Here is a 144179-nt window from a genome sequence, read left to right as displayed (position 1 = left end):
TCGACGCCATCGCAGTTTTATAAATCGTCAGAGGTGATCTTATTGGTAGAGTCCGTTCAGTCAATACTATACATCTTGCTGCATAGGGAATATTGCAACCATATTCGAGCATTCGGAGGTAGATCTGGGTAAAGTTTATGCTACCATGAAGGTTGCGCAATGGTAAAACCTTACCAAAAATATCCGGAAACGGTCTAAATCTCGAAATAATATTATGGGACTCTCTAACTGTGCAGTTGTTCATATCTTCGTGATAGACCACCAGTTCAAGTGGAACTTTCTTTTCTTCGCATTTTTCCAAAAATCTAATCCAAATTTCACGGTTGTATGTACGTTCACTCGCAGATATCATTAACAAGATAACCGGGGGTAGTACAGCGCTCTGTTTTGGCACTTTATGTCTCCAACACCGCCTATTGTACTTGTGACCATGACGTCCTTTTCTGCTACAGTAGTTTCCACAAAACTTTTTCTTATCGGAATAGTAATATGTGCAAAGATTAGATTTAACATTATGAAGTTTGGTATCGTAACCTCTAAGGTCGTTGTAGGTGTAGATGTTAACCATTATAACTCCTCAATGAAACTGTCAAATCCTATACGGTATCTTCCTTTATTAGTGTCTCGAGTCTTGTCGATAACTAAGAACCCATGATTGTCTTTCCACGCCAGTGAACACAACTGTTTGAATTTATCAAATGGCATGTCGGTAGTGACATGGTCGCTATATACATGTCGTAAATTCGTATCATCCTGTTTGAATAGTATTAAAAGGTTTGCGTTGTCTCTGATAAGCTGCTTTGGTATAGCACTATACGTCTGACCCAAATAAAAGGTGTCAATATTGTTATGCCTACCCATAGTGAAATAGTTTGTAATGTTGTTGTGTTTCTCACAGGATATATCGTCAAATATCATTATTGAATGTTGTTTAGCCTTATTTGGATGAACTACCAAGTTGTTGTCACCATATGCAAAATAACCAATTTCCTTAGGCAGAGCCAATGGTAAAAACTGGTATTTGGGCTGATTCAGGGATTTACAGAAAATGTAGATATTTTCAAAAACAAGACCATTTGGATCGAATAATAAATTAAACACAACATTTGTTTTACCCGAGTTGCTGGGGCCTGAAAGAATCCCGCGAATTGAGTCTGGTAGCAGATGGCCATGTTTATTTTTAGATGCCAGACCCTCGCCGAGATACTCGTCATAGTTTTTTACCGTCAAAGGGGGACTCTGCTGTGCCACACGCATCGTGTTCAACTGATGTAGCACACTCACCCTATCGTTTATAAATACGCCCGGATGCAGCTGCTTGATCTACACAGAGCCGTCACCGGATGCTCTAAATAAGAATGTCGCTTTTACTAAGCCACGTGTCGCTTCTCTTGTCAAAGCCAAGCCATCTGACTTTTATTTTATCTCCTTTCCGCTGTAACACTCTTTCAACTAAATATACATTTCCAGTCTTTGATTTATTTAGCTCCTGTTCATAAAACCCTCCCTTTAGTATTTCACCGTTATGGTCTTTGAGTACATATGTAGGTGGCTTTGTCGGTTTGATGGCGTAAATGGTGAAAACCTCGTTTGTCCAGTTTGGCAGATAGCCTTTAGTAAAAACTCTTTTATACTTGCTAATCCTAACACTATCCCCCAGTTTAAATTTTGGTGCCACCCTTTTTCCCTTCTTGTTTATCCTTTTTAATATTTCCTTTACATTCTTTTGTTTCACATCTTTTGGTTTCATACCAATTGTTTTATGTACCGAGTTATTATATCGTTTGAGAATATCAGGAAGTAATGACAACCATTCATATGTACCCTTTGCGGTAAACTCTTTCCACATCCACTGTTTCAAAGTTCTGTTATATCTTTCCACGATACTAGCTTTTAAATCAGAAAACGTAGAATAATGGTTAATTTTATACTTTTTCATGAGGGCACCAATATGTTTATTAAACCATTCGGTTCCTTGATCGGTTTGAAAGTGTTTCATCTTATGTTTTATCAAAATAGGTTCAAGTGCCTTGGCAACTGCCGGACCTGTCTTATCTTTTAATGGGACTGCAAACCCGAGTTTTGAAAAACAATTGATCATAGTCATGATGTACCGATTACCTTTATTTAGCTTTGCATAAGGCTGCATCTCTACGAGATCGGCCTGGTACAAATCATTCAACCCTTTAAGAGTCACTTTCCGTCTAGTGTAATTTTTTCTAGCAGGTTTGTGTAGCTCTTCAGCTATAGCACGTCTGACATTCATTGTTAAAATGATACAACTTGACAGTGTATTGATAATTTATTAAGTTTTTAGGAATGCTGCGGCCCCTCCACCGCCGCAGCTCGTGATGGCCTCCAAAAACAAACTAGTTGCCACCTCCGTTTATTTTTTTGTTTGTTTTACAAACATTTAGTTTTTACAATATTTACAAGTTACTTTATGGAAGATAAATAACGGAGTCATGCAAATGCGGCATGTTTCTTTGGGGACTTTAAACTTTGGATACATGTAGTTACCTCTTCGCTTTAAGCGAGAAGGAAGATCAACCATTCTTCCACAGTCAATACATAACCTACTAGAGCCTCTAAAAGACTCGTAGTAGTTTAGGGTTACGTAACCACAGTTTTCTCTATGACAGTTCAAAATGTCCTGCCTTAGCGCTGATGGAAGATCAGCACTTTCTTTTACATAAGGGAAAAGGATAACGTTTGTACAAATCTCCCTAATTGAAAGCTCAGACAAGGACAACATGATGGCAAGAAGGTTCCAAATAGAATAGTCTTTTTATTTGCCCCCCAGAAAAGCTGCGGCCCCTCCACCGCCGCAGCTCGTGACGGCCTCCAAAAACAAACTAGTTGCCGTCTCCGTTCCCCCAAAATTTCTCTCACCACCTTCTCAAGGATGGGATCAAGGATTGTAGACAGGAACATCTTCTCAATCTGGTCCAATTGTATAGACGTGCTGCACAGATGGTGCATCTATCTCTTGGAGTCTTAAATTTTGGTACACATACAATTGTTCCAAACCGTCGAAAAAAAATATTCGCTGCCTCTCCACAATCCTTACAAAACTCTTCATTGTCGAGAAAACAAATATGGTAGTAGACATAGCCACAGTTTTCATGGTGGTAATTGAATATATAATCTTTAATCACTGGTGGGAATGCTGCTTGCTTTACAGCACTCAAAAGAAACATGTTATCAATAATTGTTCTAGCTGAGAGCTCAAGTAGGGACAACATGGTGGCGAGAAGGTTCCAAGTGGAATGACACTCACCCCTCCACACATGGTTTACGGGCCTTTCGGCCGCGCCAGTGACCTTCATACATGGTTTAGAGGCGTTTTAGTCAGCCGTGCCAGTGACCTTCACACATGGTTTACGGGCTTTTTAGTCAGCCGCGCCAGTGACCATCATTCACACATGCACAAGGAGTAGCTCAAGTCCCTCCAGATTTGAGCGCCTCAATGTACAAACACATTCAAAAATAGCCCCACTCCAGTTGGATCTCAGCCACCATGTGTTTCGCATCGTGTTTCGGCTGGATATTCTCCATCAAGCGCGACGAGCCGTCACCGTTTATCGTCAAGACAAGGGTGGTATTTCTTAGGCCGGTGGAGCCAATCTACGAAGAACTTCGACCCTTGGATCTCAGGCCACCACCGTTACCACCGAGAAACACAGAATATGCCACCATAAAGGTATGTAGTGATAGTGGAGAGGGGAGCGCAACACATGTGCAGCATGTGCAACATGTGTTCAGTGTCCAACATGATCTCTCTGATGCTGATCGTTAGTGATTTTGTTCAACATTATTTATATCGCAGGATATGTGAATTTTTAAATTTGATTGAAGAAGACAACGATTCAGACACAGACTCGGAATTTGGGGTCAATTGGGGACCAGGAGGGTGGAACGGGTGGAACGAGGTGGATATTGGGGACTGGGGGGAGTGGAGTGACAGTGGTAGTAGTGATTCAGGAGTTGAGATTTTGGTGAGTTTTTTGAATTTTAAACCCATATGGAAGTGTATCATAATTGCTACCATGTTTCCTTTTTGGTCCAGTAATTTTAAACTGTTTGACCTCACTGATTGTAACTATATTCCTATCCTTTGTTCGTCTGATTCTATTTTCCTCAATGTCCATTGTTTGTGCAGCATCACCAAGGACCATCTCTTTCAAACTGTCAAATCCAATCTTTTTAGAAGTTTTCATGTTTAATGTAAGCCCTTTTACTTTACAAACGGGAATCAATTTTTGTTTGTTTGTTGACCACACGAGGTATGCATAGGTTTTTGGTCCTCCAGATACAAACTCTGTTATATATGAACCTGGTCCATACTCGGCCAACTCATCGGTCATTTCCCCTAGATAATCTCCCGTGGGAACTCTATACAAACCGCCCTTGTATACATACAATACAGAATCAGTATCATAATACAACACTTGACCACCCAAGGCATCTAGATGCTCATAGAGCTTCAATCTCGCTTGGGCAGTAGTGTAAGCTGCCACCACAACATTAACATTTTGCAATGGCTCACCAACCTCATCAATGTACTCCCAGCTGACAACAACAACCTCGTCATTGACAATCTGTACTCTATTTACATCAATTTCAGGGCTAGTTAACATTTTGAAAAGTGTTTTTGGGTCCCTGACAATCGTAGCTTTGGTCTGATTTTCACGCTGTCCAAATTTTCCCCAAAACGAGTTCAACATCAGTTTAGCTAATGACCTCAAGCCACCATTCTTTACAATTTTGTCTTTTTCCAGCTGGACACCCTCTTTTTTAAAATAGTCGTCAATGTACTTGTTTTTGTCCTCGTCTGTTTCACACCAACCCGGGAACCCGGATGCTTCCTGTTTCATTTTTAAAAATTTATTTATAAAGTCAGTAAACAATCCCCCATTTTCATATGTGGCTACCTTATACTCCCAAAGTTCATACATGTCGAGTACAACATAACCCTTTTCTACGGCTTTACGAACTTCGTCCATGGTCCAGGTCCCAATAAGTGCTCTGTCACCACTTTCGTGGTCGCAATCACTTTGAATCTGACCATCTCCACAAGTCGCGCACAAAACAAACATTAACTTGTCATTCATTTTGGCCGGGAGCACAGGATGGTAAAGATCGCGTGGTGGGAGTACTTTACACTTCAATAGGCCTTCGACATTAAGACCTCTCTGCCTACACTCTCTATCACCTACATAGATCGTTGGATGGCCTACAGGGTACTTGCCATATTTACATACCCAGGGATAGAGAGAGCATACATCCACGTATTCAATGGTTTCCCCTTCAGCGCATTTGTGATAGGTTTTAGCATTACCGGTTCGGCCCCCAAAAAATGCTTGCCTCGGGTTCAGAGGTAAATTGTTGAGGATCGGCAACTTTTCTAGGTGTTTCAGGTTTTCCGTCTTTTTTAACTTTCTAAATTCACATTCCCACATTTGTACGACGTTATCGCCCAACTTTGCTATTTTAGTTTTAGTCCGTTCATATCGCAAGTGAAGTGAGTCAGAGGGATCCTCTTTCAAAGCAAGTTCACGGTCGTAGGGAAAGCATTTGGGGCAGCCATGGAAGTAGCAGCCTTGAAATTCGTAAATATTTTGACCATCATACCCATCAACTTTCATTCCATTGATCTTAACTTCTTTTCCACGGCCAGCGTGTTCAATTCTAACTCCACGTTTCTCCTCTTCCCACGATAGCCACTGTAACGCGATTGCCGATTGAGCGTCTGTAAGCCTATAACCGTTTTTAGGAACGATGCCGATAGTATTTTTCTTCAAAAAGTTCCGACGGAAGGCCAGGTTACAAGCACTGGCAATGGTTACAGCCTCGAGAAACGGGTCCACATTACACTCTTCCAGGAAAATTGAACGGAACTTTAAACAAGCTTGGGCTAGGATATCAACATCCGAGATACAGTACTCGAGGATTTCTTTTTTAAAGTCAAATGTAACGCGGTTTGCAACCTGATCATTATACCAGTTTTCAAAATCTTTGTGTGATTTTTCAAACATAGATTCTGGACAGTAAAACTCCTTTGCTGGCATAGGGCCCACATAATTTTGATTCTCAAGGGTGTTGAAAAGGTGGGGAAAATAGCCTTTCTTCTTTTCTGGAGGCAGGTCAAATGCTTTAGGTAGTGCAGCAAGAGGCATGGGAAAATAACTAAGTGAATCAACAAACCTCACATTGTCAATTTCCATCAAAATTACCTTAGTTCCCCGCATTACAAGTTTCGGGGTGAACTTTGTATCTTCTAGCACATACTTGAGCAAAAATTGGAAGTCAAAGCCCTGCCCATTGTGTGCAATTACACAGACATCTTTGAAATTTTTACGGACCTGCATCACATAGTCCATGAACTGAGTGACCGGTTCAGATTTAAAGACTCTTGTTCGATTTTTACAAGCCATACAAAATTTAGCCTCAATACACTGATAGCAAAACTGTTGTGACACACACAAGTTTACTTGATGCAATTTAGACTCGGGATCTGAGGGCAGGGACTCATCTTGACGGGTTTCCAAGTCAAAGAAAATAAACAGAAAATCTTTTGACTTTGGCTTTCTCGTGTCAGGCTTCATATAACATTTGTGATTAGGGTCTTCAAAAGAACCACACGGTTTACAATATACTTCGCCACATTTGTGAGGCTTGGACCGTTCTCTAATCCAAACCAGTTTCCCACAATCGAGACATTTCTTTACATTTTTACACTTGTCAGCTTCATGCGCGATAAAACATCCCTGATTTTTATAAGTCATGTTACATTTAGGGCACAGAACACCACCATTTTCCTCTACACAAGGAGGTGAAATGGTCTGACAATGTGAGCAGATGTTTGAGCAGCGGTGGGCTCCTTTGTGATCATAGGGTACATGGCATGCTTCACAAAAATATGTACAAACAAAAGCAGCAGTCAAACTATTAATCACATTGTAGTGACCATCGTGAAACAGTAAATTTAGTGTGAATTTTGCATTTTCTAAATTTCCCTCAAAGTAGACATCGCGACCTTTGCTATCATAGTTGTACACGACAATTTTGTAGTTTGTTAAAAACCCCTGAAATTTTTCAAGTTCCGGGATCCCAGCTCCACCCTCTGGCATTTCAACCCTAGCTCGACGCACAAGTTCCTGAGCCCTAACTGTTTGCCTATTTGCCCTATCCTTTCTAACTGCATTATAGTCAGGATCTTTAGTTACATTGGCCATAGCCACTACAATTGCACGGGGAAGACACAATTTATCTTTATTATTTATAACAACAATTCCCCGTCTTGCCTTGCATTCCTCATCAAACGTATTGTAAAACCCTGGTCTTACCCTTCCAGAACCTACAGGAAGGTTAATTCTAGTGCATTCCACTTTAAAGGTGTCGGTAGATTTTATGGATTCAGAGTTTGATTGCACAATACCACCAAAGATTTGCCACAACACGTTTTCATCAATTTCAGTAGCCGGACGAAAATTTACATAGCCGGGTGCTTTTGATTTCAAGTTGAGACTCTCCAAGGTAAATCCAAGTTGATCATTTTCAAAAGCTTGTTCTTTCATACTATTTACAATTTGTGCAAACCCCTGTCTCAACCAATCAATCTCATTAGTTTCTGGAGGCGGATTGGTGAATTTAAATACAGTTTTACTCCCATACAATCTAAATTTATTTACATAAGTTTGATCAGTACTTATTAAATTAACAGGCTCAACTACTTTTACGGGTTCAACTACTTCATCAGATACGTTATCGGCCATACTAACATCCATCGTCGTCAAATGCCTAGAGCAAAGTACAAGATACGCGGAGACACAAGATCTAGAGGGGGGCACAGTCTGCGCGCGCACACAGCTAAATATAGCACACCGATTGCACACAACAACACTGAGACACAAGATGTGGTGGGGACAAAGCTGCGCGCACACAAAGCTAAATATAGCACACCGATTGCGCAATACGTTACAATAAAGAAACAAAGTTCACTTACCACTGATGTACCGTAAATAATCAAACTAACATTTAACACTAGAAATAACTTGCAAACATAACCTCAAAACATCAAACACAAGAACACACGTCCAACACGTTCAATTGCCAAGAGCAAAGTGAAAGAAAATAAGTACTGAAAAGTTTAAATAGCAAAAATTGGCCAATCACACAACAGATCACCTATTTATAACCAATCAGGTACAAGCTTATTACAACCAATCAGCAACCAGGATACACACCTTTAACACTTCCTTGTTTTGTTACAGAACCGTGACGATGAAGAAGAAGAAGAAGATTTATAGTATTTGTAAATATTTTTAAACATATGTAAATATAAATCGTAGATATAGTGGCATTAAAACATATTTTAAATCAAACAATCTGTGTAATTATTCAGGACACATAACTCAGTGGAGGCTATTTCATTTGGCAAGAGTTAATCATTACAGAGGTTATATCAGTTGGCGGGAACCTACGCAATACGTAAAGTGAAGCTTGGCGGGAAGGTAAGGTTACGTTGTTTGGCTCGGAAATAAAAATAAGGTTACGTCACTTGGCGGGAAGGTGAGGTTTTTTTCATTTGGCGCAAAAGTCACTTGGCGGGAAGGTGATTTTTTCATTTGGTACAAAAGTGAGGTTATGTTACTTGGCGGGAAGGTGATTTTTTTCGTTTGGCGCGAAAGTGAGGTTATGTCACTTGGCGGGAAGGTAAGGTTCTTTTTTCGTTTGGCGGGAATTGGTGAAGAAGAAGTCAGGTTTTTTCGTTTGGCGCGAAAATAAAAGTAAGGTTATGTTACTTGGCGGGAAGGAGAGTGTTTTTTTTCGTTCGGTGCAAAAGTTAGGTTATGTTACTTGGCGGGAAGGTGATTTTTTTCGTTTGGCGCGAAAACAAAAGTGAGGTTAGACCACGTGGGACACCAGAGAGCGACCACGTGGGACAAAAGGGGGCGTGGCTTAGGGGGAGGGGTGGGGATGAAATGCTGCTCTCTGATTGGTGGCCTGAAGTACAGCGTATCCTACTAACATAGGTTCATTCGGGGTTCGCAGAGTTTAAATCGAATGCTAAATTAAACTGAATTTAAATTTATTTGATGGTAAAGAAGCGTGCAGACCTTTGCCAGTTTTTATGCCCATGGAAGATTTATGAGAATAAGGTTTTTTGTAATATTCCGAATCTTATCACAGTATGAGAAAAAGGGTTATTTTCCCAACGTTTTAATTACATGTGATTAGAGGTAAAATAAATTCAAGGGGATTAGAAAATGACACTTGTTATCAAGGGTGACTTATTATTGAGGATCTTGTTATCGAGGTTCCACTGTATATTTCTTTCTATATACTTGTATATATATACACATTTAAACCGATGGTTTTTTTGCCTCTAGATACCTCAAAACAAAAAAAACACAGTTATAACATAAATGCAGGTATTTACACCAATTATATAGTTATGTTTAAATACATTATAACAAAGCAAAGACTTTGAGCTGGCCATTGGGCATAAAGTGATGGCCTAGAGTTTGGGGTAGCCTGCATCGGAGGCAATACCGCACATATTGTCGTGGTTCCTGGCCATCATGATATATCCCTTCATTCCCCAGGAGGTTCCCCAGGAATTCTTCACCAACCAGAAGTCTTCTCCCTTCCTGGTAGTTCCGTACCCGATAACCAACACGTAGTGGTCTAGTTTCTGGCTGGAGCAAGCAGGCTCCATGTACACTCCTGGAACCACAAGATTACACATTAGATTTTGCAATGAAACTAGAAGTTATGAAGGAACCAGCTGATATTGTTGTCTTCAAGATGCAAATTCTCGAGCCACTGCTGCAGTCTGTATGATAAAACCATAAAACTTAGCTGTCTTCTGACCCTTTTTCCACCTGGGACTGACCATTGGATTTAAACCATTGGCCAGTCTTTAGAGGCTGTTGATCACTGTCTGCATCTTTCCTCGAACGATTGGCTGGTACGCAAAACGCAAGTAATGGATAACTTTAAGATTTTCCTTGGGTTCATCATTGGAAATGACACTTCACTTTACGTTTATTGTATTCAATATTTATAGTATTAGCACAATTGTCACTGCTATATTTTAGAAAAGTACTGAGTAAGAAACGAATGGTCTATAAGAGTGGCATAACATATGATGTACAAATTAAGGAATATTGATTATGTATAGTTATGATTTACGTTACCGCTCTTGTACAGCAGGAAGGTCAGGTGCCTCGTGTCGATGAGGGCAGAAATTGGTCCAATCTTAGCTACAGCCTGTTGCAAAGCCTTTTCACTTCCTATAGTCACATTACTTAGAGTCACGTACTTAGAGAAATTTACTACTTTTTCAGAAAAATTTCGTCGGCACATGCCTTTCTGTAAAGGGAAAGCTAGATTAGTATAACTGATGTCCAATCTCCTATGCTATACATAGTGTTAAAACACAAAAGTTATTTCCGACCGGGAGCTAAATTATCAGGTTAACAAATGTCCGACATTCAGTTTTAGTAAATGCCCTATATAGGCAATACGCTATTACCCGGTAGTTCTCATAGTAAGACCGGGAATCCGGACCGATTTGCTTTTTCGTTTTATTTATTTATTTTTTGACGGAAAATCAATTTTTTACAAGGTAATAACAAAACATCAAAATTGCGTCTGAGGCGTCTTAAAGTGAGACTAGCTTAAAAACGTGCTGACTAATACTACTAAAATATTAATAATATGTGTATATATACAACAGACATGACTAGATATAAATAGTATGATGACAAGCAAGGACTAGAGTTGAGGTACAATAATCAAAACAAAATTAACAAAAATAACAATGAGAACATTCATGAAATTGCTTATCATTAGCTTCGCCAGAAGCGTGTTCCGCAGGATCAGGAATGTAGAGTACTAAGGTAGGCCAACAGCATCTTCCTCTTTATAATGGGGATGGTGGTCCAAAACATGTCGACATCGGGTGGAAGCAGGTTAGCCTGGCGTTGGACATGGACCATTGTACTACTCAGATCATACAATCTACCGTGGTGAAGTATGGCAAACACCTCTCTCAATCTTTTGTTCATAGGCACATGAAAGTTGATTTGCTTCAGGAGGCTGGGGCAGTCAATGTGGCCATTCAAGATTTTGAAGATAAATACAACATCATGTACAGCTCTCCTGACCTCTAGAGGCGGCAGGTGAAGATCTAAAACAGGGACCACCAAGTAACCATTATCCATGCGGGTACATACAAGCCTAAGAAATCGAGTTTGGGTCCTGTTTAGTTGGTCAGATAGGTATTTCTGATGAGGTGACCAGTCCACAGAGCAATATTCAAGATGATAAATAACAAAGACAATACAGAGTGATCGTAATGCTTCAGGCTGGTGGAGGTATCTTGACACGCGAAAAGTTAATCCCAGGCTCCTGTTCACCTTGGAGCAGGCCATGTAGACGGGCGACTTAGAGGAGAGGGATGAAGACACAATGACACCAAAGTCCTGCACCTCATTAATTGTCTTAACGTCGTACCATTGAGCTGATAGTCAATAGGACTGGATATGTCTTCCTGTAAAAGGTTACAATGGTACATTTTTCGATGTTGAGCTTCATTCCATAATAAATACACCAGTCCTCTACGGGGAGAGGATCATGCTGAAGCAAGTTGCAGTCTTGGGACAATAACACAAGCGTATGATTTCACGTCATCCGCAAATTAAAGGTGATGAGAGTTTAAAGGTGATGAGCAGTGTGTAGAACAGTGCAACAAGCAACTAATAAACTAATAATAAAAAAATAAGCCACGTACTATAAAATTTTCATTAAAAGTACCATAAATAATATACTTTTGCTCCGATTGGTGAAAGATGTTTTACATTACAAATAGTTTGTGTGGTAAAAAATTGTTTAAATAGATATTATGCCACAATTGAAAATTTATATTTTTACAAACATAAATTGGTAACGTAGTTACTTTGTATCAATTGCCTTTTTAAATTGAAACAATAACAATGTTTTAGGTTAGAACACTATAAAAAATATATATATATATAAATTGCCCTATGCTGCAATTTTTTAACTCACAAACTATTTCGTGCTGATACTTATATTTTATTAACAGTCTAGTCATGTTGACAGAATATTTTACAATTACATATCTGAATCACACAGTAAAGGCAGATTTCGATGCATCATTGCTGAAAGTTATGTTTTGCTTCTCACTCTCAGAGTATTCCAAAGACATTTTATGTTTCAATCCATGTTCAAATGTTATATGATCTAAACATATAACTGAATCAATAAAAGTACTTCAATTAAAATACATATTATAATCAACATGTATGAACTAGTTCAGATTAAATATCATCTCACAATCATATTTGCAAAACATACCGTGTTGTTTTGACCAGTCCCCACTAACAAAAGCATAAAATGAAAGGTCCTTAAGAGGTTAACTTTGAGTCATAACAAGAGTAGTTTAAAAGTTGTAACCGTGATACTGTAAAAATTGTTATATCGTTTGATACTATACTATCGTTTTACAATTTGGTCAATATATCTGTTACTTTAAATATAAATGTATTTTGACTATTCAATGTTTTGTTTTGTAGAAACTTAAGTATTCGCAACTTTATTAATAATAAACCTATTTCAACATACAATATCAATTTTAGTAAAATCCCTAGTATGATTGAAAATGTATTGGCATGGGCCTAATTGAAGTTTGTGTAATGATTTTTAAAAACGCAATGTGTTATATTTCACTTCATTTATTATTTATTTAATATGTTTCTACTTCTTGGAATTCTCAGTTAACTGGGAGGCCGAACTGACATTTTGTTTTAAAATGAACTTTAAAACTCTAAACATTTTTTTTCTGTTGGTATACTTAAAGTCTATAATGTTCTACTATGAATGCAAAACTAAAATATAGCATACATTTTCAGTTTCACCCTCAAAAACTATGATATTTAACTATGATATGTGGTGTTTCATTTGTAGGAGGCAAAAGATTCAAATCATATTAATTTATGATTTCCAATAGATTTTGGGTTCCCTTGAATCAATTATACCTATAAAACTGTCTGCAATCGTTAATAAAACTAGTTTTATAAAAAATAGTTGATTCTTCAGTTGCTCTGTAGGCGACTATTTTGGCACCACAAGGAAGTCCAAACTTGTATCTTATTTTGAACAACGTCATCTTGATTTTGCATTGCACAAGATACATAATTGACACATATGCTTACTAAAAAAAAGTAGTGAAGACAGTTACCTGTGAAATGGACCGCGCAGGCAAAGGAACAGTCTAGACTTGCCTCTAAGACTAACGTTTTCCAAACAAATATAGAAATTAGATCTTCATTCTTCATTTTAGGCTTGAAATAAGTTTGTTTGTGGGTAAGAGCGAATGAGTAAGCATGATCAATAATTAAAACCTTTACACTTCTCCCCGACACGCCACCATACCACGGCATCTTACTAGCAGAGCTCAAGGTCATTGACGTAATTGTAATGTACTGAATTTAGACTTCCACCCCCCCCCCCCCAATGTCACTACTAGGCCCTAAAGGTATTGGTATATTTCCCTAGGTTAGTCTCACTTGTCTCTGTTATGTACGTATTTCTTAGACTTAAACTTTTACAATTTATTCAATTACCGTATGTCTTGTATTATTTATGTTTTGTAACTCCTAGGTATAAGTAGTTTTTTTCACTGTCTTAGATTTTGCATGTACCCTTATTGTATTGTTCATCAGTTTGGAATCGTTACTTAGTTTTAGTATTTAGTCATGATGAGTGACTCACTATATTGTAATTCTCATTGTCAATTGGTGAAATCCGTTTGGCAACAAATAAATAAATAAGATGTGGAACATAGGCAGAAAACGCAAATCTTATACAGTTAGACATCAATTAAATGATATTTTTATGCTACAAGAGCATACACCAAGGTACAAGGTAAGAAAATATCGTGTCTCGTTTTGTCGTGTAAGAAAGGTACGAAATCAACGATAACAAAGTTGTAAATAGTGGTGTGTTACTTACTTACTTGATACTTTATGTCTTCATCTTTGACCGACATTATCGGATAGATTGCGTCAATTTATTTAGTATATACAATTTATACAAAAACTAATATTTACAAACACTACAGAAAAATTGTGGCATGGTGGTTTGGATTAATTAGATCTAGTTATATGTCAAAATCAGGATGGAAAGAGTGGCTCTTCAAGCTCGGCCAACGAGTACAATGGCCTTTTCACTAGTGCTTTGAGGAGGGTCTTTTTGGCTCTAGTCTCTAAAAGTTTTAGGAAGCGTGTTAAAATTCCTGATAGCATACCGTGGGTAGCATTTCAGAGCTCTGCTTGGACGGCATCGGGGCATATCAAAGTCTACTGCATTCCGTGTCCCATAAGTATACTGGTCACTCCTTCTGTCAAAGTCAGTTTCCTCTTCCTTCAGGAGACCAAGGATGTTGTACAAATACTGGCTGAACACAGTTAGTACTTGCCGTTCTTCAAAAATGGGGCGACAGTGGTCGTAGTATCCCGCAAATCACCCGAAGTGCCATCTTTTGCAGTAATTGGACCTGTTGCGCAGCTAAACAGTGACCCCACAGGACCAAGCCATATGTAATATGACTGTGAAAGAGGGCATTGTAAACAGTCATCAGATAAGGTAGAGTGATTTCTGATCTCAGTTTTCTCAGAAGATAAACCACACGGGAAAGTTTCACACACACCTTTTCAATATGGGAATTCCAGTTACATTTGGAGTCTATCCAAAAGCCGAGCAGTTTTACAGGTTCTTCCTCCTCCACAGTTTTTAGGCTGCATATCAGAGATTGAGTTTTCTCCTCATTAATTTTAAGCTGGTTAGCATTAAACCAGTCCTTAGCCTGGTATAGCAGGTGATCGGCCTCAAGTTTAAGCTGAGTTATGTCTCGTCCTGTGGAAATACGGGTTGTATCGTCCGCGAACAAAAGTGTTCGACCATTGAGCCACAGATCATTTATCATGATGCTGAAGAGAAGTGGGCCTAAAATAGACCCTTGGGGGACACCATGTTTAACACTCCTCATACTAGAAGATGCCCCATACAATGAGACGATCTGTGCTCTCCCCTGCAGATAGCTCGATAGGGTATCAAGAGCACTCCCTCCAATTCCGTAGAGTCTCAGCTTGTCCAAAAGTATGCTATGTGACACAATGTCAAACGCTTTGCTGAGGTCACACAGATTCAGGTGAACAGACTCATTGCTTTCAAAAACGTCTGTGATTATGTTCGCTAGGTTGATTGGAGCCGAAGTGGTGGAGCGCCCTCTTCTGAAACCATGTTGTGCGTTGCTCAAAAGGGTGTTTGTCTCGAGCCATTTTACAAGTGGCCTTTTCATAACAGTTTCAAATATCTTAGAGAAGGTAGGGAGGATTGATATAGGCCGGTAGTTTGCCAAATTTTTAGGGTCACCCTTCTTAAAGATATGAACTGTTCTAGCTGTTTTAAGGCAATCGGGAAAAACTCCATTAGCAAGGCAAGCGTTAACTAGCTTAGTGATTGGATCTACTGGTATATCCACAATAGCTTTTAGGATCTCACAGGACATACCATGAACATCTTGGCTTCTGGAATTTTTGAAATTGTGTACAATACTTCAAATTTCCTGAGTACTCACCTCCGACCAGCTAGAAGTTCTAAGGTTGGATCTCTATCCATCCGGATATGTGGTGTGTTTGTTTGCACAGCTGGCAAGCCTGAAACATTGTTTTCAGCAACCTGGACAAAGAAGGTATTTGAAGTCATCTGGTGTTCTATGAACCACAGGACTAGGTCTGGAGTTTCTATGCTCATTTATTATCTCCCATGCTGCCTTGCATGTATTTGGTGCGTTTTTTATTCTCTCTACATTCCTTGCCTTCTTTGTCTCTGCAACATTTTTACCATAGTCTCTCTTTGCCTTTTTAAAGAGATCAAAGAATTTACCTTTCAGGTGGGGTTCAATAGCGCTTTTGTAATGGTCATGCAGTAGAAGAGCAAGAGCACACATCTTAGCTAAGTTCTGGAGTATAAAATTTTTTATTTTCCCTCTATAGGAGTTGTTACCGACCAACCTTGGATTGTGCTTAAGAATTTTAGTTGGAAAAACAGAACTCCAATCCAGGCTTTGGAGAATGACTAGGAACATTAAAACTAGCAGTACTTAGCATCCTACGCAACAAAGCAAAATTATCTCTATTTACAGGTCTTCTCTCTATGACATAGTTATCTAATAAATTATTTTTAGGCCTAATCACCCTTTCTGTTGTCTTCACGTTCAGGACCACTGCTCCATCATGGTGAGCCACCAGTGGGCGGGTCGCCGGAAGACTGCCCCCCCGGAAAACTACCCCCCCAAGCAGGTTCCTACGTCATATTGTCGTTGGAGACCGGGGGTGGGACAGTTTTCCAGTCACGGACACTCAAATTTAGTTGTCAAACAGATCTAATCTAACCTAACCTAACCAACCAAACTTGCTGTAACATTTCGAAAATTTGTTTTATTTTCACCACTCGCCTTTTCTGTTATCCAACGGAATTACTCGAATTATAATTAAAATTACATAGCATGATTCTTCTAGGGGGGGGGGGGGTAGTGTTCCAGTCATGGACAAGGCTTCCATATTGGTTAGTTAGCAGATTTTGTGACATCACGTTTCACCTGGGGGGGTAGTTTTCCGGGGGATAGTATTCCGCATCTCCACGTTGGCAACTTCCACCGTATACTCCCAGGTATTAAAATTAGTAGCTGCGGTATCCAAGCACGCAATCCCTCGGGTTGGTAGTCTAGTGGTAGAAAAATGTTCAGTTATTTTCAATAATCCTCTTTTATGTAGAGCATTGAGATATCAAATTTTATATATTACGAATAAATGTTTAAATATCGTGAAAAATTAATAACATTTAATCAACACCCTGCATAGAGTGGTTTAATACACTTGAAACTAGGCCAAATGGTTTAAAATACTGTAACTAAAATCATCGAAAACCACTCACTTGACCTTAAACGAAAAAACAAAATGATTTAGGAATTATCCTCCTATTGAACAAAAAGTGGGTTAGAACGCCCAACATTTCGGGGACTCGTCGGATCTTCATTTTATTATTAGTATTTCACAGGTGAAAATTTATGAATGTACGAATTTTGTTTATTTTACCTGTAATATAAACACATTAGTAACATATTAAAATGCGAGGGTATCAAGGGGGAAGCCTACTGGCTTTCGCAATGCCACTGGAAAAATGTAATTTAAGGAATATGTTTGGTACCGCTTAACGGAATCAAGCATTTTTATTCATGTCTTAAAATCATGTTTCTTAAGGAATCCAACTTGACAGAAAAGCGTTCTAGTCTCAGTTCGATTACCAGATTTATTTAATAAGATCTTTTAAGTTTCAAATCCATCAGTGTTTAAATGTGAAGTTTTTAGGACAGGTGGTCAGCTTCAAAGCATGCTCAAGGTTTGGCGACGACGACGGAATGACCCGTGAGGAGACCGTTAAGCATTGAAAAGGTAAGCTCAAAAAAAAAAAAAAAAAAACAACCGGTAAATGGCAGGCTCGTGCGTCACACCATGAAGCCTGTGGCGCTTGGGTCACATAGCCTAAATTTAAATATAAAAAAGACTTAAGCAAAGTACTTGTGTCCTAGGATGTCAAGGAGGAACAAAAAACTATCTAGGAGACCATTTTACTATTACTCCACCCACCAAACATCTACGTCCTATATCAGCTTACCTGAGCCTCGTAAGGGTAAGAAGCCTCATATTCGATTCCCCCCGTTCTCATAATGTACTCGAATGTGCCATAAATATTCCCTCCATCACATCCTTCACCACCGTACCAAATGACGGAGCAGTCAACAAGTTGCTGCTCACTCAAAGACACCAGCTTTTTGGTCTTTATGTAGTTCTGTCCTTCCAAACTGCCAGTCTGGAACAGGTAGAATGTATTACGCCAGAATTTATAAAAGTAAGAAATTTAGTTAAAAGGTAGGCCCTTATATTTTTAATTGTGGAGGATGGACTTAAAAGGTTATATTGTTTGGGAGGTTATTGACACGATTTTTATCACGATAAATACGTAACTTCTTGCTCTTGTTTCTTACTTAAACTAGGTGTACAATGAAGTTGTCTGCTTGCAGTATTGAGTGGAGCTAGTATATTTACCCAATAACTTTCTAACGTCAATGCTACATCTGTTTCTTTTAAATGAGATATATACTTGCATTATCCAATGGCAATGGTATATTTGGTTCACGTAAATGTAATGTCTATTTGCAGTATCCAAAGTCATTTATAAGTCTGGTTCACGTAAATGAATTGTGTTCTTGCAGAAACCAAAGTCAATGTTTCATCTCCTTTTCATGAATTAAATGACTACTTGCAGTACTCAATGTCAAAGATTTGGTTCGCATAAATATAATGCATATTTGCAGTATACAAAGTCAATGGTAACCCTGCTTCACATAAATAAGAAATCTACTTGCAGCTTCAAAAATCAATGGCCACTTGTCCATTTGGTAAATAAATAAGTGCCTGCTTGCAGTATGTCAAAGTCAATGGTACGTCGAGGTCATGTAAACAAATTTTTTACTTGCAATATCCAAACTCAATGGCACATTTGGTTATAGGAAATGAATTGTTTACTTGCAGTATAATAAGTCGATGATTCATATAAATAGAGTGCCTATTTGCCATTGCAACCTCAGGGTTTAGGGTTAGTGCTAGGAACTCTCTTTGTTTTCCAATTTCCTTGCTAATCTTTTAATTTATGAGACTTGTTTTGTGATACTAAAGTGATAGCCTTTGATTTTTTTTTATTAAATAATTTTATATCGAATTTGGATAAGATTGTTCTAAAACAAAAGTCTTTACTTAAATCAAGATTTTAGGCTATATAAATTTTAACAGCTATGAGGCTACTCGATCCACCTCAGAAGTAGGCTAATGTTCTCAAATTGTCCAACACCTAAATAGGATAGTCTGTAATAATAAGATGGAGATTACCAAGTTTCTTCCAAGTTTCCACATTTCTTCTTGTTTAAACTATTTGAAATAATTAGACTATTTTGGTTTAGCTTTTCACTTTTTACTAGAAAATATTATAATATAAAAATCATACAAACTAGTTTTTAAACTCTCACCCAGGCTAGTTCATGGTAAAAAAAAGGAAATCCAGTTGTTATCTAACACATGTTTTTCAACAACAATGTATTCAGGTCTTCTAGATCTTGAAGTTCACTGTTCACTTTTAGTCACTCAGGCCAATTAATAGTATATGAAATTTAATTTGGGTAAATTACTTTTTGAGATTTTGTTTGATTATATATATATTTATTTTTACTTTAGCTTGTGTTTGAAATAGATTGTAAACATAATATATTTAAAATAGGCTGTTAGGCTTAATTGACTGGTAATAGAATATTTATATATTAGTCCTACTTTCATACACCTACCCTTCCCACCTACAGTTCCCCTTTTTGTGACAGACTGTGCACAAACTTTTCATTTTATCTGTAATTTCTACGCTTAAAACACTACACCCAAGGCTGGGCCACTTACCGCACTGAAGGCATAGCTAGATCCACACTTTCCTTGGTCCTTGACGGGGGTTACGGCTCCATTCTTCCTCCAGTCTACAGTCTTGTTAGGTTCCAGGTTCTCGTCGATCTCAAACTCCTGAGTATCTTCTCTTCTCAGTCTTCTTTGGACGGTCTGAATCCGCCCAACTTGCGGATCTCATCACTGGTCTAAAATCAACTGAGGCATTTATACAAACCATTGACTTTTAAATAGTGAAGTAGACACTATTCGATTTGGTCCAAATGAAGTAAATTCATTGTTATGCAAAATCTTTGAATGAGAACCTTGCAGATCTTTTAGAGGCAAAATTAAATGTTCCAAACTCAATATTTTCTCATTACTATAAATTTGGAGGTTGCTTAGCTTTTTTGCAAAGAACTTTTAAATAGTAAAAAAAATCTACCAAAGCGGAAGGTGATATTCTGAAAGAGAATAAAATTTCCTACAAACTGATACTATGCACTTCTTGGAAATACCAAAAAAGACAGCTTTTTTAAATTTTCACCATAAATCACAACAACAACACAACAACAAACTTTCATAATTATTTGCAAATATACACGACTTAAGCTTTCCAACAACCCGTTAATGAATAAAATCGGTCCAGTATAACTCTAGATTTAGTTGTACAAAGATTTTTAAAACTGAATTATATATAGAATAGATGTTTACACTATTACTATATCATACAGCCCGCATAGGCGCATTATAGCAATCCATACCCATACGTTCAAAGCATAGAAATAATATAATAAAAAGTTTTTTATTTAAATATAGTCATTTTTCATCTCACCCAGTCAGCGAACTGGTTGACTCCTACAGTAAAGGTAACTTCTCCTTGCTCGAACTTCTTGTTGTGACAACGGATGAAATTGAGGTTGCTTATGAAGATTTCCTTTCTATTTTTGTCCTCCTCATCTCCATACTTTCTTGTATATTCAATCTGCATTTGAACATTATTAATAATTTCACATATTTTTATATACTAACATTAATTTATTGAATGGTAAAATGTTTAGTAAAATTTCATTGAAAGATTGGGTTTCAGTAATTTAAAAAACTTGACTGGATAAATCCATTTGGCATTACTTAAAGAAGCTTCATTTAGTATCCAAAGTAGTATGTTTGGATTAACTTTAATTTATATTTCATCAACAACTCCACTGAAAATTTCTTATATACTAATTATTGTCTCTAAATTAAACACAAAAAAAAACAAAAAATTAAAGTTGAAATAACTGATGTACCGGTAATGTTTGCAATTTTAAAGACATGTGAAATTGTCAGAAAAAACTTTTGAACTATTGTTTTAGAGGCCGTAAACATTTTCTTTGGTCAGAAAATATGAATATGCCTTACCTTGAAGAGTTGCCACTGGACCTCGTCCTCATCGGAGTAACCGATGTGTTGGGAGTAACCCAAAGCAACAAAGGTGAACAACAGTAACAGCTTCATCTTGACTGGATAGTAACATTGAAATAATCAACAATATTATCATTAAAAGTTGTAGCCAGTTTTTAAATAAAAGTAAACATAGTTGAAGTTAGCCACTGACGGATTGCTAACGTAAATTACAGATTTTTGCATAGTATGTAAAATGCCTAACCAAATCGAGCTGATATGACAACTTACTGTAGGCTATAGCACCGTTTAAGTCTTGTAAACTAGCTTAGTAACGCAAATAAGGTAAACAACAGAGTTTTGGATACAATCGTTATCCGTGGCTGGTTCACAGTTAAAGATTCCAAATAATACATTTGAGGCTATTTTTCACAAAACAATGTTCTTAAAATTGTCAACAGCAAGTCCGGGGATGTTAACTTCAGTACTCAAAATACAATGATTGAAGAAATTGTGGATGGATTGCCGATTTTACTGCTACTATTAAATTACCAGATTTCTCGTGACCATGTGTTTAATGCCATTTAGAGTAAATACAACAACACTTTATATTTTTCAATATTTCGAACCAATTATTTATGGAGTTGGACATTTGTATAGTGATGTGTAGGCAGTGAGCAGTACTTTTTTTAATTGGCTTAAAAGTCTACTAATTTTATTATTATGAAAAATCCACCCAAAGTGACTTATCTTTGCTCTATATTCTACCTACAAGCTTGAGGTGTGGCAAAAAAGTTAAAGTTTTGCATACTACATGGGTTCCAACGTTTGATCACACACAATGAAACAGGATAACAAATCTTAACATTGAAAAACATGCAAGACGATTCAATATTTGCTCATATAATTAACTATTTTCAAAGCAACCATCACTTATAATTTGGAGACAATAATTAAATAACAACTTATTCATTAGTTGATTTGGAATTAGGAATCACGTCTCTTATTTCACAGTAAATATTCTCTTAATTGCCAAATACTTTTATAAAAAGTAGGCTAGAGTAAGTTTAAAGTATATTTAACTATTGTCAATTCCAATATATGCTAGTTTGATTGTTTTGATTTAACCTCAAAATTTGACACATATGAACACATGATCGCACTACAGCAAAATAGGTCATCTTCAAAGATATTCCACCACACCTTAACTGCTTCTAGCTAAAAAAAATCCAACTGTATGTCAATATATTGTAACATATATCAATGTTAGTTGGTAAATGTTAGAATCTCCATCCACTTCTTTATTGTTTTAAAATGCTTATATCTCAAAAACTGCTTGAGATACAACAAAATAGTTACAATTTAGGTACACTTTGTGGGTTCAAACTTTTAATGAAAAACAATAATAAAAAATCTAAAACAATTTTAATTTTATTTTACATGAGTAAATAAATCAAATAGTTACCGTGTAAATTTTAAAGGTCTATACTTTTTTGCTTGACTCTTACATTTCCTAAGTCCATTATTTTGAAATTTAATCACCAGAGTTATTAATAAATAAATAAATCAAAACAAATTTTAACATTATTTTATATAGGTACAAATAAATCAAACAGTTTTCATTAGTATGCTATTGCACTGTAGTATAATGTCAGCGTTTGTAAATAAAGGTAACAAACCTAATGCGCTGCTTTATTTTTTTTAATACTTATACTCGGAAATCAGCTTGAAATATGGCAAAACAGTCAAAATTCCTGCCTACTAGGTGGGTTTCAACTTTTGATCAAAAACACATCATTAAAAGTCGAACAAGTTAAAATTGTTTTACGGGTGTCAATTGTTATACAGGGTGTCCCGGAACTCTCTACCAATATTTTAGGGCATTGTTCCTGGGTAAGAAACATATCTAAATATCATATTTAAATTGTCCGGAAGTCCTTATTTACTCAGATAGCCGCCATTTAGTTTTTTCATTTATTCATATTTTTTCGGAAAATTGGTGGAACATGCGAAGTTGAAACTTTGGACAAACATTTATGACAACTAGACAAAGCTACAAAAAAATTATGACGATTTTTCAAATTCATAAAACAAAATGGCGGCTGTTTAAAATTTTGTTTCTTAAATTACTCGAAAACCGTTGATTTTACAAAGATTTTACAAGGATAACGTTTTTAAGGCAATTTCATTACAAATCGATCGACACCTTAATCTTTAAGATCGGACGAGTATTAACTGAGATATGGCAGTTTTAGTGATACGTGACCGCCGGATATTAGTTGCAGCGCATGCTGAAAGCGGTCACGTATCAATAAAACTGCCATATCTCAGTTAATACTCGTCCGATCTTAAAGATTAAGGTGTCGATCAATTTGTAATAAAATTGCCTTAAAAAAGTCATTCTTGTAAAACTTTTGTAAAATCAACGGTTTTCGAGTAATTTAAGAAACAAAATTTTAAACAGCCGCCATTTTGTTTTATGAATTTGAAGAATCGTCGTAATTTTTTTGTAGCTTTGTCTAGTTGTCATAAATGTTTGTGCAAAGTTTCAACTTCGTATGTTTAACCAATTTTCCGAAAAAAAAAATAATAAGTGAAAAAAACAAAATGGTGGCTATCTGAGTAAATAAGGATTTCCGGACAATTTAAATAAAATATGATATTTAGATATGTTTCTTACCCAGGAACAATGCCCTAAAATATTGGTAGAGAGTTCCGGGACACCCTGTATAAATACCCAGTTTCTTTTATATGTATACAGGGTGTCCATAAAAAACGTTTCAGGACTTTGGGAAATGAATCCCCATACTAAAAGGAAGAAAAAAATTTTATGGGAAGGTATGTCCGAAAATGCAGATTAACCCAGATATCCGCCATTTTGTTTTTTATACAAAAATATTTTTATCTGTGAAGTTTTTTATTCGACGATTATGAAATTTGGTATACATGTTAATATACACGATACCTATAATAGAAAAAATAATAAAGTTGTTCCGATATGTAAATTTCAAAATGGCGGCCGTTTGAATTTTTCTAACTTAAATAACTCAAAAACGGCTAATTCTACGAAAAAATGTCAAGAATACTTTTTTTTAGCATTTTTAATTTCCTATCAAACGATACCAAGATCAAAAAGATCGGACAAAAGATAACTGAAATATAACGTTTTTTGTGTAAAAATAAGGCAAAGTTAGTAGAGGAACCCTTAATTTTTGCCTTATTTTTACAACTTTACAGATAAAAATATTTTTGTATAAAAAACAAAATGGCGGATATCTAGGTTAATATGCATTTTCGGACATACCTTCCCATAAACTTTTTTCTTCCTTTTAGTATGGGGATTTATTTCCCAAAGTACTGAAACGTTTTTTATAGACACCCTGTATACGTTATAATGAAAATGTAGGCGTTGACAAAGGTTACAACTCCTGGTGCTACCAGCGTGACGACGTTTAAAGTGGCACGTCCTCTATTGCTTACACGTTCGTCTATCTTAGAAATAATACAGGATGAAATTTATTCATTTAAATTCTGCATTAAATGCTGTATAAAACAATATAAATATTATATAATTTGTACCAATGCGTAAATAAAATAAAGTAAAATAAAAAAGCTGGATGTGAACATAAAAATGTTAGTAAGAAATATTGTCTCATAAGACTTTTAGTTTGTCACCACTGGAGACCAGAAGCATGCCTATGGGCTGGGAGCGCGCCCGAGTTCTCTTAATACTGTTGCTTGAAAATAAATACAGGAATGGATATGGATTTGAAATGTTTATGGAGTTGGACGATAGTATGACATCTATTTATAGGCATGTATAAGCAAAGATCAAGATTTTTTTTTAAAGGGCTAAAAATGATGCTTGGTTTAAAATATGTACGGAGCATGGCAAAAAACGCTCAAAATGGCTTCTCTTTCTCGTTTATCCACTACTAAAAATACAAACAAACATACTTATCTCGTAATAGGGTATAAGATTATTATTATTTGAAAATTTATTTACTTATTCTGGCCTGTTTTAGACCGTATGTCCTACGTCTGACTAGTTAAGTCAGTATGTACACAAGTAGTTTACATTTATGTTGTGGCTTGGACACTTTATGAATTTTTATTTAAGATTATATTTGCTCGGTATAATACCAGTAGTTAAAATTGTTCCATTCAGTGCAGACGATTTATTATAACAATTATTAATCTAAAATATAAAAACTAGTAGAAATTTCATCAAAAATACCTTGATAAAACTGTGTTTAATAAAAATAAGTAGTAACTTACCTATGTTGTTAAACAAAATTACCATAACAGTGCCTTTTCATTGGAGCCAATTTATAGTCAAGCAAAGTAAATCAGCTGACTAATGAAAAAGCTAATCAAAACCAGGGTAGCTTGACAATGATAAGAACTAATTGTTTTTTTTAATTTTCCACTATAAAGATGGATAACGAGAAAAATTTATCATTGTAGCTGATCATTGAAGCTGATCATAATTTGTTATCTGTCATACGTTTAAACGAAGTAGGGTTTTAATAGGTGCACATGCATTAATACATTTTGTATACTCCAATGCTTTGTTTCAATTCCATTGTTGGGGATTTTTGGTAATTAGTGGTATTTGAAGGATGACAGTAGACATTTTCCATTGTTGGCTATACAGTGCTCGTTGCACCAGCCTCCCTGACTATACGAGTATTCTGCAGTGCAATGATAGAACCGGCAAGCAGGGTGGAGGTGTTGCAGTTTATATCAGGGGGGAATCAATTTTAAAGTGGTCAACTGTTCAAATTCTTAGTACTCGGCAAAACTTGATTTTTTATGATAGAAATGAGCCTATCTGGTGTTGATGACCTTTTGTTAAGTGTGTGTGTTACCGCCCACCTAGAGTAGGAAATCTACTGGATGTTGAAAACGCGCTTTTAAACTCAATATTTAGATTTAGTCATGTCTTGATCATGGATGACTTCAACACTGACCTATTTTCAACCAATCAAAACTATGAATACAGACAACTTTCACATGACATTGTTCGACTCATGTAACTTAAACATACTCCCACTTGACCCTACACATCATACTGCAGTTTCTGACACTCTCTTAGACTTAATAGTAGTATCAGATGCTGAAGACATTGTACATCATGGGCAGCTTCCAGTTCCAGCAGTATCCAAGCATGGCCTCATATTTTGTGTGTTCAGTTAAGGCATCCAAACCCAAGACAAATCTTTTAAATATAGGGATTTTAAGAATATGAATCAAGTTGAGTTCATGTTGGATATTCAGAACACACCATGGCATCTAATTGAAAATTCACTATGTCTTGATTAAATTAACTGAACAATACAATACAACATTTATTTGACAAACGTGTTCCAATTGTTTCAAAACGTTTGACTAAAAAACTACCAGTGCCATGGGTAACCCCTGAAATGCGTAGCTTGATGGCAAGACGGAACTGTATTTTCAGGAGAGCAAGGCGTTCCCAGAAAAAAGTAGAAATGGAAGAGTACGCGTATTTACGAAATAGAATCAAAACATTTATGCAAAATTATAAATTAAGACACATTTGTATGCTTTTTTAAAATAATAACCAACCATGTACAGTTTTATGTCGTAACGCAAAAAGTCTAAGGCTTGGGAAACAACCTTACGCACAAATAGCCAATATTCCTCTCAATGAATTATATGCATTCATCTCCTTCTTTGTCCAAAGCATAAATCAACAGCAAGATGAAAGTCGTGTAATTGAGTTAAGAAACTCCCCTGCTCAAGAATTATGATATCCTTAGTTCACGTTCTAACCTGTACTGCAGTCTGATGTTCTGAAATCTATTCGACGTATTCGCAGTAATGCTGTCAGATCTTACGGCATTACAATTCGCCCTATTAAAGACATTGTCTTGGCTATTCTCCCAACTAGCATATACATTTTCAACACATCCTTAAGGTAAAGCACATTCCCTCTTGGAAGTCTACCCTAATTCGACCCTTAATTAGGACCCCATCCCGGCTTCTTGCCAGGATTTCAGGCCGATCAGTATATTGTTCGCATTATCTAAAGGCCTTAAGAGAATCGTTCACTTCCAAATAACTGATTTTCTGACTGAAAACAATATCTTATGAAACTCATAGTCTGGAGAAATCCAGAGCTGCTTGAAATCCTTGCCTTGAAAAAGCAGCTCATATTACAGAAACTGGACTTTTCGTGTGACGGACGACATTAGACTAGCAATGGAACATCGGCAGGGAACGATTCTTACCTTATTTAATTTTTCTAAAGCTTTTTACTGTGTAAATCATAATCTCCTCTTATAAAAGCTAAGGGCAATAGGGTTTTCAAATGGTCTATTGGACTGGCTGGGATCCTATCTGTCAGATAGGTGGCAGTGTGTTGAGGTTGATGACTTACGATCTGACTTAACTCATGTTTTCACCTTCATATTCACCTCAATCTAATGGACTAGCTGAACGTTCCGTTCAAACATTTAGAATTATATTGTCTACATTTTATCTTTGTCAAAGAAGTCGTAATCTACCACCAGAACAAATGTTATTAGATTGTCTATACGCTTATCGTTCCACTCCATCCTCTGTAACGGGTAAATCTCCTATGGCAATGCTACTTACTTTTGTACCTGAAACGCCTTTGTCTTCTTTAAAAAGAAATGTTAGTTTCAACTTTGTATCAAATCGGTCAAAAAGAAAGAATCTGTCTAAAAGTGAGGACAAGCAAAAGATAAGAATTCCAAAATACCATCATGATCAATTTCTATGGGTAAATTTGAACAAAAGAACAAATGTTGTCATGTTTTAAGTAAAATCAAAACCCCTTATGCCACAGACTAAATCTGTAATGCCAGATGGACACCGATAGGATTACACCGGAAAAAAGGAATGAGGGAGAGTAGCCCGACTGCCCCGATGGTCAGGAGTAGGATATATATGTATGTTGTACTTCCGGAGTTTATATGGGCTCTTATGGGAATATCCATCTCAAAATCCGGAGGCGTCTTCCCCCACCACTCTACCATCCAGGATCCCCCACCACCATCAAAGCAACGATGATATCGCGAGACTTGGATACTGATGTTTATTCGGGGGGCTTGCATCCCCCCCCCATCGCTCGAAAATAAGTAACGATCAAGGTATTAATGATCATAGGCTAGGATACTGATGTTTATTCGGGAGTTTGGGTTAACATACCTAAAAATCCCCTTCCCATCGCTCGAAAATAATTAACGATCAAGGTATTAATGATCATAGGCTAGGATTTGTATTTACCCAATCCGTTATCCCCACTTGTTCATATAGAAAATAAGTAATTAACGATTAATCAAGGTATTAACGATCATATGCCTAAGGAAAAAATATAAAGGGAAAAAATTGAAGTTTTGATGTTTTCTATGTGTTTTATTTAAAAATGTTTTACTAATTCAAATATTTGAGTAATAATGGTTATTTGTAAGTAAATAATAAATGTTTTACTTTTTTTGTTTTGTAAAAACAGTATCAGGAGATCATGTGGTTCAGAGGACTATTGCATGTTAAAATAAATTGATTACAGTGAAACACGTTGCATAATATATTATTTGTATATATGTATAGAAAGAGGAAGTCTATGAAAACTTATTTCATAGTTTGGAAATGAGGTATGAAAACATTGTATGAATTTTCATTAAATATGTGATTATTTGAATAAAAAACTTATGAAATTTGAATGAGTGAATTAAGTAGTAATAGCTGAACATCTTCAGTTTTTAAACATTGTTTTGGGTATATTTTGTATCTTTACGACTCAACACACTGCGTCTGGTATCAGGTGATCAGAGGCGGGCAGCAAACTGGTTTAGCGAGTGGGAAACAGCGATTACTATTATCAAAACGATGTCTTAAAATAATTAAACTTCCATCTTATTCCTATGTGCAATACAATGTCCTACTTGATACAGCTTATTTACATAAATTACAACACTATTTCTATAGCATTAGTATCAAAATTAGTCAAATTATTAATTATCCATAACAGGTAGAGACGGTGTTCTGGTGCAAAATTCTAACGTTAGTGTTATTTAAAATTTCCAATATCAGACTTATCTTTGTGTAAAGAATGTTTCAGTTAGATATTGTGAGTATTCAATATGTCGTAAACACAGTCTTAGATCAACTGCTGTGTTGAAAGAACTCTTTGTAGCCTACTACCAGTTCTGATTTGTATGTTGCTTAAGAAACCCAAAGTGAAGTGTAGAGTGTGTAGACTTGCAGTATCGTGCTCAGCCTAGAACCAGAGGTAGATTGTCACCATTCAGGCAGAAATGTATATCAAATAATTCAAAATAGTCTTTTTCTGTTTGATGAAAGTATTTTTTTAGTTATTTTGTCAATGAATGTAGCATTTTTATGCTAAAGGTGTCTATGACTTTGACGTTTCAATGTGTTTATGGATATCCGAGGTTTTATGCAAACCAAGTTTTTTTTATTTTAATTTGGGATTTGCTGTTGTACCTGAACATCTTCTAGTAAATATTTTTCCATTTGTAGAGAGATCATAGGAATATTCTCAAGCTGATTCAAACTGCGTCTGTCTGTATCAGGCGAGCAGGAGTGGCTAGCAGTGGACGGCAAACACTTAATGCTTAATCATCGCGCAATGGCGACCGCGGCGGCTGCCGCTTTTATGTGTACGGGTCTAAAGCCAAATGCATTTGTCTAATGCATTTCACTAATGCTGATGTCTCATATAATAGTTTTTTGTTGTATTACAAGCACAAGATGCTAACATTGAGTTAAAAAGCAAGCTTTCATCTCAACCCACCATTAAGTGTTCAAATAGTGTTAAAACGATAGGGTTAATAACTGGTCAATGCTTGTACAGAGGTAGATGGTGTTAAGGTGCTTAATCGTTAGTATGATTTTGAAACTCCAACTGAGTTACCTATACAATATGGATTAATTATTGTGAGTGAGCAATATGTTGTAAAAGAGTAGATTACTTTAAAAACTACTGAAACTCTAACATAAATATAATATTACTAGTTCTGATGGACACTAGGGATGTATTTAAACCCAAAGTGAAATGCATTGTGTAAGAGCAATGTTGGACCATTGTGGAGAATCTAAAATTGTTTAAAGGTCACCTGAAATCAGAAACAAAAGAGATTACTACAGCTTTGAGGCGGATATATGATGCAGTTGTCAATTTGCTCCTGTTTGAATCACAAGTATTTCAACATCATTCCAGCTCATCACAACGCTTAGAACAGCTAATGGGGAATAACTAGTGTTGTATTGACAAATGTGCCAAACGACATCATGTTCTATTCCAGTTTGTAAGCCACTTTGTCAATGTATGAAGTATTAAGGGTCCTTAGGGTTAAAATGTCCATTTATGGAAATCAAAGTTTTCTGCAAACTGAGTTTTCAAAATTTGAATTTGATATTTGCTGTTGTAGCTGAACATCTTCAGTTTTTAGTAAATTGTTTTCAATTTATAGAGCTTTGTTATAGGGATATTCTCACTGCTAGAACGAACAGGGGTTTATCTCTAAACTTTTGACGTAGTTTGGGTGTTTTGCATAGTGTCTGGTCAAGCAGAGATGGTGTACATCTGTGTTTAAGGATGCTCAGTTGCAACCTGAATTGAACGATAGTAAGTAGTTTAATTTAACGTCTTATTCACTACAACAGCTGATGACTTTATAAGAGATAAAATCCTAGAACATAAGAAACAACTGCTAAAATGTGTTGCTGGTCTTAAACAGAAAGGTTTGTTTGAAAAGTTGTCTCGTGATAATTTGCCAACTATATGAAACTATATAATTGCATTTTTGGCTCCCAGATGTATACGTTGAGGTTTTTCACACAAGGTTCAAGGATTGCATAATATTTCTGTACTTTTTTTTAAGTAGAATGGAAATGCTAGTTGATGTCAACAAAATCAACTGAGTCATATTCCCTACATGGTGTAAGGACCATTAATGCTCCTGTTGTTGGGTATCATTAAATTGATATTGAGGGCGTCAAAAAAACATTAAAGTCGTAGAATAATTTAGTTTAACGGAGACATTTGTACTATATTTACGGAAAATATTACAAATAACATTACTACAAAACAAAAATCTTATAAGGGATTAAAGTTATATAAAAACTTATCCTAAGTTATATGTATACAGGGTGGCTGACAAGTAACATGCACCCCCCCCCCCTTAACTTTTCAACCATTTGAGATATTTGAAATCGGTTTGCGGCAACCTTCTTAGAAATGAAGGGCCACAATATTTATGGCCAATTTTGAGAATTTTGCTCTTAGGGGTAGCGGGGGTAGGGGGTAGCTCAAAATTTTCATGCAGCAAGTATAGTCAAGTTTGGTATCATTTTACAGGTCTTGACAAAACATGAACATTGACATAAAGAAAACTAAAATCGGCTCACTAACAACAAAATGGCGCCCTAAAACGTTTGAAATCCAAATAACCATAAGGGTGGCCAAAAATTTAACTTGCACCCTTGCAACTCTTAAGAAACTTTAGCAATGACACTCTAGAATTGTCTGTTAGGATTAATGAAATGTCTGATATAAAATTACTATCAGCTTCGATGACTAAGAACAATGATGAACAATGATCAATTGTTCTCGTTATCTAGCCTTATAATTGGAAATGTCTAGAGAATTAGTTCTTATCATTGTCAAGCTTAGTTTTGATTAGCAATTTCATTAGTATACTGATGTACTCATCACAACTATAAATTGGCCGCCAAGAAAAGACTCAGTTATAGTGTTTTTATTGAACAACTAAGGTAAGTTGTTACTTAGTCTTATGGTAATCCATTTGTTAAAATACGAAGGCTTTTCGATGCAATATCTACCGTTTTTTTTTTTTTTTTTATTGTTGTTTGATAATTTTGTTAAGATATTAAAACACTCGCCCTCTAATGAAACTATTCGAACTAAATACACTCCGCAAATATAATAAATACTATGGTATAATTACCTCGTCAATTTGTTTATATGATGGTAAAAACCTACATGTATCACCGCTGTTACGGCATCGTCAGGGTACAGATAGTATTAAAGACATTACTGTCAGAAGCAATCAATAAAAATAGCACGAACAAACATTTTGATAGGCCTATCACACGACGCGGACAGTCCCGGCGCAGCTAGTAGACTGAAGTGTCAGACTATTTTGTCCACGTTATCAGTAGGCCAAAGGTCGGAGGTCACCGGTCGGCGTGTAGTCGTAGTTGTGCCGATTGGCGTTTGCGCCGCGGCTAAAATTGTGCTTCAGCGCCGCGGAGTTCGATAAGCTCAATGAGGCAGAAGTGACGAGGGTCGTATTACTTACACTTGACTGAGTTGTTTGTAAATAGTGTCGTTTTCCATACTACTATTTAATTTGTACTAGTAGTGCACTATTGCACATAAATAAAATGTTGAAAAACTAGTATACCACCACATGTAGTGAACCATGCCCTCGTGCCTGCACCCAGACTAACGAAAAGGAAGCGTGATCCATGCGCAGGCCCGAGGAGCGGCTCACAAAAACTTTACTTAACAAAATGAGAACCATGGATGGAGGTTCAAGAACAACACGCCATTTGAGAGAAACGAGCTGTAATTAACCATTAAAGAATAACACAACAATAATTAACAATAATACATGAATTAAATACTCTCAATTAAACTTAAAAAAAATTTTGATACCACTCTGACCTACTAACTTACAAACATTAATTTAAAAAATTCAAATAGGCTAATTTCAGTCAAAGTAAATTTAATCAGTTTTATTTTTTTTATTTATTTACTAATATATTATAAAATTGCAACAGTAAATAAATATATAAATATATATATCTTTCATCTGGAATTGGTATCCTTAAGGATTTAGGGGCCCCAAAATTGAAATTTAATAAAATATGTAATAAATTATAAAATCTAAAAAAAATCAACAAGTAGCCTAGGCTAAAGAATTTAAAATTTAAAAAGAATAACAATTAATAAATTTCTGTGCACAAATTAACAAATAACGAAATCTCCAAGTCCAGGACGGTGGTTATCAATAGTTAATTAGGCCTAAAACTTGCGGTAGTTGCGGTTTTCCTTCATTCTATCCAGGTACAGGACACTGTTGAGCCGTTGAAGATGGACGGAGAGGGGCTGGCCAGAGTTCCAACAGAGGCCTCAAGGTGGTAACTTTCTCCGCCATTCTTCCGGTGTTACAGTTTCACCGCACACATGGGCCCCAAAAGGCGCGCGTGGCGCACTTGAACTACTCCATAACCTCGCAGACTAAGCACAAATTAAAAAACATACACAACCTTTGTATAAATCATGTGCCAAAAGGGCGATGTAAAACGATGAAAAATGTCTGCGAGGTTAACTAGTTGATTGTCACGCAACCTCTGAAGTGCTTGGCGGTGGGAATAATAAGAACAAAACCCACAGCCTTGTTCGGGGTCGTGGAAGTAACAACGAAACACTGAACTAGTCTACTATAAAAAAAACACTTGAACCATTGATCATGAGTCGTGACATTCGCCCGGTGGAAATAGTCACGGCTCAGTAGTATTGAGTTAGTATGGGTATTTTCCTGAACTATAATTATAATAACCATTATACATTTTCTACTTATCACATTACTAATTTAGGAGAAAAGGGGACTTTTGTTTTTTTTGAGGAGTTTTTAGAAAATAGTTGCGCCAGGATAGTCTGTGGGACTATTGGAATGCAAGGGTCTTGGTCTTTGAGTGCCGCACGTGCCTACGAAAATAACTTCTCCCCTATAACTAAATTTGCTAATAAAAACGAGATGCTCTAATTTAGTTTCGTTTTAACTCTAGCAGCTGGCTCCAACAATAAAACGCATGTTTTTTCGATACATCTTTTGGTCAAGTTAATTTGATTTTTTAAAAAGTTTAAATATAAAAAGGGTTTACGTAACCTTTTGCGTCAAACAATCCTTGATGTAGTTAAAATCAACTCCAGCTGCTTCATGCCGTTGGGGCACATCTTTATGTTGAGATAAAAGAGCTTTCAACCGCATGGATGAGTTTTCCAAAATAAATAGCTACTATTATATGCAAAATACACGAATACGAAAACATTTAAACGACACGAATTTTACTTGGCCAAGTAACGTACAAACGAGGTATTCACCGGTGGATGTTGCGTCATGACTGCTCTATGTTTAAATGTGTCTTTAAATAATGAAATGTATAACTAAATTTAAAAGTTCAAAAAGGCCATATATAATATAGGCCTATTATTTTAATCCACAAGTGGTTTCAGAAACTATGTGTCCACCGGCAGGCTGTGTTTAAACTGATACAATATAAGTTTCTTTAAATGTTTAAATGTGTACTTACAGTATTAGTAAGTACACCCGTAGATGAGGTAACTTTGCATGCTACAATAACTTTACGATGAAAGTAAAATGTGGTAGGAACATAAGTCCTTAATAATCCTATTAGTGCAGTTGATTGGTTCAGCCTTTGTTAACCTGTCAAAACTGCTAACCCTCATTTAATTAGCTGGCGCGGCGCTGGTGCCACGAGCGCAAATACCACTAGGCGTAAATACTACTCAAACCTTATATACCCTTACCCTTACTTACTTTGGTTTATTAACATTGAAGATACAGTGTGAACGGAACTGCAGTTTTTCATTGTGAATTCGTTCACAAGCGGTGTTGTCGTGGTATAGTTGGTAGATATCAAATTGGAGGGTGGATCCAAGTGGTAGGAGAAGGAACCCATAGTTGGTGACCAATGAAGTAATGAAGTAATGATGCAATAAAAATCCTAGGGCTTTGCGCCACAGGCCATCAAAGTTGGAGTTTCTCCCATAAGAATAACATGGGGGAATCTAAATATTTAATTGGAAGCATAATCCCCACTAATTTCAGAGAACGGCTGGGCGTAGAAACTTGGTAGAGGTGTCCAAAGAAAGGTCTTGGTCTGTAGATGAGTTATCAAAAGAAAAACTAAGAAAAATCCCTTAGGACTCTGCACCAGAAGCCTTTAAAGATCCCTCCACAGAGTTGTTTACATTTTGGCCATGTGAATAATACTTCTTAATGAAACAGCTGTTCATTTTTAAATCGTATTTCAAACAACACACATTTATTGGGAGTTACTGAATTCTACCAAATAAGTATTTGCAATGTTAAATAACATTCTTGGAAAATTCTTGGGTTGTGATTTTAAAATTGATTTTCTTCTTTATCATGTCATGTTTTGCAATATAACGTTCCATTACGAAATCAGTGGAAAATCCATTTATCACAGCAATTCTTAAATTATTTCTTATTGAACTATCTTATATCTATTGCACGGGTTGGTGTCTGCCTTTTCACCACTTTTGCCTACATTTGATCATATTCTTCTACACATATCAAATATTTATGTAGAAATATCTGCTCTTATCGTGTCTAATAAAGTCCAAACATAAAATCCTTGCCCAAAATGGTACCCATCTTGACAAATTATTTGCACCTGCCTATATTACGAACTTTGGCGCACTGGGTTGGTAACATAATTGAAAATAACACGACATTTTGGCTGTAATATATGGTACAAAGAGAAAATACTATTTAAGCAGCTACTGTCATGACAGAAAGGTCATATTCCTTTTAAACTAGATCACATAACCCTTTATAAGATACGTTGATTAACAATATTTAAACGTCAATATATACGTAACAGCAAATTTACAGTATTTTTGCTTTTTGGAAATGTCTCATTGCTATGCCATTTGCATTATTTGTTGCCAATGAAGCCGCAAGACCATATGAACTAGGAGGCCCCTAACAGATCAAGAATAAAAGACAACATCACTTCAAGTATTCCACTAAACCTAACATTCTGTAGAGAGATTATATTGACAACTTTATGTTATTGATAAGGCTGAGGCTGCGTTTACATTCGTGTAGTAGCAGTTGCGCCGAGTAGCATTTGCGCCGCGGATTAAATCGTGCTTCCAGCGCCGCGGAGTTTGATTAGTTCAATGATGCAGAAGTGACGAGGGTCATAATTACTTCCGCATCACTTGACTGAGTTGCTTGTAAATAGTGTCGTTTTCCATACTCCTAATTAACTTGTACTAGTAGTGCACTATTGCACATAAAAAATGATTAAACACTTGTATACCCCCACATGCAGTTAGTATAGATATTTTTCCTGAACTATAATTATTATAACCAGTAGACATTTTCTACTTATCACATTACCAATTTAGGAGAAAGGGGGGCTTTTGTTTTCCTATGAAGTTTTTAGAGAATAGTTGCACCAGGATAGTCTGCGGTGCTATGTGGAATGCAAACAGCTCGGCATATTGGTATTAAGGGGATTTGCTAGGGGTATCCCCATACCTTTCGTAGTAACCCACTCCCTTATGTTACCTTTGGTCACTCAATCACTCAATGGTGTTGTCATTGTCAGTTTCGAGTAGAATTTAGCAAAACGAACATCGTAGAATCCACAAAGAAGGGCTCAATTTTCAATCATTTCGTCTACTACAATTGACCTACTGTACATTATATCATCGATATGTCGCACAATTGATAAGAATGCAACAATAAGCTACAATAAAACCTTTCTGAAACCTCTAACCGAATAAATGAATCGATAAATAATTTCGAACCATGCAATTGCTTACAATCGACATTTACAACACTGTTCACAACAGTTGACTTGTACTCCCTAGGGACTAAAAAGGCTTTTTACCACTGGTGATTAAAACGTTATATAGTTTAGACCCATATGGTTTCGTCTTTTGTTTGCTATGTAAAGGTTATACATCGAAGTGAAGGATCACGGGTTCATACATAAAACCCCATTATAAAATGGTTTGTCATAATTACAGGTTATAAAAAAGTTAACCATGTAAATAAATCAATAACTTGAGGGGGGGTAAGCCCAAAATGACACTTTTAGCTACCATTCGTCCCTCTGCTATATCATAAGATGTACAAGGACACCTACATCGAAAACATTGGTTAATCAAAACGGGTGAAAAGTTATTTCACAAAAAACCTTATGGTATCAGGTACACAGTTTCATTGTGTGTTAACACTTAGCTAAACTAAACAGACAATACCCCCGCCACAGCAAACCTGCCGACTAAGCGAATTTCCATTTGTCTGAACGAGTACCTAGGTTAGCTGCTACGAGGAAACTATTAAAGTGGAGTTTTAGTAAAATGTGGAAAGCTTAGTATAAAATAAATAAATTTGCCAAGTTTGATCAAAATATATCCATAAACAAGCAAACTAAAATTACTCAAGTTATCGCGTTCACGGACGTATATAAATCTATACAAAATGAAAAAGTAAATTGGTCACGGGCCTAGGTCTTACGGTGCCACCTACGGTAATAGCTACTTCCCTATAGGGAATTTGCTAAAAACATCCATTTTTTGCGAATTTAACATAATGGTACAGAAGACGTAAGTATCGTTAATTTATTTATATTATACCTATATGTGTAGGTAAATAACAACAGGTTTCATTCCGATATTGGTGGTTCGTAAACTTAATCAAGGTGATTCAACCAAATTCATGCCAAATTTAATCAAAATCGCACGAGAAGCGATAAGCACAGGCCGGGAGCGCGCCCGAGTTCACGTGCAAACCTCGCACTGTCAAGTTGATGATTTTTTAAATATTCGTGGGATTGGATGGGGATTTGTAATGTTTATTGAGTTGTACAATAGTATTGAACATTTGCATGGGCTTGTATAGGCCGAAAGCAGGGTCATTAGAAAATGGTTAAAAAAACTCACCCATGCTATTCTTATGGAGAAAAAGTGCCTAAAGTGAGGTCATATTACTATATTATACCTACTGTACTTTACATTTAATGGGTCAGTAAATGAAAGAATTAGCTTTTTTAGCTTGATTTCGAATATAGTATATGAGGATTATATGTAGGGTTATGTAGGCAAAGATCAGGATTTTTGGAATTAGTGGGAAAAAAATGATTCCCATGTTATTTTTATGGTGAAAAACGCCTAAAGTGGGGTATCTTTGTGGTATTGCCACTACAGAGAGTTATTTTGTAAACTTAATATGTACTTGTATTTCTAGACTTAAGATAAACTTAAATTGATATAAGGCCTGTCTCAACTCCCAGGCTTCACGAAGCGCGATGTATTACTACCAAACCTGGTACAGAAACAAACTATTTTTTTTCGTAATTTCCTCTCTTATTGGTAATTAATTGGTTTTAGGTAGCCCTTATACTGAAACGGCGGAGTGTACTGTGTATTGTTGTCAACCAGTGAACGATATGTGCAGATATTTTTGGTGGCATCAATTTTGCAGTTAGCCCTATTAGATTTAAAATTATGTGTAACCATTAGCATGGGTCACGAGGTGACTGCATGCAACCACTTTACGCTGAAAGTAAAATGTGGTAGGAACATAAGTCCTCAATAATCCTATTAGTGCAGTTGATTGGTTCCGCCATTGTTAACCTGTCAAAACTGCTAACCCTCATTTAATTAGCTGGCGTGGCGCTGGTGCTACGCGGCGCAAATACTACTCGGCGCAAATACTACTCAACCGTTTACATTGGAGGCACGCTTGGGCAAGTAAAATGGTGGCGCACGCTTGGCCAAGCTTGTCCTTTGAAACAAAATTGTAGCAGATTACTGGAAACCGGTGGCGGCTTGACCAGTGGTGGTTACAGTGCTCGCCACTAGCAAGCGCACGCTGGGACAAGCTTGCGCTTCTCAAACCACGAAACAAAAATATTTGTTTCTACAAGCAAGCGTGCCTCAGTTTGTTGTGGTTCATAGACACAGTAGTATCGGTTGTGTCTGTTGGTAAAGTGTTTATAGTTGTTCAGCATGGATACGGAGGTGTTGATTGATGCTGTTCGTGCAAGAAGACCAATAATTATATAGGATAAATTAGTTTCAGGCTACAACCAGGGGTTCCCATCGCCTAATATTAATGATTGTAATTCATGTATTTTTCCACCAGATTTTAGTGATTAATTTGATTTCTTGAACAGTGGAAAATAACACAGTAAGTTAATAATTTGTTGTTATTCACAACATAATGTAATAAATGTAATAACACACACCCTTGTTTTAATCATAAAGAAAATTAATTTCAATTACTTTATGACTTGTAATGCAATTATCTGTCAAAATTAAATTGTTTTCTCCTAAACTCAATTGCCTTCATTGAATTGTTAGCAATAACTACTACAATAATACTGTACATATAATGCCCTTTCAATTACCTTAACGTAACCATCAGCTTTTCTTCGGGAGAGATACACTTCCTGAAGTTGGAATGCTTTTCAATATTTGGTGTTATTCTCTCTAAAATGTAGTAAAATGTTTCTGGCATCATTCTAAAAGATTCATAAAACCTATCTGGCTATTGCAGAAGATCAGCAAAAATCCGGGCATACTCCCTTCCTTCTTCTCGATCCATAAAAAATCATTTACCCATTCCCCCCTTACTCGTTCAGAGTCTAATAATAATAGAAACTTTACAACTCCATTCTCTAGCACAATATCCTCATCGTCTGACATGTCAATTTTGACTGTACTGTCCTGCTGAGACTAGTGCCACTTGCGCTTGGTTGCTCGTAGTATAACCACAACTTCGGGCATGGCACGCTTGCGCAAGCGTGTGCTACCATTTACTTGCCCAAGCGTGCTTCCAATGTAAACGAAGAGACAACTAACTGACATCCCCCATGTCAAGGAATTCCAGCTTTAACAGTAACCCCACAATCAATTTCTCAAAACTATGGCTAGAGGGTTCATTCATTGGCACAGAAGTACAATATGAACTGACGCGACTCGACGAAGGAAAAATCAAACTTACACTGTAACGGATTTACCTCCCTTTGAAGTTAGTATATGTCTTCCCAAATAACATTTTCTTTTGAAATAAAATCATATTGCACTGATGAAATCACGAAAGTGTTTAACTACAAAAGATCCACCAATACGATTTTAATACTATTTAAAGGTTCTTCCAAAGGAAGAGATACCATATAACATACTAATAATAACTCCGATGACGTATGGGGAATATTTTATTCATTGAATGATCAACCAAATTTGGCAACTAACGCAATTAATATAATTATTTTTTTACACTTATTACTCTTTATATAATGCTAAATGCTCAAAATATGTATATTTCACCCAATTTATCGCAGTTGGATTAATTAACGTATGCCTTGAAAGTAACCGTCGATTTGGACTGGTTTCACCTAGTATACAGGGTGAGTTTTTTAAAGTGATCCAATAGCTAACTTTTTAATTACACGACTTAGCACCACACTTTAAATTTGAAACTTGCTCAATTTTAAGTTTCACTCAAGAATACGATTTCAGATTTTTTCATTGTGGCCGCCATTTTCCAATATGGCTGCCAACTTTAAAATTTCTTATGGAACACCCTGTATATTATTTTGTTTTTAGATTTTACTCTAAAAAATAAAACATTTTTGTTCTTGACATTTTTTCAATATCTCTAATAGTTAAGGAGCTACGAGGACAAATTGTTAAGTATTAACAGTAACAACACTTAAAACTAACATTGTTTTAAAACATGCTTTAGAATTCATGCAACTTTGTATGAAAACTTTAAGTCCTCGTAGCTCCTTAACCGTTAGAGATATTGTAGATATTATAGCTAATTATTATATATATATAACTAATTATTATAATTATATAAAGCTAATTCTTTCATTTACTGACCCATTAAATGTAAAGTACAGTAGGTATAATATAGTAATATGACCTCACTTTAGGCACTTTTTCTCCATAAGAATAGCATGGGTGAGTTTTTTTAACCATTTTCTAATGACCCTGCTTTCGGCCTATACAAGCCCATGCAAATGTTCAATACTATTGTACAACTCAATAAACATTACAAATCCCCATCCAATCCCACGAATATTTAAAAAATCATCAACTTGACAGTGCGAGGTTTGCACGTGAACTCGGGCGCGCTCCCGGCCTGTGCTTATCGCTTCTCGTGCGATTTTGATTAAATTTGGCATGAATTTGGTTGAATCACCTTGATTAAGTTTACGAACCACCAATATCGGAATGAAACCTGTTGTTATTTACCTACACATATAGGTATAATATAAATAAATTAACGATACTTACGTCTTCTGTACCATTATGTTAAATTCGCAAAAAATGGATGTTTTTAGCAAATTCCCTATAGGGAAGTAGCTATTACCGTAGGTGGCACCGTAAGACCTAGGCCCGTGACCAATTTACTTTTTCATTTTGTATAGATTTATATACGTCCGTGAACGCGATAACTTGAGTAATTTTAGTTTGCTTGTTTATGGATATATTTTGATCAAACTTGGCAAATTTATTTATTTTATACTAAGCTTTCCACATTTTACTAAAACTCCACTTTAATAGTTTCCTCGTAGCAGCTAACCTAGGTACTCGTTCAGACAAATGGAAATTCGCTTAGTCGGCAGGTTTGCTGTGGCGGGGGTATTGTCTGTTTAGTTTAGCTAAGTGTTAACACACAATGAAACTGTGTACCTGATACCATAAGGTTTTTTGTGAAATAACTTTTCACCCGTTTTGATTAACCAATGTTTTCGATGTAGGTGTCCTTGTACATCTTATGATATAGCAGAGGGACGAATGGTAGCTAAAAGTGTCATTTTGGGCTTACCCCCCCTCAAGTTATTGATTTATTTACATGGTGGCAGGCAAAGAAATGGTTATTGTAAAAAACCCAGGAATTTCTAGTCTTATGAATATATTAAGCACTTACAATAAAACTACTAAATTATCAAATGTGACATTTAATTCTGACACGAATTTAAAAGAGTTCCATAAAGGTAGCAAAGTTTAGTACTTGTGTCCGATTAGAGCTGTTAATGGGTGCGTTTGAGGATTTTAATAAGGGTTAAATGTTAAAAAAGGATTGTTGTTGAAAAGATCCAAAAATAATTTGAATTGTTTATTAACTACCACTAATTCTCCAACCGGTGGGACTGCCGATACGATTCCCAATATTACACTTAATTGATTTCCAAATGGTGATACCACATGTGATACCATCAGATGGGGAGAAGTTTATTACAAATTATGTTAATGCAAAATAATAAATTGCAACTTGCAATTATAAGTTTAGATCTGCACGAAATTCCATCATATCCCAATACCACAAGACATACATGGGCAGGTAAAGACGTCTTCAATTTGGAGAAGCCTAGGTATATTATATTTGGTTTCCAAACCGCTAGGGACAATAGTGCACGAAAAAGAACTGATGAACTTGATCACTGTAAATTAAAAAATCTCAAAGTGTTTTTAAACACTAAGGGGCGGTTTGGGAGCTCGGTATTAGCGCTAGTCCGCGACTAAATCCGGATATTTCCGGTATTTTAGGCTGCCACCTCGAAAACGGGTTTGTGAGCTCGGGATCAGTAAGGCGCGCGCCTAACTTGTGCAGGGATAATCTCGCGCCTAAATATTGTTGGTTTGGGAGTCAAGTATACTTAGACGCCAGCCTAAGAGATAGTCTCGGTGGGTTTGGGAGACCAATTTCGGGACTAAGAGTTATGTTTTCGTCATAAAAATCAGTGAGTTTAGTCCCCAACTTTAGTCCTGCCAGGGGGCAGGTCTAAGTCGACATCATGCCGGTATTACCTCATTAGCAAGTTAATTGTTTACATATTAACTCAAATAATGTTATATTGGAATTCGTTATTAAATTCCGAACAATTTCAATACTCTCAAAGTATATTTGATAAAACTTTTTTTATGTGTCTGTTGTTCAAAATAATACAAAAATCTTGCAGAAAGCTAAATTTAACGAAAGATTATTTGGTTTTTGTTTTTACTGTTAACTGCAATACAAAAATGGACCCTAAATAGAATTTCTTTCAACTCTCAGAGTTTAGCTATAAGCACCCGTACCTTAATTATAAATATTTTAATAGTAAGGAAATAATTAGCAACCGCGTGAATACCCCCCACTAACCCCCCACGAAAGAGTGAAGAGATAGTAAAAACATAAAAAACTGCAAATAGCTCACAGTCATAATCGTTATCTTTTAATTGCGTTGTGATAGAGCTCAGTTCCGTGTCATTGACCAAGTACTAGTTACATGAAAATGGAGTACCTAGATTATTTGGAATATAAGAAAATATATACAGTAAATCAATAACCCGCCACAGAAAACCTGCAGACTAAGCAAATTTCCAAATAACCTAATAGTGCTTTCAATTAAACTTATTTATATAACTTTAGGTTTAACAACCACCTGAAACTACCTACGTGTAGGTATGCTGCTACAGGGAGGGTAATAAAGTGTGTTTTGTAACAAACTATTAACAGCTTTATAAAAAATAAATAAATTTGCCAAGTTTCATAAAAATATATCCATAAACGACCACACTACAACAGTTAACTTATTCTCCATAAGAATCACATGGGAATTTAAAATATACAATTTTCTCAATCTGTAGCCAATAACCGTACAAAACATTTTAAGATACTAATTTGTTTTTTTATGCTCTTTAAAATATTTTAAAGATAAAGATTTACGTTATAGGGGTTAAAATTGAGAAAAAGACTATTTTTATCCTATACAACTCCGGGTTCCCTTGGTCTGATCATGCTGGTTCGCGAACTTATTAAGGAGAATCGCGCCTTACACTTTCATGCCAAATTTTATCAAAATCAGACAAAAATTACACAAGTTATCACGTTTATGGACGTATATAATACATTATATATAGGTTACCGGTATACATATATAAAATTTTGAACGAATAGTGTTTTTGGCCTCTAGGGACATCAAAATGGAAAAGTTTATCGGTCCCGGAACTAAGTGCTACCTACGGTAATAGATACTTCCCTAGGAAAATAAGATAAAAGAGTGTCATGTAAAAAAAGATTTTAAATTGACCAAAATTTTTTCTAAGTACTGTATTAAAAGATATTGTTTACATTTACCTTGGCTTCACACAATCATAACCTCCGCAATTACTTTTTATTATTTTTTTGGTCAATACCCCTATATTATACTGGGAAATTACGGTTTAGTTTTGAAGCTTTTTGTTGCATAAAACCGAATTTCCTATGCCAATCCTATGTTGCTCTGTACGTATTTATAAGGTGTAGTACTTAAAAGACAACTAGTAGTACTTAAAGACAACTGATTAAATAATTATAAATCGTAAAGTGAAAATAATGTTAGATCTTAAAAGAGTTTAATATAAAGAATTACGGTTCTTCAGTCATTGGGATGTAAAACACGATCTTACAAAACTACATTTTTGCAATGGTACAATGCAGAAACATACACCGTAGTCTACTAATTAGCCACCATTGATATACCAAGATAAAATTGTATCCATCTTCAATAATTGTTCATCTTTTGTTGTTGTCAACGGTAACGGGTTCTGCAATGGCCGTTGCCAACGTCAAAACCTGAATTCCCCGCGATTCCCTGTCCATCTAGCCGCGCTGCAACTTAGGCGCGACTATACTTGATATACTTTTTAAAATCTCTAACGGTTAAGGAGCTACGAGGACTTAAAGTTTTCATACAAAGTTGCATGAATTCTAAAGCATGTTTTAAAACAATGTTAGTTTTAAGTGTTGTTACTGTTAATACTTAACAATTTGTCCTCGTAGCTCCTTAACTATTAGAGATATTGAAAAAATGTCAAGAACAAAAATGTTTTATTTTTTAGAGTAAAATCTAAAAACAAAATAATATACAGGGTGTTCCATAAGAAATTTTAAAGTTGGCAGCCATATTGGAAAATGGCGGCCACAATGAAAAAATCTGAAATCGTATTCTTGAGTGAAACTTAAAACTGAGCAAGTTTCAAATTTAAAGTGAGGTGCTAAGTCCTGTAATTAAAAAGTTAGCTATTGGATCACTTTAAAAAACTCACCCTGTATATTAAAGTTGGTGGTTAGATGTCTATAAACACCAATAATTAATCAATGGGGTTAACAATCTTTAATTTAGATTGAGGATAATTTAACGACTAATTATCCCAGAAAATACTTCACTGATGTGAAACCATCAGATAAATAATTATAAAAAAAATATTTATACATAAGGTAATTTAATTAATTACCAATAAATAAATATAGACCTATGTATTTAACACATGGAAAATAGCTAATTCCATATTGAAATATATGTATATATATGTATATATATATATATGAGTGAATAATTTTTACAATATTTAACATTTCCAATTAAAATAAAATTCTAAATAGTAGGTTCTTAATTTAGTATGTCCACAGTACCTGTTACAATAGATTTTACACGTGTTCAATATGTATGTATTTATCTTTCTGTATTATAATTTGTTTAATATAGAGAGTAATTTGTGTATTATTTCTAGAGATTTAAAGTATTTTATATAATTTGTTTGTTGAGAATTACCTTGTTTGTTGTTTAGGTATTTTGTGCTTTTAGTTTTTTTTTGTTTTTTTTTTTAGTGAAGCTCTGTTATACCCTTTCTATTGAAGTGGCGTCCGTGGTTTGTGTAAAAGGAGCGTGAAATATGAGAACAATTTATGAAATTTGTATGTTTATGTAAAATAGTCAATTTATATAATTTTTTATTATTGTCGATATTTCTTTTGTTCAGCATTGGTGAATCGTATCTCCAAGGTAGGCCAATAATATAAACATGTGTGTAAGATTATATTATTCTTTCTTCAATGTTTAAAAAAATCATCAATATCACTAATTCTAAGCAAATGTCATTTGTTCCACACTAAATCATTATAATTTTTTTTACCCACACTTTTTTATTTTAGTCAAAACGATTTTCAGTACTTAAAATTTGGACCATTTTCCATTTGGTGTTCTAGAACTATAAACATCAAATGATTCGTCGTGTTTAATATTTTCGTTTAACAAGTTTCCTGTGCTTCTTCCATGACTGTCTTATAAAATTCTTATTAAATTTTATATAAATGGGATAGAATTCAATTTAGTTTTTTTCGTTAAGAGTACAACTGTTATTTACATTGTTTTCATATTTTTATATTTCAACATACTAGAAGAAGAATTCAGTATATCAACATTATTTTTCGTTTAGTATTCATCGTTGTTTGGTACGTTATAAGTAATTTTAGTTAGACAATCTGGTGAGAATTTGGTTTATTTTTTAATACTGTACAAAAATGGTTTTCCTTTATTTGATTTTTTATCTGATTCAGTTTAATTGGTTATAGGAGTTTAGTTTTTAGTAAGATTATTTACATTTTTCTTACTTTCATTAATATTTGGTACATTTGTACAGCTAGTAATTTCTACAACTTCTGATCCAAGTATTGAAAATCTGTTTTTAATCAAGTTTGCTTTATCACTTTTGGAGATTTTGATCTTAGTTTTACTATGGGTTTGTAAATCTTATGAAATTGATTAGTTTTTTTGGGGGGATTGATCTGGATGTACTTTATTCTTCTGAGGATATTTAGCGTTTGTCAAGATTTTTTCTTTGATTTCAAATTGGGTGTTATTTTTGGAGGATTGGGGTAAAGAGTTTTTTTTTTTACTTTCATATAAACATACTTATAATTTATAATTTGATTTATTATTAGTTTCGCATTAACTATAACGTGTAAACCACATTCGAAGTTTTGTTTTTGTTGGGCTGTTTCAACTGATTTAAAGGAAGTATCCATTTTGACATTTTTGTATAAACGTTTAGCATATTTTTCATTTAAACCAAATACACTGTTATAGTGGCAAAAGATATTATCAGTTTTACTGTAAACCAAAAAACTGCATAGTTTCGTTTATACCTAATACTTTAAAAGACCTTCTAACGAAATTCTTTTTTGTAGGCTTATGAAGTTCGTGTGCAATTTCATTCATTTTTTATAACATCAGTACTTCCTTGAACTGAAAAGATTTTACCATTAGCCCTGATAAATAGATTATCTTATTTTCTTTTAAATATATAGTTAACTGAATTATATGGTCTATTATCTATATACTTAAATCCACTCAAAGATTATGGGTCGGCAACTAATAAATCAGGATTGTATTCAATCCAATATTTTTTTTCTCCGTATATACATTTTGATCCATCATAATAAATAGCTTGTGACATTAGACAAATGTCATCCAAATATTACCTCCCTGGTAGATTCCTTATAAATAGTTTTTGGCATCCCAACAGTTTTGTGTTGTACTAAAAGTTATAGTCTGTTCTTTTGTAACAAAATCAGTGCCATCAATGGTAGGTTTAACAAGTACTAACCTTTTATTATTAAAATCTCAATAGCCTGCTTACATTTTTGGAACTTGTGAAACGTTCACAGCATCTTTACTATCTATACCTGCCAAAAAATCACTAATTTTCTGTTTCTTAGCATTCCAAACACCATTCTCTGATTCTAAAAATTCATAATTATTATTGTCTTGTACTCTTTACCATCTTTTTTGGTACCATCATTTCGTATTTAAGTCTGATGTAAAGTGGGCACATCATATAAACTTTCACCCTTTTTCACATTAGTATTTTTCTGATTTTTGCATTCCAATTTTTATTCTTAGATTCTAAAAACTCATATTAAGTATTACCTTGTACATTCTTTTTTAAGACATCACCTTTTTCTAGTTAATGTCTGCCCCAACATCACCTACAAACTCTCTATCTTTAACACTATCAATTTTACAGTTTAAATCAATCCAACCTAAATTTAAAGTAGGTTTATTAGCTGCCCTAGGTTGTGTTGGTTGTGTGTGGCTTGGTGCTGGTTGGTTGTGGTTGTGTGGGTATGGATTATATAAACGATAAAGTTTATCCATAAACATATTCTTATTTATTAAATAATTCCGCTTTCTCTCAATTCTTCAATAATGGAATCTATTTCATTATCCACTCCCGAAATACCGGCATGGTGACTTGGCCAAATAAGTCTTAACATATCTACAAGCTTATTAGGGTCATCCCAATATTTTATTACCAGACACTTGCATCATACCTTCACCAACATTACATAAATCAGGGTTTAATTATACCAAGATATTTAGTATGTTTATAACTGGACATTGGTGCACCATCCTTGTAACTCCTTGAATGTCCATTTGTAGCTTCGAAAATCTCTTAATAATTTTGCAAATCAGCCTGAGTATAATCGTCAGGTTCTTTCAAAGTTAGAAATTGCCAGAAACCTTTTGTTTTCTTGTAGGTTTTATTTGCAACTGTAACATCATCACTGGTAATTTCAACTTCCTTATTTCCAATAAAAATACATTTGCTTCTCATCTTATACCATAAGTAGTGTCTGTCGTACTACTTCTACTGAGGTAATTACCTAAATTGTATGATGCTAAAAGATCAAAATATAATTTGTGTGGGGTGGATTGTTGTAATCTTGGTCATCCAGATGGGGTCATTGGAATACTTGGCCTGTCTGTTTTGGTGACAATATTAGTGATTTTTTTAAATTCTTGTAATAGCTCTGTTAAAGTTTGGAATGTTTGGAACCTCTCTTCAGCCTCTAGAAACTTGCCCCGTTTTAAAGCTTTATATTTTTCTCGTATTTGATTTACAGAGTCAACCAATTCTTGTTGAAAGTTTTTCATCTTTAAATTACATTTTATTTATAAAAATTTTTAAAGGATCGTACTCAAACACTTTATCATGTATTATTGAACAATATGCAGATGTATTTGCTGGTATATTTCCTGCAGTTTCAATATCTAATTTAATATGAACAATTCCTTCCTTCACTGTTTCGTTCCGTCTAGAACAATCTATTACAATTAATGAATATTTCTTCTTAGATTCAGCCCTACTAAACGTAGAAACTGGGATAGTATTGTAGTAAGTTTCTCTAAACCTCATAAACATCTCATGAGCTTTAGTGACATCTTCGTTTTCAAAGTCGAGATTTAAATTGCTATAAGTATAATATTTAGTGTTTAAAAACACTTTGAGATTTTTTAATTTACAGTGATCAAGTTCATCAGTTCTTTTTCGTGCACTATTGTCCCTAGCGGTTTGGAAACCAAATATAATATACCTAGGCTTCTCCAAATTGAAGACGTCTTTACCTGCCCATGTATGTCTTGTGGTATTGGGATATGATGGAATTTCGTGCAGATCTAAACTTATAATTGCAAGTTGCAATTTATTATTTTGCATTAACATAATTTGTAATAAACTTCTCCCCATCTGATGGTATCACATGTGGTATCACCATTTGGAAATCAATTAAGTGTAATATTGGGAATCGTATCGGCAGTCCCACCGGTTGGAGAATTAGTGGTAGTTAATAAACAATTCAAATTATTTTTGGATCTTTTCAACAACAATCCTTTTTTAACATTTAACCCTTATTAAAATCCTCAAACGCACCCATTAACAGCTCTAATCGGACACAAGTACTAAACTTTGCTACCTTTATGGAACTCTTTTAAATTCGTGTCAGAATTAAATGTCACATTTGATAATTTAGTAGTTTTATTGTAAGTGCTTAATATATTCATAAGACTAGAAATTCCTGGGTTTTTTACAATAACCATTTCTTTGCCTGCCACTTCGTATCTAATTTCGTCAAATAATGATGCAAATGCATTATTTATAAAATGACCTTTATCATGATTCTCAATTTATCGTTTAATATAGAGATAACTCCTACATGGGAGGGTTAGCAAATCTTGTTTATTAATACATACTCCTCGGACCTTGCAGCCCTGTTTTCATATTGGGAGTTTAAAATAAGTTCCTGGAAGTATGGTGAATTCCGCAGATGAGGTAAACGGTTCTTTCATTTTATATTAAGAAAGAGTACAAATTGAACTGTGTCGGCCAGTATTTTCTTCGCTTAAAATTTAAGCCACCACAATGTAAACATTTAAAGTTAATTTGTCTAAAGAGATGTATCCATGATGTCCGCTCTGTATTCTTCAAATGTTCTATTGGCAGGTTGATGCAAGTGGTCTCGTCTGCGTTCCCTCCAGCCACTCACAGTTCTTAGTCTTACTGGTGGCTTAATTTCAAATTAATATAAAAAAGAAGTTAACCAAACAACAGAAAACACTACAACGGAATTTTGAAATACAGTGAATACATGAATAATCACTTTCAAACATTCACTTCATCACACTGAACTGTAACCAAAACTACAAGATAATTTAGTAAAATACGTTGTAAGGTAAATTAATTCAAATATTACGAACAATTTACTATCAAGTCTTGCTAGGGAACTATTTTATGAACCAGACTTATTTAACAGATGTTTAAATAAAAATATATATTCTGGGTTTTCTCTGGAAGTAATAAGTCCTGCAGTCTTTGGTTATCTTTAAAAACTATTTTAAACTACGCCCATATGTTTAGTTGTAAACAAATGGAATTAAGTTCGACCTAATGTCAACAGATAGCGCCGTCGTTCCCAATCCTAAGCCCTTAGCTGTACCTAAGTGATGCCCTTTCTTCATTTAATTTGCTGAGACTTATCTGCACATCTACGTGAAAATACCTTTATTTGAAACCTCAAACGTTAAAATCCGTCAAGCCGTTATCGAGTTATGACTGTGAAAAGAAAACTGCTGGCGTAGTAATATAGACGAAATCTGTGCCCGTCCTACGTACGGGAATCGAGCAGTCCATTTAAAGTGTATAAAAAGCCAAATTATATCGGACCCGAATTCTTAAATAAAATTCCTCCCATAAGTCCCAAATCAACAGTTGTTGGAATTTAAAAGGTGTAAAAAATATAATATTAAAAATATATAGATTTTGTAATATTTACTATATATTTTTAACTTTTTTTTGTAAATATATTTCTCCGGTAATATTTTATAAAGGCTTTTTAAATGTTTGAGTACAAATATTTCATTTAATATTATTTAATTTTTTTTGTAAAAATATTTTTTCAATCTATTTTTTAAAATGTTTTAAAACGTTATCCAAAAATATTTTTTTTAAATATTTATAATACGGCTTTAAAATATTTTCTAATTATTTCTAAAATATTTTAACAAAAAAGTTGTTCGGAATATTCCAAAATATTTTAAACATATTTTCAAAACATTTTTTTGCAACTAGGGATGTTATAGTTATATCAGTTTGTATATCCCTAATTAAAGCTTAGTTTAAGCAGTTCAAAATTTATTGTAAAAAAAAATCTGCCAAGATTAATTAAAGCTTGTGATTGTTCTTACTTTCCCAACCTTTCCAAAAAAATTTTAGTAGTAAAACAATTTTCATAAGCTTTCTTTTAAAGACTCGTGAGCTTCAATTCGTATACAGCAATGGTTATAGAATCTTACTTAATTCCTATAATCAATGACAAAATCACAAAAAAATAAACTAACCTCATAGTTCTTAGCATATTTTTGTATTCAACCAGCTGTTAGTTATAACAAATTATATTTCACTAAAACAAACTATAAACATTTTATAGACTGTCAAAAAAAAATTAGAACATCTACAGTAGTATATTACTATGTATATTAAAATTATATCTCATCCTCTTACCGAATAAATGAACGTATCAATGCTTATGGTATTACACATAGTAATAATAAGTCAACCCTACGTACCCTTTTTTGTTATGTCATTTCATTTTCATCCAAAAGCTGAATTTGTGTCGAAAACGCTGAATGTTTACAGATGTTACGTTAAGCAAATGGAATTGTACAAAAAGCTAGAGTAAAATGTTAGCATCGGCTGCTAGAATTTTTAAATTTAAAACTTAATCATCAAAAAACTGAAACCCTAAATTAAAATTATGGTTTCGACATTCCAACCAAATCCAAGTCCAAAAAATGTCAGTTCCAAAAATGTGATCAGTTCTCAAAATGATCTTTCTTTCAACACAGAAATCATGTAAATCCCTCAAGTGGTTGATTCAGAATCGTGGGTACTTCTGTATTAAACGGAGGCCACATTTTGTCAGCGCGCTGCGGCGGTTATGTTAGGTTGGGTTATCATAATAGAAAGTATCGTTCGATTCATAACGAAGCGAGGAAAGTCCTACACACATAATATTTACGAAAACCCAACCTAACATAACCGCCGCAGCGCGCTGACAAAATGTGGCCTCCGTTTAATACTGAAGTACCGAATCGTGAAATAAAAAAATAAACCCCTGTCGCGTTTTAATATTATAGATTAGCTTAATGAAAAATCACGACAAGCTGTATAAGTATACATATATATGCATTAAACGGCTTCTAAAGCTATTCTTATGGAGAAAATTTTACGTTATATCTAGTTTTGTGTTACAATTATGGGAATTTCTTTATTTTTCCTGCCGTCACGAAATCGATACATTTAATTTGAGGCCTCTCCCGTCGTTTTACGCTTTCCTAGTCGCCCACAATTTGGACGCAAAGAATATGCTTACGTAATTAATATATAGATTGCTAGTTTTTTAGAGATTAACTGTAAGAAAGGGCCATGAGGTCCTGAGTTCACCTAAATAAACAAGTATTTCAATAATAATTTTAATTTTATTTAATTTTATATCAAAGACAACCTTTACGTTGCTATTATTTGGAAACTTTAACTGTGAACCAGCCACAGGTTACGATTGTATCAAAAATTATACTATCTATCTTTTTTGTTTTACTAAGGTAGTTCACGTGACTTAAAAGGTGCTAAAGCCCACAGTAAGTCGTCATATCAGCATGATTTGGTTAAACATTTTACATATTAGGCAGAAATCACTAATTTACATTATATCAATCCGTCAGTGGCTTACTTCAACTACGTTTACTTTTATTAAAAAAACTGGCAACAACTGTAAATAACATTATTGTTGATTATTTCAATGTTGCTTTCCAGTCAAGATGAAGCTGTTACTGTTGTTCGCCCTTGTTGCTTTAAGTAACTCCCAACACATCGGTTACTCCGAGGAGGATGAGGTACAATGGGAACTTTTTAAGGTAAAGCATATTGCATATACTGTATAGGTTTTTTGACTAAGGAAAATATTAATTACACAATTAGTATCCAAAGGATTGTAATAGAACTGTTTTATTGCCACCGCTGCCTAGCAACTAATTTTTATTTTTATTTCTGCTGGTTCCTCAAATTATTTCTTTACACAACAAATAAGTTGTAGTTGTGTTGACGGGAGACGGTCACAGGGTCCCAGCCTCAAAATCTACCTAAAAATCCTTTGCCTGCTTTGGTGAGCGTAGCCACAGGGTCCCAGGCCGACCCCTCATTAATCCTGGGACCCTCTGGCTGCAGTTGCCTGGAGAGGATTAGGTTCGGGTTTGACAAATGTTGACAAGGGGTAGCCTATTACTATCTTTCACGATCAACTTAGTAAATTTAGTCACTATTTAACCAAGTAAAGTTAGCGATAAAAGCATTGTCACTTCAAATTTTTAAAACGTTCCATATCTGTTGTGTGCACTCATTATGTTCTCTTTCTTCCCTAATTTGGCCTTGCCGAATCCAATTAAATTATTTTCAATTCAGATAAATGCACCAAAAAAGCAGAATTCGTAGGGGCGCTTTTTGAGAGATTTTCAAATGCGTACATGGGTAGTGTGATACATCTATTTAAAGGTATATTCACTCCAATCCTATTGGTGCTAATAAAAATTAATTTTCTTTAACAGTATTTACAGGGTGGACCAAAATGTTTAAAAAGGACTTTGAAGTTAACCGTATAATTAACTACTGAACAAAACAGCGCCAAATTTATTTTCAAGCATATTCTTAAACTACTCTTTAAGAAAACTTGTAGTAAGGGCATTTTTGTGTTAATTTAAAAATCTCAAACTTAAAGATAAAAAAAGATCGAACTCTCAACATTCTCAAATACCAAAACAATATACAGGGTGTCCCGGAACTCTCTACCAAAATTTTAGAGCATTGTTCCTGAGTTAGAAACATATGTAAATACCATATTTAAATTGTCCGGAAGGCCTTATTTACTTACACAGCTGCCATTTTGTTTTTTTCACATATTAATTTTTTTCCAAAGAATGGTTTAACATACGAAATTGAAACTTTGCATAAACATTTATGACAACCAAACAAAGCTAGAAAAAAATTATGAAGATCTTCATAATTTTTTTCTAGCTTTGTTTGGTTGTCATAAATGTTTGTGCAAAGTTTCAATTTCGTATGTTAATCCGTTCTTTAGAAAAAAATAATAAGTGAAAAAAAACAAAATGGCGGCTGTGTAAGTAAATAAGGACTTCCGGTCGATTTAAATATGGTATTTACATGTTTCTAACTCAGGAACAATGCTCTAAACTTTTGGTAGAGAGTTCTGGGACACCCTGTATAAATCTAATTTTTTGAGCCTTTAAAAACGTATTTTATGTATTTAACTTATCTTTGCAATATCAACTACAGTATTTACCTTATTTACTATTAACTAATATTTAATATATATAGATGTATAATATATGTACCCTATGTAAACAAACTAAGTTGTACATACAAATTAGGCTATAGCAATGATAATTTTTAACACTTCCTTTTAATATAATTTGCATTACAAACATTGAAAATAACTGAATAATTTCTTTTCATTGTATTCAAACAATAAAACCGGTAGCCTTATTGTTAGTTCGGGAAAATACCATCAATAGTTAATACTGGAAAAGGTAATGGAAATACCTATTGTAGAATGTTGTTTGGTCCGTTTATAACAAAGTATTTGACCCAATTGTTGAATTCAAGCAGATTCAGAAACAGTTAGTAACACTTTGAAAGGTAAAGGGGATATGAGTGAACAATTCAAAAACAAGCTCCGTTACTCCGTTCGAATTTCTTAGATTCCAGTAATGGGTTGACAAGACACTCGACCTTCACATTCTTAGGCACGTGATCGTGATTCACCTCAAAATATAGAAGTGTTCTATTCATTCGCCAGAAAAAATTGAACTAGGTTTATATAGAACTAGACAACAATGTTGATTCCACTCTGTATAATGAATTCAATCAATCTATCTATCTATCTATTCTATATGTATAATACGTGAAGCAGTTTTTTGTGAACACTACTCCTCCATTGTTTGTGGACCAATTTTTGTAAGGTAATATTTCATCAAACATCCAATCAGACGATTTGGTCATTGATTAAGGTAGGTCTGTATTGATATATGCTATGCCCCCATTTTTTTTTCAATAACATTAAGCGAATCATTATATTCATATATACTTGTATTAACAGTAACAAAGTTATTATATTTCGTAATTTGAATAGGGTTGGTTTTTATTTACGGTTCGAAAGTACTTGCTTGCGTTTTGATTAGGCCATGAAATAGCGATATTTTTCTTCCAAAGAAATAACTTTATTCATATGATTTTAAGAAATTTAAAGTAAAATTGTTTATACCGGTACTATTTGCTTTGTACAGTTTCGTAATCCTACTTTACTGTTAGATAACCTATTAAAAAAATCATGATGGTCCATACTCGGCTATATTTTCACGATTATAACTGCAATAAGCACATTACTCTTAAAAAAAAAAAACTTGAATGTTTAGGAATTGAGATCATACGAGTGTTTATACTAAGTTTATAATTGATTGGCAAAACATATAATATATTAGGAAAGTTATTTACACAATGCAATCATCAGCTAAGTTAAATTAATTATTATTATTATATAATTATTATTAAAAACAGATTTACAACTCCACGTAACCCCACTAGTACTCGTAGATCTTCCATGTTTAGCCGAGCTAACACCAACCACGAATGATGTCCGACAATATTTTACCATACAGGACAACTTCCCTTACTCCAATTCTTGGAAATTCTGCTAATCATCCCCACCTCTTTCTAAGAAAATTCTCTCTGGGCGCACGACACCTAGGCGCGGAAATACGGTGTAGTGGTTCATCCCTCGATAAATTTATTTACATAACACTTTTTTGTATACTTGGAACTTTTTGGTTACAAGAGCTCTGCAGCTGTTAAGAGCTTCACATGTTGATATATACTTAACATTTGTGCTTATTCCGTTAAAATAAGACTATTAGCATTTTCTTCAAATTAGCATTATGTGTTTATAAACCGTTGTATGTTGTATATCAGTAGTTTTTTTTCTGTTTTCATGTAAATTCCTATAGGTTCCTATAGTTGTATATTTTTAGTTTTACTGTTTGACTTCTTTATATGTGTAAGTGGTAATATTCATCATCTAAACTTATGTAAGCATTATATATTTTTTAATAAATTATTCTTTTTCACGACTTTATTACGTTTCCTACATACAGTAATAGCGTCCACCCGTACATTTTATTTTAGATAGATAGATAGATAGACAGATAAATATTTCATTAACAATCAGCAAGCAAAGCCCTCGGTCGATATCAAAGCATGGACAGTCCTAAACAGATCCGAGGTATGGTAACTAAATTTGTTCATAGTTTTTACGTAATTGAGTAGCATACTCACAGCAGACCCCTTTAGATCGTTGTATGATATTATTGTGTAGATATAGTATGGTGTGTCAGTTGTTACATTGGTCTTTTATTTATAGTTGATTGCTTACTTTTTTCTTTTGCATTTTTCCAGTCGTTTAATAGATTTTCATTGGCTAATCTCAACGAAGCTATTTTAATTCTGATATTGCCACATGGCTGATTGAAATACATAAACCAAAGATATATTCCTTGAAACTAGTAGTGAATCGAGTTTTACCTCCAAAGTAAATTGTGGACGTATAACTGTTTTTACAGTAGAGGCAGCCACATTATTCATTTTCCGCATCGTGTAATACCCCGTTGTGAAGCTCAGGCAAATCAACTAGTACCTATACTTATATACACGCATTATAACAAAAGGTATGTAGGATATTCGATGAAAAAAAATTATTACTTATTTTCTAAAACAATTGGTCTATTAGATTGTATCATACCATGTATATGCTAACCTACTAAAACCCGGTAACTTGTCGGTAAGCCTTTACGTTTTGGCGATAAAATATGTCTAGACAAATTTCGTATTATCCAGTCAGTAATCTTATATACTCAATGTTGGGGTTTATCCCTGAGCTGGTAAGATAAATAGTGGGGTGGGTTAGCTGAAAAATATTTCACATCTGGCAACCAACGCGCCCCTTTGGATTCAGATAGTACATGCGCAGACGAGTCCAAAAAGTCCGGGACACAAATTTTTCGGGCACTCTATGGGTGTTGATGACGTAATCAAAATGGCCGCCAAAGTTGTGCGACATGATTCTACATTTCCCTATATAACTCGGGTTCATATTTTAATAATGCCCTACATTTTTAGTGATTATTAATCACGAAAAAATTACGTTTCCGATGGTGTACTTTACTTCATTGTTTATATTCATAATACTACAAATATTTATAGTTTTATTAAATATTTTGTTTTTGATTTAGATTTTTAAAAATCATTTTGCTAAGTGTCGTGGATTCCGTTATACGTAGCTTAAAACGTCTTACATACACTTTTTTGTCAGAATTTTACCTTTCTAACAGTATATATAACTTATATTTTAATACAAAAACACTGCTTAAAATTTGCCACAACAATGTATTGGTACACAGTGAGTCGTTATCACCCCGATGCAATTTATAAGAGGACCAAAAGGTAATAGCGCTATTGAGTGCTATTAAACTTTTACTTTCGTTTTAAAAATAGAGACAGTAAAATTAAGTACAAGAATTTAATACCCCAGCCGCAGCAAACCTACCGACCAAGCGAATTTCCATTTGTCTGAATTCGTTTTCAATTAAATATATTTTAATAACATTAGCTTTAACGAGTACCTAGGTTTGCTGCTACAAGGAAACTAATTAAGTGTGTTTTTTAGTAAAATATTGATAGCTTAGTATGAAATAAATAAATTTGCCAAGTTTGATCAAAATATATCCATAAACAAGCAAACTACAACATTTTACAATATTGTCCATAAGAATAACATAGGAATTTTAAATTTAGAATTTTTTTAATTTTCCCGTTACCAATAACCGAACAAAAACTCTTTCATATACTAAATTAATTGTTTTTTTTAATCTCTTTTAAAAGGTCTAAAGAGAAATCGGGATATTTTGCGTTTTGAGGGTCAAAAGTGAAAAAAAACCATTTATACCCCGCAAAATTCCCCCCCCCCTCTAAAACCTCGTTCCCATGGTCCGATTATGCTGGTTCGCGAACTCATTCAAGTTTATCCCACTTTACACCTTTAAACCAAATTTCATCAAAATCGGACAAAAATTACTCAAGTTGTTTCTAAAACCCCATCTATTGGTTAGATATATTTTATATATAACATAATTTATATTTATACTGATATTGATGTTTTATAATACTGTGCCCACAGATTTGGTCAATGGGCACTAAGGGTTAATGCACTTAGGCTTAGCACTAAGGGTGATTTAAGCCTATTTTATATTTTTGATGTATATGATATTTATGAATTTTGATATAAAATTTAAACAATATTGTATTGTACACTCTTTTTTTTAGCGAATTTCCCTATAGGGAAGTAGCTATTACCGTAGGTGGCACGGGAAGACCTAGACCCGGACTAAGACCAATTTACTTTTTCATTTCGATTTTTCTAGAGGCCAAAAAAACCATTAGTTCAAATTATATATATACAGGGTGTCCCACGAAGAGGTTTAACCGTTTGATTTTATATTTCTTACCCATTCATGGACCGAACATTTAGAAACTTTACACAATTTATAAAGTACAGTAGGTTTAAAAACATTCTGTGAAAGATCTATCTCCCTAACCTTTGTAGAAACAAAATGGTGGCATATTGAATGTTTTTATTAACTAATTATATCATATAAATCAATTTATTATTAATTTTAACTAGTGATGGATAACAGTTACAATAAATTTGGACTCTACTTAAGGGTTTTCACTAGGCTATGGTATAATTTCCTGATGAAAAAGCCTTATTTCCATAGAATGCGTTAATACAAATGTTCTACAAAACTAAAAACGCTATTTTTCAATATGCTCCGATTTTGTTTTTACAAGAGGTAGGGAGCTGAAACTTTCCCAGAATATTTTTAAAATGTTCTTTATAGATTGTCTTAAGTTTCAAAAGGTTCGGAGCATAAATGGGCAAGTAATCTGAAATAAAACGTTTAAACCCTTTGTGGGACATCCTGTATATATATACATCCGTAAACGCGATAACTTGAGTAATTTTTGCCCGATTTTAATGAAATTTTGTTTAAAGGTGTAAAGCGGGTTTAACTTGAATGAGTTCCAGCATAACCAGCATAATCGGACCATGGGAACGAGGTTTTGGGGGGGGGATTTTGCGGGGTAAAAATTGTTTTTCTCACTTTTGACCCTCAAAACGCAAAATATCCTGATTTCTCTTTAGACCTTTTAAAAGAGATAAAAAAAACAATTAATTTAGTATATGAAAGTGTTTTTGTTCGGTTATTGGTAACGGGATAATTAAAAAAATTGTAAATTTAAAATTCCTATGTTATTCTTAAGGACAATATTGTAAAATGTTGTAGTTTGGTTGTTTATGGATATATTTTGATCAAACTTGGCAAATTTATTTATTTTATACTAAGCTATCAATATTTTACTAAAAAACACACTTAATTAGTTTCCTTGTAGCAGCAAACCTAGGTACTCTTTAAAGCTAATTTTATTAAAATATATTTAATTGAAAACGAATTCAGACAAATGGAAATTCGCTTAGTCGGTAGGTTTGCTGCGGCTGGGGTATTAAATTCTTGTACTTAATTTTACTGTCTCTATTTTTAAAACGAAAGTAAAAGTTTAATATCACTCAATAGCGCTATTACCTTTTGGTCCTCTTATAAATTGCATCGGGGTGATAACGACTCACTGTGTACCAATACATTGTTGTGGCAAATTTTAAGCAGTGTTTTTGTATTAAAATATAAGTTATATATACTGTTAGAAAGGTAATATTCTGACAAAAATTGTATGTAAGACGTTTTCAGCTACGTATAACGGAATCCACGACACTTAGCAAAATGATTTAAAAAAATCTAAATCAAAAACAAAATATTTAATAAAACTATAAATATTCGTAGTATTATGAATCTAAACAATGAAGTAAAGTACACCATCGGAAAGGTAATTTTTTCGTGATTAATAATCATTAAAAATGTAGGGCATTATTAAAATATGAACCCGAGTTATATAGGGAAATGTAGAATCATGTCACTCAACTTTGGCGGCCATTTTGATTACGTCATCAACACCCATAGAGTGCCCGAAAAATTTGTGTCCCGGACTTTTTGGACTCGTCTGCGCATGTACTATCTGAATCCAAAGGGGCGCGTTGGTTGCCAGATGTGAAATATTATGGTGTAATTTGTTGCTAACCCACCCCACTAAAATATTTAAGGCAATTAAACCACTATAAATAATGTTATATTAGGTTGTAATGCAACTGAAACGCCAAAATAATTTATTTGCAAGAGGTAACTCCACATGTGGGGCATTTCATTGACCTGCGCGTTAATCCTCTCTTGGCTGGAGTTGCCAGAGAGTCCCAGTGCTAATGAGGGATAACCCTGGGACCCTCTGGCCACACTCGCTCAAATATTTTACGACCGACCCTTGTCTGGGTTGCCCTGGGACCCTCTGACCTACAACCTGTGTTGACTATCAGTGTGCATCATTATTGTTTTGAATAGTGGTAATAGGGTATGGTGTGGTGAAATATTGTGTTCGTGTACCACGGAACCAAAATGTTTTGCCGACTTCGTCTCGAACTTAAAAACTAGCTGCCAAACCCTAATTTTCGGCCCTATTTACGAAATATACTATTTGTTAAGGTTCTTTTCTGGTGATTTTACATGACCACAAAAAAATTCAAACGAACCATCAATTATCCAAACTTTAAAAATAAAGCTTGTACAATTAACGCGATGTATGTATGTAATGGATGTAGCCAGTTTTTAAAGTTGAATACACTCTTTATATTTTACGACTTATGAGTCTAATATTACAACTTAACTAACTTAATTGACTATAAAATAAACAAAATAATTCTGAAGTCATAACATGTGTTTTCGAAAATGTATTAAAATAAATTGTAGTATCGTTATCGTTTAGGTAAGTAATAAATAATGGTTTAAATACCTTATACTGTCTAAGTGATCCTTTGCTGCCTATGTGGGCTATTGCAGTTTCATTGCGATAGGAACTTCATCAGGATTCAAAATACGTCAAAATTTAATTCCAGAGGAGTTCGTAGTGGTAAAAATGGTAACATAGCACATAAACATTACAAAACCCGGTACCGCGAATCACTTTACGCAGGGAGGGCAGGATTAACGGACCGAGAAGGGCAGAATACCTGCTCTAATGGGAGGTCATAAATAAAATTCCTAGGGGTAGGACCAAAGAGCGCAGAGGTACCTTGCGCTCAACGGTCCTACCCGTGCGGGGAACTTATCACCTACAGTACTTATACGGATTAAAAAAGAGACAATGGCTGGGTCGTCTGTGCGAGTAAATCCAATTAGTCACGTCTCACTGAATAAACCACTTAAAAACAGTTTGTTTTTGTCCTACGTAATAAGCCCATTTTCAATTTAGAAAAACTTCATATTTTTCTAAGTGCAATTTAATAAAAATTAAACGTTTATCATTAAATAGTACAGAACTAAATTTGTATTTTTTTATGATTAAATTCCTATTAGATTATGTGAGACAGTTAACCTTTCTCACTGCGTTTCATAATTATTAAATGCTGTACAGTATTTTGTTTTCGCTGGTATAGTTTTCTAGCGGCTAGACTCACTAAAAAAAATCATTCTAGTAAAAGGTTATTCAATTTACAAAGAATTAAGTTAGTGCAATCCACTAGATTGTAAGTCAGAAAAACTTATGTTACCTAGGTTGCTGGGATAGCTAAAATGATAGAGGGGAAAATGAGATCACAAAATATGAAATTAGACTATCTGATTAAATCTCAACGTAGACATGAAGTCCACAAATGCAACCACGTTTTCCATCCAAGAGGGGTAAACAAAACTAAAGTTGCATTTTCTTAACAAGAAATATATATGCTTGGTAAGTGCTTAAATTTTCATTTGATCAACAAAATAACTTCAATACTGGTCTTTTACAAACCGAACCTGCAGTTAAACCAATTAAAAATAAAGAAGCTAAAGACATCACTAGGTTTATGCTTGTAAATAAAGTAAATAGTTCGATAAAAAAATTCTGGCCCACAGAAAAATACAAGTATAAGTTTAATGAACTAAGACACTTTGCGACCAGCCTGAGAGATAAGCTTGCTGACAACAACGCCCTTATCACGAAGGCTGATAAGGGGAACGCTGTCGTCATCCTCGACAAATCTCAATACAATGAAAAAATTAATTATAGTTTGCTAAGAGACAATGGTATTGTTCAAATTAGTAATGAACTATTCACGAAATATTCTAAGGAAATATTTAAAATTGTTAACTCCAGAAATTACCTACTCTCATCAGACATTAAATTAAATTAATTATAAATAAATCAACCCCCCACCCCCCATTTCCTGAGGATTGAGACAATACATAAGCCCAACACCCAAATCAGACCATTGGTTAATGTCATCCCATCACCAAGATTGCAAAGAAGCTTGAAATAATCATCAGACAGAATGTAAATTGTGTCTTCAAATTTGAAATAGTTTTGTTTTGGATCTGTCTTTGACAGTGATATAAGTTTGTTAATTGTTTCTTTACTGATAGATGCATTCTTGTATAAGTTATTTCTTAATATTGTTATCGTTTGATCTATTGGGACATTAGTGTAAAGGTTCACAATGTCAAATAAAGTTAAAATGTAGGTATCTTTCAGTTGTATGCGAGATTGTTTGTTTACTAAATCGACTGTATTTTTCACACTATTGTTATTTTCAAAGCAACATTCTATCTGATGATTCTATCAAGCTTCATTGCTATGTTATAGGCCGGTGAAGGGATGAAATTCAACAATGGTCTGATTTGGGTGTTGGGCCTGCGGTAGAAATGAAATGTACCGAGAAAACGACGCATGTATTTTCAGCATTACTCTCAAAATAGGGGGTGGGGGGTTGATTTATTTATGATTAATTTAATTTCATGTCTGATATAGAAAGTAGGTAATTGCTGGAGTGAACAATTTTAAATATTTACTTAGAATATTTCGTGGATAGTTCATTATTAATTTTAACAATACCATTGTCTGCTAGCAAACTACACTTTTTTCATGGTATTCAGATTTGTCGAGGTTGACGACAGGGATCCCCTTATCGGCCATCGTGATAACGGCGTTGTTGTCAGCAAGCTTATCTCTCAGGCTGGTCGCAAAGTGTCTTAGTTCGTTAAACTTAGACTTGTATTTCTCACACTACCCAAGTATGAATAAATGAATGAATTAAATATACGTTAATTTCCACATAATGCATACAGAAAGAAACATACTTTTTAATAAAAAATATACTCACAATTACAAAATATAAACGAAGACTAAGAATAAAAAAAGATCATTTCTGTATTAATTAATTATATGATTTTATGAAATACATCAGACAAGGGCAGGTGCTGCCTGTGCGTCTGCTGGGTTGCTATTTAATAATTATCGGTAAGTTAACCAAATCATAATGGAATTATTATACAAAAAAGATAAATAAATGGAATGACTGTTGCTTAAAAAGTTATTAGTTTAGAGAAGGAGATTTACAAATGCATTGAAATAGAATAATAAACTAGAATGAATACAGTTATGATCAGGTGGGGAGCTAGACCTATACTAAGGATTTATTATGACTCAGGATGGAGGGGGCAAGGGTCGGGTCAAATGCGCCGGTAACCAGCTGTGATGATAACGTCGGCCTCATCTATACCAAGCCTAAAAAGAAATTGTTTGATTCTTAGTTTGAACACATTAATTGAAGGTTATTCGAAAATATTATCATTGGTAAAATGTTTACAGATATTTTGATAGAGTATATTATAAATACATAAAGAATTCGTTTTAGAGAAAGTATAGTTTATCTGAAGTGATGAGATACCTACTCGTGAAGAATAATGGGTACTGTGAGAGTGAGTTATTCCTTGAAATATATTAGTGTGATTATTAAACATGTTTATTAATAAGCTTTTAATGAACAACTGTCGAATAGTGAGTATGGACAGTTCATCAAAGAAAGCGTCAGTCGGGTATCGTCTGCGCTTTTTAAAACCCACTTTTAATGTTGTTTTTGAGCAACGTTTGTTTGTGACTCAGGCGGGTATGCTCCAGCGGTCACATAATTATTGTTTGAGATTTGTCTATGGTCTGCGACGGATGGAGCCTATCACGCCGTACTACCTTGAGGCACACATCCTGAAATTAAATGATCAAGAATTCATTAAAACTTTGTCATTGTTTTGTTCAATTTTGAAAACAGGCTCCCCAAAATATTTCAAATCCGATTTTGTGTCTCAGGGTAGTTCACGAATGTCTCGTTATTCTTCGATCACATTGTGTATACCTCATCATGTGACCACAGCTTATGGCAGGGATTTTGTTGTTACCGCTAGTCATCTGTGGAATGGCCTACAGTAAGACGCTGGAAAATCGTTCCCAGTTTGTGGTGGCACTGAAGAAGCTCTATTTTGATAAGATGGTCTCGGCTGGCGTGTCCTATGGCTATTGTTACTTTGCTTGTTTGCTGATGCGTGTATGCGAGAGTGTGTAAATGTGTTTTTCTATTTGTTAAATTTGTATGGTTTTTCTTTTTTTCTAAAATATGTATAGTAGGTATTTGAATTGTTAAATATGTTTATGTTTAATTAGATTAAGTTATCCCAATGTATCATTATTTTTGTTATATTTTGAATGTCAGGTTAAGTGTAAGAAATGGTCATGTGGCACTAACTTTGCCTGAAAAAATAAACGATTTTCATTTCATTTCAATGTAAAAGCCGGCTTGATTAGTCACTACTCCACAGCTACTACAAGTATGATGATGTAAGGATTAACGAAGTCCAATTCGGTAAGAGACTCTGTCTCTTATATCTCTCTTGTACTGTTTCATGATATTTGTGTGAAATGTATGAAAATTGTGTAAAAATTTTGGGACAAAGTACACACAAATTCAAATCACAGTCACAGTCAGTTGTTGTATACACTGTGTCGTGACTGATGGGATTGAACTGTGACGTGTCGTGTGTGAATCGACTTTTATGTCATCAAATACAACAGCTAGTTTCTTTTCAACGATTTTTTTTTGGATTTTTCAAACGCCTGCAGTAGAGGCAAAATATGATGGTTATAAGTCACTTGGGGCGTTTTTCCCATAAAAATAACATGGGGATCATTTTTTGCCACTTTTTCAAAAACCCTGATCTTTGCCTATACAAGCCTATACTGTATAAATGTTCAATACCATTGTACAACTTTATTAACATTTCAAATCCATTTCCATTCGCACGTATATCTTCAAAATCGTGCGAGTTTTGTATGTGAACTCGGGCGCACTCCTTTAGGCTTGCTTCTCAACATCCTTAGTGGAAATCCATGAGTTCTGGCTACTTGGGAACCCAAGCCATTTGACATACAACAAATCATCCTTACGTAACGTTACGTTTATACTCAATGATGGTACCAAATAGAAACTCTCCTGGTTATTTTGGTGGTGGAACCACACTGATCGGTAAAAGAATAAGAGAGAAATTGGTGCACATACTTAGAAAAAATAGCATTGCCAAAAACAAATTGAGAACCTCTTTCTTTTGTTGGTAGTGATTGAATCGGTTAAAAATAGTGAACATTTTCGAACATATTTCACTCAAAAGGGTTATAATGCAATTTTTCTAAATTAGGAATTAAATTGCACTGTTTTTATTTAACTAGTGTCCCTGTTGCTCGAATTCGAGCAATTGCTAAGTATTAAAGGAGTTACTTTAAAACGAATAACAGTAATAATTTCTGATGACTTTAAAAGATTCGACTCAAAGATTTTGGAAATACTCATAATGTAGGTACATAACAGATCGATATAATCACAATTTCTTGTAAATAGTTTATCATTTTTTAAGCTGATCTTGTTTTTCAGTGTTTTCTACAAATAACATTAGGTTGCCCATAATAACATTATAAATTATAAAAAAAATTTTATTTCTTCTCCTTGTTGGTGTTCTATGACTTTCCTATGTTTCCATAGTTTGCAAATGGGCTCTTTTAATGTGTTCAATGTGTGTAACATATGTTCTTCTTCTCACTTTTAATTTCTGACAGCAACTGGAGTTTCATAAAAAATTTTGTTTCCCATGTTAATCTTATGGAGAAAAACTAAACTTTAAAGGGCCCCAGGGCCTCACTCTCTAATTATTTCCCTAAAAAGTAAGTTTCCTGCACAACTTCACGTTACGCTCTTTCCAATGGGACCAAAAACATGTCAATCGGTCAGGTAGTTTCGGAGGAGTAATTGTCACAAAAAACCTGCTTGCGTATTAAATAAGTATAGATTTGATATTAAATGTTTTCCATAGCATTAACTGTTTGTCACTTTAAATTCAATGGCATTCTCATTTATCAAAAAACTTGTAAATAAAATTTAATTTAAACAAATAAAAATCAAAAGTGTTAAAGGTGTGTGGCTATATATTTCAAAGGTATGTCTCAGATCTGAATAAGTCCAGATCTGTCATCCCAAATTGGACTTGTCAAACAATATTTAGTTACTATAAACTGTAGTGATATTGTGTAAAAATGTGTTCAAATTTGTATCAAAACAATCTTAATATTAGTTTTGTGACCAGTTTTGAAATCGTTATAAACATGTAACAAAATTGTTCGAAAATCATATAAAAACAGTTATAATACAACTTTTGTGACTGGTTTTAATTTTTTTTAATCTTGTATCGAAATAGTTTAAACTTGTATAAAAACGGTTTTAATACAGGTTTGGTGACTGGTTTTAACATTTTCTTAAACTTGTTTCAATGTAGTTTAAAACTTGTTTCAAAACTGTTTTAGTACAACATTCATCCAACAGTAACAGTACAATTTTAAATTTGTTAGCAACTTGTATCGAAACAGTTATAATACCAAAATTGTATTAAACTTGTTTTCATGCTTCTTGGGGTAATGCTATTTTCAAATGCTACATTCTGTCTGATGATTCTATGAAGTTTCTTTGCTATCTTATAGGCTGGTGGTGGTAGGAAATTTACCAACCGTCTGATTGGGGTGTTGGGCTGATGTATTTTCGGCATCCCTCACAAAATGGGTAATTTAGTTGGTTACTTTATTAGACTTAAAGTCTAATATGGAAAGTAGGTTAGTGCTGTAGTTAATTATTTTATTTATTTCCTTAAAATATTTCGTGGTTGGGTCATTATTAATTTCAACAATACCATTGTCTCTTAGAAAACTGTACACTTTTTCTTGATATTCGGATTCGTCTAGGATGATGACTGCGTTACCCTTATCGGCCTTCTTGATAAGGGCCTTCGTGATAAGGGCGTTGTTGTAAGCAAGCTTATCTCTCAGGTTGGTCGCAAAGTGTCTTAGTTCGTTAAACTTAGACTTGTATTTCTCACACTACCCAAGTATGAATAAATGAATGAATTAAATATACGTTAATTTCCACATAATGCATACAGAAAGAAACATACTTTTTAATAAAAAATATACTCACAATTACAAAATATAAACGAAGACTAAGAATAAAAAAAGATCATTTCTGTATTAATTAATTATATGATTTTATGAAATACATCAGACAAGGGCAGGTGCTGCCTGTGCGTCTGCTGGGTTGCTATTTAATAATTATCGGTAAGTTAACCAAATCATAATGGAATTATTATACAAAAAAGATAAATAAATGGAATGACTGTTGCTTAAAAAGTTATTAGTTTAGAGAAGGAGATTTACAAATGCATTGAAATAGAATAATAAACTAGAATGAATACAGTTATGATCAGGTGGGGAGCTAGACCTATACTAAGGATTTATTATGACTCAGGATGGAGGGGGCAAGGGTCGGGTCAAATGCGCCGGTAACCAGCTGTGATGATAACGTCGGCCTCATCTATACCAAGCCTAAAAAGAAATTGTTTGATTCTTAGTTTGAACACATTAATTGAAGGTTATTCGAAAATATTATCATTGGTAAAATGTTTACAGATATTTTGATAGAGTATATTATAAATACATAAAGAATTCGTTTTAGAGAAAGTATAGTTTATCTGAAGTGATGAGATACCTACTCGTGAAGAATAATGGGTACTGTGAGAGTGAGTTATTCCTTGAAATATATTAGTGTGATTATTAAACATGTTTATTAATAAGCTTTTAATGAACAACTGTCGAATAGTGAGTATGGACAGTTCATCAAAGAAAGCGTCAGTCGGGTATCGTCTGCGCTTTTTAAAACCCACTTTTAATGTTGTTTTTGAGCAACGTTTGTTTGTGACTCAGGCGGGTATGCTCCAGCGGTCACATAATTATTGTTTGAGATTTGTCTATGGTCTGCGACGGATGGAGCCTATCACGCCGTACTACCTTGAGGCACACATCCTGAAATTAAATGATCAAGAATTCATTAAAACTTTGTCATTGTTTTGTTCAATTTTGAAAACAGGCTCCCCAAAATATTTCAAATCCGATTTTGTGTCTCAGGGTAGTTCACGAATGTCTCGTTATTCTTCGATCACATTGTGTATACCTCATCATGTGACCACAGCTTATGGCAGGGATTTTGTTGTTACCGCTAGTCATCTGTGGAATGGCCTACAGTAAGACGCTGGAAAATCGTTCCCAGTTTGTGGTGGCACTGAAGAAGCTCTATTTTGATAAGATGGTCTCGGCTGGCGTGTCCTATGGCTATTGTTACTTTGCTTGTTTGCTGATGCGTGTATGCGAGAGTGTGTAAATGTGTTTTTCTATTTGTTAAATTTGTATGGTTTTTCTTTTTTTCTAAAATATGTATAGTAGGTATTTGAATTGTTAAATATGTTTATGTTTAATTAGATTAAGTTATCCCAATGTATCATTATTTTTGTTATATTTTGAATGTCAGGTTAAGTGTAAGAAATGGTCATGTGGCACTAACTTTGCCTGAAAAAATAAACGATTTTCATTTCATTTCAATGTAAAAGCCGGCTTGATTAGTCACTACTCCACAGCTACTACAAGTATGATGATGTAAGGATTAACGAAGTCCAATTCGGTAAGAGACTCTGTCTCTTATATCTCTCTTGTACTGTTTCATGATATTTGTGTGAAATGTATGAAAATTGTGTAAAAATTTTGGGACAAAGTACACACAAATTCAAATCACAGTCACAGTCAGTTGTTGTATACACTGTGTCGTGACTGATGGGATTGAACTGTGACGTGTCGTGTGTGAATCGACTTTTATGTCATCAAATACAACAGCTAGTTTCTTTTCAACGACTTTTTTTTGGATTTTTCAAACGCCTGCAGTAGAGGCAAAATATGATGGTTATAAGTCACTTGGGGCGTTTTTCCCATAAAAATAACATGGGGATCATTTTTTGCCACTTTTTCAAAAACCCTGATCTTTGCCTATACAAGCCTATACTGTATAAATGTTCAATACCATTGTACAACTTTATTAACATTTCAAATCCATTTCCATTCGCACGTATATCTTCAAAATCGTGCGAGTTTTGTATGTGAACTCGGGCGCACTCCTTTAGGCTTGCTTCTCAACATCCTTAGTGGAAATCCATGAGTTCTGGCTACTTGGGAACCCAAGCCATTTGACATACAACAAATCATCCTTACGTAACGTTACGTTTATACTCAATGATGGTACCAAATAGAAACTCTCCTGGTTATTTTGGTGGTGGAACCACACTGATCGGTAAAAGAATAAGAGAGAAATTGGTGCACATACTTAGAAAAAATAGCATTGCCAAAAACAAATTGAGAACCTCTTTCTTTTGTTGGTAGTGATTGAATCGGTTAAAAATAGTGAACATTTTCGAACATATTTCACTCAAAAGGGTTATAATGCAATTTTTCTAAATTAGGAATTAAATTGCACTGTTTTTATTTAACTAGTGTCCCTGTTGCTCGAATTCGAGCAATTGCTAAGTATTAAAGGAGTTACTTTAAAACGAATAACAGTAATAATTTCTGATGACTTTAAAAGATTCGACTCAAAGATTTTGGAAATACTCATAATGTAGGTACATAACAGATCGATATAATCACAATTTCTTGTAAATAGTTTATCATTTTTTAAGCTGATCTTGTTTTTCAGTGTTTTCTACAAATAACATTAGGTTGCCCATAAAAACATTATAAATTATAAAAAAAATTTTATTTCTTCTCCTTGTTGGTGTTCTATGACTTTCCTATGTTTCCATAGTTTGCAAATGGGCTCTTTTAATGTGTTCAATGTGTGTAACATATGTTCTTCTTCTCACTTTTAATTTCTGACAGCAACTGGAGTTTCATAAAAAATTTTGTTTCCCATGTTAATCTTATGGAGAAAAACTAAACTTTAAAGGGCCCCAGGGCCTCACTCTCTAATTATTTCCCTAAAAAGTAAGTTTCCTGCACAACTTCACGTTACGCTCTTTCCAATGGGACCAAAAACATGTCAATCGGTCAAGTAGTTTCGGAGGAGTAATTGTCACAAAAAACCTGCTTGCGTATTAAATAAGTATAGATTTGATATTAAATGTTTTCCATAGCATTAACTGTTTGTCACTTTAAATTCAATGGCATTCTCATTTATCAAAAAACTTGTAAATAAAATTTAATTTAAACAAATAAAAATCAAAAGTGTTAAAGGTGTGTGGCTATATATTTCAAAGGTATGTCTCAGATCTGAATAAGTCCAGATCTGTCATCCCAAATTGGACTTGTCAAACAATATTTAGTTACTATAAACTGTAGTGATATTGTGTAAAAATGTGTTCAAATTTGTATCAAAACAATCTTAATATTAGTTTTGTGACCAGTTTTGAAATCGTTATAAACATGTAACAAAATTGTTCGAAAATCATATAAAAACAGTTATAATACAACTTTTGTGACTGGTTTTAATTTTTTTTTATCTTGTATCGAAATAGTTTAAACTTGTATAAAAACGGTTTTAATACAGGTTTGGTGACTGGTTTTAACATTTTCTTAAACTTGTTTCAATGTAGTTTAAAACTTGTTTCAAAACTGTTTTAATACAACATTCATCCAACAGTAACAGTACAATTTTAAATTTGTTAGCAACTTGTATCGAAACAGTTATAATACCAAAATTGTATTAAACTTGTTTTCATGCTTCTTGGGGTAATGCTATTTTCAAATGCTACATTCTGTCTGATGATTCTATGAAGTTTCTTTGCTATCTTATAGGCTAGTGGTGGTAGGAAATTTACCAACCGTCTGATTGGGGTGTTGGGCTGATGTATTTTTGGCATCCCTCACAAAATGGGTAATTTAGTTGGTTACTTTATTAGACTTAAAGTCTAATATGGAAAGTAGGTTAGTGCTGTAGTTAATTATTTTATTTATGTCCTTAAAATATTTCGTGGTTGGGTCATTATTAATTTCAACAATACCATTGTCTCTTAGAAAACTGTACACTTTTTCTTCATATTCGGATTCGTCTAGGATGATGACTGCGTTACCCTTATCGGCCTTCTTGATAAGGGCCTTCGTGATAAGGGCGTTGTTGTAAGCAAGCTTATCTCTCAGGCTGGTCGCAACGTGTCTTAGTTCGTTAAACTTATACTTGTATTTTTCTGCTGGGCCAGTATTTGTTATTGAACTATTTACTTTATTTACATGCATAACCCTAGCGATGTTTTTAGTTTCATAATTTTTAATTGTTTTTACTACATCTTTGGTTTGCAAAAAAGTAATCAAGTATTTTTTTCTGAATTTAAGCCCTTACTAAACAAATCTATTTCTTGTTCAGAAAATAAAACTTTTAATTCATTCACCCATCTTGGATGGAAAACGTTGTTCCATTTGTGTACATCATCTCTAAGTTGAGATTTAATAATCATAGAGTCTAACTTTGTATATTGTGTTCTCATTTTCCCCGCTATTATTCTATTCACCTTCTATTTTTGGAAGAGTAAGAGATTTACAAGGCTTTGAAAAAGAAACACAAAATGTTCTCAATAAACAAAGAGGTTTTAGTATAATACAGGGTGTCCCGGAACTCTCTACCAATATTTTAGGGCATTGTTCCTGGGTAAGAAGCATATCTAAATATCATATTTAAATTGTCCGAAAGTCCTTAGTTACTCAGATAGCCACCATTTTGTTTTTTTTCACTTATTAATTTTTTTCTGAAAATTGGTTAAACATACGAAATTGAAACTTTGCACAAACATTTAGGATAACTAGACAAAGCGACAAAAAAATTATGACGATTTTTCAAATTCATAAAACAAAATGGCGGCTGTTTAAAGTTTTGTTTCTTAAATTACTCGAATACCGTTGATTTTACAAAAATTTTACAAGAATAACTTTTTTAATTCAATTTTATTACAAATCGATCGACACCTTAACCTTTAAGATCGGACGAGTATTAACTGTGAGATATGGCAGTTTTAGTGATACGTGACCGCTTTCAGCATGCGCTGCAACTAATATCCGGCGGTCACGTATCACTAAAACTGCCATATCTCAGTTAATACTCGTCTGATCTTAAAGATTAAGGTGTCGATCGATTTGTAATAAAATTGCCTTAAAAAAGTTATAATGGTAAAAATTTTTAAAATCAACGGTTATCGAGTAATTTAAGAAACACAATTTTAAACAGCCGCCATTTTGTTTTATGAATTTGAAAAATCGTCATAATTTTTTTGTAGCTTTGTCTAGTTGTCATAAATGTTTGTGCAAAGTTTAAACTTCGTATGTTTAACCAATCTTCAGAAAAAAATTAATAAGTGACAAAACAAAATGGCGGCTATCTGAGTAAATAAGGACTTCCGGACAATTTAAATATGATATTTAGATATGTTTCTTACCCAGGCACACTAATAGCACCGTACGCAATGACTCCACAAATGAGACTGCAATGAGATCATTGCGATGAGATCATGAGTCATTGCGTACGGTGCTATTAGTGTTCCATTGTGTGAGTTTTTTACGTTAAACTTTTTATAGATTATAGTGATTTGTGATTTGTTATTAATTGCATGTTGTATCATGACTTGACTGCTATACAGTGCATATTTTTAGACTACTACCCTCTGTAGTGTATTCCAACTTAGGTTGGGCGTTTGTGTATTGTTAGTTGTAATGTATTAGTTAAGTTTTTTTCACCTGAAGACGGGATCAGATTCCAGATCCCGAAACGTTGTGTATTGTTTTTTTTTTTACATTCGTGATGGAAAATGTCCGCAATAAACCTTTGAAAAAAATTTTAAAGAATGAACTAAAAACAATAATCAATAATAACCAACCAAACTTCTCCCTTCTTTTGAGGCCATTATGTTGATTTCTCTACGAGGTCTTAGTTGTACTTGCTCGTCTTGCCTTCGAACTGATTGGGAATTGTTCTGTTGAGTGAGTGATGGTTTTAGATGGTGGCTATTTCTTCTTAATGTAGCCCCGTTATCATCTTCTAACCAGTAACTTCTTGGAGTTGGTCCTGGATTAACAATCTTTCCCTGCTCCCACCTTCCTTCATTCCTGAAGACAACTCTATCGTTATTTCTTACAACCCTTAAGTCTTTGGTTGACCAATCATAATATTTTTTCTGCAGCGGTTGTCTTGTATTTAACCTGTCTTGTACTCCATCATTCAGCGTTGGTTTCATCAGTTCCTCGGTAACAGGTATCGTTTTCTTACTCCTGCAAACAAACATCAGTTGAGCTGGAGAATATCCCAGATGCTTAACGGGCATGTTCCTAAGCTCCAATAAAGTCATTTTAAAATCCTTATTGTCATACTATACTTTCCCAATCAACTCTTTGGCCATTCCAACTGCCCTTTCAGCAAGCAAGGATTGTGCATTGCCTGGACTGCGAGTCAAAATTTTAAAATTCCTTTCACGGGCAAATTCCCTCATTTGGGCACTGTTGTAAGGGACATTATCTGCTACCATTATATGAGCCAAATCTACTGAAGATTTCTTTGCATGCTGATATTACAGACGTTGCTGATTTACATGACATTTTAACCAGCTCCAACGAGTTTGAGTAAGCATCCATCATGACTAAGTAGGGCCTACACATTTCCTCCATATGAAAATATGTCACATCCGATATGCTTCTATGGTCTAGTAGGTATAGGATACGGCATAAGGGTTTCCTTTGTATTATTCCTGAAAAACCTTTCACATATCCTGCAACGAGCCACAAAACTTTCAATGTCTGTAGCCATTCGTGGCCAATAAAGTATCTGTCGAGCCCTAGCTTTGCACTTTTCAATTCCTCCATGCGCGATATGGATTCGCTGAAGCATGTCCTGTCGTAGCTGTCGTGGCACAATCAGTTTGTGATTTAAAAACAATAAACCATCTTATTACTATCTCTGGGGCATCTTGCTTCTTTTCTGGCCAAACTTCTTTGCAGTATCTCTTCACAATAGCAGTTTTTTGGTCCTCTTCAGTGTAACACTTGAATAATTTCTTCTTCTCTTAAGTCATAGGCAATGAACTTGTTAAATTGTGTAGGTACTTGAAATTCTGAAGACACTGTCATTTCTGTGCATTTAACGCTGCTCTTGACAACGTATCAGCAATAAGTTGGCTACTACCAGGTAAGTACTTTACTTTACCAGATCATAATTCAAACATCTTCGTCTTATTTTCTGTAGCCGACCTGGTACCACGTGCAAATCTTGTTGAAAGATATATTTACAAGCGGCTTGTGGCCTGTCTGAATTGTTACTTTATAGCCATAAATAAACCTGTGAAACTTCTCAACAGCAGAAACTATAGCTATAGAGTTTCCTTTTCGATTTGCAAAAATCTCTTCTCTGTATCAGTCAATGAACGGGACGTGAAAGCCACTGGCTGCCCACTCTGCAACAAACAACACCCTAGGCCATCTTGAGAAGCGTCTGTTTGCATTTCAAGAGGTCTTCGAGAGTCAAAGTATACCAAAACTGGTTCACTGGAAATTAATGTATTGATAATCTTCAGAGCATCTTCATGCTCTACGGTCCATAAGAAGTCCACATCCTTTCTTGTCAAATGTCTGAGGGGTGCAGTGATGTTTGCCTAATTCGGTATGAACCTTAATAAACACTTTAGCATGCCAAATAACCTTATTACCCCTTTCTTGTTCGTGGGTGGATCCATTTCAACTATGACCTTTACATAATCTGGGTCGGGTTGGATTCCTGCAGCCGATACTATGTGTCCCAGATACTTAACTTCGCTCTTCTTCAATTGCATCTTGTTTGGATTAAACTTGATTCCAAGTTTAAGGGCTGTGTCTAAATCTCTCTTTAAATTTTAGTCATACTCTTCCGATGTAGTTCCTCCTACAATAGGCCTAATATCATCATTTACTATGTTAACTCCCTTCAGGTTTCCAAAGCATTTGTAGTTATTTTTCTGGCACAATTCTGGACCCGAAGAGATTCCAAAAGGAAATCTACAAAATTGGTACCTGTCTCCCAAACGGGGTACTGACTGTGCACAGTTCACGGCTCTCCTCGTCTAAAAACAATTTGAAAAAACCCCATCCTCAAGATCCAAAACAGTAAAATATTTGTAACCACTCAATGTTACCACAATATCATCAGTGTGTGGCATTAAAAAGTGCTCTCTCATTACTACCTTGTTCAATGGCACCGGATCCATGCAGATTCTCAAAGACTTATTAGGTTTTTCCACGATCACCAGAGGATTGACCCATGCTCTAGGTTTGTCAACCTTCCGAATTACCCCAGCCTCCTCAAGTTGGTCCAACTTTCCTTTTGGGTTTTCCTGTAAAATGTAAGGTACTCTCCTTGATTTTCGAATTTGTGGGATAGCATCCTCCTTAAGCTGAATATGGAAACTGTCCCAATCCTTAAACAGCTGTCTTGTAGCCGGTTAAAACATCTTCCTTATCTTTGAAATTCAAACATATCGATGACACTCTCTTAATGAGTCCTAAATTGACACGATCGTTCAGTCCTAAAATTGGCAGTTCATGTTTGACATTCACTACAGCAAAATTCACATCTGCAGTTACACATGTAATTGTTTTACTTTTTAACATCACAAGACCTAGTGGTTTGATTGTTAATTTTTCATCTCCCTAGGCTGAGAGTACATAAGAACTACGTTTTACGTGTGTAATGTTCATTTTCCGTACATAACTAGCAGGTAAAATACTGATCACTGCACCTGTATCTAGTTTAAATTTAACTTGTGTACCACTGACAGTCAAGTTTTCCGTCCACGATTTTTCACTTTGACCTTTCACTCCACTAATATATAAGCTTATCGATCCTAAACTAACACCACTCACACAAGGGTCTTCATCGTGTCGTTCCTAGTTTGTAACAGCATGAGATTTTATAGTTTTACTCCTACAAACCTTTGCAAAATGATTTTTACCATCACTTATCGAGCATGTTTTGCCATATGCAGGACATTTACCCCGAACATGTTTGTAGCCGCAAAAGCTACATGGATCATTCTGTTTTTCTTTTGCATTACTCCGCGAAAGTTCTTGATTTGGTACATTATTAACAACACATACTGTAGGCCTACACTGTATGGATCCGACTTAGTCCCCGAAAGCTTAGTTTCATTGTGCTCTAAAATAGTCATACATTTCTCATTGCTACTCTCTACAATCATACTAAATCAATAACTTTTTTCAAGTCAAGTTTTGTATCTCTTAATAGACGCTCTTGAGTACTTTTATCTCTTATACATAAGACAATTCTATCTCTAATCATATTGTTAGATTCAAGAAACTCGCATGATTTAGCTGCTATTTTTAACTGCATAACAAACTTACTGAAGTCTCGACCTTCTCCCTGCTTTATTCTATAGAATTTAAAACGCTCAAATATGACATTTTTCAGAGGACAACAGTAAGATTCAAAGTTATCAAGTAAGCAATCAAAACTATCTCTGTCATTACCTATCTTCAAATTTAAAAGTATTATATACATCTAGGCCATCATCGCCTAACAGATTAATCAGCTGCGCAATCTTAATTTCATCCGTAAGTTTCTTACCATGACTAGTAGCCATTAAGTACAGTTCAAACTTCTGACGAAATCCTTTCCAATTTTCACTCACATTTCATTCAAAACTCATAGGTTCAGGCAACCAAAACAATCCAGATACTTCCATTATTTCTTCAAGGTTTCAAAATACACCTGACACCATGTTTTAGTTAGAAAATAAAAAAAAAATTGAAGCTTTAACATTTAGAGTTCAAAAGTTTATTTACAATTCCACTCAAGACTAAAACATAAACATATTGCTTACCTCCAACTAACATATGATACATTTAACATATGATAATATGTGAATATGACATTATAATACAGTCTTCGTCATGCGGTGCCTCCACCATGCGAGTCCCAGCCTCTCTTAAAATAAGGTATCTTAAAAGTTATACTCGCTTATCTGTTGTATAGAGGTGAAAGAGGCATAAAACCGCTACAGGTTCGACTGAACGTTTTAATGAAACAAATAAATTTAGAAAACAAATAAGTTAAGAAGGGTGTCAACACTAAATAACAACTTTGAAAAAACAAAGAGCGGCAAGTAAGAAAAAGATTTACAATGTTAACTTACAAGAAAAGATAATATAGAATTTAAAAATATTGAGTTATCCACAGATAATATGACTAGCTTCTTACATCATTATAAGTGTAGTCTTTTTCTACAAACTATCAATGGTACCTGAAGAACACACACGCACTCCGATCTTCGTTGTATCCCGCGATAATCTAGGTTTTTCCACTCAGGTTCTCCAACTCCAAGATTTCTCACACCTCCCTCTTCTTCATTAGACCTTTCTATTGGCTGTTTATTGACGATAGGACGTGTAGCTTATAGGTTAAAGTTGTTTCTCATAAGTCAGCCTTACCGGTCATCGCCTAGTTCACGTCAGCTCAGAAAGGAATTTGAAAATTGATGCTCATGATGCTGTTCAACTCTGGTAACACCAACTGTTCGACTAAGTGTAATGTGAACAGAGTGTCTGTGTAGGTTATCACCGTGAAATCAGGGTTAATACTCTTTATTAAAACATATAACTTAAACGTAATCTTTCACTGACATTTTATGGCAAGTTTGTATATTAATAAATCGAATAATCTTCTATTTCAGATCGAATATGAAAAAGATTACAGAGATGAGGAGGAGCTGACTAGAAAGGAAATCTTCATGAACAACCTAAACTTCATCCGTTGTCACAACGAAAAGTACGAGAGAGGAGAAGTTACCTTCACTGTAGGAATCAACCAGTTCGCTGACTGGGTGAGATGGAAAAATAACTATATTTTAAATGAACTTAGTAATAAGGTATATTGATACCATATTTATTTTAGTATGACTATAGTATGACCGTATGGGGGATAGTTGGCTATAAAGAGCCTATGTGGTGATATGGTAATAGGCTTAACAGTACATCCCACGATTGTTATTAAAATAAGTAACGAATTAAAATACAAATATAATAAGTAAGAAACATCATGTGAGAGTACTTTTTTCTCCGAAACATTGAACTAGCTACTGGATTAAATCAGATGTTTTCGATTGAACACATGTTTGCATATTAAATTGTATGAGGCATTATCTATATATAAAGCCTAAAGTAGGCTACCCATGAACTTGTGAGAAAACTACAAGTCACATCTCCATAAACCATATACTTAAAATGTTCGTCATGACGAGAAACCTTGAGGAAAACTAACCATTATTATATCATAAATTGCCCTTTAAGGTCGTAATTCCTATCTAAAGGGTACTTTCTTTGTACATAATATTTAAAAAACCTCAGCTGTACTTATTTGTTTGTATTACTGTATTCTGTTTTGTTTATTTCAGCATAACTTAAACAATCAATAACTTTATTAATACTTATGAAGTCAGACGGGGTAAAGCCCGTGGGTAACAGCTAGTTTGAATAAAGATATTTTAACTGATTGAACTGGTACCTATACAGAAACCAATTTCAAGACATATATTGCCTACTAAAGCTCAAACTCGAAACTTTTAACCTAAATAATACTTTTTTCTCTAAGTCTACTATGTACCCAGATAGGAAGTGAAAAGGAGAAAATTAGGTTTTGGACTCTAAAACTTCCTACAAGATTCTCATTCAAAGATTTTGCAAAACAATTCCCTTCAGTTGGACTATATCTATTGAATGTCTACTTCACTGATCAAAAGTCAATGGTTTGTATACATTACTAAATTGCTTTTAGACCAACGATGAAATCCGCAAGATGAGCGGAATCAGGCCACTTTCTCCCCCAATCAAACCCCCGGATTCAGACCCGAGAAGAGGAGCTACTACGGAGCTCCAGAAGAGGAGTATGTTTGAGATGGACGAGAACCTGGAACCTCCCAAGACTTTAGACTGGAGGAAGAAGGGAGCCGTAACCCCCGTCAAGGACCAAGGAAAGTGTGGATCTGACTATATCTTCAGTGCGGTAAGTGGCCCGGCCATGGGTGTAGTGTTTTTAGTGTAGAGATTGCAGATAAAATGATAAAATGTGTGTACAGTCTGTCAAAAAAGGGAACTACTGGTAAGGAAGGGTGAGTCTATGAAAAGAGGACTGAGGGAAAGGTATACTTATGTCAAAAGGGAATGGTCCAAACACTATTCGTGTTATTGAGTAGCCCAATGGCGACCTTTTGTTATCAATGACGAAATGAAAAATAGTTTTTGGTCCAGATACTATCTTGATTTTATTCTGATCTTCCAATATCATCCACATTTTGATCTAGATATCGTTGGCGCCTGGTCAGTCTTGAGCTGCGGATAGCGTCTCACACTTTGATGCAATATGGTTCAATCCATACTTTATAAAAAAAAGTATGAAAAAAGGGTTAAGCCTGTCCACTCTCAAAATCATTATTTACTCCTTACTATTTGCCACTGGCGTGTACTGAGACAAAATAATAACAGGGTGAAAAAAGTAGAGATACAAAGATTATACTGTACATACAACAGAAACGATTTTAAATTGTGTATTTTAAATTGTGCTTTTAACAAATAGGTATTCAATTACTTTGTGGCTTTTGCACGAATATCATAACTATTTAGGTTTTTAGTATTGACAACTATAATAGGTTGATGATACCGGTACTATACACAGTTAATTGTTTTAAATCACGAGTACAAATAATTTATAACATTAAGTAGTGGTATAATAGAGATCGTTTTGCACATTTTAAATAAATACTAGCTAGCTGTTGGCCAGTCCTACGTACGTGAATCAAGTAGTCGATTAAAACTAAATATATTTCAGAACAGCTACTTTAAACGCATAAAGAAACATGTTGTCAGTTTTAATCGGGAAACTGATCTTAAAAACAAATATCACGTGACCACCTATTTATTTCACCCGATTAAAGACAATAAACGCGGAATGCTTTTTAAATCCGATTTATTAAAAATTGTATAGTAAAAAGGTTATTTTGTTGATTTGAAAATTCTCAAATATGTATAAATATGTGTTCTCAAATACCGGTTATCTTCGAAAATAAGCGTAGGTTTCCACGTTTGTACCAAATTTCATCAAAATCGGATCTTTTTGTTCAAGTTATTGCGCTAACGGACACACACATATACATATACATATATATATATTATATATATATATGTGTGTGTGTGTGAATTGGAGGGCATTTTTGGCCTCTGGGGATCTCAATACGAAAAAGTAGATCGGTCCCGGGTCTAGGTCTTACCAAGAAACGGTAATAGCTTATTCCCTATATGGTAAAAACATCAATAACAATAATACATGTGAATAATTCTCAAAGCTAAAAAAAAAAGATTTCCTATCTAACTCACTGGCTTACAGAAATTTCTTAAATTAACGAAAAATAATACAAATTTACCTTTCAGAAAAATTAAGAACAGGTTACCAAATACAACAATCTTCAAGATGTTTATTTTATTAAGTCTTGGTAAAATTTTAGGTCCACCATATTTAAATAAATAGATCATTAGTAAATACAGAGGCAATTAAAAAAAAAATTGAAAAATAACAACAATAAATAGAATTCTGCACCCACAAATTTTAAATTAAAAAGGTTTCTTCCAACAGAAACAATTATTGATCTCTGAATAAATAAATATTATATATATATGCTATATATAACAAAAAAATAAGCGAAACTTGCTGTAGGGCGGTTATCTTGTGGGCGGATCAGTTGCATGACACCGGAGGGGCCATGCAACTGGGCGTAGAGGAAGCCATAGTCCAAGGTAGGCCAGGATGGTAAGTTTCTCCTCCGACGCTCAAGGGATCCGTCTGGCTCTCCTCCGGGGTGTCATGTTCGAGTCCTCCTCCTGACAAAGCCCCAATATATGGTAGTAGAAGTTCAAGTCCAAAGTTCCTGCATAACACATTTCACTGCCACATTTAAACCATTCTTCACTAAGTTCCATAATGTCACTAGTTAGGCCTACCATATACATTTTCACAAAGATGTCTAAAATTTCTAAAGGTTGCTTCTTTTAGCTTTTGAAAATTTAAAAAAATTTTAATTTTCAAGAAAGACCTTTTAATAGACACTAACACAGTACAAAATCGGAAACATTAATATTTGAGGTAAAACATCTCTAGCAGGATAGATGGGTATGTGAAACTGACAAATATCACAATTGAGACAAAAGCTTTAATTTACCTGGTTCCAAGTGGCCAGAAGTAAAAGTAAACAATAAAAGAATTACATTCCAACACAGAAATATACTTAAAATAAGCTTTCACAAAAAAACTTTCTTGGCTAGCATGACAACCCATGTATTATCGTTAATAACTGAAAAAAATACTCTCAGAATCTGCTCGGAAAGGTCTTAAAAGCTGGGGGGAAATGTTCCAGCAACTTTTCCGGGGACACCGAAACTGCCACGACGCTTTATGATCATTCTCCATATCGAAACTGCCACGGCAATTAGTGAGGATTATAAGGGTGTTTTTGAGAGGGCTAGAAACACTGAAACTGCCATGGTGGGTTCCCCAGATAGACGGGGAGAAACGGGAGACTTATAATTCCCATTTCTGTCTTAACCTTTTAATTTCTTTCACAATAATACGTTGATTGGAAAAATAAGTAATTGATTTGCCCTTTCGTATTTATATTTTAGGAGTTATTTTTATGTTAATTTAAATTTTTGATGTTGCGACTGTTAGAGTATTTACTTTATAAGTATTTATTCCGTCTCTTGAGAATATATTTACTTTAATGAATAATTATTTACCACTAAGAAACAAGTTTCATGTTCATTCACCACTTATATAACACTGCATTTTATATGATCTGTTCGACGCTTTTAATTTCACTAGAGGTGATCGAAAACTAATATAATACTGTAAAACTGTAATATTCAAAAATATTTTCATTCACCCAAGACCCTACGTTGCAGAACTACAAATACTGTACCAACCTCCATGCCCTGCAGAGGGGTGGTCACGTGGAATCTAAGTGGAATGCCTGTGAAATAACTGTGATGATAAACTATGACCGCAATGATGATGACCGGTGATGGTTTCACAATTGTAACGACATTCGTATTCATCTCCAGCGATTATTTTAACACCCGTAACTATTTTTCGCGATCGACTCAAAATTAATGATCATCTTGCACTTGCGGCTAGTGATGATTTACCGATATTGCGGCAATGTCCGTGGTCAATTCTACAGTAGGCTAGTTTCTCGCAATGGCGTTTTTCGATTACGCAAAACGTGTAAACCGTGTTTTCGGGTGGATTTTATGGCAAATATTTGACCATTCTTATTTCCCGGTTTCTTACTAAATTCAATTAAGCTAAACAGCTCATGGACTTTTTCCTGATAATTAAAATTTACGTGCTATTCCCGGTTTCTAGGTTTGCAGGATTAGGTGACCCTCATAAATCCCCCCCTAATTGAGGAGGTAAGCCAAGGAGAAGGTGAGTTAACAGTAAAAATTAGAAGCAGTGAAGATAGTTTTGGATAATATCTAGGTGTTGACACAAGCTTATCTTCAATCAAGGGTCCACAACAACCTAAAAGATTTGACTGTGGAGTTTTTTGCTGCTGGGTCGTGTAGGCATTGGTTCATGATATAATCACATCTGGATCAATTGATATACACTTCATCCAAAATATGAGCCTGTCAAGAGAGGAAGTGATAACCAAACGCTCACTCATCTCTTATTTTATCCTCAACCAAACAACATAAAAAGGAGCTATTCACACATTAATGATAAAAAGGATAAGAAGTTACTTCATTCTAGTGAACCAGGGAAAAAATATGTAAGGGACCCTAACATATGCTCTTGGACTCGAACAAAATCAAAAACAAATTTAAAATTGACCAAAGGAAGCATTTATTTTCCGAATTACTTATAGTTAAAACTGCATGTTTTGATTTAATACTTTATGGTGTGGGAATGTATGACTTTGGAGTTGGGGGCGTCTCGTCTCGGCGAGAGTGTACTGTAACTTAACCTAACCTAACTTAACCTAACCCAACCTAACCTAACCAAATCTAACCTAACCTAACCTAACCTAACCTAACCTAAAATAACCTAAAGCTGCCTGAAACAATCACAGCTTAAACAGTACTATTAGGGCTAAGCAGTACACTCTCGCCGAGACGAGACGGATCAGGCGAGTGCAAACTATTCGGAATTCCTTCCCCGCCCGCCGGGAGAAATATCGTACCTGCTCCAGGTAGAAGGTTGGTGAATTTGGACATTAGAAACGACCCCAAAGGTGAATTTGGACGTAGCCCCATCCGCTGCCTTGGGCTTGAGATTTGTGAATGGATGTGTTAATCTTCAAAAGGGGATTATAAATTCGGGGTTTTATATACCTTTTGCCAATGGTTAGATGGTAAGGCTTCTAAAATCTGGAATGCATAATTTTTCATTAACTTATTTTCCATTTTGATCCATTGAATATTTTATAAATTTGATTCTCCTTACTAAAGTCCTTTTCATTGGCAGAGGACAAGACTGAAGAGAATTTTAGTTCAGTTTCTAATCGATTCACCGACAAATTCAATTATTGTAAATTGACAATTTTTTAATTGTTGAGAATTGACGTTTCTTTTAAAATGACCGACAAAATTTATTTTTACAGATATTACAAGTCTTGTAACTTTGTAATATATGTAATTTTAGAGCCACGTTGCTCTCACAGATCAAATCACAAACTTTGCACACAATCATCTTCATTTGATGTATTATCTTGTAGTAGTGAATCAGGTTACTTTTGTTGGAAAGCGACACGGAGCAGTGTTGACATGACGGCTTGATGTTAAGGAATGAGGTCTCGGGCTGATGTCACCTCTATGATTTTTTTTTTTTTTTTTTTTTTTTTTTAAGGGAGAGGAGGGAAAATGCTTTTACGCACACAGGTAGCCAGCCTGTAGTGTGAGACTCCTGAATCTATCGCAGACTACTCACTAAAAAACCCCCTCTACTCTGTTGGACACAGACCTGGAATTGTTTGTCACATTATTTCAAGTCAGGCCAACATGTTACCTAAGCCCTCAGGGCTCTCACCGTTTATGGCATTTGGATACTTTATGACCTACACCGCATCCCGGTCAAGGTCAAGCTTCTTGGCGCGGAGAATACCCTGGATGTAATGTGACACACAGGTCCAATTGTCCTCACCCTCCGTCATCATCGGTATGACCGTGTCCACCGACAGCAGTCCTACTAACTGTTGAGCCTCCAGGCGGGGCCTTTTCCAACGCTGGCAGTGGAAAAAGGTATGTTCCACGTCATCGGGAATGCCTGGGCAGTATATGCAATCGGGTGACACGGCTTTGCCCATCCTGAACAGGTACGACCGGAAAAAGCCGTGACCCGTCAGAAATTGGGTGAGGTAGAAGTCCACCTCTCCGCACCGCCGATTAACCCAAGGTTGGACTTGCTTTATCAGTCGCCTGGTCCAGCGTCCCCGAGTCTCCTGTTCCCAGCTCTCTTGCCACAGCTGGTAGGTGCAAGTGCGTTCCTCTGTTCGTGCCTGGTCCTCCCCAAGGCGCTGATAAATTGCTTTTCTCTCCGCCACCAAAAGTTTGACGGGGATGACTCCAGCAACCACCAGGACGGCGGGTTCGGACACTGTTCGGTAGGCGGATGCAACTCTTAGTGCTGCCTGACGCTGCACTCGGGCAAGCCGCATCCTATATACCTCCTTATTTAGAGCGTCTGCCCACACCTCAGCACCGTACAAGAGTACGGACTGGACAGAAGACATTAACAGCCTTCTACGGCTGGACCGAGGCCCTCCGACATTGGCCATTAACCGGCTAAGAGAGGAGACCACCCTAGCGGCCTTGTCCGCCGTACGGAAAATCTGATCCCGCCAGCTAAGCTTGCTGTCCACCATTCATAATCCCAAGGTACTTGGCAGAACGAACGGTCTGGACTTCAACGGCCCCTACCCTCAACGGCACGATGGTGTCAATCCGTTTTTTTGTTAATATCACGATTTTAGTTTTACTCAAAGCAAGCGAGAGACCGTGGTCTGTCATCCATGAGTTTATAGTACGCATAACTCGGTTCAGCTTAAGCTGAGCCAACTCAACGCTACGTGCAGCTATCAAAACTGCAACGTCGTCCGCGTACCCAACCAAAACAGTTTCCTCAGGCATTTCAGACCTCAGGAGGCTGTCATACGCGACATTCCAGAGGTCCGGGCTGAGTATGGAACCTTGGGCAGCACCGGAAGTGACACTCATCGTCCGTGGACCCTCTGTAGTGTCATACAAGAGGAGGCGGAACCGGAGATAGTCCTCTATGATACGCATGAGGTATGCCGGGACGTGGAAGGTGTTCTCCAGAGCATCCAGCATATCGCACCACCTCGCCGAATTAAATGCGTTTCGCACATCGAGAGTGACGAGCAGCACAACCCTTCGAGAGTAGTGGTTAAAATCCTCAGCTCTCATCACGGCTTGCTTCACCTCTTCAACAGCGTCAACCGTAGATCGCCCCATCCTGAATCCATACTGCCGAGGGGACAGGTCCCCCGCAGCGACCACGGCTGAATTCAGTCGTGAACGTATCAACTTCTCGAGGACTTTTCCAGCCGTATCCAACATTCACAGAGGTCTGTAAGAGGATGGCAGGTCTGGGTCTCCCTTCCCCTTCCCAACAAGCACAAGCCTAGCTGTTTTCCAGCACGAGGGGAAAACTCCTTCGACTAGGCAGGCATTGTACATGCGCAAAAGGATCAAGGGGTTAATAGTCAAATCGGGTCCAGGAGCCTTATTATTCTTCAGGGATAGGACGGCCGCCTCCACCTCTCCAAGACTGAAAAGTGGTACGTCATCCACCCTTCCGAAATCCCGCAGTGGGCGCAACGTGTGAGCCGGGAAAAGGGACTCGACTATCCTCTCCATAGTGGCCCCATCCATGACGGAAGGTGGAGAGCGGGTGCCAGGTTTTTTGGTTACCAGTTTGTAACCCAAGCCCCACGGATTGGAATCGATATCGTCCCTTAATGTCTCCCAGCAACTACGTTTACTCCGGTTGATGGCTCGACGAAGAGACCTCCTAGCCACTCTGTAAGGATCCGATTTACGGCGTCTGTCTACAGGTTCTCTGGCCCTGGTAGCAAGTCTTCTGGCTCTCAATGCTGACCGACGCAATTCCGCAATCTCGGCAGTCCACCAGTACACAGGTCGCTTATTGCACCGGGATCTTCCGCGAGGCATAGACTCATCGCAAGCGGAGACGATTAGTCCCATCATGGATGTAACTAACACCTCTGCATGAGCCACGCTAGTTGCGGGGGGAACCACCGGTGTTCCTCGTAAGATGGCTTCATTGAATTTTGCCACGTCCAATTTTTTAATATTCCATCGAACGGGCACTTGACGAAACGCGGCTACTTGTCTCTGATGACCATCCAGGACATCAAAAATAATGTACTGGTGGTCACTGCCCGTGTAATCCTCCAGAACTCTCCAGGCTCTGATCCTTGGCAAAAGGGACTCAGATGCAAGGGTTATGTCTGGGATCGTTCCCCGCATCCCAGGGCGCCGGAAAGTTGGCGTGTTTCCCTCGTTGACGACAACGAGTCCGGCTCTGGCAGCAAAGTCCAGAATGTACTTGCCCCAGGAATTGGTGAGGGCCATTCCCCACTCGACAGCCCTAGCATTAAAATCCCCACCCACGACGACGTGTCCTGTGGTATTGCGCACGCTCTCTTCCAGGCGGTCAATCTTCTCACGAAATTCACGGATGGCCTCGTTGGGAGTGAGGTAGACACTAAAGTAAGTGACATCCCGGCACCGAACCCAAACGAAACCTCGGCCCTTCGCGTGACCCCGTACTTGTACTTTCGCTGCATTACGCGCCCAGAATGCAGCAGTACCAAGACTATCAGGGAACCAAAAAGATGGGTCCCTATCACGGTACTGGTACTGTTCGCTGACTAAGAGCGCGTCGACATCGTGTTCTAGGGCAAGCTGACATAGAAGTGCGTCAGCCGACCTGGATCGCTCAAGATTGCACTGAAGGATTCTTATCTTCGTGAAAGGACTTTCGCTTGCTGTAGTGCAGATTTGAATACACTACACTGTCCAGACCTAGCTATATGCTTCAAGTGTTTGTCAGCGAGCCCATTTTCTTTGCAAAGGAAGCAGGACTCGACTTGGCAGTCCTTACGGACGTGACCGACCTCCCCGCACCGAAGGCAGTTCTTGCTTCGGTTGGGTCCCTTGCAGTTTCGGGAGGAATGGCCGAAACAGAGGCATTTAAAACACCTCTTCACTTCCACTCTCCGTCTGAGCCTGCAGTTGACCCAGCCGACTCTCAGATGCTGGAGTCCCAGCACCTTCGTGGCATGTGCGTCTGCCATTTCTGCGACCGCCATCCACTGCTCACTCCTGTTCGGTTTTGTGAGCCACACCTTAAGGAAAGCCGTTTGCCCGCCAAGCTCGGGGACAGCTTTCTTCAGGGCCTCAACAACATCAACCTCCGTCGACACACAATCAATGTCTCGAACCTCGACTGATGTCTTTGGTTTAAGAGCACGGACGGTGCCCTGGCCTTCAACAGCTGCCTTCAGTTCGGCAGTAAAGGCTGCTTTGTCTTTCGACTTACCCAGTTCAAGGAGAACGTCCCCGTCCCGGGTTCGTCTAATCGACCGTACAACCGTATCTGTCTGCTCTGGCTTAGCCTTGGCCTTAATTGCACCCAAGACCTCGGCGAAAGATCTCCCCCCTGAGGGCTTGACCAGGATTGCCTCCGTCCTGGGCTTTTTTGGCCGGGACTTTTTCGGAGCAGAGACCGAGCCGGGCCCAGTTTGGGCCACGCCGGTCGGCTGTGCCTTCACTGCCACATTCTTTATAGAGGCGACCTCCGCCCGCCTCAACTGCCTCTTCTCCTGTCGGGAACGACGTTTTTCACACGCAGCCCCAGGTGTCTCTACGACTGACCCCTTTCGGGAACTTCCCTGAAGGGGGGTCGTAGGTAGCTGTGGTTGTTGGCTCTTTGCAGGAGCTGCAGCTATGTCCGAGAAGGATCTGGGCACAGCAGACAATAGGTCAGTCTGAGTCGCCTTGGCCTTTACCGTGGTCCTTTTGGTTTGGACGCCTTCTTCTCTTTTTTGAGGACTGTCCGATGTGGAAGGCCTTTTACGTTTCTTAGAAGGCAGTGTTCTTTCGTCAGACAGAGACACAACCTCCTCGGCAATCTTCTCCATGGCTGCCTTACTCACCACCCGGCAGGCAAAAACGAAGCCAAGGTCATCCTCCAGTTTGGCCACCTCTATGTATAGACTTTTGAAAAATTTCAAAAATTTTAACTAGATATTAAGATATTTTAACGTAAATTTCAAATTTATTACTAGAAACTAAGAAATTTTAACATGAATTAACAAAAATTTGACTAGAAATTGTTTCAACGAGCGCTGAAGTTTGGAAGCTTTCCCAACTAGGAGTCTATCACGAGCTGCCACTAGAGACGAGAAGTGAACGGAGCAGGAGCTTTCCGTGCCCACGAACGGGAGCGCGCCCAAGTTCGCATGCAAACCTCGCACGATTTTGAAAATTCACGTGCGAATGGGTGTGGATTTGAAATTTTTATGTAGTTGTACAATAGTATGGAACATTTATACAGGGTGAATTTTAAATGAGTTCCCCCCCTACTTTTTTCTACATTTCTTAAGATATCAACTCCGGACCACGTCAGATCATTGTAGAGTAGTAAGTACTTCATTTTTACTGGGTATACATTTTTGGCCGCCATCTTGGATCCGCCATATTGGATACAAAGTTTTTTTTTCAAATGTAAAGGTAGGGTTGTGACCCATTATTCCAAACTAGAATTTTACGCTGATTACAATGCCGCAAATAGTTTTAAAAAATCTTTATTCGTTCTAAAGTTATAAGGACTTTTTATAACTTTATTTTTAGCCCATTTTAACATTGTGCATTTACAAACTAAGACCATAATGTCAAAATAGTGCTAGATAAAGATAAGTATACACCACCATTCATTGTCAACCTATTTTTACTTGGTTATGACGGATGTATTTTTTTCGGCCGCCATCTTGGATCCGCCATTTTGAAATGTGACAAATTAATTTAAATATGAAGGCGGTGTTGTGACCCATCATTTTCAACTACTTTTTTATGCTGAATTCAATGCTGCAATCAGTCTTTCATATGCATGTTTCGTTTTTGAATTATTGAAATTTTAAATAAGATAATTTTAATATTTCATCAAGAAAGCTTGATAACCAAAAACGGATTGCGGCATTGAGTTCAGCATAAAAAAGTAGTTGAAAATGATGGGTCACAACACCACCTTCATATTTAAATTAATTTGTCACATTTCAAAATGGCGGATTTGTAAATGCACAATGTTAAAATGGGCTAAAAATAAAGTTATAAAAAGTCCTTATAACTTTAGAACGGATAAAGATTTTTAAAAACTATTTGCGGTATTGTAATCAGCGTAAAATTCTAGTTTGGAATAATGGGTCACAACCCTACCTTTACATTTGAAAAAAAAACTTTGTATCCATTATGGCGGATCCAAGATGGCGGCCAAAAATGTATACCCAGTCAAAATGAAGTACTTACTACTCTACAATGATCTGACGTGGTCCGGAGTTGATATCTTAAGAAATGTAGAAAAAAGTAGGGGGGGAACTCATTTAAAATTCACCCTGTATAGAGTTGTATAGGCCGAGAGTAGAATTTTAAAAAATGGCTAAAAAAGCTCAGTGTTATTCTTATGGGAAAAACTCTCAAAGTGACTTTAAAGTGCCATATTGCCTCTGACTTACATTTACACCTGTATCGGTCAATAAATGAATGGAAAAATGACCCTCATGTTATTCTTACGGGAAAAAACGCCCCAAGTACCGTCTCTTTGTCCTATTGCCCCTACTCATAACGATTTGAATTACAGACACAGGGTAAAAAGGAGGTATGTCAATCGCACTGGGACTGTAAATTATTTATTTTGGAAGCGTTTGAAAATAGTTAATCGCTGTTTTCTCAAATTCGTGTTTTTGTGGTCGAGTTTTTGAAAAACTAGTAAGAATTGAATAGCCTACTTTTTTGCAAAATTTCTTACTTTTTGAAATTTCGATGTAATACGTTCTACCTGTTTCAGGTTGGAAGTATAGAAGGACAAAACTTCCTGAAGACAAAGAAGTTGGTGTCTTTGAGTGTGCAACAGATTGTTGACTGCGGCAACTGGTATTATTACGACGTAAGAGGATGTTCTGGAGGAGATATTAAAGGTGTATTCGAGGACGATACAATATTTTTTGGAATCTTCACCGAGGCTTTCTATCCTTACCAGGCTAAAGTAAGCTTATATAAGGAAATATGTTTGCGGGATGGAGTAATAGTTTTATTTTAGTATGTTCCCCTAGAGTTTTATTGATCTATATTGACATCCTAGGAAACTAGTCCTAAGCTGGAGGATTGTCTGTACTTAACTATGGGCTATGTGCAGACAAAAAAACAAGGTTTTTATGTGTTCACTGGCTATGTGGCCCAAGTGCCACAGGGTTCATAGCGTGACGTGCGAGCCTGCCATTCAAGGGTTTTTTTTTTCGAAATCACCGTTTTGAAGCTCGTCCCGGGTCTCTCCTTTGTCATGTAACATTGTCCTTTCTTTTAATGTATGTTTAATGTAACTCACATTAATTTATATTTTTTTCAATTAATTTAGATTAGGCAAGCTAACATGATTTGTTATAAAATTTATTTTAAAAATAGCCGGACAACTGTTTAGCCTCCGGATTACTGTATTATACTTAAAATGGTTTACAATACCTGCATATAGTAATCCTTTGTTGCTGATTTAGGCAACTAGTTTCGGTTCTTGTTTTGAACCATCTTCAGGCCTCAAGGTGTCAAGTGATCACTTCATTCGAAGGTCGTTAACAGAGTTCAATAAATAAAACATATACAAAACACGATACACGGAACGGACACACATTACAAAAAACACGAAAAACACGAAGGGACATTGACAAACGATCGTGACCGGGCTGAGGTAAAGTCTAGACTGGTGGTCAAAGTGGTCTATGGCGTTGTCTCTGTCTTCTCATCACCGGTGCGTGTTCATTCATTCATTGTTTCCCTCCAGTATCCTTATAATTGTGTTTTAACAGAGGTAACTTGGTATGAGAGGTCTACCAAAAATACATAAACCTGATGTGCCAATCAGGCCCTTAGTCAATTTTATGCCATCTCCAGCATACAAAATCGCAAAAAAGTTAGACAAAATAATTAGAAATGAAATTGTACTGGAAAACAATCATAGTATTAAAAATAGCTTAGAGCTTGTCGAAAAATTGAAAACCAAAGTTATAAAAGGCAACCCTAAATTAGTATCATTCGATATTGTAAATTTGTATACTAATGTACCTGTACAGGAAACTATATCCATCCTACATAAGAATTTGCAAAAAACTCAAAACTTTCCCCAGAAGCAAAAGAAGAAGTTATCAAATTGACAAAAATTGTGTTAAAACAAAATTATTTTAGATTTGAAAATAAATTTTACATACAAAACGAAGGCTTGGCAATGGGATCCCCACTCTCCAGTATCCTAGCTGAAATATTCTTGAACCATATAGAGAACAACAATCTCTTTACAGATGCTAACCGTTACAGAGATAAAATTTTATTCTATTATAGATATGTTGACGACACCATTATGCTCTTCAACGGGAATAGCAGACAACTTTCTCTATTAAACAGTTATTTGTGCAAAATGCACAAGAACATTGATTTCACATTAAAGGAGGAAAAAAACAAAACGTTAAATTTTCTGGACCTTACAATTAAAAAACAAAATGATAATTTCGAATTTAAAGTTTACAGGAAGCCTACTTGCACCGACCAGACCATAAATGCCGATTCACACCACCCACACTCTCAAAAAATCGCCGCCTACAACAGTTTTATCCATAGATTGTTATCAATACCGATGAATCAGACTGATTATAATGAAGAAATAAACACAATAAAATACATAGCAGTCGCAAATGGATTTCACTCCAGTATAGTGGACAAACTGATTTTTAAATATTTAAATAAATCTCAAATTAAATCCACAGAAAAGAAAACATATATTTCAACAATTTTTGGTTCACACATCAGTAACACATTTAAAAATATCATGGACAAAAATAAATTCTCCGTATCGTTCAAGACTAACAACAAACTTGGATCTCTATTGAAAGATAAAACAGAAATTAATTCATCCATCTACGATAAGTCTGGAGTCTACAAAATAAATTGTAATGACTGCACGAACTACTACATTGGCCAGACTTCACGCTCGTTTAAGAAGAGATTTAAAGAACATATACCCAGAAAGACAACAGCTCCCCAAACATCAAATTTTGCAGAACATCTAGTATCACACAACCACAATTATTCAGATATCAATAGTAATATGGAAGTTTTACATTTCTCGCAGGACCGTCTAACCAGAAACACATTAGAAGAGTTTGAAATATACAGAGCAGTTAAAGCTGACCATCAAAATGTTTTGAACGATAAACTCTCCTTCCAATCCAACTATATTTACAACACAGCTATAAGGATACTGGAGGGAAACAATGAATGAATGAACACGCACCGGTGATGAGAAGACAGAGACAACGCCATAGACCACTTTGACCACCAGTCTAGACATTACCTCAGCCCGGTCACGATCGTTTGTCAATGTCCCTTCGTGTTTTTCGTGTTTTTTGTAATGTGTGTCCGTTCCGTGTATCGTGTTTTGTATATGTTTTATTTATTGAACTCTGTTAACGACCTTCGAATGAAGTGATCACTTGACACCTTGAGGCCTGAAGATGGTTCAAAACAAGAACCGAAACTAGTTGCCTAAATCAGCAACAAAGGATTACTATATGCAGGTATTGTAAACCATTTTAGGTATATATTGGAAATTTAGGTTATGTCCTATTCCGCCCAAGTTTCATTTCGCCCGTAGCCTAATTAGTCTCAATTAGCCCACGGGCGCACATGAAAAGAGCCCAAAAACTCAGGCAGACGCTTGAAAAGCGCCCGGGCCTCGAAGGTCCCTCCCAAGACGGTGCGAAAAGAGTCCGGGCTCTTCCTATAACTTTCACAACGAGTCTTCAAAGAAGAAAGAACCAATAACAGAGTTGAAATACATGAATTTATTTAAAATATTAAAGATACACTTTTAAAAGATAGACTTTATTAAAATGCACATTATTAAAAGATATTTGCATTTCTAAAAAATATTGTCTGTTAACCTAACCTAACCTAACTCAACCAAACACAACACTATTTCAGAACACGAGTCAGCGTCCTCCTCGTCAGGTACATGTGGAGACCCGGGCTCTTTCCATGCTTAAGATTAGTGAACCTTTTTGGGGATTAAAATTTTGGGCTCTTTTCATGGCTGTACCGAAACTGCCACGACGTTTTATGATCATAATCCATACCGAAACTGCCACGCCAATTAGTGAGGATTATAAGGGTGTTTTTGAGAATGCTAGAAACACCGAAACTGCCACGGCGGATTCCTCAGGAAGGGGAGGTCGGTTTGGCAACGTGCAGGGAGAAACGGGAATGAGAATATCCCTCACTCATCACAGTGACGATTTTGAAACACTTTACTTTGCTCATAACTTAGTTAAATACTTTTCATGTCGCTACTTAAAAGAGGCCATACTAACTTTGTACTTATTTAAATCAAGTATCAATAGAAAATCCATTTATCTACCGATGAAGTCAGAAATAATATGTTCTAAAGGATTAAGATTGCAATTGAATGTAAAATGTTTCTTACTAAATGTATTATATGAATGCTCTTAACCCGTTATAGTGAATTACTGGCGTTAAAGAACTCGATAAACACATATTTTATCATTAGATTTGAAGTTTTCAGTTTATAAATATACCAAGGTGTAGGTAGGCATCGTCAAAATTGCACAAGAAGAAACATTAATCTAATGCAAATAATAGCACAACAGGATACGTGTCCTGAAGTATAAATAAAACACAATTGTGATAAATATGTTGATCATATTTGGCGAATTTATTGATTTCATCCTATACTATTAATATTTTGCAAAAAAACACTTTTAACCTCGCCGTAGCAGTAAACCCTAGGTATTTGTTAAATCTAATGTTATTTAAATGGGGAATAAATATGTCTTGTTTATGGACAATTTTAGTAAGAATCCAATCAAACAAATTGAAATTCACTTAGTGTGCAGGTTTGCTGCGGGCTGCGGTGGAGGTAATGTATTTAGAAATGAGCTGGGAATACCATGAAAACATGCTTTTCAGCAATGAGTTGGAAATACTGCGCGCACTGCGTTCCAATTGTCTTAGGAATTGGCGTCGAAGTATGAGATCCTTTGTGATGACTAGAATACACAGAATTGAGTTCGAGTCTGTCCAGATTTTGTTTAGTACGAAATACAAAGAAAATACAAGACTAGGCCAAGAAATATGCAGATACAATTATACTTGTATACATAAGGCGAATAATGTGCAGGTTTACATTAATAATACCAGATAAAAACTTCAAAATTGATAAGTATACATTTTAGATACGGTTGATAAAAAATAAATCCTAATTAGCCTAGGCTACTTGTAGTGATAATTCAGGGTCACCTAATTCTGCCAACCTAGCAACCGGGAATAGCACGTGCATTTTAGGTATCAGGAAAAAGTCCATGAGTTGTAATTGCATTTAGTAAGACACCGGGAAATAAAAATGTTCAAATATTTGCCGTAAAATCCACCCGAAAACACAGAGCTTACACGTTTTGCGTAATCGAAAAACGCCATTGGGAGAAACTACTGTTAAAAGTCAAAAATGGAAAGAGAAATAGACTAGATAATGAGCAGAAAATAATTTAATTTCTCACAAAAGAAAAGTTACTCAATCATAGTAAAATGCTACCAAACAATTATTTCTGTAATCACAACATAACAATTCATTCAAAAATCATATGTCTCAAAATTATTAAAGTTCATTTTCATAGCAGCTGGAAAAAGGCAAAATATAATATAAACCATAGATTATTTAAATGAAATTTAATGTTTGAATACTATATCCAACAACTACTGTAGAAATGACCACGAATATTGGCGCAATATCGATAAATCATCACCCTCTAAGCCGCAAGTGCAAGATGATCATTAATTTTTCGTCGATCGCGAAAAATAGTTACGGGTGTTAAAATAGTCGCTGGAGATGAATGCGAATGTTGCCGCAATTGTAAAATCATCACCGGTCATCATCATTGCTGTCGTAGTTTACCATCACAGTTATTTCTACGTTTGATCGCTAGAAATTATCACGGATTTGGCCACGATCGTAACATACGATCACGGATGTTCGTTTAAGTTTCTTACGCCGATTCTTCATTTTTAGGCGTTTCCGTGATCGCAAGTAATAATCTCGGTCGTTTCTATGATCACAGAAAATTGTCACGGATGTTACGCCTGGTGGGAAATCAACACGAATTTGTTTCCCATTTTCTCATGTTTAATTAGAATGAAATGACTCTCGGTGTATGTTTTTGCATATTTATTTAGTAATATACCTCAATTATAAATTTCGTTTATTCACATATACAGGGCTGGGCAAAAGTATGGACATCACCAGTTAACCTTTTAATGGGTTACGCCAAGAAAACAAAACTCTGTACACGTCTCTATATCACGCAAGTGAACTTTTTGTTGTATTCAAATTTTGTTCTTAAACCAAAAATGGGTTATTTTGGTGGCCCCATCGAGTGACACCTCATATTAATAGGCCATTAGTCGAAGAAATATATATCGAAGAAAGAATATCGACAAAAGCTAGAGGTCTCTATCTAAACTCAACCCACTACAGTGACTGAAGAATGGTACGCGTTAAAATCGTTTCAGTTACTGTTACTCGTTGTTATATATAATACTAGCTGTACCCGCGGGCTTTGCCTCGTTTAACTTCATAAGTAAGCTTGTTCGCATGGCTCAATCACGTCCTGGTTGAAGTTCGTTCGCTACGCTCACTCACCTTTAGGTTGGAGCTCGTTCGCTGCGCTCACTTGCCTTCAGGTTAGCTCGTTTGCTACGCTAACTCGCCTCCAGGTTGAAGTTCGTTCGCTACGCTCACTCACCTTTTGGTTGCAAATTAGCTGTTGTCATAAATAAAAAAAAATAATAGTGCTGCACCCTGTTGGTAATCCTTGTAAGTTTTTAATGCTTTTGCATATCATAGAACCAACTTTTTAGTTGAAACAGCTGACTAAATTCTTTAATTCCCTTTTAATATGAATACTCATAAGGTTAACATGGGGAACTATAGAGCCACTGGGGCGGAGCCCGAAAGGATTTTTGATATAAGAATATGCCTATATGTTAATTGGGAATGTGAGCTATCATCATGCCAAATTTCAGCAAAATCCGTCCAGTGGTTAATGCGTTTACTTGTCACAAACATACATCCATACATCCAAACTTTCTCAATTATAATATTAGTAGGATGTGAAGCATTTTGCTCGACATCCTCCCCGATTTTTCTCTAGCAAAACCACTTATTAACACCACACTTTGTATAACAAAACGGTAGCCGTCTACTAACAACGCCGCGCCCTTTCTCTTCGTTTCAAATATCTTATCCTCCATCGAAAGACTATCAACTAAGTATAACTAACACACCAACACCCTTACTACTAACTCTCTGAAGGATGGCACAAAACTGTTGAGAAATACGGAATTTGAAAAATATTACATGAGTCAAGCTAATAGGAGGGCATTCCACTGAGATTCCACGTGAACGCCCCTCTGCAGACCATGGTTGGGTACAGTATTTGAAGTTCTGCAACCTAGCGTCTTGGGCGAATAAAACTATTTTTGAATATTACAGTTTTACAGTATTATATTAGTATTTGATCACCTCTCGTGTAATTAAAAGCGTCGAACAGATCATATAAAATGCAGTGTTATAAAAGTGGTAAATGAAACATAAAACTTGTTTCTTAGTGGTAAATAATTATTCATTAAAGCAAATATATTCTCAAGAGACGGAATAAATACTTATAAAGTAAATACTCTAACAGTCGCAACACTAAAAACTTAAATTAACATAAAATAACTCCTAAAATATAAATACGAAAGGGCAAATCAATCACTTATTTTTCCAATCAACGTATTATTGTGAAAGAAAAGGTTAAGACAGAAATGGGAATTTTGAGTCTCCCGTTTCTCCCCGTCTATCTGGGGAATCCGCCGTGGCAGTTTCAGTGTTTCTAGCCCTCTCAAAAACACCCTTATAATCCTCACTAATTGCCGTGGCAGTTTCAGTATGGAGCATGATCGTAAAACGTCGTGGCAGTTTCGGTGTCCCCCTTTTCATGTGCTCCGAGCCCACGGTCCCAGATTAACCCTTATAATCCTCAGCTCTACCTGCGTCAGGAGTCACAATCCATCCAAGGAGGCGATGCCCCGCCTACTAGGTACCCACCCTCCCCCAACTATGACTCCCATCACCTTCCATCTCCGACTACACGGTTATTGAAACTTAAAATATTTGTTTGAAAAACCACACAAACCAAACGAATTTCATTTATGGTATGTAAAGTTGGAACACAAAGATCTCAGAATTAAAATATAAAGTGGCATATGTCCTTATTGATTGGTTAAGTTAAGCTGAAATAAACAAAAAACAGAATACAGTAGTACCTTTTTGTCTATGGTAATACGTGGTAATACCATGTATTAACATGCAATGGATGTAATACTAACAAATAATCACACCTGAGGTAATAAATTGAAAGAATAACAAACAAATAAGTACAGCTAAGGTATTTTCGCATAGTATGAAACATAACGTCGAGGAAAACGTTATGCTTAAATTTGAGTAATTCTACTTACATGTTAGTGTTGTTTGAAAACTTGTTAGAAACTAATTTTAAATATCTCTATTTGCGTCATCAAGGGTCACCTACATTATTTCTGCTCTAAGTTTTAACTGATAACTTCGAATGAATGTTAAACACCCTGCTTCAATTCGAGTTATCATGTTGCAACACAGTTTTTTCCATCATTGAGACTTGAAGAAAACTGTTGCTTTACTGAGACCAGTGTTAAGTATTTCATGTTGGGTTTTCCTATTTTTGATAGTTTCTTTGTTTATTTCTTTGATTTTAGACATCACCTAAACCAACGAATTTTCTCCGTAGGGAATCCTGTAAATTGGAGTGATGTCAACAATTTCATGTGGTCCATGTCATGTTTCACCCACAAACTCTGGGTTAAAACACAGTCATAATCCGCTTTTAATAGGCTAAAACAGCAAGCAGCAACATCATTGAAAGTTGATTAACTTATTTTAATGTGTTGTCTGTCAGTCACAGTATATGCCCCGCATCGGATCATTCTCATGTTGTTCAGTAGAGTTTCTCTTAATACCTGTCCCAAGGTTTTAAAAGTATGGATTCATTAGTCAAAATAGGTGGGATAACTCTTGTAGCTGTAAGATTTGGATAACAATTTCCATTTTTCGCTTTTTGAACAGCGTATATTATTTGAGTCTCCTGAATCATACAAATAAACTTGACCGTAACAACTCGATCGTTGAATACGTCGTTGAATGGATTGCAGTGTTATCGTAGGTTTCTGTTTTCCGTTAAACACCAAATAATTTAACTTGCTTATTAATACATTTTAGATGGGGAAACAATCATATAGTAACTAACAGCACATGATGGACAGTAAATTTTATTAATCTGTTATGTCGTAAACATTTATAAATATAGATCACTGTTGAAAGTTTAATCTCAAAGGAATGTTCCAGATTTATTATATCTTTATAACGGCTTCGTCAATAAAGAGACATACCACTTTATATGCTGAGATCTTTGTGTTTCAACTTTACATTAATACTATAAAGGAATTCGCTTGGGAGTGCCTTTCCATATTGGGGGGGAGGGTGAGGTCCTAGGACGCGGGGCTTCGCCTCCGTGGATGGAATGGGACTTCTGACGCAGGTAGAGCTGAGGACTATAAGGGTTAATTTGGGACCGTTGGCAAATTGAGACTAATTAGGTTACGGGCGAAACGAAACTCGGGAAGAATAGGACTACACGGGAAATCTATTGTATAACCTTAAAAAATATTTAATCATGGATTTGCCACCATGTTACTTAACTAAAACGTTCATTTTCAATTTAAAATTCTTGATTTAATTAATTAATATTCCATTTTGATTTATTTATGATCCGTCTACTTCATTATATGTGTTTCTTGTTTTAAAATCAAACTAAATCTTTGGATAAAGAATTCCATTTTAACAAGCTACAAATAAGTTTGTTTACAAAAACAATATAATAATAATTATCAACCATATGACTTTATAGTCATATGTCATCTCCATTCTTCACTTATAATATACTAGCTGTAACCCGCGGGCTTTGCCCCGTTTAACTTCTTAATTTTCAAGATTATCTCGTTCGCATGGCTCAATCACGTCCTGGTTGAAGTTTGTTCGCTACGCTCACTCACCTTTAGGTTGGAGTTCGTTCGCTACGCTCACTCACCTTTAGGTTGGAGCTCGTTCGCTGCGCTCACTTGCCTTCAGGTTAGCTCGTTCGCTACGCTAACTCGCCTCCGGGTTGAAGTTCGTTCGCTACGCTCACTCACCTTTTGGTTGCAAATTAGCTGTTGTCATAAATGTAAAAGAAATAATAGTGTTGCACCCTGTTGGTAATCCTTGTAACTTTAATGCTATTGAACATCATAGAACAGAACCAACTTGTTTAATTGAAACAGCTGTTAAGATTCAATAATTCCATTTCTCATAAGGTTAACATGGGAAACTCCAGAGCCACTGGGGCGGAGCCCGAAAGGATTTTTGAAATAAGAATATGCCTATATGTTAATCGGGGATGTGAGCTATCATCATGCCAAATTTCAGCCCAATCAGACCAGTATTTTTCGCGTTCACTTGTCACAAACATACATCCATACATCTATACATCCATACATCCAAACTTTCTCATTTATAATATTAGTAGGATGTCTAGTCTTTTAGGAGGATTTACTCCTCGTGATGATTTTCTACTATCTACGTCTTTAACTCCATTTCCAGCTTTACTTCCGTTCACTTTACTTACTCCTGCCGGTTCTTCAACGTCATACGTCGTTTCTTCAAAAACCAAGAGTTCCTTCGATAAATATTCCCATCTGCAGTTTCTTTAAGGTATGATCTTGGCTCCGGACCTTTTCTTACGACTGTAGCTGGCTGCCAGTCTCTGTGTTCTTTTCTATACAAAACTTTTTCTCCTTCTTCAAATTCTAAGTCGTTCTTTTTAGTTCCGTTACTGCATTGTCTGGATTTTTCCCGAATATTATGCAATTCATTGTGAAAATTTTGAATTATTTTAGGTTGCAGAATTTTATCTGTGCTAGGGAGCAGTGTCCTTGTACTGCGCCCCATTAATCTTTGAGCTGGAGATCCAAGATTTTTCCGTGGTATATTTCTTTGATGAAGTAGGGCGAGATAAACATCTATAAATTTTTTTCTAGACATTTCAGTACAATGAGTTTTGCCTTTTGAACCTACCGTTCGGCTAATCCATTTGATTTTGCAAACAAAGGGCTTGAAACCCTTTTATTGAATTGCCACTCTTTTTCAAAATTGTTGAGCTCGAATGAATTGAACTGAGTACCTCCATCTGATATCAACGTTTCAGGAATTCCATGTACTGAAAACCACTTTTCGAGTTCGGTTATAACATTTACAGATGTTGTATAGTATTTTTGTTCAAATCGGTTGGATGTAAGCGGAATCAGTTTTTGTCTTTTTGGCGTACAACAACCATGGGGGATACTACAGGAGTAGGTTCAGTTACAGGTTTAATAACACCTAACTCTACAATGTAAAAAAGCTCACGCTTAAAATGTTCTCTTAGTGCAACAGGAATTTGCCTAGCTGGATGGATTTTAAGTAAAGGATCGTCAACGATATCAATGTCATATTCATAATTAATTGTTTAAGCACCCTATCCCATTGAATAGGTTTTCATCAAGATTGCTAGCGCGTAATTCTTGAACCCTTTTAACAAATCCTAATGTTTAACTTAAATCTCGACCTAAAATCAATGGATAATTTCCATCAACTACAATAAAGTTTACTTTTTGTCGTTGTTTGTTAATTGTTTCTACAGTTGCAGTACATTCATCAAGCACCAGTAGCTTATTATTTGTGTATGAAATCAAATGTTTAATCTTAGAACCATTAATTTCTAACTTCATTGTTTTTTGTGGTGTTTCCGGACCAATAGATTGACAAATAAATAAAAGTTAATATACATAATTGTCGCCTTGTGGTCCAAAGTATTCTCCTAGTGGATTACAGGATTATGTACATTTCAGTGCGAGCGCAATCGTCGGATCCGTATAAGAACTAGTAACTGGACTTCCCTGAAGAGGTGCGTAAAAAGTTCACAACACAAAAACACATAAACACTGGTCGACCGTTATTTAACATATTTTTACTTTTTTGCTACCCGTGCACGGGCAGGATATGGAGGCGCGCCAGACGTGTGTCGAGACGCCCTCCTCCAAAACAGGTAGACGGGCAATCCTAATCCCTTGTTGACAAACAACAAACAATGCCTTAGTGCATTTGCTACGGGTGACCACCCGGCACTGCTGGCAATTACGTGCTCGTACAGCGCACCAAAAAATGGCGGAATATCGTGCTCGACCAGCGCAGTCTACTTAGAACGCCCGTCTGTCTATCTGTCTGTCTACCTGCTCTGTATGTCAATGAACTAGCGGTACAAGCTTTGGGCTTTGTCTAATTTGAGAATGGCCGTATAAGTCCTGATTAAAACAACCACCACCAAAATCGTAGTTTGAGGATCCACATTTGCACTTTATCTCCAAGACCGCTTGTGAGAGTCAATAAATTGAAGCTATATCTTTAGTACTTTCAAAATATTTAACTGGCCAAGACCTTTTTCCACTCTGTATATACAGTACATGGATGTATATAATAAAGAGTGAGAGAGAGAAAGAGTGACCGTATATAACATGTCATATTAACTCCTGTGATATTTGTAACTTAATCGTATTATTGGTCATTACTATCCAATACTTATTCTTTTTTTTTTAGTTAAGATTGTATTCCCATGTTCGGTTATTACATGATATTCTTCAACTAAGCCCATACAAACAAAAGATCAAATTGTCATTATTATTAAAATAACAGCAGTCGCACCAAAACCGTTTACAACGACAAATCGAACGATTAGTGTTTTGACAGGAGACATATAGTTATAATCAATTATATTAAGAAATAGTTTATATTTTAGGTTAAATTTTATTAAGTTTTTAAACAATAACATTTCTATGCGCTCTGAAAACAAGCAAATAATATTTATATTTTATACTGCGAAATTATTTTTAAGCACATCTAAAGAGATGAGTGGAATATTATACATTTCGCAGTGGCATTTGATTTGTCCCTTGCATATTTTTTCACTCATATTTAACTTATACCTTATTGTAACTAATGGATGGAAGGTTAAGAAAATTCAACCCCTAAATACTAAGAATTGAACTTGATTGAAATCAAAGAAGTACCTACCAGAGAAATTCTTCACTAAGGGTCAAATAAAGTCAATCAATAAAGGTCTAAATACTATAGCCTAAAACTAAATGTATACTGTAATAACGTAAAGGTCCTGTCACACCGACATCTGCCGCTCCCGCCGCGGGAGTACCGCGCGCGGATGTTTTTCCTCGAGCCATTTCACACCAAAAGTTCGCGTCCGCGGCGGAAGTTTTGAGATGAGTTCATTACAATTCGTTTTACATATGAAACTCATCTTACCTGTTTAGTATGCCATGTAAATTTGCAGATTTTAAGTAAAGTGCTTAAGAAGCAATTGAATGTTTATTAATTTGTTAGTGTAGAACTACTTTAAAAAGTGAAAAATTATTTTTTTAAATTTAATTTAGACCTTGTGTTTGAAGGATTTTAAATATGGTTGAGGATAAATTATCCACTTTCAGCATTTTGAACGTTATCCTTCGCTACACTAAAAAGACTATTTTCTTTTTAAATAAAAACATATGACCATTTTAAAACTAATGTAATTTTTTGTTAAGCCTTCTATTGAAAGTTCAAGTTTACAATGATTGTAAAGTTTTGGTTGTTGCAAATTGAAAAAGTTAATGAAACAATAAAAAAATTGTTTACGTCGGCAATATAAATATGTTCATAGGAATCATTAAATTTCCGCCGCAGCAAACCTGCCGACTAAGCGAATTTCCATTTGTCTGAATTGATTTTCAGTTAAATATATTTTAATAACATTAGGTTTTACGAGTACCTAGGTTTGCTGCTACAAGGAAACCAATAAAGTGTTTTGAGTAAAATATTGACAGCTTAGTACAAAATAAGTAAATTTGCTAAGTTTGATCAAAATATATCCATAAACAAGCAAACTACAACGTTTGACAATATTCTTTAAAAGAATAACATGGGAATTTTAAATTTTAATTTTTTTAAATTTTCTCCACTACTCATAATCGAACAAAAATACTTTTATATACTTAAATATTGTTTTTTAAGCTCCTTAAAAAGGTCTAAAGAGAAATTGGGAAATTTTGTGTTTTGAGGGTCAAAAGTGAGAAAACCCAATTCTTACCCCATAAAACCCCCCATTCCCATGGTCCGATCGTGCTGGTTCGCGAACTCATTCAAGTTTATCCCGCTTTACACTTTTAAACTAAATTTCATCAAAATCGGACAAAAATTACTCAAGCTATCGTGTTCACGGACGTATATATATATATATTAAACTATATATATATCAAAATCAAAAAGTATATCGGTCCCGGGTCTATGTCTTACCGTGCCACCCACGGTAATAGCTACTTCCCTATAGGGAAATTCGCTAACAACATAGACTTCATCATCAAACAAAAGAAACATGTTAAATTTAATTTAAAACTGTATTACTTTTAAACTTTAAATAGCTTGGGCATTCGAAATGCCCCTTTGCGCATGCGCTAGACAAAAATCCCGTCGCGTTAGTCTCAAAAAATCGCTCAGCTGGCGGACGTTGCGGACACTACCGCACGCCCGCGGGCGCGCGGTAGTGCGGTGTGACCTTTGCACAATTGATAACACGGTGAGCGATCTTTCCATTCCGCTCCCGCCGCTGGAGCGAGCTCGGTGTGACTTGGCCTTAAGCCCTCAGAAAAGTGTGGTCTTTAGACATTATCAAATTGTGATTAAAATTAGACAAATTATACATAGAAATACTTATTACTTATTACTTATATTATACTTATTACTTATTATACGGAAATATTTAGTTAGATTGTATAACATTTTCAGAATATTTAACGTATTTACTGTTTGGTATTCAATTAATGAAAATTATTACATCCGAATAACGTATTTTTTAATGTACCGTACGTGCTTAATATGACTTAGAAGAAAATTTTTAGTTTAAATAACGTTAGAATTTTAAGTAATCTCTTTGACTATAAAAACAACTTCAGTATCCAATAGTCAATGGTAATATTTATAAAAAAATGGCATAATTTTTATTTTATAATATACTTTTGATATATGTATTTTGAATTACAATCAAATTTGCTTTAAAAAATAGGGTTTTCTTTTCCGAGTTTGTTTGGCTCTTCTATGCGACCGACTCTCATGATTCAGGTCTTATTTTAAATTAAAGTTATGCACTCTCAGACATCACATCAAGCATCGGCATGTATGCGATTTACTGTATTACTCGATCAAAACACATAAATTTGATTTATTTTCGAATTCTTACTTTAATTTAAAGTGCATTTCACCAGTTATAATTATAAAATCCTATATATTATGGTCTAGGAATCTCCAGTGAAATACCAGCTATCAATTGAGCTATTAGTTATTCAAATTGGACGAGTTTCAAGCAAACGCAAAGTAAACAATTAACATAATTTTTTTATAAGGTTTTTCTATGATTGAACATCAATACCTCCAGTATTGTTTAGGCATTTTTATATATTTTCGACTCAAAATAATCAGTAAATTATAGGCAATAAATTAAGCCATTAATCGTTTGAATCCGTTAATTTCAAGATACTCTATTATTCAATCAAAATCATAGATTTGAATATTTCTCGGATATTAAATTACATTTATTTTAACGCTGCGGTGTAGCATGGGTAATCTAGTTTAGTTTTTATCTTAATTAGTAGAATAATAAGTACTGCACAACTGCTACCTTAACGGCTAATGAAGTTCTATTTGGTATCAACCATACAAAATCAACACACAATATTCGTCCAGCAACTGGTGACACTGGGAAGGTGCATCGACCGCTTTGCTACCCTCCTGCAGGTAATCAGGGTTGAGATATTCGGACTTCAAAATATTAGCTATAAAACATGATCTAGGGGTTGCATTTGGACGGGTCAGTGTTAGGTCTTTCGTGGAAATTAGGCGGGTGAATGATCGGTCCTTCCTGGAATAAGGGACACCAAGATAACTGCGCTGTACGAGCACTGCGCTGTACGAGCACGCGCTGAAACAGCACGACACCCTGCTGGCATCCACCCGCTTTTCAAATTACGGGGAATTCTATATTTGAGTCTGCAAGTTTTGTCTTCAACATCAACGTTGACATTGACAAACGAGCAGAACTACAGAGAATTTGAGAAAACCGGAAAACTCCACGCTTGGAGGGTTTTAGATATTTTTGCAAGCACCTTGTATAAGATAATCATTTTTTGAAATAGAGCAAGGCCATAAAACCAAACTAGCGTCAGTACAGTGACCCTTGAGGTATGTAGGAGTCGTTTGTTCTTATTGCCATTTGTTATTAATGACAGTTCAGTTACTATGCCACGCCATCTGTTTCCCATTCTTAATATTTATAAAGTACTGTTAGGACCAAGGCTTTCTTAGTGGTATTTTAATTTTGAATTTTTTTTGTTATTACTGTAAATTAGGATTCCTTATATTAAGTGTAGGCCTACTAGGAGAACACATGCGAATGCGCGTGAAAATCTGCGGCAAGCTTTTACGAATTGCATTGCGAGGCAATGTCCGCATCAGTAAAAAAAGCATAATCCCGATGGTTATACTCGTGCTTTAAAAGTTTTTTTTTAGTTTTTTTTTTATGTTTTTACAAGTAGTTATACTCTCACGATATGTCATATGTCATATAGCCATATATCACAGAACTTTGATAACCCCTTTCAGCTGGTTTATTTGTTATTTATATTCCAAAGTTAAATCTTATAGGCCGAGCTTTTATTTTTAAATTTGAAATCAGTTTGCTAAATGTTACTGTTAACGAAAAACAATGAATATAACATGTAATTTATTGTTTCTTATGTTCACAGAAACTTTGAGCGAACTTTACATTTCAAACTAGCTGACCTACTAGCTAGAATTATATAGGCCTACCTCATAACAGTAAAAAAACCAAATCAGGCGGCAACCTTTATAAGCTTTTTCCAAACAATCACAGGCAACATGAAACATATGTGTATATGTGTATTATTTACTCGACCCCTGACGAAACGTAAATGAAGACAATTCGTGTTAAATGTGACAAGACTATAGTTTAGTGTACCACTACGCACCTGACGATGGAGTAATCTCCGAAACGACCGTAGTGGAATATTACCCCAGATTGCGTTGACGGTAAGAACCATAGATATTATTATTATATTTTCACGCAATCTGCCACACTCAAGAATATAACATGAAACAGCTGAAAATGACGTTCAATTACATTATCTGTCAACTGTATAATCAGCTGTTTCGAAAATATTTAAATTGATGTATGCATATGATCAAAATGCATAATATTTTTCTTCATATGCTTAACATACACAGTTTGTTGACGGTGGGGCTTAAACATAATTAAAATACTGAACTGTACATGCATATCTGTTTATCGGGTTAAAAACGAATCCAACAAATCAGAAATCATTAAAATCAATGAAGCCGGTCTCGAGTTATAAACTGTTTACCTAAATCGACTTTGTTTTATACATATTATATACGCGAATCAGTTTTTTTGCCAATGATGGCGTTGGACCACAAAAGTTTGCATGTATATGTATATTATGTGTATCCAGATGCCTACTAAGAAAGTATTTAAAAGTATTTTCTCTCAAAGTCCTGATATGAGTCAGAATAAAATCCATAATAGCGACCACTTTCAATTTTCATAGCTTTATGCATATCTACGTGAATTTTACGCCTAAATAAACTGATTTCAGAAGACTTGCATATTCAGATAACTGTAGGCCTATTGCTTAATACCATTTACGAAGCATAATAGCAAAATTTGTAGACCTATGTACATTTACTGTGGTCTGTTGTGTGATTATTTACGGCATAATGATTAAAAGTATAGTGGTAAGGTTCCTTGTGTCTTGTACCTAAACTGATTTTCTAGCTACGTGAAATTTGAGTGCGCACCGAAAAATGCAAATGTTGGTCCTTGTAATGAGATATTTACAATTTTATTCTCAAAGTGTGCGAAGCCGTAGGTAACAGCAGTAGTACTTTATAAAACGGATACGTTGATGTTTTTACAAAATCTGTTTTAAAAAGGCTTTGACATCAACAAATGCAGAGTTAAACAAAAGTATAGAATACAAAATATTTTTTTATAATGTTAAAAAAGAAACTTCTCGGTTGTGTATCTACGACAATTAGGGATGATTTTGCGTATTCACATTCATTTACATCACCAAGCACGTTCCACGGTGGAAATCTTGAAATTCTTAAGTGTAACCATACCTCGAGTTATACAGTACTTGATTTTAGAGTTCTTATTTATTAGGAAAAAAACAGCGCAAACCGCAACGTAAAGTGTTGATCCAATAAGAATTTACAGTTCCTCAAATACTTTGCAAGCTATGCAATTAAACTCAAGGCTAAAATTTGTAAAACGTCTAATATTGATTAAAGTACTTAGCTCAAATAAATTAAACTTCGGAGTCGTGTTTCTTTCGCCAACACAACATCAAGTATTGAACAAGTAAAATATATGTAAATAATGTTACATTTTTTCATTGCATTATAAACATGACTGCAAGGTTTCATTAAATTGTGCTAAGTACTTTAGTAGGCATCAGACGTTTTCCAAATTTTAATCTTGAGATCAATGGCATATTATTTCAAATCCTTGAGAAACTGTACCTTCTGATTATATAAACTATTTACGAAGCGGTTTGTACTGTTTTGACCTACTAAATAGGACCTTTAAGAAGATCTACTACTCGAGGTATGCTTACGTTTAGGAATTCGTCCCTCGATGATTCGAAAGATCTATTAATTCATTAAAGTTAATGTTATTATCAACGTGTACGCATTAATTGAGATACATTAATTATTGACACGTTTCTGTTTAAAAAAATCTGATTAAGTGGGCCCGGTGGGGGAAGTTAGAGGTGTTTCGTTATAAGTTAAACGAATAGGAGGGCCTATTGCGGGCAGGGGTGCCATTCTGTCGGTTACTGTTACGAGTGATTGTCACCCTTGCAGCCCCCGTCAGCTTGTCACCACGACAGATTGGCACCACCCCTTTCTCGAGGTACCCATCTGTCGTGTACTGTTACGACTGATTAGAACCTTTGCGGCCGCCGTCAGCTTGTCACCACGACGGATTGGCACCACCCCTTTCTCGGGGTTCCAATCTGTCGGTTACCGTACACGTCTGATCGTCACCTCTAGGAGGGGTGCCAATCTGACGTGGTGCCAATCTGTCGTGGTGACTATCAGATTCGTACCCCATTGGTTAATTTGATCAGTTAGCTCTCGGTCGAAAATAAACTTTCATGTTTTACTCCACTATGTATGACGAAGGAATTGGGACATAAGTTATATTATTCTAACCTTAACTTTACAGAAAGGCATATGCAGAGACAATGCTACGGAACCGAGAGTCATTTACCATGACTACGTGGATGTGATAAGAGAAAGTGAGAAGGCTTTGCAGCAGGCTGTGGCTAAGATTGGACCTATTTCTGTCGCCATTGACGCCAGACACCACTCCTTCCTACTGTACAAAAGCGGTAACGTTGATCATAAATACACACACATTCAAAGGTTTATTGCGGACATTTTCTATTACGATGGTAAAAAATAATACACAACGTTTTAGGATCTGGAGTCCAATCCCGTCCTCAGGTGGAAAAACTTAACCAACACATTACAGCTTAAAGTAGACGCCCAACCTAAGTTGGAATACACTACAGAGTGTAACGCACTAGACCCTTAACCTAACCTAACCAGGTTCGGCCCATGGCTGCCCAACCGTCATAAGCAGTCACAAAGCTCCGAAGGTGATTAAACAACACAGAAATTACAAAATACCATTAAATTTCAGTCAAAATATATATATATATATAAGTACAATTACAAACCATTACAAGTAGCCTACTCAATATTTGTTGGTAAACAATTAATAAATTCAAGTACCTACATAAAATGACAAAATGATATTAAAAGTTAGGCCTACAAAATTGGTGAAAAGTTCACCTTAAACAGTTGAACGATTAACGATCGAGCGTAAGTCGTGACATAATGATTTACAAAGTCAAGAAGACAAGATTTCAAATAAAATTTTAAGATTTATATCAGAACCTAACTTAGGCACTAGGGGCAAATTTAGAATGAGAGGCCGAATAAGTAAATTTAGAGACAAAGAAAAACCAATCGTGCCCACTAGGCCGGTCAAGAAAACTGAAATAAATTCTAACTAGGCTAAGTTACAAAAGAAAATACTGACACATTATTTTAGATTGGTGTTAAAAGATCACTGATGTACTGTAAAATTACATGGGCTAACAATGGAGGCTGGACCGAGGATGTCCCACACACTATTTAACAGTTTGACGAGTAGAACGGAACGTATCAAAATGGAGTTGAAATTTTTAATTTGGCTAGTAACTGAGTCTGTAATAGGCCAGAGTAATAATGGAACAACACCACCTGGCATAACTGTAGGATGGTCACAGTAGGTAGGCTTCCACCGATGACAACCTGCGATGTGGCGCAGCATGGATCACCAATAAGGTAGACAGCCCAAACTCCGGCAGCGCTGTCCAAACTCCGGCAGCGCTGTCCAAACTCCGGCAGCGCTGTCCAAACTCCGGCAGCGGTGTCCAAATGCCGGCAGCGGTAGCTTCTTACATGGTCAGCGGGATGTGTGTGTGTGTGTGGTCCTCGGTCCTCTCTTCATGGCCTCATCACAGGTCTCAGATCAGGCTGGTGTCAGTCATAGCCCGGGAGCCCTTTCAACATAATTCACAGCCAATAATATCTTGTAAAACACAGGCCTACTTCAATTACAGGTTAAGATAGCACCCTTGATTGAAAATCTGTACTAGGCCTAGGCCATAGTTTGACTCTTGAAGAATATAAACTTCTACTAGTTAGGCTAGTTTTAAACAAAATTCAGTCTTACAGGTAACAAGGCTTAGGTAGGGTGAAGCCCTAGCCTACATTGTAAAACTAACATAAGACAGTACCACTTGCAGTCGTTACAAAAAAATTACTTTTACAACAAAATGACCCTAAATATATAAGATAATACACTTAAACAAAGAAATTACACTTGAACAAAGAATCTACACTTGGACAAAGAATAGGCCTAGCCTATAATAAATTTCACATTTCTCTAAACCTTTGTTCGATTCAGGTGAGAGACCGTACAGTCCCAAGTCTCAGATCCATGGACCTAAATAAATCGCTGAAAGTTTACTTGACTCAGAACAAAGTAATTACTCACAATAAAATACTTAAACAAACTTACCACAACTGAAAATAAAACTTTAACATTGTGGCCACACGTGGTAATCCTGCCAGTGTGTGGAGCAACAGAAAAAACTAACTCAATTGATTAATTAACGATGAAAATCACTTACCCAACATAATTCATTTTACGAAGACATATTTAGTAGCTCGCCCCTTTGATGAAACAATGATTCACAGTGTCCGAAGACGACATGTTAACTCAAAATTCAACTTCCAACGAGAAAGGGGAAAAGATGTCGAGCAGTAGCTAATTTGGCTAATTTCTAAAATAGCCCTTTTAACCTAAAACTAAAACTTTCTGTACAGACTAGGGGAAAACTTTTCCAAGTTTCCTTTCAATACAAAACGAAAGAGCTATCATCTGACACTACAAGTAAGAAATACCCCCGCCGCAGCAAACCTGACGCCTAAGCGAATTTCCATTTGGCTGAATTGATTTTCAATTTATCTATTTAAATAACATTAGGTTTAACGAGTACCTAGGTTTGCTGCTACAAGGAAACTAATAAAGTCTGTGTTTTAAGTAAAATAATTATTGCTTAGTATAAAATGAATATATTTGCCAAGTTTGATCAAAAGATATCCATAAACAAGCAAACTACAACATTTTACAATATTCTCCATAAGAATAACATGGGAATTTTAAATTTACCATTTTTTTAGTTTTCTCCGTAACCAATAACCGTACAAAAACACTTTGATATACTGAATTGTTTGTTTTTTTAAGCTCTTTAAGAAGGTTTAGAGAAAAATTGGGAAATTTTGTGTTTTGAGCGTCAAAAGTGAGAAAAACCAATTTTTACCCCATAAAACCCCCCATAAAACCCTGTTCCCATGGTCCGATCATGCTGGATCGCGAACTCATTCAAGTTTATCCCGCCTTACACCTTCAAACCAAATTTCATCAAAATCGGATAAAAATTACTCAAGTTATCGTGTTCACGGACACACACACATATATATATATATATATATATATATATATATATATATATATATATATACATATATAAAAATTTGAACGAGTGCTGTTTTTGGCCTCTGGGGACATCAAAATGAAAAAGTAAATCGGTCCCGGGCCTAAGTCTTACCATGAGACCTACGGTAATAGCTACTTCCCTATAGGGAAATTCGCTAAAAAAAGGCTTTATCAAAATTTGTGACCTCCATCCTTTTAACATTTACCGATTCGCAGCAGTAAAGTCATGATACAACATGCAAATAACCAATCACAAAACACTATAGGCCTAGTCTATATAATTCATTTTTGAAAAAAAAAAACAACCGACTTCAAACGCTCTAAAAAGAATGAAATAATTTCAATAAAGTAAACTTTTGTACTAGTCAAGCTCAGGTAGCTTAAGTCGGCGCTGCTCTATGATGATTTTGATACAAAATTGAAATAGGATGTCCATATTGCAGGTGACTATTTATAAGTAGAGGTGTTAATCTGCATGTCTTTTTCATAGTTATGCGTTGGGTGTTATTTTATTACCGTAACTAAACATCGGCATTATAGTGGTAGGGCATATTAACGAGTATCTTTAAAAAGATTATTATGCATTTAAATGTTTCTAACTTGGAAAAGTAACGTTTTAATACTAAACTAGCTTCTTTTCCTTATCATAATATCAAAATAAACAAGCTGCTATACCCGTGCTTTGCAACGGGAAGAAAATGTGACCTAGAGAGCTATTAAAGTAATCCTGATGTGTGTTTTAAAATACGGCAACTTTATGATTTAGTTTGAAAATATAAACTGATTTAAAAGTGTAAACCTGCTTACTTTCAAACCCCTACTTTTTATGTTAATAGATCCAAAATAATATCACAACATACCTTAGTGTAGCAATAACATAAATTGTTTCATATTGATGCTTCACGAATGACATGTTTTACCATAATTCTTCAACTTCAGTCAAGCCTCTTTACATTTAGCTTACTATATAAATTACAAAATGAAACTTTGCGCAATTCTATACAAAACGTAAACAAACTTTCTTTAAAACCAAACATAACCCTCCTAAATCTACATAAAGCTTCACAAACATCTTTTTCGAGTAAATAAACAAACACCATTCATTGTACTGACCAGCTGTTTCATTAACTAAATTAAATTAAATCATGTAAACTTGGGAAGCATGGCAGGCGTAGCCCTTTGGAAATCAGCCTGTGGGGCAGAGCCCTTAGGAAATTCGTCCATATCAAAACTTGTCAGCAAATATACACACTCTAAGCTTCATTTGTATGTGCCATATGCCTATATTTTTATTTGGTAAATGGCCTTAACCGTTTACATAAAATGTGATTGTATCACTTTAATAATATAATAGATTATTTTCCTATTCATATAGAACATTTGTGTGTGTTATTTTCATAATGCATTCATTCTAAAGTAAACATAAAATACAAGAAAACTAGAGAACCCGTGCGGCTCAATGAGCCGCATAGTATGAAGCATAACGCCGAGAAAACCGTCATGCTTAAATTCGAGTAATTCTAGTTACATCTCAAGAGTTGTTTAAACACATGTTAGAAACTAATTTTAAATATTTGTATTTGCGTCGTCAAGGTTCACCTACATTATTTCTCAGTTTAAACTGATATCTTAACTTCTAAAGAACGCTAAACGATCTTCTTCAATTCCATATTTAACATGACGCTACAAAGTTTTTCCAGCATTTGAGAATTGAAGAAAACTGTTGCCTTACTGATAACCTGTGCTAAGTAATTTAAGTTGGGTTACTTTATTTCTTTTATTTGAGACATTCCCCTAATAAACGAATTTATTTCCTTAGAGAATCCTGAAAAGTGGGGTGATACAGTATTAACCATTTTATGTGCTCCATTTTTTTTACCCGCAAATTCCGGGTTACCAGCTGGACAGCCATAATGTCAAATCTGCTTTGAATAGGCTTAAGGCAGCAACACCAATGAAAGTTGGTTAACGTATTTTAACGTGTTGTCTATCAGTCACAGTATATGCTCCGAATCAGAACGTTCTCAAGTTGTTCAAGGGAGTTTCTCTTAATACTTATCCAAAAGTTTTGAAAGTATGGATTCATTTTCGAAAAAGGTTATGGATAACTCTTGTAGCTAACTTATAAGATTTGGATTTAATTTTCATTTTCTCATTTTGAGCAGCGTATATTATTATTTGTCTCTCCTGAATCATTAAAATAGACTTGACCGTAACTACTTGATCGTTGAATACATAAACACTAAATCCTTCACTTTTATGTTTGTACTAACATTGCCACTAAAACTTTCAATAGCAAATGAGTTTTTGAAACTTCTTATTTTTGAATTGAAATGCCTGGATTGTGTTGGTGAATTCAGTCAAACAACTTTGTAGGCCTATAAAGTTTGTCCGAGGAATTGGCAACATAACCTACAAGTAAACAATCCTCATTTGCGTTTTTCTCAATTGAAGTAGAGCGAGTAAAACAAAAGTTAACAATAAAAACATAAGGTCCGCCAAGATTTCGAATAATCTTTTTGCTTGACTTATCATAGTCAAGGCATTATTATAGTTTCTAATAAATGTTTTGAAATATCTTGATCCGTCAGTGTCAGAAGTAAACATTTCTTGCATGCATTCATTTCATCTGACATTATAGGCAAGCAAGTTTACTTTACCACCGTGACAACACTATGTGCTTGTATATTTTATCACTTCCAAAGTAAGTTGCATAGCAGAGCTGGCAAATATTATTCATCTCACCAAGTGAATGTGTATCTGGATGGGTATCTGTTAGACCAAGTCTCTCTTTTTCTACTCTCCTCATACGCATAAGATATCTTATTATTAATGGTCTCATCCTCCCGTTTTCAATATATCTTCTTTGAAACATTTCAATATTTTTTCATTTTTTGTTCTTTCAACAAAAGTGATTAACTGTTTAGCTTGGTCTTAACCGGCTGAATATTAACAAACATTAATATTCACTCCCAAAAAGCTAATGGGCGCATTCTGGGAACATGTACCGGTGCACCGGTGCAGATTAACCGGTGACTTATTCACTGGTACCGCCCCGGGGCAAGAGTCTTGGTATTCCAGAATGATTATTCATCGGTTTAAGGTACACATCGGATTATAATTTAACATTCACCTATTATTTACTTTATAATATTTAAACCAAACAAACTTGTTCTCACAGAATAAATTATTTGAAAATTATTCACTTAATACGTAATAAAACACCCACGTAGAATAAATTGTTCGAACTCATTACGCATCATAACCTATAATAAAACTGATGAACATTATTCGATAGACCCGCCATCTTGCCGTAGCTGCATGATGTTGTCGTTGTCGAATAAACTGGCCGGTGCATAAATCTTGCACCGGTGGAGGAAAAAGAGGAAATAGCTGTCTGCTAGGTTAACTCACCGGTCTCCCAGAACGACACTTTTATGCACCGATGCACCGGTACATGTTCCCAGAACGTGTCAATGAGTTTCTTTTTATAAACAGCTGTTTGTTTTTAAATTTGTTCTATGCATTTCTTATGGGGAAAATCTGACCTTTGAGAGGGCCTCACGCCCTTAAGAGTAAGAATTTTTAAATTAAAAAACCTTATTGCAAAACTACGTATTGAGACAAATCTTCTGACACCTTAAACGTTGAAATTGGTTCACAAATAAGGGAGGAGTTGCGTTAACAAAAAACGGCTTCACGTATTATATACATAGATAGATAGATACTTCCTTTGATATATAAACAAAATAGTTCAGTATGTTTTTTATATATTTACCTAACCCTCCATGTTAAACTTCCCTATCCCAAGCGTGATGTATACAACTTCCTTACTTCTCGAGTGATGTAAAGTTGAAAAAAACTCACTCGGTGATGTAATGAAACCCATTTAAATAACATTGAGTGCTTAACTTAAAAAAATATACCTCAATGGAGGCTTCGACGTCCAACGCTAGAAATCAGCTGTGCGCTTGAATGTTTTATGCTTTAAAGTATTTTCCTAACCTAGCTTTTGTTTGTCAAAGAACGTTACTGTTAGACGATGAGTGAAATGGACAATGAAAAATATTGTACGTAAACCCATGTATATTGTCGGGTCAGGTAAAATCTTGTACGTTACACGTTGCGCAATATCTATAATATTAAAATGAAACAGGTTTTTTTATTTCACGATTCTGAATCAACCACTCGACGTATTTTCATGATTTTTGTGTTGAAAAAAAGATAATTTTGAGAACTAGGGAATGTCGAAGCCATAATTTTAGTTTAGGGTCCCAGTTATTTAGAAATTAAGTTTTAATTTTTGAAAAGTCTAGCAGCCGACGCTAAGATTCTAAACTAACTATTGGTGTAATATAATTTGTTTTACCATAACAGCTGTTTACGATTCAGCGTTTGTAACACAAATTCAGCATTTGGATAAAATTAAAAGACTTACTAAGGGTTGACTTATTTATACTATGTGTAATGCTAATCATTGATACGTTCAATCCTTCGATAAGAGGATGACAGATTATTTAAATATACATAGGTAAAATACTAGGATATTCAAACGATTTTTTTAAATAAATCTTTGCAATCATCGGTTTGTTTTAGTACAACATAATTTTCTTTTAACTAACAGCTGGGTAAATTTAAATATAAAAATGCTCTGTAGAACTATGAGGTTATTTTATTTACTCTGTCATTGATTTTTAGGAATAGTAAGATTAGGAGACCACCGAGAAAAGTAACATCATATATATATAAAAGTCGAGGCTCTGTACACGAGTCTTATAAAAAGGATATGCAAATTATTATACTGCTCAACTTTGTTAGAAAAGGGTAGGAAAATCCATTTTTTACACGTTTTAATTGATCTTGGTTTGTTTACAATCAATGTTTTTGAATTATTAAACTTTGTTTGGATTAGGCCCGGAAATATTGATGTCATAAATAAGGAGATCAAGAATCCTCAGGAATACAATTTTAAATTACCACCACAACCCAGACGGGTTTTATCCAAAGATATACATATATGAATGACATAGATTGAGCACAACGTAATCATTGACCTAGGATACTGCAATTAGACTAACCATCCTTTTATGAAATCTAAAAAGTTGTTTGGCGTGTGTTTAATTTTGGTTACGTTTGGAGGCGCTGAATATTTTATAGTTTAAATAAATGAATATGGGGAATTACGGTGTACATAGATTCAATGAGGGTGGTTTAATTAGAACTGATAACGGAATGGATAATAAACATAGACAATTAATTACGTCACTAGCTTTACCAGCGTGTTTTACGTTTTAAATTCCTTAAAAATGTGACCAGTTCTTTTGTTAAAATGAATATTATTTTATTTTTGACTCAGCTGTTTACCAAAACAACTATATGTTGTTGTTTTTACTTTTCTTTGTTTACACTTAATTATTTAGCAATTGATGCAGTGAAATTGATATAAATGATATGTGTGGACGATTCGTTTAAAGATGTCAGGACACCAACGTTATAATTAGTCCAGGCGCTGAGGGGGTTTGAGCATGCATAAAAGTGTAACGAAATTTGACTTTTGACTGTTGCTATGGGTACCTAGTAGATGAAGAAAATCGATGTTGTCGCATTTCTAGCTGGTTAATAACATGGGTGGGAGGGGGTGAAGTTGGGGGGCCGCCCGGGGGGCCGCCACGCACAAAATAGCTTATATCTCGAGAACCAAAAGTCATATGAATACGTTAGACATGTCAAACTGTGTAGAAAAATGCATTCTACAAAGAGATTATGTAGTAGTTTCACGGAAATTGACAAGAAGTTACTAAAAATTATATTTTTTAAATTTACGATAAGTATAATCAGGGGTATAATGGTTTTTGTTGTTGTTCAGAACCATTAATTTTTTAATTGACAACTTTTGAGAGTAGTACACAATAGGTAAATAGTACTTCTGTATAATGAAACTATTGCGGTTCATAACCTAACAGCTATACAATCCTCAGATCCAATAAACATAACACAAACAAATGCGCAAAACGCGTCGCGGTCATTGTTCCTGCTGCCGTAACTATTAATGGCGAGTACAGTTCAAGCTGAGACTTATATTATACTTTTAGAAAGATGGAGATTCTGAGGATTCATTTATATATATATATAAAATAGTATTGAGCGACTATTATGTAGCGGGAAATATATTTTGTAAAAGAAGAGAGTTCAAAATATATTTTGGTGGTGGATCGTTTCCATCACCATCTGAAACTGCAATAAATTCACTACAATTTATATATCTCCGAATCTGAGGTTGGTTATAACAATTTTGTGTATAGTTCTTCCGCTTAGAAAGCGACCTCCTCTAGCATTGGTTTAGCATTAGCACGCAGGTCCTTTTCTATGCGGCCGAACTATAGTTTTGAAAAGGTCATAAAAATTATGTTTTCGTAAAAAAATGTTAACATTTCACATTCTGACGTAAATTACTCAGGAAATTTCGATTTCAACTACATTTAACTATACATTTTTAGAAAGAGCTTTTACTCTTAATTATGCAGTGTAAAAAGGCTTCAAATACAAGCTAGGAATACAATGGAAACTCCATGTACAGTATCTAAACTTAAATTTATTTCATTACAATACAAAATTGATGGTAAAAGAAAAGAAACTAAGGGTTCACAATAAAAGTTTACAAAGGGTGGCAAATGAATTTACAAATTTAGGCTTTAGGCTTTAAGCTTTACCTATTACAATAGTTCTAATTTAGGTTGAGGGGTTATATTGCATGGATCTTTATCCCAGGTGGGGTGATCGAGCGACGTTTGAATTTAATCTTGTGATTATATATAGCCTAATTAAATTTTGTTTTGAAATATAAATTATGTTCGATTTATTTTCTGATAGGTTGAATTAATTAATGTTCTGAATAAGCTTCTATTAGTTTCTTGACTTTTAAATTCTGGTACAAAAGTTCAAAAGTTAGCCTTAAATATGTTGTAATGGCTTCGATCCAAGGAAAGAAAATGTCTGCTGGAGTGATCTCACCAAAATTGATGTCTTCTTCACTGTTTAATTTCTGGTTGTTGTGTGGTTATTAATGTTTGTAACAAGGACGGATCTTCTTTAATCAAATTTCACTCATTTATTCCAAATATATGCACTTTTTTATACATTTTTATATTAAAATATGCAGTTTACAATTTATATCTTCATACTAGCTCAGCACTCTTGGAAGTGAGGAAGGTTTGATGCATTGTTGCATTCACATATGTCAATGCTGACTTTATCATGGAAAATTGTAGGCCACTGTTCACACATATATTATAACAATTTTCATTTGCTAAAGAGCTAAATTTGAATTTTGACAAGTTATTTAAGTAAAATTATATTGAATTTGAAGCAATTTTGTTACAAAAAGTTATAGGTTATTATATATTTACATGAAATAAGGTTATTTGAAAATGTTCTATATTATAATGTATTGAATCAATTACCTATTGGTCTGCTTGGCCATATATTATACAAGGTTTGATAAAGGGAGATGGATTGACATATTGATAAAAATAAAAAAATATGGTAAAAATTAAATTATTCTATTGAAAATTTTTGTGAAAATACTAAATTGTTACTGTTGATGCAATAAATTTATTTCTCATACAACAATTAAATACAATTCGGTTTTTAAAATAGTTTGGTAGTTTTTTATATTTTTTTTAATGCGTATTAAAAAAAAAACATTGATATTTCTACGTAAGGAATCATATTTTACACAACCTTAACATTTGGATAATATGGATAAAAACATTATTTTTATGATTTTTGAGGGTGGATTCAGACATTTATAATTTGCATAATCCAAAAATTTGCAAACCTCTTGCTACTACACCTAAAAGCATTGCTGAAAAATATATCTAATATATAAAATTCTCGTGTCACAGTGTTTGTCTGCAAACTCCTCCGGAACGACCTCACCGATCGTTATGAAATTTGGTGTGTAAATTCTGTAGGTATGCGAATCGGACGTGAACTATTTCCCGTTTCGAAATTCTTAAAAGGGCTCCGCCCCAGTGGCTCTGGAGTTTCCCATGTTAACCTTATGAGAAAATGGAATTAATGAATCTTAACAGCTGTTTCAATTAAACAAGTCGGTTCTGTTCTATGATGTTCAATAGCATTAAAGTTACAAGGATTACCAACAGGGTGCAGCACTATTATTTCTTTTACATTTATGACAACAGCTAATTTGCAACCAAAAGGTGAGTGAGCGTAGCGAACGAGCTCCAACCCAAAGGTGAGTGAGCGTAGCGAACGAACTTCAACTAGGACGTGATTGAGCGATGCGAACGAGATCATCTTGAAAATTAAACGTAACGGTACTTTCTTTCCATCGGTCTGTCTTAGGGGAAACCTATAACTTAGGCGATACGAAGTTCGCCGGGTCAGCTAGTATTTTATATTATTATATTCTACATTTATCACTGAAACATAATTGGGGGGTAAACTTGCCTAAAAATGTTCAAATGGACTGTATGTTGAAAGAGCAATATTAAAAACTTGTCACTAATTATTTAACAGATATAATGAGATTGATGAGGTACCTTCCTTTTAACTGAAGTGTTGAGAAGACGAAGCCGGTAGACGTACACGAGTTTCTTCTGCTGGCCAGCTATTGCGTATTGCTCGTACACAGACCCGGACCGGCAGTAGTAGTGTTTCACTTCACAAATGTTCAATAGTTCACTTTTAATATGTGTCACTAATAATAATTAAATATACTTTGGGGTTAAGAGATGAGAGCAGCAATTGGGAGTTAATTGTGCCGGGGACATGTTAGTAGTTGCATGAATGCAAGAAAACTGGGGCGAGATTGGGGTTTTTAGACATCACGTGACAGGACAAAGGTTATTGTATGATATGAAACGTCTGGAAATATCTAGGTAGCGCTTGAATACGGAACAATAATATATAATAGATATCTACTTATATGGCATGTAACTTTTCTCTGGTGAATTATATGATACCACTACAAAAGGGCCAAAATATAACCACCACTGGTACCCAGATAGGGTCAAGGATTGAGAGATAAGAAGTAAAATTATAATGCTTCGAACTTCAACTAATCAGCTGTTTAGGTCGATTTAATTGTTAACGATTGGTGTGATGATTCGTTGCATTACTGTCAGAGACAATGAGGGGTAAAGAAAAAATAACCTCTCTTTTTAAGTTTTGAGTAGTGGTTTTAGGTAATTAAAATACTGTCGCAGGTTAATTAATGCACACAACTGGCGTAAATAGTGTTAACGACACTCGTAGAAGTTTTTAGGGCACTCGCCAAGGCTTGTATTTAACATTTTCTACTCGTATCATTTACACTACCTGTACGCGATCGTCGAAACAGCTGTTGCAACAATTGTGCTGCCTGGTCAGGTGATGGAAACGTTCAACTACCAAATTTTTTTGAACTCTCTTCTTTTACAAACTATATTTTTCGCTACATAATAGTCCCTCAATACTATTTTATATATATATAAATGAATCCTCAGAATCTCCATCTTTCTAAAAGTATAATATAAGTCTCAGCTTGAACTGTACTTGCCATTAATAGTTACGGCAGCAGGAACAATGACCGCGACGCGTTTAGCTCCTTTGTTTGTGTTATGTTTATTGGATCTGAGGATTGTATAGCTGTTAGGTTATGTACCGCAATAGTTTCATTATACAGAAGTACTATTTACCTATTGTGTACTACTCTCAAAAGTTGTCAATTAAAAAATTAATGGTTCTAAACAACAACAAAAACCATTATACTCCTGATTATACTTATCGTAAATTTAAATAATATAATTTTTAGTAACTTCTTGTCAATTTCCGTGAAACTACTACATAATCTATTTGTAGAATGCATTTTTCTGCACAGTTTGACATGTCTAACGTATTCATATGACTTTTGGTTCTCGAGATATAAGCAATTTTGTGCGCGGTGGCCCCCCGGGCGGCCCCCCAACTTCACCCCCTCCCCCCCATGTTATTAACCACCTAGAAATGCGACAACATCGATTTTCTTTATCTACTAGGTACCCATAGCAACAATCAAAAGTCAAATTTCGTTACACTTTTATGCATGTTCAAACCCCCTCAGCGCCTCGACTAAATTATGTGTACTGTGAATTTTATTGGATGTTTTCGTTTTATTTTAGGAAGTTTCTATTCAGACCTACTGGAAATTGTGTATAGTATAAGTAATTGTGTGTTGATATTGATTATGGAAGAGGCAGGTATGCGATGGAATTGGAAGGTGATATCGTTGGCTAGGCCCATACACTTTCTCAATTGATAATTACTCTTTCTACTGTAGGCTGCTATAAAATTTGTCTTTATACGTGTAAGCTAGCTGTTCTGATTTATACACAGTTTTAACTGACTACTCCCATACGTAGGATGGGCTAACACCTCGTTTTATTTTAATCATATTTGCAGTTAGGGCCGCGCCGACTTAAAATATGGAGCTTGACTAATAAAAGTTTACTTTATTGAAATTGTATTTTTTTTACAAAAATGAATTATTTTATGATTTTTAATGACTGTTTTTATAATTTGTTATATATTAATTACTAGAGGTTTTTTAAACAATAAGCAAAACTGTTTGAAACAATCAAAAGTGCCACAGAATAATCATTATTTTTAAACTGCTTGAGTCACCTGTTCAGGTTACATAATCAATGGGTATAAAAATAAACATTTTTAAATATTCCTTAAGAAACAAAGAGTTGTCCGTAATAGACAACTCTTAGGCCTAAAGAAAAACTAAACCTAAAAACTGTCTTTTCTAGAGACATTGAAATGTTAGACATCATCGTTTCCTGCAATCGGTATACTTCTACATTATAAAGAGAAATACAGTAACGTCTCAAGCCTTTTGGAGCAATATGAAAGTTATTCCTCAGCTACCAGCACAACAAAATCTCTAAAAAGTAGAAAATTGGTTGTTATCACGTATAGTACCTTTGGAAAATACATATATGAAAGATTGGTTGAGCTAAAAGTGGTGTAAGCCGGGTAGGTGGTTTTGTTTGCTAAAGATGTAGCCGAAATCACAAATCAGCTTCCTCTAGGACTTGTCTGGACCGCTCCTCAGGCTTCAACCCCTGCAAGACAATGTCCACCAGTTGGTTTTCAGGGATGCCCAGCCGTCCGAAACAGGCATTATAGTATTGATAGATATAGTAACTGGGTAAAGAATATTAATAAACATTCCACATCTGCAAATGCATGTTTAGTAATTAAAATATTTAACACTTTTAAGACGATTGACGATTATGCACTCTCACACTTCATAAGTCGTGTAAGGAATAATTGCATTTAATTTATATTTAGACCAGTTTTACGAATGCTTTGGTTTTCACAATACACTTTTATTTGTAAATATCATACAGCTATTCACTGAAACATCTATGTTTTTGTAAGTCAGAATATTCAATACTAAACCAGAATTACTGTATACACAAATCAGGTCAAACCTTAAAATACCTTTTTTATAGTAACCAAAACAAAATGCATTTTTTCAATGTAATTTATTTATGCTCCATGTCAAGAAATAGTTTATTCAATATGAAGCAACTGTTTCATGAAGAATTGTCTGTAGCTTCATTTAAATGGTTTCAACTAACAGCTGTAGGAATGTTATTATTATTTATTGCCTTCTCTGCACAAATATACCAAAATAAATGTTGAATATTTGTGGTTTTCAGCATTTTTCGCCGAAACAAATATTACACTTAAACATAATATATATATAGGACCAAATAGAAACTCTTCTGGTAATTTTGGTGGTGGAACCATACTGATTGGTAGAAGAATCACGGATAAATTGGTGAACATACATAGAAAAAAAAATATTGCCACAGACAAATTGAGAACCTCCTCCTTTTGTTGGTAGTGGGAAAGTCGGTTAAAAAGGTGTAGTGTGCACGGCTCACACAATGGAACACTAATCGCACGGTTCTCAATGACTCCACCAATGGGCTGCATACAGACTGATCCGCGGTCAGAGGGTAGTTTTGGATCATTCAAACTGGCCCGGGGGTCTGGCAGGTAGATCATAGGGTCGCTTAAAAAATGTGATCTGACTCGCAAGTCGTTGAGGGAGGACGGGAAATTCTCCAGGCTTCTACGGGGAAAAATAAGTTGAGCAACAAACTAAGTATTTCCTTATACAATCACTAATATGATTTAGCCTAATAGCTTATTTTAGCAATTTAGTTGATTTGGGTTAATTATTGCTATCGTATTTTAAAATGCTAGTGGCAAGTCATAAGCCCCTAAAAAACTCAAATGTAAAACAAATTATTGTAATAGGTACTTGTTACTCACCGGTCAGAAGAATACTGCCGCTGTCCTCAGTTGACGACAGTTGGTACTGATAGGCTATTGGGCTTTTCGTAATATGTGGCCAGTTCATATCTTGTATAGCATCCCTCCTTTCATGAAATAAACTTGAGACTCCTGGTAAGATTTTTGTTTTGTTGTAAATTAAAAACTGTCATAACCAATTTCTTCTTTCACAAATCAACACAAAATTCTCCCTTCAAAATAAATTTCTTCTTTCAAAAATTAAAACTCTTTCTTCACACAGATAACAAAATAAAAATTCTTCTCGTACATAATAAAATACTCTTCTTACAGGTCTATAGAATATGTCTTCATAAAAAAAAAAACAGAACAAACTAAACCAATAAAAATTACTTCGTAGGCCTGTATTACATGTCTTGCTTAGTGTTTGTATCGTTCTGGGGTCTTGACGTGACGTCTAGACCGTGTCACTCGTCTGTTAGGTGTATTAGTTTCCATATCGAGTGGTCTCATATCTTGGTCATGTAAAATGTTGTCTACAATTGGAGCTGATTTCTTAGTGGGACTGTCAACTTGGGTCCTGTTGTCGTCTGCTATTCGGTCAGGTTCATTGTGTGTTAGGGCCGCCTTTGGTGCATTTAAGAATTCTCTGTTTCTTCCATACAACTTTCCACTAATATCTACCACGTACGACCTTGGTGATTTCTTCTCAACTATCTTTCCTGGAGACCACTTGGGGTCACATTTTGTCGATTGCTTCCCGTAAACTTCTTGGCTTATGTCTAAATCAGGCAATGTCTTGGAAGTTCTATCGTAATAAAATTTATATTTCCTCTTCTTTAGGCTAAGTTGGTCTTGGACTGAGCACTCTGCCCTTGGTACTAACAAGTTCTTCACTACTGGTATAAGCGTTCTTGTGCGACGAGACATCAAGCGTTGAACAGGACTTGAGTTGACTCCTTCTGTGGGAGTGTTGCGCCACTCTAATAAAGCCATCCATAGATCTTCTGAATTTCTTTCAGTCTTCTTAATTAAGTATTTTGCTATCTTTACAGCTGATTCAGCCTTGCCATTACCTCTCGGGTGATATGGTGACGATGTGACGTGATTAAACTCCCATTCTTTTGCAAATCTGTGAAAGTTAGCTGTTTAAAACTGAGCTTGTGAATTGTCAGTCACCACTGTGAAGTTTTTCTTTGCAATTTTTACCGTAGCGGCAGACATCATATCAGGTAGTCTTCCCAATTCAAAGAAATCTAAGTAATAGTCTACTGTGACTAGATAATTGCCATTTTTGTGGTGAAATATGTCAAGCTCTACTCTCTTCCACGGTAGATCAGGGATTCTTTGGGTCTGCATAGGTAAATGAGCAGGAGCGGGTGATAATTCCAAACAGTCCGAACACTCTTTAACTGTCAATTTAATGTCCTCCGACATATGTGGCCAAAATAATGTGAGCCTTGCCTTTCTGAGACTGGCATCAATGCCTTGATGACTCGAGTGTATCCTGTTTAACATCTCTCTTCGTAGGGATTTTGGCACTACTAAGCGTTCACCCCTAAAAATGAGTCCATCTTGAATACTAATTTCATCTCTGTATGTCCAATATTGTTTCACTTCATTTGGAAGGCTGTCTTTTGCCATTGGCCATCCATCTTGTATGATTTGTTTCATTGCAACAAGCTCTTTGTCCTGGTTGGTGTGCTTTTTTATCTGATCAAGTCGATCTTTGGTGACATTTAAATGCTCCGTGGACGATATTTCTTCCAATCTGTTAAACATATTTTCCTCCTCTTGTAATTGGTGTACTTGCCATGATTCTAAGTCCTTTTCATCATTTCTCGTCATTGTTTGCGCAGCTCGTGACAGGGTGTCTGCTATATACATCGTGCTTCCTTTCTTGTAAACGAGATCAACGTTGTACTTTTGTAGTTTATGCATCATACATTGTAATCGCTTGGGTGCTGACAGAACAGACTATTTGAAGATGTTCAGCAGAGGCTGGTGATCTGTCTCCACCGTTATGTCTTCTTTGCCACATATATACTGACGAAAACGATTGCAAGCGAATAGGATGCTCAGGCATTATTTTTCTATTTGAGCGTAGCGTCTCTCTGTTTGGCTCATTGTCCTAGATGCATAGGCCACTGGTTGGCCTAATTGGATTAAAGCACATCCGAGACTTGTGTCACTGGCGTCACATTGTAGCGTTACCGGTTTAGTGACGTCATAATATCGTAATACCGGAGTTTTTGATAGCATATCTTTTAGATTCTCGAAGGCATTCTTATGGGTAACATCCCATGTCCATGGCACGTCCTTTTGTGTCAGTTGACGTAAGACTTCACACCGATCGAATAACGTAGGGACAAACTTAGCCAGATAGGTTACAAGTCCTAGAAATCTTTGCAGATCGCTCACATTTTTAGGTTGAAGTATCTTCTGAATGGCTAAAATTTTTGTATTGTCTGGTTTTAGACCGTTTTGAGTTAGTACATGACCCATATAGGCTAATTCTTTTTCTCGCAGTTTCAGCTTTTGTTTGTTTAACTTCAAGTTCGTTTGCCGAGCTCGTTCAAGTAAATGCTTCAGCTTTATATCATGGTCTATGACCACTTCATCGTATGTGTCACCACACCCGTAGACCAGAATGTCATCTGCTATGACGTTGACGCCTTCTAAGCCGGATAATAATTCGTTGAGTCGTCTCTGAAATTCCTCTGCTGCCAGCGCTAAGGCGCAACCAACGGTAACGACCTTCAGGAGTCCAAAATGAGGTTAAGAAGCTCGATGGTTCATCTAACTCAACTTGCCAATAGCCATCTTTGGCATCTAAACTAGTAAATACTTTAGCTTTCGCTAAATTTGGTAGAATTTCATCAATCGTTGGAATTTGGTAATGCGATCGTTTTAGAGCCATATTCAGGTCTTTAGGGTCAATACAAATGCGTTTCTTATCGTTACGAGTCACAACAACCATGCTGCTTATCCACTCTGATGGTTCTGCTACTTTTGTGATTAAATTTGTTTCTTTCAATTCTAACAATTTAAGTTTTATTTTTTTGTTTGAGTGCTATTGGTACTCTGCGAGGAGCATGTTTGATAGGAACAACATTACTATCTAATTCTAGATGGTACTTTCCTGGGAGTTTGCCTAGGCCTTCGAAAACATCATTAAACTCACTAAGAATGTCCGCTCTGTCCCAAGGCTTCATCGTTTCTTGCACGGAGCACAGATTCGCTTTAACTTCTATTAGGCCTAGTTTCGCACAAGATTCAGCTGAAATTAAGGGTTTTTGATAAGGGGACTTAACTATTTGAAAGACTAAGTTGTAAACCTTGTTGTCAATACCACATTGCAAGACTTGTTGCCCTACAGGTTCAATGACTTTGCAATCATAGCATTGAGTTTTATTTGACTTGGCCTAAAATGAGGGCTGTGATCACAAATTAGTTTATTGTAATCCTCAACGTTAATCACATTACTGGAAGATCCAGTGTCTAACTGACATTTAAAAGTCCAAAATATACCGTTACAACTTAGTTGTAACTCAGTGAACCATTGCTTCTTCGGTTGATTGTGTACAGTAGGCCTATAAAGAATGCTACTACGGACTTGGAAAAGTGAAAACAAAGAATATTCGCTATCATCATTACTTGATGGTTGTGATTCCTCACCAATAAAATGCAGTTGCTTGCGGTTATATTTAGATTTAGGCCTACTAGAGGTCTGCTGTCTGTTAAAGTTTGCGTTTGGTTTGAAATTAGCTCTGTTAAATTTACCTTGTTTGCATACAATAGAGAAATGGTTAAGTTTACCACAATTTTGACACGTCTTGCCAAATGCAGGACATAGAGATTTTTTCCATTGATGAAGGTTTCCGCAATAGATACAAGTCTTAGGTTTAGAATAACTTGAGTTGGTCCTACCTTGTGAGTAGACAGGCGATGTTTTATTCAATACCTCATCTTCGGTCTCGTTTTGGGTAATAATCCTCTTCAATTGTTTATTTGTAGCTTCATGCGTTTACATGTGTCAATGGCCGAGGTTAACGTTAGCTTAGAATCTCCCAATAGCTTTTTGCGAAGGCTGACATCTGAAACACCTAAAACTAGACGATCACGTATGAGCTCAGACTCCAAGTTCTCATATTTGCATGAGGATGCTAGATGACGCAGCCTACAAACATATTGATCAATGCTTTCATACGCTTCTTGGTTGGCCGAGCCAAATATGAATCTTTCATACACAACGTTTTTGTCAGGTTGAAAATAGGCATCCAAAGCCTCTAAATTTCCTTTGGGCAGAACTTTTTTTGTCATTATCTAAGTCTAGCCTAGTAAAGATCTTTAAACAATCTTTGCCTATGATTGATAAGAGTGTGGCTACTTGCACCTCACGTGGTTTTTTTATCTAAACCTGTAGCAATCGAATAGTTTTCATATTGCAATTTAAAATATATCCAATTTTCTACAACATTGTCACCTTTCACATCCACTTGTGAAGGTGGAGATAGGCCTAGCAATACTGCATTTGTGTCTAAGCCTAGGCCTAGGTTAGAATCTACATTTTTTACCTCAGGCTCTGTTGACTGTCCACCTTTTCCTGGTGGCATTGTTTAGAGATAATATTGAAATAAATTTGATTACCATGTATACTTTTATCATGAAAATCTTGAGTTAAGTAAGTTATTTTTCTTGATGACCGTACGGGCTATGGCTACGACAATCTTGCCGGCTAATCGGTTGATAATGAATAACTGCACATATTTACAAGATATATTACTTTAAACTGCATTAAAACAATAAAAATAACTTCTGGACTGAAAATAAACTAATTTTAGACACTTCCGACAATTAGAAATATGAAAATATGTATTTTTGAAAAAATTTGCAAACTTTTGCAGGTTTATGGTCACCGACGCGCACTGAATAATGGCGATGACGCTTGGTTTCTTTTCAGTCTCTTCTTCTTCTGTAAACAGGCTTGGGGCACCACCGCTGCCACCATGTTACTCACCGGTCAGAAGAATACTGCCGCTGTCCTCAGTTGACTCCTCAGTTGACGACAGTTGGTACTGATAGGTTATTGGGCTTTTGGTAATATGTGGCCAGTTCATATCTTGTATAACAGTACTTGAACAGACTCAGGATCAAATTATCTATGTGTCAGGATAGATATCCCAGTACAACATATCTTTAGTGTAAAAACCCTTTTGTTGTTTGTCTTTGTTTGCTTTTGTCGATATTATTTTCAATAAATAATTAGAATAACTCTAGAGGTTTTGCAACAGTCTCAATTGACTGAAAAAATATGCCACCAGCAAAGTTTTGAATAGCTCTGTTTGGGTCGGGGTAAGTCCTGAATTTGGGCCAAGCAGACACTCGGGCGATATTTTATAATTAATTCATTTGAGGGCGCCACCTTGTTGAGGGTTTACTAACAGGATGCAACAAGGAACCAAACCTTCCCAGTCCGAGTGACTCCTTCAGTATGCAGGGAGAAAAGAGAAAAAAAATCTAACTATGTCAATGAGCCGTATTTACACTAATGAGGGACATATCATACCCAAAATAGACAATCTTAAAACTAGCAAGAAATATTCAATCAAGTGAAATACTATGTTCAGTTACGCTAACTTAATTATATACCAAGGATACCAACAACATCAATAAAAAGACTAAATTGAGCTAGAACACAATATTTATTCAAATAAATTTCAGAAGTGAAATATTTCTTGAATCACCTAATAATATTTCAAAATTGAAATGTTTACCTTTTTTCTCAAAACAGAGTTACATATACTTGATTCAGATTACAGCTCAACAACAGATAATATTTACTCAAAGACAATTAATTCTCAAAATATTTATTTAGGTCCAGGACCAAATTATATTTAATGCCTAAGGACTTGAAATGTCCCTTAATTCAACAAAGGCAAAGTATCAAATTCAATTTTTAAGAAAATGTTTCATCAACTGACTTCATATGGTTTAAGTGTCAAGATTCAAGATATATTTCAAAATAAACTCTATACCTTAATTAAACATTAAACATATTAAACAAATATCAATCAAAACACATGTGAGTTTTGACGGTGGCCACCATACAAACAAACTAGAATACACAAATATTTCAATATTTTCCCCAACTAAATATATACAGTAAAACTAAATTCCAATAATAGTTTCTCGAGCACTGCGATGAGTCGTCAGTCCAAAGAATGTCCGTCCGGTAGATTTACTTGCTGTGAGTAAATAATATAAGTCACTCACCGATAGAAGTCTTCAACACAATACACGCTCGACAATAGATATCCGGCCGGGACCGGGCGAAAGTGTACTTTTAACCATTTGTGACGCTTAGCGGTACGCTATATTTCTTATAGTGTCAGCGCTTCGTGTGGCAGGGCTGCATGGCGAACTCGTCAGCCCACCGCGAGCAAGCGAACGGTTTCCCCCACCGACCTTTCCCAGCCTTCTTCCCACTTCGACCCCGTCCCTGTCTGCAACTAGAACTGTCTGGAAAGAAACTGGTTGTCCACTCCTCAGAAAACTCTAACTCATCTTAATGGCTAAGTTATTAGAACAATTATCATAGTAGTTACATAGATTAATATGTCAGGCTAGTTAGCAAACAAGGGGGACACCTACAAGGGTCGTCCCGACATTAGAAATGTAGGAATTAGGAAATTTACTGGTCGAGCCCTTCAGGCTCGGACCATTGTCAACATGATTAGAACAACACGTTTTCCTCAGAAGTTTCCATAGTTCTTTTCAATAAATTGTTAGGTATTTCTTATTTAAGTAGTTCAATCACCAGCCGATCTTTCATTAACAGTCGTTTTCTAGGTCACAAGTTTTGGAAGGATAGTTTTTAGTAAATTAGTTGTATTAGCATAAATCAAGGCTGGCTATGCAAGCTTCCGGTCTGGGTAAAAGATCTCCGTCCTCTGTCCCCAACACGTCTTTCACTAATTAATTGGTAGCAGAATCAGCAAGCTTAATTTAGTTTTACACCACCGTCACTCAATCAGTAGTAGAAAGTTCACCCAAAACGGCTACACATTGATGTAAACCATCATTCACAAATAACCAAAATGCAGATCAACAACCTACATTTTTTATCAGAAACTAAAATAAACAAAATTTTAATATTTTTTGTGAGGCTTTTCAAAATGAGTCCTAGTAAGACATTTTAGATAATGAGAACAACTCAGAAGCTTTATTTAATAGTTTCTTTAATAGTTTTTTAACCTTTGGTATTATTGCTCCCCACTTGTAAAGAAGAATCTTAGATCAGATAGCAGGACTCTAAAGGCTCAGGCAGCTTACATTATTTATAGGAACAATATAGGTTACCTAACCCTTGCTAAAAATTAGCCTGTGAAAAATTCTGGTGAATGATTCCAACATACATTTATCCCTGGCAAATCAACGGCTACTAACCTTATCGTTTTTCAAAGTTATGTGATGGAGGCATTCGAGAAGGGCAAGCTAGTTGACACCCTCTATCTGGATTTCTCTAAAGCTTTTGGCCGGGTCTGTCATCAGCGCCTTCTTGACAAGCTTTATGCTTATGGAATCACTTGTCTACTACTTTTTTTATAGAGGGGCAGGCTTTAAGTAACCATGGAATTGCATCGCAGCTAGAACAGCTTATTGTGCACCCAGGTCATCATTCACAGGTTCTTTGTCAAATTCCAGGTCCTTTGTGAACCGTGAGATCCTTTTGACTATGGTGACCCGTTCTTCCCTTTGATCTCCACTTGATAGGCCAAGGGATCTCATGCGCAGACCTTGTAGGGCTGGGCACATAACTATCACGTGGAATGCTGTCTCCTCCTCCTCTCCACATTTCCTACATAAGAGGCTTTCAACTTGAATTCCCATCTTGTGAAAATGTCCACGGAATACCCAATGGCCGCTAATAAAACCAACCACCTTCCGCAGGGTCTTCCTACTCAGCCCAAGGGCTTCTGCCGCTATCGCACCTGTAGGTGCCTTCAGCATTCTCTTTGACTGTACATTTCCTTCGGTTCTTTCTCAGTTCCTTCGATATTCTATGCCCATCCACTTGGGAACAGCTTTCCGTGCTGTGCTGTAAGCAATGCCACACGTCGGCTCTGGACCCATGAGCGGGCTTTCAGCTCCTTTGTTTGCCCACTTGTCAGCTCCCTCATTGCCGGCAATACATTTGTGCCCTGGAACCCAACTAAGGATTATCCTGTTGGTCTTTCCCAGGGCTTTCATGGCTTGATGACAGTCCCATACAGCCTTGGAGGTAAAGTCGAAACTGTCAAGTGCCATTAGTGCTGCTTTGCTGTCTGAGTTCATGTATATAGGGTTGCCTATAAGACCGCGCTTCAAACACACTCTTGCACACTCAGACAGGGCAACCACTTTTGCCTGGAATACAGTGGCCATATTTCCCTAACTTACGCAGAACTGCGCCTTGGGTCTGACTCCATATATTCCAGCCCCTTGCCCGTTGGCTTTTTCGAGCCATCCGTATACCAGGTGATCCCCCTTTTCATGTATTCAGGTTCACCCTTATCACAGGAATCCCAGTCAACAATGTTGACATTGTATGGTTTTTCTAGATCTGTGATCTTCACCATCCTGTCTGGTAGCATTTCCAAGGAGTTCATTTGCACCTTGTCTACAATTCTTGTGTGCTCACTGGAGGCATTATACTTCCAGTTGCCAATTCTGCAAGCCATTCTGTAGGCTGCCATCCTTGCCTCTCCTTTCACAATGATGTCGAGAGGTGGCAGGTTTAGCACTACTTCCAGGGCTGCAGTTGGAGTGCCTCTCATGGCTCCTGTGATGCTAAGGCATGCCACTCGCTGGATCTTTTGTAGTCTCTTTACAGCGATAGTTTGCATTACCTTGGTCCACCAGACCACCGAGCCATATACCATCATCGGTCTTGCAACCCTAGTGTATAGCCAGTTAGTCATTTGTGGACTTAGACCCCAGGTCTTCCCAACAGCCCGCCTCATCATCATAAGTGTGGTCTGAGAGCGTTGCGTTATATGTGCCAAATGGCTGTTCCAGGTGAGCTTGTCGTCCAGCCTTATTCCTAGGTACTTGAACTCCCTCTTAACCTGAATCTGATTACCGAAGAGAGTTGGTTCTCTAGCGATATCAACATTTCTCTTCCTTGTAAATGGTACCATTACAGTCTTCATTGGATTGACCCTCAGACCTTCCTAGTTACACCACCTCTCCACTATGGACAATGCCCTCTGCATGAGTTCCAGGCAAGTGTTCATAAATTTTCGTCTTATTAGTACAACAATATCGTCAGCATATCCTTGAGCGTACATGACCTGTGCATTGAGCTCGGACAGGAGATCGTCAACCACCAGGTTCCACAGATTTGGTGACAAGACGCCACCCTGTGGACACCCTCTTTGGGCCTTGACCTCTCTCACCATCCCACACAGAGAAGCTTGCGCTCTCCTACTTTCGAGCATGTTGCCTATCCACCTCACTACAGTGCTTTCCACATTTCTTGACACCAGTTTGATACAATAGAGCGAGTACTAGTGTTGTCAAAAGCTCCTTCTATATCAAGAAATGCAGCCACTGCTATTTCCTTGTTCGAGATAGCATTTTTAATCTTACTAACCAGCGCATGCAGGGCTGTCTCGCATGACTTTCCCTTCTAATAGGCATGTTGGTTCAGACGCAAAGGATGGCTTACCAGGACCCTATCCTTTATTTGTCTATCCACTAATTTCTCCATGGTCTTCAGGAGAAACGATGTAAGGCTGATTGGTCTGAAAGCCTTGGGCACAGCATATGTGTCCCTTCCGGGCTTCGGTATGAATACCACCCTTGAGGTCCTCCATGCTGTTGCTCCACTGGCTAAGCTGGTCCTGAAAAGACGCACCAAGGGGAGTATCAACTGGTCCCCACCTTCCTGCAAAAACCCAGGATAGATGCCATCGGTACCAGGAGCTTTAAATGGTTGAAATGCCCTAAGAGCCCATTTAATACCGTTAAAGGTAATCACAGCCCTAGCGCAGGCCCAATCTTCCCTTGCCGTCCGCACCCTAGTCTCTCTCTCTATCTCCTCCTGGACTGTGCTCTGCGGTTGCAAGGATCCTGGGAAGTGAGCGCTCAAAAGGCTCTCCAGCACTTCTTCTGGGCCGTCTGTATATGTGACATCCTCCTTAAGCATTGTTCCTAAAGGATTAGCTTGACCTCGAGCTAGTGCCCTATGAAGCTTTGCACATTCAGAAACACTCTCCGTGTTCTGACAGCATTATCTCCATGACTCTTTCTTAGCTCTTCTAATTGTCCTATTGTAAACAGTGAGCATCTTTAAGTAGTTGTTCCAATTTCCTGTACGCTTTGCTACATTATACAGTCTGCAAACCTTCCTCCTCAGAGCTTCTAACCCACTATTCCACCAGCAGGCTTGCCTGGACATGTTCTTTACGGTCTCCGGGCACGCTTCTTGGTATGAGCTTAGTATGGCCGCGTGTCCACTACTTAGTTAATTTCCAGCTACCTAAGAGATTGGCGGCTATTTGTGAGGTTTGCGTCATCAACATCTGAAGCCTTCATTGGTATATCGGGGGTACCACAGGGGTCAATCCTGCGGCATATGCTGTTCCAACTCAATAACTCGTTTATTGAACCAAGTAGACACAATTAAATGTATATGTTAGGTCACAATTATATTGAACAAAGTCTTTCACAATTGCTCTAGTCAGAATCTGTTACTTATTTAAGCTAATATTTATTTTGTTAAACATACCTGTTTTCCTTGTTATTTATGGTTAGTATATGGTTAGTATTATGGATCGTCGTTATGTTTGTTTAAGCTATTTTTAAGCTTTTGGTTATTGTTGTTTTTAATTACTATATTATTGTTATTATTTGTTTTTGTTGCCTATGTCTAAGTGTCAAATGTTTAGTTGTTATTTAATATTAGCTATTTTGCACTGTACATTGCATTACTAGTATATTGATAAGATAAGCTGTTAACAAATAGCACCACATCAAACAAAATGAAATGTCCATTGAAATTAAAAAAAATTAAAATAAAATCTAATTTACAATAGAATTGGACTTATAATAATAAAATTAACTTAAAAATGATTATATACAATTCATTTTGTTTCAAGGGCAATTGATCCATCATCTTTATCAACGACATTGTAAACTGTATTTCTACCAATTGCCTTCTATTTGTTGATGTGTCCTGGGACAAAATTGTACTATCGGCCTCGGATAGCTAATCTAATTGAGTATGGCCAGGGTTAGTAGTAATAATAATAGTATTTAGTTTAAAATATATGGGCTCAGATACGGTCGTTAAAGCATCAGCTTTCAGAAAATGACACATTCATCACAGCCCCGGTTAGGCCTTAATTTAAACAAATTAGTAATTTGGACTACTTGGCGTTAACTCCGTGAGTGAAACACTGGTCGTAATTAACTAAAATCTTAACTTCGAAAATAAAACAAATCTCTATTTAAATGGATTTACCGTGTTTCACTTTTGGAATTAAAACCAACGATACTGTTTTATAATGCGGGTGGAAAAGTAGAAAATTGGCAAAAATTAAATGGTAAAAAAGGAGAGAGCAAAAAGAGGTTATGGCTCACCCTACATACTGAAATCAAGTGGGCTGAACTCAATCCTCTTCTAGCTAGAGTAGAGCTAATCATCAGCTTGTTTTTTTAGTGCTCATGAAAGGCAGGCATTAGACAGGATTATGGAGTATGTGTGTGCAGTGGAATTGCAAAGAAATAAATTTTGAAATACTAAACAGATACTTAAAAACCCCGAATCGATTGTCGCGGGTCCACGAGCTATTTCGCCCTGGCCTAACACCTACTATTTGACGATGCCAGAGTTATTTCACCACTGGCTAATTACCGGGCTATTCCGCCCTCGCGATGTATATGCGCGGATCCAATAGCTATTCCGCCCTTGGCCTATCACCTTGTATTCGACGCTACCAGGGTTGTTCCACCACTGGTTTATTTACCGGGCTATTCTGCCCTAGACCTATTGGGGAGATGTTGCTAGCTATTCGACTCAACATCTCAAGTCCGACTGTCCCGTGTTCTGCGCGGCTTTTATAGGGGTTGCGACGCTAGCGCAGTGCGTCGCCGCTCGGTGAACTAATGACTCTGCGCGGGCCATTTGAAATCGCCTAAACGCCTGAACTATCTTGCAGCTTGCTGTAAGTTTAACAAGAACACACAGTGCCTCCACTGGTAAATCAGGTTGTACGATTTCGGATGAAAAAATAGTCTTGTGAACGGCAATCAAAACACCCCCACCTTCCTGCTTGCTACTAGTTTGAGGCAAACGATCCATTCGATAGACAATGTATCCATCAAAGCTAAGCTCTGAAGAAGTGATTGCGGGATTCAAGTTTGTTTCAGTAAATATAATAATTTTATTCATGGAGATGGGGACAAGGACATGCAAAGACGTGAGTTTGGAACGAATCCCGTTAATATTTTCATACAAGAAGGAAAAGTGTTCAATGCAGTTGGTGCTTAGTCGTTTTTTTGTCTGGACAATTTTTAAGATTCCATTAGTATATTGAATGGTGAAATTTCCTTCACCAGACTCAGATTGACAGGACAGCTCAGCTCTAAGTTTTTTTAGATGCTCAACCTCGTTATTAGTTTGGTCGTGGCTAATAGAAGTTTTAGAGAAATTCTCTCCAAGCCCATTTAGAAAATCCTTAGTAGCAACCTTGGTGATCACACGAACAGAAGCCTCAGAGCCAACAATAACTTTGATTGGACTGGGTTTGCCTCTTGCCCCTGTTTCACGGCCTTTGTTTGACTCTTGCCCTTCCCGACACGAAATATCTTGAAGGAGTTCACATTTAAACTTGGTTCAATTGCTGTGAAGATTACTTTCAGATGTTCCTTATCATCCATCATTCTGTCCTCGGCCGTACTCTTTGTGCTCTCTTGCAACCCAAAGACCACAACATTTTTGGCCCGGAGATTTCTATCATTAATTTCTTCAATAGTGGAGGCAAGGCAGGAATCAGAAGAGAAGTGGCTTTCAAGCTTGGCTAATCGTTCGACATGAGTATCAAGTGTTGTGGAGGCTTTAGCCAGGTTCTGGGATATGGAATCCATTTTATTTTCGACAGAAGTCATCCGTGGTTCCAAGCTTGATAAGGACCTCGACACAGCAGACACCTCCGCTCTAATTTCTGCCACGTCTTTAGAAATGTCATCAATCACTAGATCCAGAGACATGTTTGCACGAAGGCAACCAACTACGCCCAGCAGTCAACTATGACTCGCATCCAGCAGCTTGGCAACGTTGTATCTCCGCATGTGGATTTATTTGCCTGCAGTGAAGTGAGTGTCAGAAACCTGATTGCCCTGCTTTGCGTTCAATTGTTTACTATTTTTTCTCAAAGGTTATCTCTATGTACACGTGTTGTTATTATTTTTGTTGTTTTTCTTTAAATGTCCAAATTGCTATGTTTTCATTCCATATAGATTTATATTTTTCAACTAAAAGGAAAAAAAAATGTAATACCAACTGGTGTCATATTAATTATCTTACTACTATTATTTATTGTTATTACTGTTGTTTAATATTGTTATTGTTTATTTATATTTAATATCTCAAACAAATGAATACATATTTATTTAAAGTATGGTATTATTTTAAATGGTTATTCCGTTAATAAATAAATAAAAATATATTAGCAATTCCAAAAAAATGTAAGGCAGTCATTGAAACTAAATTGTGTGAAATTGTACACCAAGCAGCCTGAGCCTCTCAAGGCAGCTAACCTTTCTCTTTCTACCTTAAAATCTAATCTTTAATTGGTTCGTGGCAAACCCATTTTATAGTATTAAAGAATTCACAGAAAATGAAATTGAAATTGACAAAACGGCTACCTCATTCAAACTAATCTTACTTCTTAATATTATTATATCTTAGAATTATTTAGAACTTAACGACTCTTGGTTTTAAGTATGTATATTATGTTTATGTATTTATACTTGTTTCCAGTCATATGCAACTTGACAATGCCATTTCCGTTCTGAAAATAGTCAATGGTAGCACAGAAAACGTACCACTATAACCCAGAATGCCAACCACATGGTAAAAAGCATTAAGTGGTTTGAGAGAGCTTAGCCTGTCAATCGTAGGCAGCGCCACCAGCGTTGCCATGCAATAGCTTAGCAACGCTGGTGGCGCTGCCTACGGATTGACAACACAATCAAAACACTTAATGCTTTTTACCATGCGGTTGGCATTCTGGGTTATAGTAGTGCGTTTTAGTGAGTCGGTGGCTCAGTCGGTAGCGCCGCGGACTTCGAGCCCAAGGCAGCGATGTCGTGGGTTCGGATCCTGGTCACTGCCAATAACATTTTATCAGTACAGTTCACCTTTGTACTGTACCGGCTCACTCCTTGCTTTGCTGTAAACGATCCACGCACGGGCGCTTAGTCTATGTGGATGGGCAAATGCAAGGTTAAAAGAGGCCGCCAACCTCATAAAAAAATGGCATTAAAATATTGTTATTCTTATTCTTCTTATGTTTTGCATACCAGCCAACCGTTCAAGGAAAGATGCAGACAGTGATAAAATCCCTCTATAAAAAATAGTTGGCCAATGGTTTAAGGCACGGGTCAGTCCCAGGTACAAGAAGGGTCAGAGAACAGCTAGGTTTGATAATTTAGACTACAACAGTGACCATGGTATCTGCACCTTGATGACCTTGATTATTTATTGTCACTCTATTGCACTCAATCTTTGCCACTTGTTATTTATTTAGAGTATTAACATAACTGAACAGCCGTCCATGTATTCACTGTTGATCATAGTTGATTTGTTACTGTTAAGCATGCACAACAATGTGTTTAACTGTATTGGTTGTAACCGTTAATTGAATAAATAAATAAATAAATAAATGAAATTGTAGCTAACTCTTTCCTAACAATCCTAACTTCTGGTTTTATTGCACGATAGAAAGTGTAAGTTGTGGTTTTAGGCGTGTACAAGGAGCCTGCCTGCTCCAGCCAGAAACTAGACCACGGCATGTTGGTTATCGGGTACGGAACTACCACGAATGGAGAAGAATTTTGGTTGGTGAAGAACTCCTGGGGAACCTCCTGGGGAATGAAGGGATACATCATGATGGCTAGGAACCACGACAATATGTGTGGTATTGCTTCCCATGCCAGCTACCCCATCCTCTAGGCCACCACTTAATGGCCAATGGCCAGTTCAACGTTTTTGTGTTGTTAATATTCAGTTAATTATAACTAATTAGTAAAGTGTAATTGCTTTGTAATTTGAATTTTTCCAAGAATATACATCCTGTAAACCCTCCGTTTCCTGAAAAAGAACAATTCCATTTTTTCCAGATCATGCCCATATTTTTTGCGAAACAGTTTTGATCTGCAGATACCTAAGCATCCAACCACATAAAATAAAAAACATCTTTATTACAACAGTATACTACTTGTCAATGTCATGCTAATTGCCAATCCATCTAAAACTTGAGTCAAACCCTGTTATTAATAAACATCCCTTCGAAAATTACTGGTGTCTAAGTGTTACTACCGTGTCCGTGATTTTATTGCTTATGGGTAGTCATGGGCATAATGTAAAGCTTGGTTTATGAGTTGATTAAATGCATATATTGTTTAGTTTAGTACTTATTCTATAGTTTATAAAACGCTCTGTATTTTTTTGTATATTGACTTAGCCAATGCATTAATGTAAATCTGGCCAAATAAATTACTTATGACTTATGTACGGCTTGTTTTAACAACAGCATCGTGGCAATATCCAACTGGCCAGGAATTTCTCTAGTTTCAAAAATTTTAAAAATATGTTTATGTATCTTTTAGCCGTACCATTCATCAGTAACCTTATTTTAATCAGATTACTATAGGTTAGTTTGGATGGTATTGGTATTAAAAATTATAAATAGTGTATTACCAAAGCTGGCTTGGTATATTTTCTGACCTGGATAAAATGTCCCGTCATCTGGATCCCAGCTTGTTTATTCATCAGTTGTTATAGTCAATTTCGGTATCAGCAAACGTAGCTAAACTCTCGTCAATAGTATTATACTACAGTCATTATTTACGAACTAGACATTTTTCGTAACATTGAACATTTCAATTATCAGCCGAAATTATTCGCTCACGCTATTCTATAACCAAAATATAGTCAAAATCAAAATTCCCTATCTCATGAATAATTTTTAAATTTTTATCTTTTATACTTTTCATTTTTTTCTTGAAAAGGTAAATGCACATTGTAGTGGTTTAATTATTTTAAATTATACGAGTTAAAATCAAGTAATTCATTACCGCTTGAGTTGATGTTAACTGTTGATTTTTTATGTGGAATGCGATACACACTTCCCAATACGTTGAATGCACCTCCTGGAGCGCCCGACGTGCGGGGGGAGTTTGGAACTCCTACAGGTTTCCCTGTAGTATACACACTAAACCACCTACCCTCTCCTTGTCCATGAGGGTCTCTCAGGTGGGGTGGCGGATGACACGTCATGCTCCGCTGATTCTGGGGGTTGGCGTCTCGAAGTACACTCCTTCGTAGCCGTGGATGTTCTTGAAGAAGTGGTCTTGCTACGTAACTTAAAGAAATCTGTTAAATACTTAAAAGTATGCATCGGTCAATGTCACCGATGGAAATTTTTCACTGAGATATTGGCAACACTGATTAGTTTTTATGGTTACCGCACACAATTCCCTCCTCCCTGACCCTGTCTGTGCCCTGGTAGAATATCTATAAGTTTTGACTGATGAGTGAGTAGTTAGGGGCGCCATTTTAAGTCTAACATGGGTTCTTATGGGGAATATATTTTTTCAATCAGAGGTAAAAAATACTTGTTATCATGACCTTGACTCATTGGTTGTGACCTTAGAGGTCAAGTGTGTGATAGTGGTGTTTAACAAGCTGCTATAGGATAAAAAGTTCATAGCCATAGGGGCTACAAAGCTAGTTATTAGTCTAAAATGGTATAGTGGTTAATGATGTGGTGTGGTGGTATGTGACACATAGCGGTACGCTATATTTCTTATAGTGTCAGCGCTTCGCGTGGCAGGGCTGCATGACGAACTCGTCAGCCCACCGCGAGCAAGCAAACGCCTTCCCCCACCTACTTTTTCTAATTCTCGCCCCACTTGCCACGGACGTCCCCAGCAACTGTTTCTATAACCTGGTCAACCTCAAGTAATCTACCACAATGGATGAGTCTTATATTTAAGTATTACTAGATATCAGATTAGTATGTCAGGGTAGTTAGCAAGGTAAAAGGGGAGACCCACAAGGGTCGCCCCGATCTTGGAAATGTAGGAATTAAAAAATTACGGTTCGAGGCCTTCACCCTAGTGAAAAAAACAATAGAAAATCATTAGACATTTAAATGATATCACTACATATTGTATTGATATCAGTAGTATCAAAGGGTCACAATTGCCCCATCAGCTGATTTAAATGTTAGGGATTATAGGGGCGGAAATTGCGTAGTTATAGCGGATTTGAGCTGACATCATAATGAGGATGATCATATGATGTTCAAGGTCATTTGTTTGTGTTTTAAAAAAAGGAAGCTAGCCTGCACTTGAAGTGTAGGATAGTTTCCTTGTTTTGTTTATTTGTATAAAACATGAGGAATGACAATAAGTACGTATAATTGGTGTGACGTATGATGTTTTGTTTGTTATGGAATACGTCATCAGAGGGTGACGTATGTGGTATGACGTAGGATTGGAATTATAAGTCAAAACTGCAGACTTTGAATTTATGCTTACCCAATACCATACATTTGAATAGTACAGTGTACCAGCAAAACACGAAGCTTTTAGTTTTTCATATTACGTTGTACAGTCAGAAAATGATTATGCTTTGCTGAAGATGTACCCCAGTTTGAAGTTCTGCCCTAATTTACCCATATGAGGATAGCTTTCAGTCAATTTGATTTAGTCCCGAGCTTGCCCACCGTTGCTGTTTGTTGTTAATATATTGTTTGTTGCTGTATATTTAAAATGTGGTACTTTTAAACAATTTCCAAGTTCAAAATATGGTTTCCTTTTCAGTTTAGTATAGAGAAATTCGACCACCTGTTGGTTTCAATTGAGAGTTATAATGTCCATCTTGCCATGTCTGCATTGTGCTCGGCCCATTCGATGTTGTCTCGAGTTTGAGAACACCAAACACGATCAAATTTTTGTTGAAGCTCTTTCTCCTCCTCTAGCAGTTGAAGTAATTTTTCCTCAAAGGAGTAAGGTGGATGTTTTACAATTACATTGACAATAGGAGAACGATTCACATTTTTTTACAAGCCACTCCATCTATTTGACATCCAGGTGTTTTTAAACACTTTAGATTACAACAATAGTATCTTAAATTGTATTCAGACTTGTGAGCAAAAGATGAATTGGAATTCCACTGTGACATGTTGCTGAACTGAATTTTAAAACAAGAATGAGAAGCAACGTGATGTGATCTGCTATTTATAGTGTAAAACCCAGCAGCTGTTGAGCATCTGCCACATGTCACTACCCATCTGCCTTTACAGCTGCGTGTTTAGATCAGCCGGAAATGGTATATGCGGATGGTTCCGGTCCTACGTCACGTAAGTTGGACCTTTTTTTTAGGGAGAGGTGGGAAAATGCATTTATGCACACAGGTTGCTAGCCTGTAGTGTGGGACTCCAACGGGCTTAAGGCCCAGAGACTACCCACTAAAAAACTCCTATACTCTTCGGACACTAGCCTAGGAACATTTGTCGCACTTCATCAGAACTAGGCCGAGTTTGCCTACGCCCGAGGGGCTTACGCCGTGTCTAGCCGTTTATTTCTTATCAAATCTAGACTATGTTCCGATCTAGATCATTCTTTTTAGCTTGAAGGACATTCCGGACAAAGTGCGACCAGCAGTCCCAGTTGTCCTCACCCTTCAGCAAGGTCTCACAGATCGATTCAATCGACAGCACCCCAAGATGTTGAATGGCCTCCTGGCGAAGCATATCCCATTGTGGACAGTGGAAAAAAGTGTGTTCCGCGTCGTCGGGAATGCATGGGCAGTAAATGCAGTCAGGTGAATTCGTTTTGGCCATCAAGTGCAGGTACGACTGAAAATAGCCGTGACCTGACAAGAACTGCGTGAGGTAATAGTCAACCTCACCGTGCCGCCGTTCTACCCACGGTTGGACCTGCCTGATGAGTCTGGCAGTCCAACGTCCTCGAGTCTCCCTTTCCCAGCTTTCTTGCCACATCTGAAAAGTGCGGGCGCGCTCTTCTGTTCTTGCAGCGTCCTTTCCGATGTAGCCTTGTCTCTGGTAGATTGCCTTCCTCTCCGCTGCCAAGAGTTTGACTGGGATAACTCCAGCGATCACCAAAACGGCCGGTTCGGACACCGTACGGTACGCGGAAGCGACCCTGAGTGCCACCTGACGCTGCACTCGTGCGAGCCTCAACCTATACGCCTCCTTGTTAAGCGCGTCTGCCCACACCTCAGAGCCGTAGAGAAGCACGGACTGGACTGCAGACATCAGTAGTCTTCTA

At 36.0% G+C, this 144179-nt stretch overlaps 2 protein-coding genes and 1 pseudogene across 2 annotated transcripts; 1 reads left to right on the top strand and 2 right to left on the bottom strand.

Annotated features, from left to right (window-relative positions):
- Window positions 1-3980: 3980 nt before the first annotated feature.
- LOC128997589 (uncharacterized) lies at window positions 3981-6608 on the bottom strand. Its single transcript, XM_054423227.1, has 2 exons — window positions 4423-6608; window positions 3981-4188 (listed from the first exon to the last, which is right to left on the bottom strand). Exons 1-2 carry the CDS (start codon window positions 6606-6608, stop codon window positions 3981-3983), a joined length of 2394 nt encoding a protein of 797 aa, XP_054279202.1.
- A 2826-nt stretch (window positions 6609-9434) lies between these two features.
- On the bottom strand, window positions 9435-25364 carry LOC128997588 (procathepsin L-like; annotated as a pseudogene).
- Window positions 25365-31647: 6283 nt separating this feature from the next.
- LOC128996757 (procathepsin L-like) lies at window positions 31648-139907 on the top strand. Its single transcript, XM_054422209.1, has 7 exons — window positions 31648-31748; window positions 52762-52862; window positions 78141-78290; window positions 79241-79468; window positions 90623-90820; window positions 109407-109572; window positions 139625-139907. Exons 2-7 carry the CDS (start codon window positions 52767-52769, stop codon window positions 139831-139833), a joined length of 1047 nt encoding a protein of 348 aa, XP_054278184.1. The 5' UTR covers window positions 31648-31748; window positions 52762-52766; the 3' UTR covers window positions 139834-139907.
- The last annotated feature ends 4272 nt before the right edge of the window (window positions 139908-144179 follow it).

The sequence above is a fragment of the Macrosteles quadrilineatus genome, unplaced genomic scaffold (genome assembly GCF_028750875.1).
Source record: "Macrosteles quadrilineatus isolate MER2022 unplaced genomic scaffold, UCM_ALF_1.0 Scaffold_6__1_contigs__length_79288215, whole genome shotgun sequence".
NCBI lineage: Eukaryota > Metazoa > Arthropoda > Insecta > Hemiptera > Cicadellidae > Macrosteles > Macrosteles quadrilineatus.
The sequence above is the reverse complement of the archived record's forward strand: the minus strand, read 5'-3'. Positions and strand labels throughout refer to the sequence as shown.

What these genes read in the sequence shown, in the direction of transcription:
- LOC128997589 (XM_054423227.1), bottom strand. Translation starts at nt 6,608, where the DNA reads ATGAAGCCTGACACGAGAAAGCCAAAGTCAAAAGATTTTCTGTTTATT. An exon ending in TATGATACTGATTCTGTATT is followed by an intron (nt 4,189 to 4,422) that starts GTATGTATACAA and finishes TGGATTTGACAG; the next exon opens with TTTGAAAGAGATGGTCCTTG.
- LOC128996757 (XM_054422209.1), top strand. Translation starts at nt 52,767, where the DNA reads ATGAAGCTGTTACTGTTGTTCGCCCTTGTTGCTTTAAGTAACTCCCAA. An exon ending in TCAACCAGTTCGCTGACTGG is followed by an intron (nt 78,291 to 79,240) that starts GTGAGATGGAAA and finishes AATTGCTTTTAG; the next exon opens with ACCAACGATGAAATCCGCAA. An exon ending in CTGACTATATCTTCAGTGCG is followed by an intron (nt 79,469 to 90,622) that starts GTAAGTGGCCCG and finishes TACCTGTTTCAG; the next exon opens with GTTGGAAGTATAGAAGGACA.